Consider the following 105,461-nt stretch of genomic DNA (forward strand, 5'->3'; position numbering starts at 1 on the left):
ATCCAGGTACGACATAAATCAGCGACGTCAGAGGTTTTTTCCTGTTGCTCTTGAGCCGAGAAAAGAGCAAGAGGAACAGTAAAGGAGAGCTGTCAGGGTCCAACTTGTCAGCGATGAGTGGGAGGCAGAAACGGGGCCACTTTGTCCTCCGTGATCTCAGGGCAACATGCCTTGCATCACTTCTCCTAAGGGTGACATGCTTCCCTTTACTGAGCACACTCTTTAAAAGGCTGAGTTATGTCATCACTGATCAATGCCAGACTTCACCAGAACCCCGTGACTCAAGGCGAGTTGGCTTTCCAGCCTTTAATCTGAAAATGATAGGCCTGTGGAGCCTGTCTGACACAGTCAATCAGAAAAAATATAAATTTGTATTTTAGATTTATATTTTACAGCAGTTAATCGGTCTTGCTTTGTAGATATAGAAGTTAAAGTAAGGACAGCATTTCATCAATTCAAGACTTAAGGCGATCACTGAGTAAAATGACAAATTAATCTACACAGACAGTAAAATTTCAATTTACCTCGACACAACCATGTGTGTGAAGGAAATATCAGGCGACATACTGAACCACTGCCTCCACCTGCTGGACCAACAGTGTCCTGCAATCATACGCCGACTAAAATAAAGACACACTTCTCAGAACAGTTGAGATTTTTAATAAACTTTTCAATTCACAAGTCATATTGCAGCTGACGTGATTAGTTTTATATTACCAAAATCATTGCAAAATTCATCATCATAAATATATTGCAATCTCATATATATTTTTTTTGTACATATTCATTTCAAAAAAAGGTCCCTTAGTTGTAAAAATAAGTGTATGACCAACCTATAAATCTGATGGAAATCGGCTAAATTCAGCACAGTATTTTCCTAAGAAACAGATTTTAAATATAAGCTCTTATTCTATCTTTATTTAAAAGGGCTGCTACCATAAAGTGAGAAAATGCTTTGATCTTGATGTTTTATTGCTACTCGGGCATCCTGATTATCTTATAAACTGTTCAATATTTTGACATATATTCAATTAAATAAAGGATATAAAAAGGCAATATTGGCAAAAGCAGAAGCATCCAGTATAAGTGCATTTACAAAAAATAAACTTCCTCTGAAAATTTAAAAGATACAAATGTGTGAAAATGTGGAGTGTGACTGCCTGGCTGATGGATAACGGTCACATATGTGAGCCAGAGGAGGAGTGTGAAGGCGAACAGGAAGACCCCATCCTGCTCTCTGTGGGTCACCACACCTTTTTTCATCCCTCCCCTCTCATTCCATCTCCATCTCTACCCTCAGTTTGCACATCGGTCCATTCCCTCCTGCCTTTTGGCTCTCAGTGCCAGTCTTCGTCGTCGTCGTCCTCTCCCTCAGATGAGCTGCTGTCCTCCGCCTGCTCCGCCACTCCGTTCCCCTTTCCTCCCTGATGAGCTGCCGCAGCCTCCTTCCTGGCCCGGGCTTCGGCTGCTGCCTTCTCTTCCTCCTCTTTTAGACGCAGCGCTGCTGCCTTCTTCTCCTGCTCCGCATGACTCTTCATGTGAGCACTTCGACTCTTCACTTTATAAAACACCCTTCGGTACAGGAAGAAAGTTGTGCAACATGTCACACCATCCCTGCTGTTTGGAGCGATGCAACACTAAATGTAACTGGTAGAAGATTAAAAAGTCTACTAAACTCTACTGTGGAGTGGTACACTGAATTTTAAGGCGCACTTTACAAAACCAGAGTGAAAGGCCTGGGATTGTGGGAGGCTAGAGCGTTTCCCAGCATGCATCTATTGCGCAACCATTATAAATCAATCACCTGAAGGCCCATCAAGGCAACCTGAAGATGCTGTGAATAAAAATGTTTCATACTTACTATGGCTGTGTGGCCTGGGTCAGTAACACAGGCACAAGTGATTAATTTTGTTGCGCTGGCAGTTTTGGTCGATAAACTATGTAATGGTGAAAATGTTTCTAAACAACCTTAATGTGCTTTGCTGTATCACAATTTCTGTAAAGTGTCACCTAAAATACACACCATCACTGTTAAATTAACACCAGGCAATATATCTATGATCTAATATTGGCCAGGCTCCAATTAAAAACATGATTGGAATAGAGAGGGAGCGCCTGTCAGAGCGTCAGACTCCAATAACGGTTACTATGGAGGTCAGATATTATGCAAGTAATGGATGAATTAATGAAAAAAAATATATGATACAGAATGTATGTAATGTTCAAGATTAGATAAATACTTTATGAAATAATTAAATGACATTATATAACCATGAAATCATTAAATAAAGTCTGAATTAATAATCTTATTTTCCAAAGTTTTCAAGAATTCTTTTTGTTCTCATTTCAAAATGCATTTTTTCCAAAGTGTGTTTTAATTTCATGCTTTTTTCCATTTTTTTATTTCATAATTTTCATCCTTAAGTCTTAGGCTGTCAATCAAAAACAGATTTCACTATTTCATATCCATATTATAAATTGTATTTTATATATAAATATTTTATATACCATATTTTTGATCCACCCGATAAGATGAACCACCTGAGTTACTGTAAGTTAGAAACGAAAACAAAATAAATCTCAGTGATGATTTGGCCATACCTGCCGCATTTCTTGCATGGAAATATTGCGTCAGGATCCTGCGGGGGCTTCGCCGGCGCTCTGCTCTTCTTTGCTGCCGGTTCGGCCCGAGGCCTGTGAGGCGGTGACGGGTGGCGAGCCTCCTTATTCACCGTGTCCGGCTCTTTAATCATCACCATTGTTCCTGCCTGGAGCACCAAACATACGTAGATTTTAGTTTACTTTCACAGTTTTTTATCAAATCAGATTGTTTTAAAAGAAAATGTGGTCTGAGGTGTGTCTGAGGTGTACTACTAGTCAGAAGTACCTTGCAGATACTAGAATAATGAAATACTTACATAGTCGTGAGCCTGTAGTGACTGAGCAACCCTTGCCCGCTGGCTGCTTTCAAGGCTCTGGTCATAAAAAATGTTCCCCTTGTCATCTCCCTCAGTCAATTTTGACTGCTGTGAACTCTGTAATGAATCACAGGAGAAAAATAGAAGGTCATCAATTTTAAAACACCCTCAAGATCTAAAAAAGGACTATTTGGTGTCCCTCCTTTAGACTAAAGACAATTTGATGAAATTCAAGTGGCTCTGCCTATGTTAAGCACAATACATACTACAACAATAAGGGCTTTTTTTTTTTTTTTAAACCTGGACCCCATTTTTACATATTTTGGGTTTGAAATTACCCTTGTTTTTGGAAATGGTCCAGTAGATCGCCTGTAGCTGCAGCCGACAATGTGCTGCAATGGCTGAAATGCAATCCTTTAGGGCTACTGCGCCATATCAAAAATATGTCCACTACAAGTGCTTATTTTTGCCCCCGACAGGCTCAGATTGTTGTTCAAAGACATCCCTAAAGAGATAAACCTGTAAAATCCTTTTTGTTAAACCAAAAATAGCTCTTACACCAGATCCATTGACAAAAACAGAAATTTTACACAGGAGTTGCTGGTTTACTGCTGTCTCGATCAGGTACTTTGTTTGGGTTATTGTGTAACTTTAGTGTTTTAAAAGGGTTAGTTCTGATCCAATACAATATTTGTCTAACATACAATGACACAAACAAACTAACTGATCAAGGCAGCAGTAGAACAACCACTCCTGTGCTCTGTGAGGTAAAATTACTGTTTTTGTCAACTGAGTCTGGTGGGTTTGAATAATGAGATACAACAGCTGTTTCTGGTTAAAAACAAAAAAGGATCTTACAGGTCTATATCTGTAGGGATCCTTTCCATAATGTTGTCAGACACTGAGTAACAAAATGAGCCTGTCAGTGGCAAAAACTTCGCAGCCTGGCGATCTACTGGACAAAAGCCAAAAGTTTTTGTACCTACCAGTCATTTCATTGCATGTAAAAATAGGGTCCGTGTTTAAAAACACCAGAGCTATCCTTTAACGGAGTAATTTGACCACACATCAGTATGGTACATTTGAACCACTCTACCTTAATGTCCAGCACGGCCTCTGTGTGCTTCTCCTCTGGTGAGTCTGGAGGGCCAAAGGTTAAAATCCCGTTGCGACCGATCTTTACCTGTTTCTTGTATGTGTAGTAAAACTCTACACACTGAGCCACAGTCTTGGTCTGCACCTTTAAAATTGGTCAAAAAAAAAAAAAGATGCACAACATTAATTCATGAACTTTTTTCCACTGTGATGCTCCATCTTACAATAATGAAGGAGTCATTTATGTACATTTTATTACACCATGTAAATGAAAACAGGCTTAGGATGAGTGGCCGTCTCTGTCTCATGCCAGTGGTGTAGCTGCTGTAAATGTTTCTATAAAATGAAGACCACATTTCCCATAAATCCAACTACTTCCTGACACAAAGAGGATATAACTTGTTTAGGCTAATTGTCCTCGCTTTTGTATGTTTTGGAACTTTTACGTCTGTTTGTCATGGAAAAAAAAAGAAAAAAAGAGAGCAGCATCGAACATTTTCCATAACATCTTCATGTAGCTTTATATTCTACAATGCAGACACAGGCCAGTAACGACTGAAAATCTATTTCATGGTCTTGTTTGTTTACAGTAATAAAAAATTAACAAGCATACCAATTTCTGCACCATAAAGAAGTCCTTCCGGTAGGCAGAGATTCCCTTATTGAAGTAGCGCTTCTCTTCTGCGGTCCAGCAGTCAGAGCCTGCGATTAAATTAGGCGCAGTACAATTCATTGTATGCAAACAAGAGAGAATGAAGGATCATTTCAATGGAGGTAGGAAAGACAGAAGGAGGAGGATGAAGAGATGAAGGTTTATTTTGCTGTGATGTTAAAACTCACCTGAGTAGTGATAGCCTGCCAGGTGATGGCTTTTGGGGAAAACTGGGTCCTGAAGCATCAAACGTCCCAGCGTTTCCTTAAAATCAATGCGACTGATTATAACAAATGTAACAGCAACAGCAAAAAATTACAATTTTACAGTGAAAATAGAAAAATATTTGAAAAATGCACGCCAATACATTTTTTCAACTCAACTCAACTGCAGTAAGTTGAGTGAGTCTTAATTATGAGCAACTATACTTACCAGGAAATCACCTCCACATTCATGTAAACAGTGTAAAACCAGCTCCTGGTTGGTTCCCCCTCCTCTGAGCGTGCTGGAACAAGCCATGTTCATCAGATCCTCAACTGACAAAAAAAACAAAAAAAGAGTGATGACGATTTGAAAAAGTTAGCGGGGGAAGAGACGGTGACAAAAAGCTCAGACAAGGAAATGAACAGCAGCGGCCAGTGGATGGCAGGTAATGTGAGATACTGACTTCTCTCCTGATCCCTGTGTTTGAGGCGGGAGTCGTCCACAGGGAGCCAAACCAAGTCGGCCTTGTGCAGGTCAAACTGGGACGAAAGTTGATCTTGCAACTCGGGAATTTCTGCCTGGTACTTCAGCCCGATGTTGATTCGCCTGGAAGAAGAAAAAAAAACAACAAAAGACACAAACACAAGAGTGCAGAGTTACGGTGATGCAGTGTGTATTTCCAGATAATCTGAGAGGCCTGTTTAGGAGACTGTACTCACGGCTCAAGGCTGACAGGTGTGGCATCGATCAAGGGCAGGACAGGAGGTGTGATTTCTGAACTTGCTGAAAATACCAAAGAAATATATTTAGATATTATGAGAGCACCTCAATAGTAGAGCACGAGCAACAACTGAGACTTACTGGAGCGCAACAGACTGCGTGTCGCAGATTTGGGCGTAGCCGGTGGTGGCAGGATTTGGTTGCTTGCGATGTTGGTCAGGAAAGTGGAGAAGTAGAGTCCCGAGCCCTCGCGCACGGGAGACAGGATGGGTGGAGGCGTGTACGGGGGCAGGGTGAGGGGGTTGTCCGGCAGGCGAACCGGAGAGCGCAGGTTGCTCTGGTAGGAGGTGATGCTGGGGTAGAGGGATGGAGGGATGAAGGTGGATGGTTTGTGCGGAGGGATGATGAGAGGCTCGGGGCGAGGCCGGCGCTTCAGCTTGGATTTTCCGTCCTCGTCCAGCCCCGGATCGCTTTCCCCATCCTGGACGGAGGAAGGATTCAGGTGCACTTTAGGGCTTGATCAGACCTTCAGTTTTTTTTTGTTTTTTTTTCACATCAGTCTAATGGAAAACTTTAGATCAGAGTGCACTTGCTGAATCATTGTGAGCCTACACACCCAGTTTAGAACAGCTGTTCATGTAGTCCAGGATTTTGAAGAGTTAGTGAGTCACACTATCATCTAAATCATGCCACAATTATTTGGAAATTGTTCCAGGACCCAGTGGGTGTTTTCCAAGTGCCTGTGAGGCCATTTTTACTTGTGAGAGCACGAACTTTGACGGTGCTCCATCACAGACTGACGTACAATTACTCAACTTTCAGCAAAATTAAGAATACTTCTATTTTACTTAAATACTTTTATTTTACTCCACTGAACGAAGGAGTGGAAGTAAATGTAAAACTGAAGCCAGCAGCCAGTTAGCTTAGCATAAACACTGGGAACGGAAGGAACAGCTAGCCTGGTGCTGTCCCAAGGGTCAAGCCACATAATGAGGGTATTTCCCAAAATTTCAAACTATTCCTTTTAATGCTACATGCAAACACTATGATGATAAACTATATGTTTATAAAATGTGATGTTATGGATTATAACAAACATCACAAATCAAAATAAAGTAAAATAATCTCCTTTTTGGCAAAACTACAACATTAAAATTCTGCTTACATTAATGTATCAGTAAAATTAACCCAATGATGCAACATGTCACTGAAGGGACCATTCTGCAACACAATAAGTGCTAACACCTTAAATACTTTCAGTAGTTATACTTTCTAGAACTAACCTGGCCAAAACTCTCAGTCATGGAGTTTCTGAGTGACCGCCGACGAGCCACAATGACAGGTTTGCGGTCGGACTGTCCCGCAGGCCGCTCGCCCTGGCCAAGCCGTCCCTGAGCCCAGCCACCCTGGGGATCCGTCTGACTCCGGTGCACAGGCACAGACACGGGGATAACCAGAGGCACCATTGAGGCCTGTTTGCCTGAAGAGCCATCCTCCTGTTGAGGCGCCTGAGCAAAGAGAGGGGAGGATGAGGAGAAATGGAAAGGAGAGAGTAACAGGGAGATTTGGGAAGTAGCAGGGAGAACAGGGGAAAAAAAGGGACCGAGGTATAAGAGAGGAAGATGGTGTCACATACGGCCATCTTTAACTCAGATACTTTCATTTTAAATCAACATTTATTTACTTTCTTCCTGAATAAAAATGGATGTGTATGATTCTTGGTTGATTTGATGACCGAAACAATAAATCGATTAAAATTAGCTGCTCTTTAATATTCTGTTGATGGATTAAACTCTAAATAACATGACTGAAAACCAAAGTTGACCGATTTTTATGCATCACTACCTCTTTCAGATTGGTTAGACTTGTTTCAAAGACATGAACACAGGTGTTTTATTACGACATATTTCCGTTGTATGCAGAAGAGTAGACATGCCTCCCTGGTATTTCTGGTTAAGCTGATAAAAATGGCAGCAGTCCTCAATTCTACAAGCCGCAGTGAAACTAATAAATCAGATTTACGATTTCTGCTTCAGCCAAGGTAAGAAGGGGAGAGAAAACATTTGAATCTCATCTCGTAATCCAGAAAGGTGCTGCTTGGTGACCAAAAAAAAAAAAAAAAAAAAAAAAATCAACAGCTCTGGTTTGTTTGCAGCAATATTGAACCTGTTTGCCGTGTGTTGGCGAGCACAGGACTGTAGCTGTGCAGGTTGACAGCTCGGCCCCTCCCTAGCTCTGCTGAATGACTCGAAGAGAGCCTGAGGAATGTGGAGGTGTGCAGACATGCAGCCGCTCCAACTGTACATCCAGCATGCACCCTCTGCACAAAAACCTACGCTGCGCCCGATAACCCCCTGAGGGTACGGCGCTGAGCGTCCTTGTGCCGAGAAAAACCTGACGAGAAAAGTTTGAAGTAGTTTTAGTGCCTACTGCCTGTTTAACAAAGCTAGTTGAAGACAAAATAAAGAACCCGGTTGCAGTGGGTGTGCCACGCAGAATGTAAACATTATAAATCCTGAACAAGATTCAGAGTATCGCCTTTCTTATGGCGAGAGAGCAATATTTCACATCCAAAAAGGAGGAATCTTCATAAATAGCCGTATTTCAGGTTGCACCAGTATCTTGTGCATGACAGTGTACTGCACAGTGTGACTGTGCACGCTTGTTAAACGGCCCGCTGTAGCTACGACTCGACAGCTGTAGGAATCAAATAAACAGACCCTAAGAGAAGCGTTTTGTAAACCATGGGGAAGTTGTGCATAGAAACAGGACTCTTCCTCTTTGTACAGCTGCTTGCCAGTTTTGCCAGATGAGAACATTTGCTCTCAACATGCACAGATTAGCTGCCCTTAGCATTCTTCCTCAAGCACACTGGGCCAAAAGCAGCTATTTAAATGGCTATTTTTCTGTAAAGTTGTCATAAACAAACAGGAAATTAACTACAGCAGCAGTGTAATGAGTGATTTTTTTTTTTTTTTTTTTTTTAACCTTGACCATTTTGGCAGGCAGGAACTCCATTTCTGACGCCTTCTGGGCCAGAGTCTCCAGGTTGATCTCTTTAGACGCCCTCCTTCTCCTGCTGGTGATCTGGATGACCCCTCCTGTCGTGCCTTGGCTGTCCCCTCCTCTCACGGCCTGAACGCCTGCTACTCCGTTCTGGGAGGCCGGAGGCTCTTTGGATGCTTGAGACCAGATGTTTGTCGAAGGGGGACCCAGTGGCGACTGCCCTTCTCTGGACAGACGGCGTGAGCGCCGGGGGGCAGAAGGTGGTGCATCTGAAGGCTCTGCTGGATTGGTGGTGACCTTTTCGGGGCACGGATCTGGAACGGCTGATGCATCGCAGGTTTGAGCCTCTGGTTCCTGCTGCAGCTCCACTGACTGGACGTCTTCCCTTGCAGGCACAGCGTCAGGTCGACAGGGCTCAGGAGGTGGATAAGTCACAAAGTTTTGGGTTTGTTGATGTTTTTGTTGCACTTGTACTTGTGCCGTTTCTTGCTGTGGCACATTTTGATGTTGCAACTGCTGCTGTTGCATTTGCTGAATTTGTTGCTGTCGCTCCTGCAGCTGCTGCTGGTGATACTGTTGCTGCATTTGCTGCAGTTGTTGCTGTTTCATTTGATGCTGTTGGATTTGCTGCTGCTGTTGCTGCAAATGTTGCTGCTGTTGTAACTGAAGGTGATGCTGCTGATGCAGCTGCTGTTGCTGCTGCTGATGATGATGGTGATGCATTTGTTGCTGCTGCATCTGGTGGAGCAGCTGCTGTTGGGTTTTCGGCTGCTCGCCGTACGCCAGGCTTGGCACTCCCTTGCTGCCTGGAAAAACAGAGTAATAACCGGATGAAAACTGTTGCTTGTTGGGCCTAAATGTTGTCTGGAAGGGCTGCAGCATGGGCCCCTGCAAAGTGTGAGAAGGCACATGGGGCTGACCTTGGAGCTCCACACCTTTGTGGGCGTGTTGATAGGCCTGCAGCTGAGCCTGGTGCATTGCAACTGCGGCGTGCTGCTCCCACTCCAGCCCCCTCCCCTGAGCTTGAGCCTGGGTGGCATCTCTGTACGCCTCAACAGGTCCTGGCAGTTGATTTTCTCCACCCATTGGCAGAGCGACACCCTCGTGGACTCCTTTGTGGAATGCCATCTGACCCCTGACATTCACTCCGCTCATGTAGGGGCCAAAGTTCTGCCCCCAGGCTGGCACAGGAGCTTCCTGAGACCAGCCGGCGGCCTGTATGGAGTCCTGGTGCATCCACTTTACTGGAGCCGCCTGTTGATAGTGGGGTAGACTTTGGGGCCCTTTCTCGGGGTTATAAACACCAGAGCTGCTAGCAGAGTCACTGTGGCTTGTCTCTAAAGCCGGGGGTCCCATACCATAATAAACCTCCCCTGAATGCTGCACAGGCTCTTTCATGGCCGCAGCTCGATGCTTGCCGCTCTTGTCAGTACTAACTTGAGGAGGAAGACTCATAGTAATATTATATTATAGGCACGTAAATGTTGGAGTCGGTGCTCTCAATCTTGATCTGTGAGCGTGCAGGACTCAGTTTTATTGCCTCTGTAGTGTGCTTCACTGCCTGTGGCTGAGGAATTCTTTGTTTAATTGTGTATACAGAGGTATTTGGGAGGAAATATAAATCCCAAAGGAAAGTGCAGGGTGGGGAGCATGCAACCCTCCTTCCACAATCAAACGTGAAGTCTGCTGTCCATTCTTCTCATCCTCTTTAAGGTGCCGGACCTTGTGAGAGAAAGGAAGGGTTAGACACTTTCTTTTTCCCTTAAGCGTACAAAGTTTTCACTCGTCTTTCACTCGTCTGCAGCAGAGAGGACATTGAGGCCTACACAAGCAAATGGGACAGTCAGTAAAGTGAGAATCAGCCAGAGAGGCTTTCTGGTGAGTTAAGCGCTGCGAGAGCAAAAGCTATATTTCGATGATTACGTCCAGGTGCGTGCAGAGAGGACGTTTTAAGATAAAGTTTAGAGGCGGCAGCGACAAGGAGGCGCTTACAGTGCAGCTGCCATTTGGCATAACAAGAAATACAGGAAACGAAGGGACTCGTGCAATCACCCCGAGCGATAGCCAGTGATGCTATGTTAGAAATCAGCAGCAAGGAAGCGTCTGAAGAGCCGTTAGTCAACACAGCAGATTAACCAGCGTTAGTTAAACTCAGTGCGTGTACCTCATCAGTGGTGCGCACAGCTCTCCACGACCAGCTCCGCGGAGCCACTTTGGTTGCGATCAAAGTCGACTGCGTGCAGCTCCATGATGACGGGATTGTGCGCAGCAAATGTCATAACTCTGACAACTTTCCCTCGAGTTTCACAGCGCACAATATGGCGAACGGGCGACTTTACGATCCCACGAAAACATGATCCAAAGTCCGGACGGGCCGGAGAGGCTGGTGAGCAGCGTAGTTACAGCGTTGCACTCCGTGTCCGCGAAGACGTGCGCTTCAGGAAAACATGTCCACAACTTTCTCCCCGCATCAACGAGCAAACCACACACGAGACGGCGACTGCGCGACAGCCGTGCCGTGCAGCGGCCTGCTCCGGTATTTCCGCTGATGTGTGAACACTTCGCCGCAGAGACACGCGGATCCAAACCTCCGCGTTTCCGTTTATCCGGAGTGTTTGAAGCGCTGCGAAACTGCGCAAACACGCAGAAAGTTGTGCATCCCCGGACGCACCGCCTCACCCCAAAACAGCGCAACTCACATCCTGTTGTCCAATCCGATTGTCTGACCACTCCCATCCATGTATCCGTGTGCGTTTGTTTCGCTGCCGCGGCTGCCCCGGAGGGCGGAGTCTGTTCGCTGTGGGTAAAAGCGGGACCCCGTTTTTGAAGATTAAATCAATTAGAGAGACTTTTAAACACAATAAAATGCTCTATTCATTTGGATATTTTGTTCCTTGTTTAATTCGCCCATTATGTATTTTCATTTAAAAAAAAGAATTCTTAATTAAAAGCCTCTACTTTAGCAGGGATTCATTCTGATGGGAAATTATTTATTAAAATTCACTTTTATTGACCTAAAAATATTGGTGTTCTGGTTTTAAAAGCGCAGATGTGTATTTATTAAAATATAATCTGCACTTCAGGTCTGACTTGGATGCAAACACACAATAAAGAATGTTAATCTTCTTATTGCACATGTTCTCCTGTGTGCTTGTGTGTCTATGTGAACATGGCCTCAATGACAGCTGCAGTAAAAAAGTCAAACTTGTGTAAAAGTCAACAATAAACTTTCAGTCTGATGTTAAAAGGAATAAATTATGTATTTTCCTTGTCAAACCTAAAACATATAGTAAGACTGATTAACCTCCATTGAACTTCACATGCTACCCTGGAGTACATATAGTAAAATAAGCCCCAACTTTATCAGCTGTAACAGTAAAGAAGCATCAGCAGTTATTGTTGTTCTGAAACGGACAACAGTCAAAGAAATGACTACATTATGTGCTTCGGGAATATTTTGATGCTGATTCTCTTGTACTTTTACTTATGTGAGACTTTGAATGCGGGATGTAGTTGTAGCAGAGTGTTTCTATACAGAGTGCTCCACACCGTCACTATCTCAACGTCTCAGAGTGGCTCAGAGTCTGATGGTCTCAGAGTGTCTGATGGTCTCAGAGTGTCTGATGGTCTCAGGGTGTCTGATGGTCTCAGGGTGTCTGATGGTCTCAGAGTGTCTGATGGTCTCAGGGTGTCTGATGGTCTCAGAGTGTCTGATGGTCTCAGGGTGTCTGATGGTCTCAGGGTGTCTGATGGTCTCAGTGTGTCTGATGGTCTCAGAGTGTCTGATGGTCTCAGAGTGTCTGATGGTCTCAGGGTGTCTGATGGTCTCAGTGTGTCTGAAGGTCTCAGAGTGTCTGATGGTCTCAATGTGTCTGATGGTCTCAGTGTGTCTGATGGTCTCAGTGTGTCTGATGGTCTCAGTGTGTCTGATGGTCTCAGGGTGTCTGATGGTCTCAGTGTGTCTGATGGTCTCAATGTGTCTGATGGTCTCAGTGTGTCTGATGGTCTCAGGGTGTCTGATGGTCTCAGTGTGTCTGATGGTCTCAGGGTGTCTGATGGTCTCAGTGTGTCTGATGGTCTCGGGGTCTGATGGTCTCAGTGTGTCTGATGGTCTCAGAGTCTGATGGTCTCAGAGTGTCTGATGTCCTCAGTGTGTCTGATGGTCTCAGTGTGTCTGATGGTCTCAGTGTGTCTGATGGTCTCGGGGTCTGATGGTCTCAGTGTGTCTGATGGTCTCAGTGTGTCTGATGGTCTCGGGGTGTCTGATGGTCTCAGGGTGTCTGATGGTCTCAGGGTGTCTGGTGGTCTCATTGAGTCTGATGGTCTCAGTCTGTCTGATGGTCTCAGAGTCTGAAGGTCTCAGTGTCTGATGGTCTCAGTGTGTCTGATGGTCTCAGTGTGTCTGGTGGTCTCAGTGTGTCTGATGGTCTCAGAGTCTGATGGTCTCAGTGTGTCTGATGGTCTCAGTGAGTCTGATGGTCTCAGAGTCTGATGGTCTCGGGGTCTGGTGGTCTCAGTGTGTCTGATGGTCTCAGAGTCTGATGGTCTCGGGGTCTGATGGTCTTGGGGTCTGATGGTCTCAGTGTGTCTGATGGTCTCAGTGTGTCTGATGGTCTCAGAGTCTGATGGTCTCAGTGTGTCTGATGGTCTGATGGTCTCAGAGTCTGAAGGTCTCAGTGTCTGATGGTCTCAGTGTGTCTGATGGTCTCAGTGTGTCTGGTGGTCTCAGTGTGTCTGATGGTCTCAGAGTCTGATGGTCTCAGTGTGTCTGATGGTCTCAGTGAGTCTGATGGTCTCAGAGTCTGATGGTCTCGGGGTCTGGTGGTCTCAGTGTGTCTGATGGTCTCAGAGTCTGATGGTCTCGGGGTCTGATGGTCTTGGGGTCTGATGGTCTCAGTGTGTCTGATGGTCTCAGAGTCTGATGGTCTCAGTGTGTCTGATGGTCTCAGTGAGTCTGATGGTCTCGGGGTCTGATGGTCTTGGGGTCTGATGGTCTCAGTGTGTCTGATGGTCTCAGTGTGTCTGATGGTCTCAGAGTCTGATGGTCTCAGTGTGTCTGATGGTCTCAGTGAGTCTGATGGTCTCAGTGTGTCTGATGGTCTCAGTGTGTCTGATGGTCTCAGGGTGTCTGAAGGTCTCAGTGTGTCTGATGGTCTCAGTGTGTCTGATGGTCTCAGTGTGTCTGAAGGTCTCAGTGTGTCTGATGGTCTCAGTGTGTCTGATGGTCTCGTGATGCAGGACTTCGCGGATCAATCAGGAGAGACGAGCGCTGTGACGTCACCGCCGCTGCTATGAGAGTGAGCACGGGGCATCACTCCTCCTCATCCATTAGCAGGCTAGCGGTGGCTAACTGCAGCTAACGTCAGCTATGGTCCATTACCATCATCTCACTTCTAATGTAAACAGCTCACTGGAATGACCTGCCTGACTAAGAACACACTGGGAGCATGGGGACCACTTGGACTTTACACACTAACCCAACTGGGACTGTAATGGTGCAACGAAGCGAGGTAAGAGGTCAGAGAGGTTTCGCTAACTAACGGTTACCTTCAGTAAACATGCTAGTTAGCGTGTTTACTGGACCACTGAAGCCGCCGCATTGAACACCGTCACCGGGCTAGATTAGCTTCTTAACGGCTAATCCTCTACAATGACCGCGGTATGGCCATTTATGACAAGCCTGTGCCGCTGCGCTAGTCACAGTTGTGTTTTGGCACGCAGTCAATTTACTCCGACAATGCTAGCTGCTGTCTTTTCGTCACCATCTAGCATCGGTTAGCATCTTACATGAACCTTAAGGACGTGAGGTGCTGCTAACCTCCGTTGCTGTTTAAATGTTACCCTCCACCTCAGTAAGATGTAGATGGTCAGTAGCAAAATACCGATTCTTCTTGTGTTCGTGTTGTGCACGCTCAGTGTGCAGTGATTGGCAAAGAGGAAACGGGAGTCAGTTTTTAAAATCTGTTCTCTGTTTGCAGTGAGGGGCTTGTGACACTGATGCCAGGTGCAGGCTGCAGCTGAGAGCACTCAGGATGAGTGGGGCTGGAGAGCACACTGACATCCTGTCAGTGGCAGACGTGGTCAGAGACAGATGGAAAGTGGTAAGTGTCAGTGAGGGAGCAGAGGTCACAAAATCATGTAAGGTCACTTAAAAAACAAAAAACAAAACACGATCTAATGAAGAGGAATGATTTCTGACAATGCATATTCCCTTTATTTCAGGCGAGGAAGATAGGTGGAGGTGGGTTTGGGGAGATCTATGAGGTTTTGGATAAGTTGAGCCAGGCCACCGTTGCCTTAAAGGTGGAGTCTGCTCAACAACCCAAACAGGTGCTGAAGATGGAGGTAGCCGTGCTGAAGAAGCTTCAGGGTGAGTGATGCCATGCCTTGCCAGTGACAGAGTGAGCCAAGGTGGTAACACCTCAGATCACAGCGCATTTTGCTCCTTGTGTTAGTAGATGACTGCCTAGCAACAGCCAAACTTGTTAAACGTTACTGTGGAAAATGTCTCTGCTCCTTAATGTTTTGTTCAATAAAAATGAACACGAGATAAGCAGCTTCAGTTAAAGTGGCCCACCCACGCCGCAAAACACAGCATGAAACCCTGCTCTATCAGAAGCACACTGTAGAGCCTGTTAAACTATTCAATTCGAATGAAGGGGGTATTTATAGTATCTATAACTCAGTCTCCTAACTAACAGTGTAATGATTTCAGTATATCACACACTGCACATATTTATACCAAATTTTTGTGTCTGGAACAGTATCAGGAAATGTAAATGCTGAGAAATGTAAACGTATAGGAAATACAGACTTTGCCAAAATGAACAGAAGTGATCAACCAGTCTATTTATTGATTTACACATAAACATCTCTTTGACAGGCAAAGACCATGTGTGTCGCTTCGTGGGCTGTGGCCGAAATGATCGTTTCAATTACGTGGTGATGGAACTACAGGTAAGATTTTTAAGCGGTGTTAAAAGTATTTTGTTTTCTGCTGACACTAAATCAGTCCTTATCGTAAATGTGCCACTGATTTCCTGTCCCAAGGGGAGGAATCTGGCAGATTTACGCAGAACCATGACCCGCGGCACCTTTTCCATCTCCACAACTTTGAGACTCGGCAAGCAGATTTTAGAGGCCATTGAAAGCATCCACTCTGTGGGCTTCCTGCATCGGGACATTAAACCGGTAAGTTGGCCTGAAACCCCTGATGGTTTATAAACTTGCTGTCATCGTATGTACAAGTGAAAGTTACATTTATTTAGCACAAATCACTATATGATGGACTTGAACTTGCTTGTGATCATCTGTGTTGTTCAAATTGTAGTCTAACTTTGCAATGGGAAGACTAGCCAGTACCTGCAGATGCTGCTATATGCTTGATTTTGGCTTGGCCCGACAGTTTACCAACTCCAGCCAGGAAGTCCGTCCAGTAAGTACTCTGTGTCAACTTCCTGTAAGATACTGTTTAAGCATAGATGGAGCTGTTTTAAAGCATGTCTGTCATCTTTTAGAGGTTTAGTGAAGTGTGTTTAGCTTTCATTGAAAAGCTCTAAATCTTTAGCTTTATGATGATGTGTAGATGTACATTTTTCTTGGCATGTTAGTAAAAGACTGCATTAGGTTACAAATATACACGTTTACAAATGTACACGTTTCACACAAAGTTAAATTCAATTGGCGTGTGTTATTTAGGGTCTATAAACTTGGTTGATTGGACAGACATGGTGTTGTTTGTGTTTGAGTCACCCCAGCTTAGCGGTAGTCTTCCATTTTACTATATCTTTATTATACTAAAGCTTTATTCTCCTTCAGCCTCGTCCTGTGGCAGGCTTCAGAGGAACCGTGCGATATGCTTCAATCAATGCCCATAAGAATAAGGTGATCATAGACCAAAAACATTTCTTTTTTTTAGTTTGTGTTCATTTTAGCCTTGAAATTCCTCACACTTGTGTATCTTAATCTGTAGGAAATGGGCCGCCATGATGACTTGTGGTCCCTCTTCTACATGCTGGTTGAATTCATGGTTGGTCAGCTTCCCTGGAGGAAAATTAAAGACAAAGTATGTGCCTCTATGTAGACGTCAGAATGAATTTGTAATTTGCAGTATATGAATCTGTTTTAATTCTTATCCCCTCCCTTCCCTGTCTGCTCTCAGGAACAAGTAGGAAATCTAAAGGAGACATATGACCATCGACTCATGCTCAAGCACCTTCCCTCAGAGTTCAGCACTTTCCTGGATCATGTCTTGACCTTGGACTACTTCACCAAGCCAGACTATCAGGTTGGCCACCTCTTGTTTGGCGTATTTTGCACACACAGTTTTTTCCTCTCCAGCTGCCAAACGCTGATGCCTGTGGTTTCTCTGTGACAGCTCCTGATGTCAGTGTTTGAGAATGCGATGAAGAGCCACAACGTGCTGGAGAATGACTCTTACGACTGGGAGAAATGCGATTCGGAGGATATGCTGACCATCACTGCCACTGCAACCACCGCTCAGCAGCTCACACGCCTCACACCGGCGTACTTGGGGTATTTACAGCTAACGCTCGACCACTATTGACATACAGCCATTTATTCCATTAATTGCTGTTGGTCTGTTGCAGTTTCACTTGTGCTACACTTGTGACTTCCTTCACACTCTGTTGGACATGTGTACAAATTAATAGCTACAGCTTTTTTTAGACTAGGAATCTGCACAGTCAGAGATCCCTGAGAAATCACTGCTCTAAATTGTGCTGTGGAAATGAGCTGCAGGGTGACCTTCCCTCTCCTCCACAGCATGGCCAACGCTTCAGTGCTGCCGGGCGAGCTGCAGAGGGAGAACACAGAGGATGTCCTGCAAGGGGAGCGCCTCAGCGATGCTGACAACTGTCCCCCCATCCCCACACCCACCACACCGGGTGGGGATGTGTGGGAAGAGATGGACCGCAATCGAAACCACAAACACGCCCAGCCGATGATCAGGAAGGTCAGTGCATTGTAGTTAACTGCAAACATTATAGTAGAAAGTTTTTATCTACTGTCGTGACATTATTTAGCGCAAAACTCACCCCAAGACTACATTCACACTGCCTAGATATATGATAATATCTAAGACTTGGGCTTGAATAGAAACCGTCCTATTGTCTCCCACTGTAAAGAAATGCATGCCTACCTCCCTACTTGAAGAAATGGATGTCTTGCTGCAGCGTTCTGGGGATACAACTGCAGTTTTTGAGCCTTATTCTCATCCATTGCCCTCAGGTGGTGAGTGAGGATGAACACAGTCAGAACCAGGGGAACCAGAGCCCCAACACCGGCTCCATGCAGAGTTCTCCCAGACGGGTGCGATCAGAGACCGTGTTCTTGGAGCGTGCACCGCTGCTCCGGAGGATGAGACACAGTCAGAGCTTGGCGTTTGAAAAGAGGCTCGCGCCCGAACCCAAGCCCACCATAGAGCGCTTCCTCGAGGCCTAGTTAGTACCCGATACACATCCAGTTGGATATATATATATATATATATATATTCATGTATTAGCTTTATTGTTTTTAGAAAAGAAAAACTCACCATGATGCTTTCCATGTCTTGTCTCAGCTTGGGCAAACAGCGTCCTGTCCTTTCTCAAGTTGGGGAGAAATCCATTCCCGAGAAGGGACATGGGCAGCAGACGCCTTCTGGCAACGAGGAACACTCTGGCACGGCCACCCCGGACCCTGAGGAGGGTGCAGCGAGCAGTGGCTTTGTGGCTGTGAACCTCAGTCCTGTGCCCCAGGAGGGAGACTCTCAGGAGTGGGTGATGCTGGAGCTAGAGCAAGGCAGTGGTTCTGGAGCCACCAAGCCTCCAGGTGAGGACAGGCCTGGGACGCGCACGCCTGCTGAGACTGAGAACCAGTCCTCTGAGCCGCAGGATGGCCAGTCTACGGCAGTGCCGAGCAGCCCTGTCCTGTCGCAGATGGCCATGCCCGGCACGTGGTTACTGGGCCACAGGAGGCTGCCAGGGATGCTGGGACAAATGCCCTCAGTCATTATGGGAAGACCCCAGATGGACCAGGTAGGCGTGACCAAGCATTTTGTTGTGCATGAACTGAAAACAGCACAGTTGGCGAAACAGTCCTTACTCAAGATGGTCTGAACTTGCTTGTTCAGACCGTCTTAGAGCGTCTTCATCAGTAGATTTAGTTCAAGTTAATTTAGACTGTTTATCTGGTGTGAATACATGTTAAGCATTAGGGCGAACTACCTTGGAATAATGCATGAAGCCTCATGTGTTTAAAAAGGGTGTTTTCCTGCTTTTCCTATTTTGCTGACTTTGCAAATCTTAGTTGCTCTGGCAACATAGATGTTTGTACTAATGATGATTCTGCATCTGTACTACTTCAATATACCTATTGTTTGAAATATTTGAAAAATGCCATCATATTTTTCCTACCTATATTTGACACTTACATGAGAATGTCTAAATATTCAAAGGTATTTTTTTGGATCAGAATTCAAAGTCTTTTTAACAGTCATTAATCTCCTCTCAGTCTCCTAGCTGTGTGCTGCAGTCCCCTGTACAGGAGAAGAGCAATACAATACCACTAGAGGCGCCATCTGAAAAACTCCAAGAGGAGATCTTAAAGGACGGAGAGCGGTTGGAGTTAGCTCCAGTGCCAAGCCCAGCCAAAGGCCCCACTCCTCATCTGACAAACGACAGAGACCCAGAGAGTGATTCTGGTCTGCCTGATCGCTCCTCAGAGCCCAATCAGCAGCCTCAAGCAGACACAGCAGGAGGCGCTATGGAGAGCACAGTCACCGTCTCCTCCTCTCCACCCCCAGCTCTGCTCAGGCAAAGAGACTCCCCCTCGTCCCCAAGACTGAGTCGAATCCCCGTACGAGACGCCACAACCCTCCTGGACTCTCCGAGCAGGGACCTCCATATGGAGCGGCGTCATCGCTGGAGCAGTCCAGTCCCCGGCTCCCCCACCCACTCACCCTCTCCCTCTCTGTCCTGTGACAACCTGCCTTGCGCTTTGCCAAGAGACAGGCTGTCCTCGGTGGGAGGCTCCAAGTCCGAGTGTGCAGGAGAAGACCCTCTCTCTCTGTCTTCCTCATCAGGTAGTAAAAGTAAGATCCCACGTCCCGTGAGCGCCACCTTTATACCCGAGCAACTCACAAGCAGGTTCCTGCCACGACCCCCTCCTGGTAAACCTGTCCGCCCGTGTGTGGACAACAGGTAGGACATACATTCTGTTCGGGTGTTCAATAAAATAATCCACATTCTCCTTTTTGTTAAATGGCAAATATTTAAGGTTATAAGTTTTATTTGGCGACACCTGTGGTACCGCAAATGGGGTGTAATGCTACAGCAAAGACAGTAGGAGCTAAGGTGTCAGTCAATAATTGGCTTTTGTCCATCCATTAGTAACCGCAGTCTAATTTTATGTGGCTATTGGGTGCATTTCCTGTGACTCCACCTCGTGTTCGGCCACTTGAAGGCTTTTAACTGGAACTAGCTGCTGTAGGAAATGTTCAGTTTGTTGTTCTGTTATCAGTGACATAAAATTACAAACAAATTACAATCCGCTGTGCATAGATAGGCAATTTGAATTCAGTGCAGGAATGGTGGACCCCACCACTAACAATGAAAACTTTGACAGCGTATTACAGAATATAAATACCTACTATGGAAAACTGCTGACATAAATAAATAATATACATTTATAGAGTCTTCATACAATCATATTGTCTCGTGTTCTCTTCTCCAGACGACGGCGGTTAAGGGTGCGTGCCAGCAGCACTAGTGACGCAGACTTCCTGGCCAGTCTGACTCAGCTGATGCAGGACCGCAGCGGGGTGCTCTTCAGCCCCCCACCTCGCACTCGCAGCTCCTCCTCCTCCCTGCAGCGCTCACTAAGCTCCTCTCCGTCCCGCCAGGAGCTCCGCGATGGCGCCGCACTGCAGGGACGCAGCCGCTCTCCGTCTAGCCTCTCTGGCTCCCCTACCGCTCGGCACGCTCACCCACAAGACAGGTCCGGAGGGCAGGGTCATTGGGGCCACAGCTCCAGGGGAAGGGGCCCGATCCACGAGGGTAAAGGCTCCGGCAAAATAAATCGATGACTTTTATTTGACACAAGTGACTGATCCGGATGGTGCAACTGTAGAGAGAGGCTGTCTCAAGTCCAGCCCCTGTTCGCATGTGTAAATACGGTATTTACTCAAGGGAATGTATTGTATTTAATGTAAAATGTATGATAAATTGTATTTATTTATTTATTCATTTGTTGGATGTGTCTCTCAAAATACTTGACAATGTGGCTTGATACCTGCAGTTGAAACAAAAAGGTTGAGAAAACCTTGAGATTGCCAACTCTTACCTCTCATTTCACTCCTCTCTTAACACTCCATGTAGGCCTAATATGAGACCAAAAAGATAATGTTTAATACTTGAGGGATGTAAAAATTATGCTAATTGTAGATATGTACCATTAGGAAAATGGTATACATTAGTAGAAACCATGTAGTCATTTAAAGAACACTAGTAGTAAAGAACACCACGCACAGTATACCACCATCAGCATTCATGTACAGAACCAGAGCATGCAGCTCCTTATTGACCTCACTCCTGTAAAACAGCTAGATGAATAATTCTGTTGAACAATGAATTGCTCATTTGGCACATCACAGTGTAATAGTGTGCTTTTACTTTGCTAGAAAATATTTGTCATGCAAAAGGAATCAGCATATTAGAATGTACATGTAAGTGCACTCATACTTGAGTATTGTAAAAGTGCATGAGTATCATTGCAAATGTTTTTTTTTTAATTATTATTATTCATTTGTATGACGCTAAGACATCTGTATTTTTATTGAGCTGCTTCTGATCAAAATACATCATAATATAGACCAGCAACGATGTGCATTTTTGTTTCTTACATCAGGTAGATGGTAAGAAAAGAAAACATAAAAACTGAGCATTTTAATCATGTCTGACTGTTGCATTTTATTCTTATCACAGTTTAAATATTTTTAAAATAATAAATACCAGATCTCAACAATATTACTTCTGGCTCCACATGATGTAGTTTTCATTATGATTAAAGGAACACTTTACCTAAATTTCCATTTAGTCATGCAGACAGTTTTGGATTTATTGTTGTAAAGAAGTATTTTCCTCAGGGATTTCTGCCGCCACCCTGATACAATTGAGTGAAACTTGTTCGGTGGCGCTCACAGCAATGGAAACTGAGATTTTAAGAATTGTACTTTACAACTGTTCTAGTTAATCTGGATAATCAACAGATGAAGGCTGTGAATTTATTTCGTTGGAAGTCGTTCCCAAGCTTAGCTGCTCTTTAAGTGATCAGATAAATGGGGGAAAAATATGTTAAATCTTGAATAAAGATGCTCAAATGATAAAAATGAAAAAAAGTGGATTTTGTACTCCGGTCACACCAGCTCATACTGCAATGCCCCCCTGAGAACAGTGACTTGTCAAATTCTGTTGAAGCAGCTGTTTTCTAAGACAGACGTCCCCGTGAGCACGAGAGAGACTGCTGACGAGCTGGTGACTGAACGGGAAGGTGGGGGTGGGGGATGACAACCACAAAGAAGCGAAGGCTCCTCCATGTGTGGAACAGCAGTGCTTCACAGGAAGTTAGAGGATGTGAGTACATGGACTGAGACGTCTAAAACCCTGGACATAGAGACAAGGGTTATCATTGACTGACTCAGCTCTGACAACTGCCTTATTCTGAAGCATCAACCAGGCTTTTCAGTGTTTGTGTGTGTGTGTGTGTGTGTGTGTGTGAGAAAGTGCATGGCACACACAAGCAGGTCATGAATCTTGAATGCTACTCAGGAAACCGCGACTACAGCAGATGGCCAGATGTTCACGCTCTCACGAGCAACGTAATGGACTAAAACTATCTCTCACTCTTCAGCTGCTGTTGCGCTTTCGGGTTTGTCCGGTTGTCATGGCAGTGTTCAAAATTTCCATTTTTTCCGAGCACTTATGGGGCTTATTGTCTATGTTGGCTTACTAATGTGTATTTGAAAGGTTGTTCTTGACCTTGTGATGATTTTTTTTACATCAACAGCTGTTTCCAAGGTCAGGAATGAACTTTCACTCTCAAACAACTCCACAAGTTGCCTGTGAAGACTGGATTCTGTCCTCTCAGCAGCTTAATGTGACCAAAACATTCTTTGATGCCTGTGAGTTATACTATTCTGGGACAAAGTGAAGACCTTTGAGCCATATAGGCAGATAAATATAGTTTTACTCTTTAGCTGTATCGTAGGCTCTCTTATTTTGCCATTGTAACATCATGTATTATGTGTTGAGCAGTAAAATGCAGAGACTCATCAAATTCTTAATAGTAAAAAATGTTTATGTAAAGTACATTGTCAATTGACACACATGTTTGTTGTCATGGAGGGTATTGAAATGTTATTTGTATTACTCAACTGATATTAGCATACAATATTTCATAAAATGCCAAGAATTTAAAATGAAGATGTGCGTAACATTTTGAATGAATGATAAAAACAGTCCACGGTGGTAATACCCGTGATCCAAAAGTGAGTCATCACATGCAGGTTTTGCATCTTTTGGAGTCTAGAAGAGAGGTGCAGACTGTCTGGGGTCGTCCGGTAACACACTGATGGAGTCCTCTGCCTTTCCACACAGCATGCAGAGCATAGTGTACTCCTGGACAACACAGGGCACAGTTAATATACGCACTAAAGGACAGTTGGTAACCATAAATACAGTATGTTAGACAACTAGTTTGGCCCTCTTAAAAAGCTACAGAACTTCTTATTCAAATCTCCTTTGTTATTGTCAATAAACCAACATGCAGATACCTTACCTGATATTCATCAACAACTGAGAATGTGTATTCGTGTCTGGCGATGACATGGTCGCAATTTTTACAGACATCTAGAGGGACAAATGGACACGAGTGGATTATTTTTAAACATGCTATGGATGAGTCTCACAGAAGGTTTCGGTGAGTTATGAAAGAATCTGGTCATTCTTTCTGCTTCACAAGACCCTTGGCAGGAAACCAAACACTGTTTGACCTTTGCACTTTACATGGGCATTATTATGCTGCTGTAACAGCCTCCACGTTTTTTTTTTAAAGCAGACAAGATTTTGGGACCTGGCTGAAGGAATTTGGTCCCATTCATCCGCTGATGTTGGGCAGTAAGGCCTGGCTCAGCTGCTGCTGAATGGGATTAATCTCAGGGCTCTGTGCAGACCAGTCAAGCTCTTCCACACCAAACAGGAGAAGCATCTACCCCCAAACTGCTGCCACAGAGTTGGAAGCACATTATTGTCTTAACTATGAATGAATGCTGTGACCTTCATGTACCTTAAATTGTACCCAAACCTGAAAAGCAGCTCCAGAAGCACATAGAGGGACAGGATCATACTTAAGTGTGTTATTTGGAGGAGAGTGACTCACGGTCATATGCGACTATCTCCTCTCCATCATCATCCTCTGTGGCTTTATTGCTAATCAGCACAAAATCCCTCTGATGGCAGCTGGCACAGCACAGGTAGTTCATCAGGTAGGAGCCACTCTCCAGACAGGTGTTCCCCTGAGCAGGAAGTCACAGAAACACTTATTTTGACACCACCTCAGGTAACTCTGCCTGCTTTATCAAATGGCACCCTGAGTTTTACACTTCATATAAAAGCATCATGTGGTGGTTAATTAAACTAGCTAACTCCAGTTGGATATATTAACGTTACTCACAGCTAGTTAACTATATACACTATTATACATTTAGCAGTAGTTAACATTCGCGTTTGTGTGTTAAACCAGTAGCAGTAAGCGGGGTCTCCCTATTTGGCTGAACTTACCCGGTCCGGATACTCTTTTTGCACACAGCCGTTACACATTTTAGTTGGCTTTCTGATTTTTTTTTCTTCAAAAAGTCAGTATCCGATAAAACAATGTAAACAGTTCACAAACAGCTAACTGTTGTTTAGCTAGAACTCTTCTTCCGCATGAAGAGGCGGTCCCTGCAGCTCTTTAGAGCTGTAAAAGCCCCCCACTGCCGGACATGGTTGCTAAATCCTCAAATCGCTCTCAGCTCATCTTTTGTAGATCTGAGAAAACTGTCCGCCCTCGAGCTTCCGGTATCATCCTCGGCGAATGATTGGCTGACGTCTATTTCACGTAATTCACGTAGCCAAACATGGCGGTTGAGCAGCCGTTGAGTTGTGTTGCCATGTGAACTTTGTCTGGTAATTATGCTCTGTTTACTATTTAACTTAATAATGTATGCAGAATAATCTGTTGACAACTTATCTAACTTTGTCCGACGCCGTCCGTAAATTATAACGCGTCTTCGGTGGTTTGGTCCGCCGCTAACGTGTTATTAACCTGTCTGTGGACGCTGTCTTGGTCCGCCTTGACAACCACGTTGTGCTGCTGTTCATAAGTTTATGCTCGATGAGTATAGTTTTGTATTGATCTGCCATCTGGAACTACTGTTACCTGTCCTGGATGCAAAGGAACTTTGAAAGCCAGGACTTGACATAAGCCATCCGAGAGTCCATAAAAAGATCAACGGAAGAAGGACACCATCCTCCACCCCGAGGGACAGCTACGATATAATGTAGTGTTACCATGGAGTGGCTACGTCCATTTCTCATATACAGTCCATGAGCGCTACATGCCACCAGCAGTCCTTTAGTTACAGGCTGTAGTATTTATTCTGTGATGATATGACGTTAATCATCCCATATTTAATGCTCATGCAAATCTGTTCTTGTTTCAGCTGTTCAGAAATGACAAAAGTCCAAAACTCACATGAGAGTGTGGCTAAAACCCCTGCGAAGAAGAAGAAAAAGAAGAAGAACAACGACAACAACAACAACAACAACAACAACAACAACAACAAAGCACGGTCCTTCATGAATGCCAAACGTATTTACTGTCCTTTGTGTCGCAGATCATATTATAAGCATGTAAGTTGATCCATAAAACATTAAGATGAGCAGCAGTGCTGGCTAATGGAGGATGTTTCAGCATGCAGGTGTTACAGATGATTTAGACGTGTGACCGTTTTTGTCTTAACTACAGGACGCACAAGAGCACATGCACAGTATGCTGCATCACAGAGAGCTGGAGACAGTGCTGGGCAAGTGAGTAATATTTGTGTACAGATGTGTGCCAGCTCGCTTTCAGTCAATCATTTCTCACAAGCGAATATAATAATTTGGAACAAAAGCATGTTGATTATTGCTTAAGGTATGAAAAAATTGCTACATTGTATTGAAATTCGCCAAAAACAGACCCAAAATCTTCATGAGCGCCATGATCCAAAAATGAGTTTCTAAACCTTAAAACAGGGATTTCTACTCGTATCTGACTAAAATGTTGTTTGTTGCCATTTTCTTCCATTAACAGGAACTCATTTCATGAATGTCAGGCATGTAAGTCATCCTCCATGGGTTTACATGAGTATGCTAGGCACATCTCCACAGCTCAACACAAGGCCAAATTGCAGAGCTTGATGTCTAAAAACGTAAAGCCCCTCCCTCTGTTAAAGATCCTGAGCACAGAGGCCATGGACCGAATCCTGGAGAGAAACAAGAAGCTGAAGAAAGCGCAGTAAGAACTTCACCTCTTTATCTCTTATTGAGTCAAAATGATAATATTAGTTTTTTTTCATTTTCTTGATGTAATATTTAGTTTTGAAATGCTGTTTATTTCCATCACAGGAAGAAAGGCATGAAAAAGAAAAGAAAGAAACTGAAGCAGTTAGATGGTCAGAGGCGTGCTGAAACGCTACAGGGAGCTGCAGGAAAAAACACGGGGAAACAAGCGAAGATGAAGATGCTGAAACAGATGCAGGAACCCCACCAGAAAGCTCCTCGCCAAAGAGAATCAGCTCTGCGCAATCAATGTGGAAGCTGGGGTTGTCTGTCCAGAGTGCCTGCGGGTCGAACCTGGCATGTCTCGTATGTTCAAGACCAGTTCGCCCAATCAGCTCCTCAGCTGAGGTACGAAGACAACTTTTTTGTCGACGATCAGGGCAGCCAATTGAGATCTGAGAGCTCTGAAACGGACAGTTTTGGACCATACAGCATTAGCCAGCGCAACTACTACGACAGTACACCAAACACAGACTTCACCTGTGATTACTTCCCTCCGAGCGGAGCCACCATGCGTGTTCAGAATGAAAGATCTTCTATGGGATTTTCTCAGCCAGGACAAGAAGGTTCACACTGTGCAGTTCAACCTGCATCAACAAACAACTCCGTCAACGCAGCCTCCGTACCGGACATCGATGTCAGTGCCATGCTGCGGCAAATCAGAAGAGCGCTGGGTATGAGGGAGCCGTGCAGAGCAGATCGAGAAGCCCGAAAGCAGAACAGTGAGGCGGGTATCCGGCTGGCCAATCAAGCTGGAGCTGGGAAGAAGCAGCCGGCAGGTGTCTCCTTCAGGAACCACGCCAAGAAGGCTACAACCTCCGCTGCAGCTACATCTGTGCAGTCCTCACCGGTCAGCTACCCTGCTCCTGCATCCCATCCTGCTGTCTTTACGTCCAGTGCTGCTCCTGCTAAGCGAAAACAGGCAACAGTCAAAGTGCCGCAAGAAATTACTCAGCCAGGTGAGAGGAGCTCCGTGGCTGCGAGTGTCTCAAACGGACAACCGAGGAGCAGCAAGGAGAAAGAATCTCAGGGGGAGGCCGTAACATCACTCAGCAAATGTTCCGGAAGGACCGCGTTCTCTGAGCCCAACCTGACAATTGCCCGCAAGGTTCGAATTGCACACAAATCAAGCAAAGTCCAGGGGGGAAAAGAGAGCGGACTTCTGAATAAGTTGCTCAGCTTATCAGGGGCCAAGGGTAAGTTGAGCTGGAGAGACATGTACGAGGAGACGAAAAGGAAGAAGCTGGAGAGGGTGAAAGGCATGCCCAGGTAAGCCTCTTCTTGTCTTTTCAGCTGCATCCATTTGGCCCCACACAGAAGTCCTAATTTTTTATCCGTCGTTTTCATTCCTTGTGGTAACAGGTTTGGAATTGAGTTGTCGAACCCTCTGTCTGACCAAGAAAGCTCCACACAAGCAAAGGATCTTGACTTGCCTCTGTCTGAGGGCTTCCACTGGGAGTCGTTCCCAGACAGCCCTTCAGGTGCACACTGGGCCGAACTACCTCCTCCACCCCAGGACACAATAGACACAGACTCTCCCACAGAAACGCAGTCAGCGTCTCAGATGCCGGAGCCTCCGGAGCAGCTTGGTGCAGCACAGGAAGACTGCAGGCGTCAGGCTGTCGACTCTGTAAAGACGGAACCGAACATGGAGGACAAGGATGTGGACTTGAGGGACGACAGTAGTGCCAACAAGAGGAAACTCAAGGAGGTAACAGCGAGTAGTATACAGTAGTGTTTTTGTGTAGGGATCTGCTGAAACATCCCGATTGCTAATACATTTTTATTGTTGGAATTTAACAATCGTGCTCTCCCACAGTATGATGGTATTTCTGGTTTGGAGCCAAGTGGAAAAAAGAAGAAAACAAAGTCAAACAAGGGTAATTTTTATATTTTTAGTGCATTATTTTTAATCTCTTAAATCTTTATCTTTGCTCTTAATACGACCATTTCCACGATGATGATAACTGCAATATAATGTGTAATTATAACATTTTAGATTTATGGTATTCTCAGGCATTATCATTTTATAGCAGAAGTGTGTAAAATATTGGAAAAACGGCATCAAAGAAAAGGATGACACCTCCCCGCTGTTTCCCAACTTCAACTCCAACTTTCAATTATGTTTGTATACATTTCCAAATATCATCCAATAGATCTCAGTTTCTGTTTGTATCTCCTCATTTTCCCGTCCTGTAGACCAAAACCAAATGGACCAGCTGTTGGCAGTGTCTCTGAGGGAGGAGGAACTGAGCCACTCCTTACAGGATTTGGACATGTCTCTGATCCAGGCCCGCAACGCCCTGCAAGCTGCCTACACAGAAGTGCAAAGACTCATGCTACTGAGACAGCAGGTACCACCAATAATAATGAAAGTATCACAGAAGTCGGTTTAAACCTTTTCCTCAGGTGTCTTTTCATGATATTAAGTTGTTCCCTCTGCTCTTTTAGTGTACCGCTGAGGTCAACAGCCTCAGAGCCAAGCGCATTGAGATCCTGCAGGGGATGCAAGGTACAGTAAAATAAGCCTTTGCTTTAAATGACTTCACATGCAACAACAAGTCAACCTGTTCTTTGCTTAATCTCTTTTAGGAGGTTACTCAGGAGCAGAGGAAGCCACCACCTCCTCAGCAGGGGCCGCTGCTAACGCTCAACCAAGACTTTCTCCCCTTCTAACCTCGAGTGCCTTCCCCACCTCCTCCAGCCAGCAGCCACCTCACGCAAACCCAGCACCTTCCATCAGCCAACTCCAACCAGCTCCCCTCGCCCTGCCAACCTTTCCAGTAAAGCAAGAAATCTGCCAACCACCTGCAGCCTCGTGTAACCCTGACACACCTCCGGTACCCGTGAACCAGCCTGTGTCCTTGTTTCCCTCTGATTTGCTCCCTTCACTGATGCTCACGCCACCGGGCTTAGTTGCTCCTCAAGCTGCCATTACCACTCTCAAACAAGCCAGAGCGGAGTGCTCTTCGTCTGCAAATAAAAGCCCCCCTCCCGAGTCATCCGCCCGGCAGCAGGAGCAGGTGATGGACAGGTTAGTGAGAGAGGAAGCACGGCCTGCCGACAGCAATTCTGAGGAAGAGACGAGAGGGAATGTTGGCAAAGAGCCAGCAGCGGAGAGGCCCCTCCCCACTTTTATCCCCGAAAGACATCAAAACGCATCTGCTGCGGCGCCAGATGACGTTGGAGGGAACGAGAGCGACAACTCTGTTGAAATGATGGAGCCCCCCAGCCTCGTGATCCGGATCGACGAATCGGACAACGAGGAGACAGCCTCAAACGGTCCCGTCCACCAAGAGCCTCCTCAGAAGTCTGTCAGCGTGGACTTCAGCTCCTCAGGCACACAGACGTGTCAGCATAATAATGCTGAGAGGTAAGGTCACTTTAAAAGATTATGTTTGGTATAGAGTCCTGGACATTGCTGGGATGCTTTACTTGTGAAATATGACCGACTCTCCTCTCTTGACCAATCAGAAAGGTACAGCCGACACCTGCCAGTCATCCTCCAGGTGAGTGTTGTTCCTCCCGCTCGCATTAAATGTAAACCTCAGAGGAAGAAAGATGAGATGGAGCTAAAATGTTTTCATTGTTATTTCAGAGTGTGTTGAGGTGGTTGAGGTGGTTGAGGACGAGGAGCCGTCCATAGGAGCTTTCATCAATCACGAAGGCCCCGTCCTCGGCCTCCAAGTCCACGATGGCCTGTTGTACACGTGTTCAGGGGACAACACAGCACGGGCCTACAGTCTGATGGTATGCTGCTAACACTGTCCCTGCAATAAGCAAATATAAGCAGAACCAAAGCAATCCCTCTGTATCAAGCACACTGTCAATTGGTTACTTTTTAAACTCCCCCTCGTGAAAAATAACCCAAATAAAAAGTTCCATTATATACAAATACTCCAAAATGTATTCAGTATTTGAGAATTGTGATGCGTGACATAGACAGACCTGTGAAATAACGAGCTCTGTATTTTGTCTGTGTGTATCCAGACCATGGAGTGCCAAGTGGTGTTTGGTGGCCACACCAACAAAGTCAACTGTCTGCTGGTATCATCCCTCCCAAACACGCCGGCACGCCTCTACACCGGATCCAGCGACCAGACGATCCGCTGTTACAGCACGAAGGTACAAAACCTCCAAAAACTGGTTTGTCGATGACATTTTGACCCATATTAGACTGTGGTTGATGTTACACATACTCTCTGGAGCATTAATTCATTTTTTTCTCCAAGAAAAGAGTTTCGCTGGACACACACTGGGTTTTTAACCATCATACATTAGATTAAATATTCACCTCTTTAAGAACGGCTTCCTATCTTCTGTTTTGAATTTTTTTGTGATTGTTTTAATTTGGTGATTTCTTTCCCTCCTCTAGTCTAAGAAGTGTCTGGAGCAGATTTCTCTGTCAGACAGAGTTCTGTGTTTGCACGTTGCCTGGAACATTCTGTTTGCTGGACTCGCCAATGGATCAGTGGCCAGCTATGACTTAAAGGTGAGTGAAATGATTTTAATACACACGGGAAATATTTCAATAGTAATGAGTGTTTGGTATTTATGATGCCGTGACACCCATATGCTGTAATTTCAGGAGTCAGATTATGTTAAGTGCTCTGGTTGACCTATAACCAGAGCACATGAGTTCACCAAATATGTAAATGTAGCCAGTGATTTTCCAGAAAATAGTTGCTTTTATCTTTGCCTGTTTTGAAAGCTGCCTTAAAACTGCCTTAAAAACCAGGAATTAATTCTCCTTCTCTCTCATTTTCTTCTCTCTCTCTCTCTCTCTCTCTCTCTCTCGTTAGAATCTGAAGCAGTTAGATGTGTTCGAGTGCCACGGCCCACGAGGCGTGAGCTGCCTGGGCACAGCGCAGGAGGGCGCCCGCCGAGTGCTGCTGGTCGGCTCCTACGACAGCACCATCAGCGTGCGAGACGCCAAGAACGGCCTGCTGCTGCGCTCGCTGGAGGGCCACACCAAAACTGTTCTCTGCATGAAGGTGAGGAGATGAACTCACCCCGGAGCACTTCAGCTGCTAAACTTTAATAAGCCAAATAGGGATTTTACTCGTTTTGGAATGGAAATGTGTTGTTCTTCCTCTTCATGAAATGCAAGATTTGTATTCATATCAGGGTCAAAATACAGATTTTGATGCTTCTCAAACATCGTCAAAGTGACTAAATATGACATTTACTTATTCTGAAGGCAGTAAGTAGTTCTTTTAAATGCTGCATTAAATGGCTGTATTTTGGCTGGCAGATATACTCGATTGTACTTCCTTTGCTGTATTCAGGTGGTTAATGACCTGGTCTTCACCGGCTCCAGTGACACATCCGTTCATGCCTATAACATCCATGTAAGTGTTAAAGACTCCCGGGAGTTTAAATGATCTGATTCACATTACCAATCTATTAATCTGAACATTTCATTGTGTCCTGGCTTGTTGCTGAGGCGACAATACGAAAATTTGATGATCTCAAAACATTTAAATGTTAATTTATGCCGAGACTGGATTTGTGTTCGTGCTTTCACTGTCACCATTGTTTTTGTCCTCCATCTTTATCTGCAGACAGGTGAGTTGGTTCGTATCTACAAGGGTCACGGTCAGGCCGTCACATCACTCGTCATCCTGGGGAAAGTGATGGTAACAGCCTGTCTGGATAAACTGGTCCGAGTTTATGAGCTACAGGTACAGTATCAGTGAGGTGTGGCTCCAAATGCGGACACTGAATTATCTATATATTGTGCATTGGAACTTATTATTTGTTTCTTTTTAGTCCCATGACCGCCTGCAGGTGTACGGGGGTCACAGTGACATGGTGATGTGCATGGCTGTAAATAAGAGTGTGGTACGTGAACTACAATGTGCTCGTTTTTTAGTCTAAGTCTTCATGACTGAGGCTCATGTTGGAAACTGATGTCTCGTGAATCATTTATCTGATATTGTTTGGCCCACCCAGATCTACACAGGCTGTTATGACGGCAGCGTTCAAGCTGTAAAGCTCAACCTGATGAAGAACTACCGCTGCTGGGTAAAGACGGACAATTTTAGATATTTTAAGTCAGATATTAAGATTTATTCAACTGAATCCACTTGGAATAAAAAGAAACCTACAGCATTATTCAGTAATTATATGTTTTGTTGTGTTTTCTGATTGACACGCGACTTATCATGTGACCTGTGCCCTCGGCTCAGTGGCAGAATTGCTCTCTGATCTTCGGCCTGGCGGAGCATCTTGTGCAGCACCTCGTTGGAGATCACACCAACCCGAATCTGGAGATGGTCAAATGCCGCTGGAAGTGCTGCAGCTCTTTTTTTGCCTCAAAGCAGTCGGTCAGGCAGGTAATAAAGTGACGCCATCTTATTTTCAACAAAGCCAAGGTTACTAACATCCCATCAGCTAAGCAATCTGTTATTTAGTCCTAACTAATCATATATTTGGACTGATATCTACCAAATGAGTGCACTGATGTTGTTGAGAATTACTGTGAAAACAATGTCCTCTGTTTTGTCAAATCATGATACAGTTCCTCAGTGTGTTTTTTGCTTTTTTCTGCAGGAGCTGCTTGAACACATGCAGAGGCACGTGGAGAACGACAGTAAAGAACAACAGCCCTGACAGCTGTGAAGTGACGCAGCAGAGCTTCATCCATCACAACACATCAGCTTATTGCATTTATTCCCAGTCATTCAACTAGTCCTGCTGTTCCTTTTTGTTTCAGAGTTCAAGATTTTCACTCAATTGTTTTTCTTTATTTCCAATGAGAGACCCATTGAGAGAGTGTCTCCGAGTGTGACGATGAGACGAGACAGGACACTTCTTATTGAAGCTGTGGACATGATTGAGACGTTTATTCCCAGTCATTCAACTAGTCCTGCTGTTCCTTTTTGTTTCAGAGTTCAGGATTTTCACTTAATTGCTTTTCTTTATTTCCAATGAGAGACCCATTGAGAGAGTGTCTCCGAGTGTGACGATGAGACGAGACAGGACACTTGTTATTGAAGCTGTGGACACGATTGAGACGTTTATTCCCAAACATTCAACTAGTCCTGCTGTTAAATGAATTATTTTCAGCTATTTTCTAAGTTGGCAGCAATTGAGCTTTATTCGACCAGTAAAACGATTCATTACTCTACTTTTGGACCTGGTTGTGGTTGGTCGTTGGTTGTGGCTTTAGACAACATGCAGTTTATTATACAGTAAACCTCCTCAGGAATGTCATTCATAAATGTGAAGCTGATTGATCTGAATATTTTTACAACTATGCCGCACCGCCATGAACACCTCAGAGCAGCTTTTTAGAGAGGCCTCAGTGTCTGAACCTCAACAAATTAATTTAGTCACACATCAAATCTCTACACTTTGGTCCTGCATGCACAGACAGCTCAATAGACTGAACTTGCTGGTATACTGTATAAAGATGGTGCAAACTCCAGAGTTTAAATTTCATGGGCTAATATTTAGCAACCTGTACCCTCTGTATAAATAATAAAATGTGTACATCTATCCACCTGCTTTTAAGCCACATTCCTCTTTTTTTTCCTTTTTTCTTTACCACCTGACTCTGGCTGATGTCTCATGTCACACTAGATTCCTTATGTGATGAATGAAAGGTTTGGTCATAAGAAAACATGTTTTGCATCATTAACTGTATAAACCATCTATTCATTAATAACTTTTTCACATTTCCCAGGGAAATTTTCTCGTCCCCCATACCACTTTGTGCAACACAATATTTGAAAACATCTCTTTTTGGGAGAAGAATGCCTTATTCTTTGTATGTTATATATTGCAGTGTGTATTTGATTTGTGTTTAATACCGACTGTCTGTGTACAGCAATAAAAAGACAAATATACGCTAGTGTTCACCTACACTATATTTTAAAAACAATGCACAGTACATTCAGTATTTCTCTAAAGATTTGGCAATCAAACTGTTCATTCACTCAGTTTTCACATTCAAATATATATTTTCTAACACTGGTAGTTTTAGCTTTGCATTATGAGCCGCATCATATCAAGTTATCAAAGTTTCACTGTCCATCACTGCTTCATGTCAAACACTGGATGTAACTTGACAATCAGGCCACACTGACGTCAGCATTCGTCACATTGCGTCGCTGTCATCGGCACTGGTGTTAAGAAAACTGACGACGTCTCAGGGATCAGCCTTATTACTGATTGGATGTCAGCCCCTCAAACCTGACACGTTAAATCTAAACCATCATAGCTGGAGTGATGACAGAAATCTAAATATCACATAAAACTGGACAAATCATCAAACATCTGATTCTCACTTCAAGACAAAATATGTGCAAAAATATTAAAGTGATGAGTTGAAGGTCGAGTCATGAGCGTGGGCGCCGCCTGTCTGCAGCTGGTCTGCATCAGTGGTCGAGAAGATGACTTAGGAATACATGGTCAGCTGGAGCCACTGGAAAAGAGACATAAAACACTTTGTAACACACTGTAATACAATTAAAGACAGCAACGCTGTTACAGTTTCTATGTGAAACTTATTTCTAATGGCTTGTGTTTAAGTTTTCAGGCTGCCATTTGTTGTTTCATAGGCCTGCGCCATACAGTAAGATACGCTGATAATTTTGGTTTTCTGTTTGAAAATTAAATGGACAAACTATTAGAACCACCTGTCAGTATATCACATACAATCAAAGTGCAAACTCAAACAACATAAAGTACAAAATAAAGCAAATAAAACAAAATAAAGTAAGAAAAAAAATTATGTTGGGGACTATTTACAGAAAACCAACAGATGTTTCTCTTTGTCTGGTTAGTCTGACTATAGTCATGTTTTAGCAAGTGTGAAGACTGTGTGACATGATTAAAAGCTCTGGAAAAACGTATTACATTGACTTTAAGTTGGGAACATTTTGCCAAACTACTACTTTCATACTTTGCAAGGTTAAGATGAACTTTATTTTTACTTCATCACAAGCATGTCGTATCACAAAAAAAAAAGTGCAACAACACAGACACGTGGTCAGAAGCAAAGCATTAGGACACAGACTAGCTGATTTACCTCCAGGACATTGAGCTTGATTATTCCATCTCCGTCTTTGTCGAAGGCGTTGAAAGCTCCTGTGAGAGATACATCAGTCTGAACTTGTCTCTTTGTAATCAAATAGGCCCAAACATTCAGTGTATTGCTGATATCTAGGGTGTTTTTATCAGAAGGTATTTCTGTTAAAAACCTTGAGACAAATACACCAATAACTCTCCATCTGTGACATCTATATCAGGTGTGTTGGTGCAGTAACGGTGAGACTGATGCCATGACTGTGGTTTTTGGTTCATCTGAAATGCTCGGGTGCGGTCTGTACTCACTGAACATGCCCTCTAGCCTCACGAAACAGCAGATGAAACTGTCAAAGTCGATGTTGAGGTGTTCGTCGGCGTAGCGCATGGCTATGATGTCATATAACTGTTTGTTGAGGTGAAACCCTTCGTGTGGAGAAGAAAAAAAAAACAGAGATTTGTGGTCAACAGTTTATGTCAGGTTACAGGTTTCTAAGAAGAATCTAAGAATCTAAAAATGGAAATATACTCGACTGCTGAAACCCCCTTAGACTGTGAGATAGTCATATTGCTCATCCACTGTTTTTATGCTGCCTCATATCTATTGACCTGGTTTATACTCACCTGCGTCATTAACTGCGTTCCTCATCTCAAAACTACTGATGGAGCAGGATTTGTCTTTATCGTAACGTTTGAAGATCAGCTGCAAACACACGAGGGGAGGGATGGACAGTCACATGAAAACGTGTAAAACTTTTCTTTGAAACTTTTGTTGAATGAGAGCAGAGGTTAAGGTCACTAAAATGCTCCTACCTGCCACTCTTTGATTTTTTTCCACAGGTGTTTGAACTCCTGCAGGTTCAGCTTTCCAGTCCCATCAGTCTGAGAACACATCACTTATGGAAAAAACAACACAGCTTTGCCAAGTTAAAGCCAAGTTTCATTATTATTCTATAATAATTTAGTGTCTGAATATTTTACTGAGACATTTCAGTGTCATAAGCCTTACCTCACTGCTGCATAACAACAGTACAGTCCATTAAAACTTCACAATAAATCAGTGCAATCCCGCATAGACACTTGTTTTGTCAACTGAATTAGAAGTGCCACCATATAATATACTGTATAATGTACTGTACTGTATCCCAGAGTAGCATTAGAGCAGGAAAAGTGGTTTACAGTGCACATACAGCTTAAGCCAGCTGAAAAGATACATCCATCAGGGCGATCATACTCCGGCATGTCTCGAGGCTGAAACCCTCTGTCTTTATTTCATTATCTGTGTGACAGGACAACTCGGTATGAATGATGAGCACATGACACAGACTGTAACGGTGATCTTAATCTTCCCAGTGTGCTCACGTTTGGCGAGGACGTTCCTCATGACCGTCTTGAGTTCGTTGGCACAAATCTGCATGTCCTGAGGGAGGGAGAGATGGAGGGTCAGTTCGTTGTATATTAGCTCTAACACTACATTCAGACATCTGCTCCTGTCCTGTTTTATCCTCATTGTCTCTTTAAAACACACCTCTCTCCTCTCTGTGTACTCACCTCACCAGCAATCTGTTGGTAAATGGCTCTGAAGTGTTTTTCCTCCTCAGTTTCCTCCTCAGGTTGGAGTAGTTTTCGCTGATGGACGCAAGAAAGAAGGAATTTATAAAGAGAGTTATTGGTACTATTAACTGGTACTAAACTAACCTTAATTTTATTGTTTCTTCTCATTATGATTGTATTTATCAACTGCCTTATTTAATGTGATTATTAATATGATTACAAAAACTAAGCTGACTTCATGTAGCACACTTATTCTGCCTTATTTTGACATATTAGATTTTAGTGGGTTATATTTTAGTTTTCGTCATGAAAAATATATTTTTATAACTAAAATGAAATATATCATTAGATTTAGTTATGAACAACAGAAGAAGCGATATAAAGAGGTTTGTCCTTACAAAGAAAGTATCTTTAAAAAAGGGCCATTCTTCTTTTTTTTTTTTTTATTGGAATAATTATATAAAATAAACAAATTGCACATTAACAATCAAAATGTGCTCCATGAAATCAGTTCAGTTTATTTCTTAATCATGATTTTCACTAATATTGTCAATTCTGAATGAAGGTATTGAAAAAGCATTTTAAAAAAGCATTTGTGTCAATTAAACAGTAATTTATGGACGGTCCCTAAATCAGCCTCCAGTAGTTAAGGGTGGAGGTTGCTGGAGGTGAGTTGACCTCCTGCTGCCAACTCTGGGGTAAGAAGACACCACTGGGTCCTGAGTGAATGTCTGTCATATATCCAACTGGAAAATAGCTCCACCGCAGTCACTGCTGTTCGGTTTTTGTTAACTCTGTTATATAGTAAAGTTTTGCATAGTGTTGGAGGTTTATTGTTGTATTGTTTTTGAAAAACTACACATTTGTATTGCTAGATACCTTCTGTCTTTATGTGGTAATACAGATGTCAAAACGCAGTGGCTTTTACTATTGTTATACTTTGATCATTACATTCATTTTATTCTTTATTTGATGATCTGGGATTTTAAATACCAGAGCATTTAGTGATTGATAAGCTCTGGATGTATTTTATTGCGGTATCAGAGGAGAGAAAGACATTACCAACTTGGCTTGTGGACACTGAGGCCTTATGGGAAAACAGGTGCCACGGAGTCACTTGAGATCAGTTGGCATCAAGCTCAGATTTTTATTCCCAGCGATGCTACTTAACCGGGTCAAGATTACATTTCAGAGCCGTCAGTCTCCAGAAATTGAGTCAGGGCAAAGGTCACTGTGGGCTGTCTGCTGCAGTGTTGGCGTTTTGGCTCAACAATGTCTATCTAAACACAGTGAGCTCCCACAGCCAAGAGATTACCTTTGGTTTCTTCTTCTTTTCCCCCTGAATGCCGTCATGCTCGATTTCCTTGTTGGCTCGTGCTCTGTCTGACACAAATACAATAGGCTGGCATGTGGGTAATGGCAGTGGTTCATAAGAGGAGAGAAGGGTTATAAAAGACAAACAGAACAGAAAAAAGAGAGTTAATTTCTAGTTATTCCACTGTTTATAATCTATGATAATGATAATGATGATGGCAAAGACTACAACTGCCAGCATTGCTAATAGTCGACATATGGCGTTGAGAAGCAGTGGGGAAAGCAGAGTTTAAAAGCAGTCTATAGGCGCTTTTGCAGAATGCATGCATTACCTTTTCTGTGTTTTTCTTGTCTTGCTGATGGCCAGTAAAACAAGGAGGGACAGAAAGAAGGATGACATGAGATGGAAAGTGGGAAAACACGTGCATTTTCGATGCTGTTAGTGACTCTTGTGGGAAAAACAATGAGTGAACATACAGTACAGTATGAAATGGGATGTGACAGAGATTTCAAGAAGAATGCTAAAGCTGCAGTATTTCAAATTCAAACTGATACTACAGTGTTTTGTTGGAACACGTATGCATTTGCACTGGACTACTTTGGTGATATTCACACTCTTAATGTCAAGGACATTTGATTTTAGTATAAATGTCTTATTTCTCTCTGTGTTTCGGAGACGTGCCTAAAGGTTTGTGTAAATGTCACATCTACTTCCTGAGTTGGGTTACCGTTGTATAGGACAGGTAATACATGATCATTGATTACCAATATTTCATGAAAACCTGTGTAGACTGTCCAGAGAGTGGACAGTGTCTGTTAGAGAAGGTCAGAAAGAGAGAAGAACAATCTCGCCATCAACTATCAACGATTGAAAGTGATCCAAAAAATGTTAAAATAAATTTGTAGTCATAAAAAAGCTCTACTTTGAGTAATTTCACCACTGCAATATCAGTTAGAATTATTAAAATATATTTTGACCCCATTACTTCATCAAACTTGTTGCAAACCTGTATTTGGTCAGACTCGATTGTGTTCTCCGCCTCCCTGTGAGGAAAAAAAAGACGCATTAGGATTTCTGCTACTTGTTGATAACAGTCTTCATTTTATTCTCTAAAGGCTTCTGCAGGCCCCAAAATAACTTCAGCTGCACCCCCATATTTGGCCCCACCCTCAGTGGTCCTTACTCTGATGTGCTCCGCTTCTCAGAGAAGACCCTAAGAATGAACTCTCCCTCTTGATGGGCTTCGAAGGTGGTGGGGATGATGACATACTCTCCCGGAGGCAGACGGAAACGCTCCGTCACCTCCCGAAGGTTAATGTAGGTCTTGCATTTAGCTTTGGAGGCCGTGTACAGGAAGAAGTCCTTCTGCAGGTGCTGATTCTGTCCACACGCCTGAGGAGGGAACAAAATCAGAGAAATGGTGGAAATGGGAAGGAAGTCTTCAAATAAGGAAAGTGGAGAAAATGTTTAAAAGTGCTCAGAATTACACTTATTTACTTTCTTGCTGGGAGTTGGTTAGTTAGAAGATTGATGCCACACTTATGTCTGTATAGTAAATATGAAGCTACAGGTAACAGTCTTTTAGCTTAGCTTAGCATAAAGACTGGAAACAGGAGGAAACAAAATCTGCCAACTGCAATTTCCTCAGCTCAAAATTAACATGTTGTATCTTGTTTGTTTAAGTTTTGTTTTACAAAACTACATGTTGTGGTTTTATGAGTTACATCGAGGCAGTTTTCCACAGAATTTACAGAAAGTCAGGCTGGCTGTCCGACCACAGATACGAAAGTGGTATCTTTTCATGTAACTCGATTTTGAGAAATATGCTGTTTTGCTTTCTTGTTAGCATATTTCTCAAAATGTCCAACGTGATAACCCAATACTTCTTCTACATTTAGGAGTAAACGTATTAAACATGCTGGAGATACCCAAAGTACATCAGGTCTCAAAACAATCAGTTAATTAATCCAATTAACAGAAGACGTAAATCCTTAAATTTTATGACATAGAAAAACAATTATTTCCTTAAATGTGGGGATTTGCTAGTTTTCTCTGATCTTTATTTATGTTTGATGATGTTTATTTGTGATATGTTTTTTTGAGCATTCTTCATTATTCTGAGAAATGTTGTTGACTAACCATTTAGTAGAATAATCCAAAAAACTGACAAATTATTCAACAATGAAATTAATCAATTAATAATTAAGCATTATGGCTTGTGTTGCCAGGTGTAAATAGAGGTTTGACCAACCAAACGACTGCTACTTCTACTATGAAGTGCTAAATCACACACACACACACACACACACACATACACACACACAGCCGCCACTCTCTGGAGAAACAGGCCAATACTGTGAAAGTGCTGACTTCATCAAAATCCCGTCCTTCCCCAAGATGAGCATACCTCTTTAGGCACCTGCAGGGAGAAAACAGAAGTCAAAGAGGGTGTTCAGCTCCAGTGAATGATGTACATGAGCTCATCCGGCTATTTAGCGTCACGTGATCAGCACCTGGTAGATGGAAAATCCGATGGTGAGGAATTTGGCCCCTTGATGGCGTTGCATCCTTCGACCTTTCTGCATCAGAGCCACGACGACGGTGCAGACCACCCGCCCGTCCTCTGGGTCGTCATCCTCTTCGTACAGCTTCAGCCGATACTGAGGGTTTGTCCAGAACGTGTCTGTGAAACACAAAAAGTAAATCTACAAGGCGTCATACGATAGCAGCCTGTCTCAAGACACATGAGCCACGCAGGACTTAAAGGATTTGATCAATCCAGTTTTGATCAGAGGAATGAAAGCTGATTTAACAGCTGATATAAAAAGCAAAGGCCTACTTGGGTTGTTCCTGCAGCCACCAGCAGAACTGCCTCTGACCCATCGACCCTCATTGACCGACACCGTCCAGCTATGTCTTTCTTCACCCTGCAGTGTGTCGGGGGTCAGGTTGCACATCTCCAGCTTTGTGAAGTTCCTCTTGAAATCATCAAAAGACATCCTGAAGGGGAATATGAAAGAGGAAGCTTGTGGGGGAAGAACTTTCTGGAAGAGAGAGCACTCCTAAAGTTAAAGCTGTGATGAAGAATCTGTCACAGTGGTTTTACTCACCAAAACTCACTTGTTTCTACAGTCTGTTTTTTTAGGTTTTCCTTGTCTGCGATGGAAATGGTCGACCATTCCTTCGAGCTATGGAAAAACCAAATCATATCACAACACGCGTACCACAACATAGAGAGAGAATTTGCTGAAGAACAGCATCAGTCAGAGCTGAGTCATTTAGGACGTTCAGCTAAGTTCTCAATCCATTCATAATAACACAACAGCTGCGCTTACTCTGCGCTCCACGGTCCCTTCCACAGAACCCAACCCCAGGGATTGCGCAAGCGAATCAGGCGAATTTTGGTGTCCGTTGCGACCTTGTCACACTAGAAACAACAACCATTCCATTAGTGTTACAAGAGAGCGCCTTTTCCTACAAAAAATCCCAAATGTGCATTTACTGTAAGCGTAGTTTTTACCGTACCTCTGCCAGGCCTATGATGGAGTAGGCATGTCCCTTGACCAGCCCCTGTTCAGTCCGAGTCTCCAGTTCACTGGCTGACAAAATCTGACAGATACAACACATGTCAGACAGCAACACATCTGGATCATTTTAATTCACTCATTTATTTTGATTGATGGATAAAATGTGTTTGTTTAAGTCCCCGTAATGTGTTCATTTATGCACATTGTGACTTTTCTTCTTCTTTTCGATTTTCTTGTGCACTTATGAGTTCATTACCACTCACATCTATGGAGCAGCCCATCAGCGAGCCTCTCTCCAGGGCCTTTTTCATGATGTTGTAGAGCTCTTTGGGCGCCTCAGACAACTCGAAGAACTCGGTAACTCCTCCTGTGAAATCCTCCATGGCCTCCAAAGTGTTACCCCCTTTGAGTGCCTCATAAGAGCCGTGCAACCTGAGAGAGAGGTCAATCATTCTGATCAGTGCGCTGACATGTGTGTTCTCCAAGGCTTGAATGTTCACAGCGACTGCTGCCAATGTGGGAAACATGAGGAAAGGGGGGTGGTGTGCCCAGTTAGTGTTGCTACACTGCAAGAAATAAACACCTTAATAAGATATTTAGTTCAAAACTGGATCCTAAGACTTGTTTCATTTGAAATAGGTTAAAGAAATGTTATTGCAGTGAGATGACAGGTCAGCAATCACTTTCTTAAACATTATATTTGACATTATCTTGATGCCAGACGTGTGATTTTTCCTATTTCTCAATGCTGTGACTGATACTGATAAGACAAATGACCAAAACAGGTGAATTTGCATTTAAAACGCCTGAAATTCACGTCCCCTGGCTAAGCTCTGTACCAGACTGAATGTCAGCCCTTTTCCAGTGGATGAGAGGGAAATCTGAGCCCAACTGAGTGAATTAACATCATGTCCATGACGATGTGGAGAGCTGCATGACTCTACTATGCAATGGATATTAATAGACGACTGCGCTTACTTGGCGTAAGCTTTTTCCAGGAGAGCGCTCCAGAACTCGTTCTCCCTGAAAGATTTGGTGAAAACCAGCTTCTTGTTGCAGGTGGGGATGCGGTCGTCCACAACCACGTCGATCCATTCGCCGTAACGCCAGAACTGAGTATAAAAAGAGGGAACAGATTTAAAACAGGAAGTCAGTGAAGAGACAGAGGAGAAGCATTTATCACCAGGCGAGGAAAGGCTCCTGTCATCTTTTATATCATTAGTTGATTCATATCTGACCAGCAAGCTCTTTGTTAAACATGTTTTGATCAGTTACTCTTTCAAAAAATCAATAATGCCAATAGTGGATTTTTGAGGCTGTTATTAATATCAATATTTGAGAGTTCAAGAAAATTTAGCTGATACAATTTTTGGGCTGATATTAAAGGAAGAGGACATTTTGGGAAATGTATGTGTTTGATTTATTGACAAGAGTTAAGATGTCAAGAGTGACACCATTTTCACTCTATAAGGTAAATGTGAATCTACAGCCAGCAGAACATGAAAGTACAGCTGTGAATTGCACGGTGTGCCAAATATCAGTCTAAAAACCTGAAAATGGAAGATGCCGGCGTAGTTCTCCATGAAGCTCTGATCTCGGGGAATCACTCTGTACAGCAGCTTCTCGTTCACTGTTAGACAGGCGATGGCAGCCAGCAGCCAGCAGTCACCTGTCAACAGCAGACTCATGAGCTATGAAAACACTTGATCCAAGCACTTGTGTAAAGCAACACAGTTGTCACAGATTAATGCCACATTGCTGCAGGTGTCAGTCATCAGCATTATCAAGGAAACTAGGTTAAGGATGATTCTCATAGTCATTGCAGCTGTTAAGTGTATTTCCTGCTCTGTTTTCCACCCTGCTGTGAATTAATGTTGTAGATATTTGATTTTCTTGCAGTGCCCTCTAACAGGACTGTCTCTGTTTGAACAAAACAGACACATTTGACTTTTGGCACCATTAAAAACTTTCTGTCATTGATATTTTCCATCGACAGTAACCTGCTTTGCTGTTATATTCTTATTTTCTTTTATGTCTTGACAGTGGAAGCTCAGTGTATGCACCATGAAGGCTTGATACAGAGGCCTGGAGGATCAGGGACAGTGGACCAGCTACTTTATGTATCACGACATGGCTCCATAGCCATGCTCCGTCTGTTAGTTCTACATTTCCAGGCAGCGTAGTGCACTTAAGTGCTTGTTCAAAAGCAGAAATGGTTTAAACGTTACCCAATTCTCCCTGACAGATGTCTGTCCTGTTGGCTCCATCTATGATGAACTGGGGGTTTTCACAAATTTCCTGCCACAGAGAAAAAGAGAGTGTTAGGGTGTAATTTCTGAGCATGTTGTGAAACATCAGTGCCAGATTTTTTCTCATCATGAAATAGCACGTACAATGAAATGATGCATTAGCTATAAAATCATACATTTTAATTACACAGGTCCAATCCCTACAAGGATATTAGAAAATATTTTTGTACAAGAACACATGTATATTTTCTGTATCATTTTGGTATTGATCCACACACATTCACAAATCCTCACTTGGCGTGATTGATAATATGAGGCTTTGACCTTGAAACTGAAAGCGAGTTGGGGAAGTTTCCTGGCTGAGTCGAACCTGCCGGGACACTGAAACACACTCTGCATTCACTGCATGTTTATGAGGAGGCAGCTGTTGGGGGTCGACTGGTCACGACCCTTTAGTGCTCTGAACAAGTGATAACGTTGTGCTGAATGCAGAGAAGCCCTCGCCTCTTAAGTACATACAGTATCTCTGTCATGGCCGAGTGATTGACTGTCTGTGGTCCTACTGGAAATGACTTACTGTACTTATTCTCCGAGTATATTATAGATACTGAAATGTTTATTAAAGGGATTTTATTATTTATTCTTCTCAACATTTAACTGCAGTCGTGTATTTATGTTTGTGCTCATACTAGAACATTGTTTGTCACAGTTGTTTTTGTGCTTGATGTTGTGAATGAGATTTAATGTCGAAGGATTACATGGTCTTCTACAAAAGTGGCCCTCAAATTTGTGACAGTCCCAGAAAAAATCTGAGCGGTGCCACAACATGATTAAAGAGGTAGAAATGAAAACTACATTTCTGGTACACAAACTGTACAACTTTCTCTACTTTCTGTCTGTTGTCTTATAAAATATTAGATACGCTGACCTCTATTTATCATTCAAATGAGGCAATCTGAGAGGAAAGCAGAAAAATCAAGGCCACAGCATGAGGAGGGGTCATGAGCCACAACGATGGTCTTTTTTAATATCCTTAAAATCCCTTCTGGATAAACTAAAATTGCATGATTATCAAGCAAAAGGCACCACAGAATTTTCTAACTCCTGAAAGTGTGCAATTTTTAGGGGTTAAAAAAAGAGGGTGACGACAGGATAAAGCGATCAAAAATCCAGTTTTAATTCAGGGGATTCGCAGCTGCGGCTCTGCTCCCCTCATCACATGACTGACCATAACTAAAGTTGTAAATATGCAGCCTCATGTTTCAGAATTTAGAGCGCGCGCCACTGCCTGGATGGGATTCATGTATCGCTAATCTCAGCTGAATGGTTAAAGCTGCTATTATGCAACAATCAAGCTTCAGATTCATGCAACACTGGATTTCTGTAACTACAAGGTAAAAATCTGGAAATGAAATCATTTCTATTTTATCAATTTTGTTGGTAAGATCATACAACTATTTTAATTAACAAAAAGAACTGACTACACAAGTATTTCTGGTTAATGCCACTTACAGAAAGTCATGATAGTTCAACATTTGGGGAAATACACTTTTGCTGAGGAGACACCTCATGTTGTTGAAGCATTCTGACTACATCACATCTCTTCTCTCATTTAAATCCACTAACCTCAGTGCATGATCCAGTGTCCACCTACGCTTAGAGATCCCTCACACCTGTACTAACGCTGGCAGAGCTGGGTTCAGGTACTCGTCACCATTAGAGAATTTAAAACTGTATTACTTGATGTCTGTTTTGATTTTGTAACAGCTTCAGGTATAAATTTCTGTTGTGTATTTTGTTCTGCGTGTTTTAGACTCTTTGCAAATGCATATCAGAAAAGTGTGAACCTCTGCAGCAAACTCTGCACGACCACCATGTTTCCCAGCAGAGGCAGAGAGCGTCCACCTGTGTGAGGGTCAGCTGTCTGAGACTGTAGAAGGTGACAACCTGGAGCTATGCGCCCACAACCACCCAGCCAGATCAAGCTGACAGCCCACCAATGGGTGGTGGAGGATGGTGGTGGGATACACAGGGAGTTTAGAGAGGAGAAACATTTGTAAGTGTGACTTGGCCTAAAGGACATGATGACAAGCGCCTGGCACTCACCGAGGGGCGTTTCCATTCAAACTTCATCGAGGGTTTGTGACTGTAGAAGAGCGAGGAGTCATTTGCAGGGAACAGGGGGTCTTCAAACAGCACGCTCTTCTTCACGTATTTGTCTCGCAGTTCCAAAAAAGTCTTAAGACGCTTTTCATCCTTCACAGTCTCATTTCTGCTTAGAATTGCAGAGTAGATCGAGTTAGTCCCAACAAGAGGGTACTGAGCTTTGTCATCGGGCCCGGCTGATGCCTCAGTTTCATAGAGCACTTTCACCTTTGTATCTTCAACAACAGGCTCTTTACCTTCATATTGCTCGTCCCCCATCTTATCAGTGGACGCCTCAGCCTTTGGTATTCCTGTTTCAGTGTCGGTTTATAAAGTGCAGGAAAGAAACGCAGGAGTCCCTCCTTATTTGCAGAAACAGAGCATGAAATTGCAAAACAGCCCGAAGAAACTTCCTGCGTCCTCCCTGACTCTGGTAATCACTTTTAGTTCCTTTATTTACTGCAAATGCAGTCGCGGTTCATGAACAGTCACCAACCAACAGCCTCTCACACAGTCACTGCTGAGTCCCTGGTTCTGGCTGGACCTAAATATAGGCCTGTTTCAAGGAGGGGAGGAGGCTTCTCGAAGAGAGACCCTGACCCCGCCACAGCATTTGCAGGTCACAGTGTGTTGTTTAGGGGGACTCTCCAAAATCTATCCTGGTTTATTACCTGTAATTGTGACACATTTTTGGTGTATGTCACAGTGAGGTCATGTATCCAGTGGGATGTGCTCTATACTTTAAAATGTATGTGAATTCCTTAACTAAGAGGCCTACGGAATATGAAGCCCACAGTTGGTATAATTAGCATTAAATATGATTATTACTGACATTTACTCATCATTTTGATTGATTGATTTTAATGCTCTGTTGATATTAATAGACATTTAATAGACATTTGGACTACAGGTCCTAGAAGCCTCTGTTCAACAGCTATAATTTCAGCTATATTGACACCTAGTGGTGGAACAAACGCCTTGACTTCCCTTTAATTCCTTTTCAAGGGTGTGTTGTGGCTCATTAAACCTCCCATTCATCATAATTCATTATTCACTTGGCCTCATTCTCTTTGCCCACTTCAAATAAGAAAAGGGAGGCTGTTGAGAGCAGGGTTGCCATGTTTGAGGGAAACCTGCATTCTTGTTTAAGTATCAACCTGGATAAGCGAGCCACTTACCTAAAGTAAAAGTAGTCTACCCATTATGCAAAATGATATAGTTAGATTATTGGATTATAATTGCTGATGCATTAATGTTTTCTTGTTCATTTCCTCCAGCGAATAAGTGTAGTGTAGAATCAGTAAAGTTTTATTGATATAATAACATCATGAGTTATTAGTTGATTATATTTTGTATTGGTAATCTTAATCTGAAAAATAACTATTCTTTGAAAGGGCATGACTAAACCTGTCAAATAACTGTAGTGGAGTAAAAAGTACAATATTTCCCTCTGAGAAGTAGTGGAGTACAAACTAGTTAATAACCCATTATCAGTATGCACATACATTTACTGCACCACTACACATCCTGTTCAACAGGATGTGTAGTGGTGCAGTAAATTGATTTATTTTATCACTAATGCACACTTACCTTTGTATTATGTTTTAATTTTTTATATATAGGTTATATTTTATTCCTGTGTTTTAAATTTTGCACTGTTTATGTCTTAGATTCTCCTTTTCTCACTTTACATGTGTGCTTTTCTTTTGTATATTTCGCATGAGCGTTGTTGCAGGGAGTTTAATTCTGTGCATATCAAAATAAAGAACTTATAGGTAGAAAGTAGCAGGAAATGGAAACGCTCAAGTAAAGTACAAGTACCTAAAAATTGTACTGTACTATTGTCATGTGAGTAAGTGAGTTACTTTCCCACGACTCCACAAGGTGCCTCAGTGATTTGTAGGCTGCAGAGGGGGATCAGACAAACTATACCTGGCAACCCCAGTCTGCTCTGACGTACCCGAGCTCGTAGTGCAGTGTGCATCTGGAAGTTGTCGCCATCATATCTGGCTAAATGTTAACCTAGCTCTCAAGTCAGTCAGCCGTAGTGTTCGAGGATATAAAACTTAATGATATCATTAACCCTCCCTTTGTTTCTTCTGTCGAGTTCGGTGTGAACTGTTGTGATGTTATTAATCAGTAAACGCGTCTAGCAGCGCTGCCGTATTTCCTAGTTTACTCACATTAGCAGAGGCTAACATTAGCCTTGAGTCTTGAGAAGCAGCGAGGGGCGGCGGGCTGCTAACCAGCTAGTTAGTTCGCTGGCTCGTAAAACATCGAGACAAATTTGAGGTTACAGTGAACAAAGCCGCGGCTGTGAGCGGTGTTTGCTAACTACTTGCTCGCCGGTAGTTTCCGCCGCTGTCCGCTGTTGTTCAGTCAGTAACGCACCGTAGCCAAGGAGCTAGCAGCGTCACAAAGCTAGCTGAGAAAACAAGAAGATTTGTGGCTAACAAGGCTAACTAAATCAGCTGGAGGTGGTCTGCGGCAGTGGGAGTCCGTTAAACTGGAGCTGGCATCGTCACATTTCCTGTCTTTGACACGTATGTCCAACCTTTTTTGCTCGGTCTGCTCATATCTGTGATGTTATGGCCTTTCCTGCAGAGTGCTAACCAAATCAGCTAACTTCTTGTGCAAACTCCCAACGTTTCCTCCTCAGCTGCAACAATGTTAGCCAGCAAGAGCTACTAAGTGCATACCAGTGTTGTTGAGCAACTTATTCCATGTTTTATTCATGCCAAGTTTTGTATTTTACTCCCTCAGCTGTTAACAAGTGAGTGCTGTGTGTTGACTGTGATGCTGATATTGTGTTTCGTGTCTGCGTGTCTCACAGCAGGCTGTTGGGCCTGACAACTAAGAAGATGTCTGAGGGAGAGAACAAGCAGGCCCAGGACACTGTCCACGAAGTGAAGCCGGACTCTGTGGCAGCTGCACCCGCAGGTCAAGTGTCCTCTGTGTCTCCCCCTGTGTCCATGGTGACCCAGGCTTCGGCTACTGCTGCCACCGAGGATGAGGAGGAGGAGAGCGAGGATGAGTCAGAGATTTTGGAGGAAAGCCCGTGTGGACGCTGGCAGAAACGCAGAGAAGAGGTAGGGGATCTGTCTGCGGAGGAGTCAGGTTTACCTTCACTGAGGTGCAGATAAGGCCTGATCCGTTATTTTGTTTCCCCCCTGAAGGTGAATCAGCGCAACGTCCCTGGGATCGATAATGCATACTTGGCCATGGACACTGAGGAAGGAGTTGAGGTGGTGTGGAATGAGGTCATGTTTTCAGAAAGAAAGAATTTTAAACTACAAGAGGTGGGTGCAGTGCCAGGCCAATGCAGTTCGCTGTGTCTGGAGCAGTTATGTGCACTACAGTCTGAACGATACCTGTCCGATAATGACAGAATCTGTACCTGCAAGGAATGAACAAGGTTTTAAGGATTGTTCTTGTTGCGTTAGGTCGCTTTCTTTACTGTGATCTCACCAACAATGTGGAAGCCTGCTGGTTTTCATTTTCTTCTTTGGTTTTTAAGCTCCTTAAGCAAGTGGTTAGACTTGTTGCTGCCAACAGCGTAGCAAAGTACCTGTGGAGTACAGAAACAGTTTTCAGAAATTTAATAGGGGAGTGAGTAAGCATGCCAGAAGAAGTATTTAGCCTTTTTTGCTTGTTTGTACCTTTTGGCATTTTTGGTTTTGCATTGATATTTTCTCACTTGTATCTTGGCTGCAGAAATGGCATCAGTTGAAGATCAATCGATCTTTAATTATATGGCTCCAATTCATAAGAAACGTTAACTCAAGACACTTTTTATCCAGAGCTGGTCAAGTCTGCAGTTAGGAGAGCAAGCACTAGGCCACAGTAGTGAGAAATAAAAACCTAAGACAGAATGTGGCTCAAAGGTGGGCGGCTTCCTGCAGGAGCCGTGATCCAGTCTGTTGCTTATTTTTTCAAATAAAAACGTGAGGGCTAAGTAGTGTTAAGCCTGCTACTGGATGCGTTTGACCAAGGCTTGTTACCCACAGCTGCTGGAGTTTGAGCCTTAGCTAAAGACTTGGCAAGAGACAGCTGATAGAAAATCGGGTGCTCTCGGTCCAATAAAGCTTTAAATACAAATGTTATTTAAAAAAAAAACATGATTAATGGTCTGTAAGGAGTAATGAATAAGACCCAGAGGTGCTTTTAAGTCTCACTTACAGCAGTGGAGTTTTACCTTTCACCTGCAAGACAGTCTGTCCAACAAGAGAAGATCAGGCCATGAAAAACAACTATGTTATTAAGACTTGGAGAAAGATGTAACATTCTCTGCACTGTTTTAATTAATTGTTACATGCTGCTGTTTAAAATATGCAACAATGTGTGTCAGTAATTAATCTGTTCTGTTTTTTTCACACAGGAAAAAGTCAAAGCAGTTTTCGACAATTTGATCCAGCTGGAGCATTTGAACATTGTGAAGTTTCACAAGTACTGGGCGGATGTCAAAGAGAACAGAGCGAGGGTAGGAGAACATCTCACAAGTCCCGTTTTTCTCACTTGAAATAAAAAGAGCTGTTTGTAATAGCTTTTTATTCTCGCTTGTTTGCATTTCTTTTTTGTCTGCAGGTCATTTTCATTACTGAATACATGTCCTCAGGAAGCCTCAAACAGTTTTTGAAAAAGACAAAGAAAAACCACAAGACCATGAATGAAAAGGTGAGAAAGCTCAGCTGTAACCAAAGTTTCTCAGAAATATTGCTGACAGGTCAAGAACAGTCAATAAAAATCCTTTTTACTCTGCTTGCTTTTATGAATTATCATTATTATTATTTTACATAGACTTTTATGTTTGGTCCCCTTTTTCTTGTCTGACAGGCCTGGAAGCGCTGGTGCACACAAATACTGTCTGCACTCAGGTATGAGCTGCAAATGCTGCTGCTGCTGGCAGCTATTTGTTCCCTGGTGTGGTAGCGATGTTTTCTTGACTTTACCCTTCCTTCACTTGTGTCCAGCTACCTGCACTCCTGCGATCCTCCAATCATCCACGGCAACCTGACCTGTGACACCATCTTCATCCAGCACAACGGCCTCATTAAGATCGGCTCAGGTAGAGAACTACCAGAACATAAGATCAGGACAGTGTAAATCTGTCCAGTGATACGTCCCTGTGTTTTCTATACAGATGTCCTCACTATTATTATTATTATTATTATCAGTAGTACTAGAAGTTGTAGTAGTTGAAGATCTTGAGTTAGTGTTGTCATTATTAAGACGTTCCCCCTTTATTTCAGTTGCTCCAGACACCATCAACAACCATGTGAAAACCTGTCGGGAAGAGCAGAAGAGCCTTCACTTCTTCGCTCCAGAATATGGAGGTGAGATGCTCTCCCAGACACTGTTGCATTGTGCCTCAGCGTCTCTGTGATATTGATCAGCTTGTTTCTGTTTTCAGCTGTTGCCAACGTTACCACAGCTGTGGATATCTATTCCTTTGGAATGTGCGCCTTAGAGGTGAGAGCATCCCTCTGTCTGCCATGAGCTGTTAGTCGTATGCCGGCGAGCATAAGCCCTCATTCTGTGTTCCTTATAAAGAGTGAATCAAAAAAGATAGTGTTAGTTTGAGAATGTGGAAATGCTGTTTATATTCATTCAGTAAACAACACTATCAGGTCTGCAGTGATGGCCGATTGCTTCAAAATGTGTAACGTACCGTGAGACTTTAGTTTCGTGTTTGTATTTATGAATCACTTCCAGTCACCACCCTTCTTTGTCCACTCACTTCCTCAGATGGCTGTGTTGGAAATCCAGAGTAATGGAGATTCGTCTTATGTGTCCCAAGAAGCCATAAACAGTGCCATTCAGTCCCTAGAGGACCCACTGCAACGGGTGAGTGGCAGGGAGGCCAGCCTTTAAAGGCTAGATGGCCAATCGGAACAGAAATCCACAAGTTTTCTCTACTTTTTTCTCCTCGTGCTTCTTCAGGAATTCATCCAGAAGTGTCTGGAGGTGGACCCCAGTAAGCGACCCACAGCTAAGGAGCTGCTGTTTCACCAGGCCTTGTTTGAGGTGCCCTTACTCAAGCTGCTGGCTGCACACTGCATCGTCAGCCACCAGCGTGAGTGAAAACACACACACAATTTTGTTTGATTAGTATGAATACTGGCAATTAGTATCTTCGGCTCAAAGAACCTGTCGTGTGAATATCTGATTGCCGTCGTCTGTGTTCACCTGCAGATATGATTCCAGAAAATGCTTTAGAAGAAATGACAAAGAACATGGACCCTAACTTGGTGATTGTTGAGGCTAAAGATGGCGTCCAGATGAAGTAAGTCTGAGCATCACCAAACCAACACTGACGTTTCGAGATGACAAGCATGAAGAAGGTGGTGGAGGTTTTCTGTATATATTGCATGTCACAAAGCACTGTGACAAGATTTTGTCTGGACTTTTCATTTTCTGATCTAGTTTAAATGTTGTACCTGAACTCACCTGCTCTGTGGGGAGTGAAATGAAAAGCTCTGCAGTTTAATTCAGTTGATGATTTTGTCACACTCCGAATGTTCATACTCTAAGTGACAGTTTCCTTTTGCATCAGGCTCTCTCAGTTTCCTGCCCTTGAGCTGGACAAGTTCCTGGAAGATGTAAGGTAAGAGAACAATCGTGCTACAGCTGGAAACATACTAGGAAACGAATGCGCTGTTTATTTGTCTGTGATCTGAAGATTCTGGCTGAATGCCTCGGCCTGCTGGTTAGCACGAGAATTGCTCACCTTCTACTGAAACTGTCTGAAGCCAAAAATGGCAGCTGAATATGTCCATAATCTGTAAAACTTGATGTAGGGCATCGTGTGTTCAACATGCATAGTAAGTAAAACCCCAGTTTAAAAAAAAAAATAAAATAAAAAATTCTCCGGTGTTCAGGGCACAACTGCACAGCGTGATGTCATTTCCAGAAATCTGTCCAAAGCTGAAGCTGTGCCTCTTTTCTTGTACCAGGAATGGGATCTATCCTCTGACTGCGTTTGGGATACCATGTCCACAACAACCTCAGCAGGAGACGGTGAAGTCGCCCATAGTGCCCCCCTCGGTGAAAACCCCAACTCCTGAACCCGCAGAGCTGGAGACCAGGAAGGTGAGGACTGGCATGTGGGAGCACACAGAAATCAGATCTCTGTCAGATAATGTTAACAAATGCTTACGGTTTGTTTTCACAAGTAAAGTCAGTGAATTACTTTCACCACAAAACCTGTTAGATATTCATATGATTAGTTTCTTAATTATCCACAAAGTTGATGGAAATAATTGAGGATATTTAGAGTATAGAAAGTACAATTTTAGGTTCCCTGTTGTCTACGTGTAGAATAAAACACTAGAAGAGTATTATGCGAGTTGTTTCCTTCATGATAATTTATTTGCACAGTTAAGATTTGCAGTCACTACTTCATGCTGATGTAGCACTTGATCCCTTTCTGACCGTAGTCTGCATGTGGATGTGTCGTGTGCTTATGTAAATGAAGCTGTTTTCAATGCGGTTCTCCACAGGTCCTCCAGATGCAGTGCAATATTGAGCCTGTTGATGAGGGCACCAAGCATCACGTGAGTTTCTGTTCTTCCTGTCTGATGAGTACTTTCATGCTGTATGTGTTGGTAGACTTTTGAATGGGCTTTTTTTTTTTTTAAATTCTCCTTCCAGCTGACACTGCTGCTGAAACTTGAGGATAAATTGAACAGGCACTTAAGCTGTGATTTGTTACCAAGTGAGTATCTTTATTTCCTTAAGTTCCCTAAATGGTTGTAACAGACTTGGCATGTACACCATCACTATGCTAGCCTCACCTTTTTGGTCATTTTCATGCTTTTATTTGATGGTTGAAATTAGAGACACGATGGAGAGAGAGAAGGGGTTGGTGGCTTAAACCCTAATGCTGACGTTATACAGTTGTTACAAAAAAAGGACAGACTAAGAGTCTTCACACCTCTGTGACTGTCATATCCTTGTGTCTTTGCTCAGATGAGAACGTGCAGGAGCTGGCTGTGGAGCTTGTTCAGCTGGGATTCATCAGTGAGGTAAGTGGAGTTCATCATCGTGACCCTGCTGACCTGAGCACTCACACACCCCAGCAGCCCAGCTTGAGGGTAAAATGAGCCCCTAAGATGTTTTTAACCTCCCTTTCTCTCAATTTCAGGGCGATCAGCCACGACTTGCATCTGTTCTTGAAGAGGCCTTTTCAAAGTTCTACAGCCGGAACGGTTCCCTCAATCCGGTGACTGTCTCCTCGTAGCGGAGGACCCCATAGACCTTCTCTCAGCCCTCCTCGTCCTCTACGACAGGACTAGCTTTTTGCTCCACCTCTAAGTTGCAGGAAAGCTTTGTGAGGATAGAGGAGGAAGCCTTGGTCTGGTTGCGGATCCTGCAGCCTGTCCTTGTATCTTCTGGTGGGAAAAGCTGCCACTAAGTGGTTGTTGCTTTCCATCTTTTTTTTTTTTTTTTGTTTTTGTTTTTTTTTCCTCCCACCCAATACAGCCATTTGCTTCTCTTTTAAAAGAGGAAATTCTAGTTGCAACTTCAAGGAAAATACAAATGTTTTCACCTTTTGGCTTATTTCTCTCAGTTCTGAAGTAGTGAAGAAATGGTAGAGGTGAGCCAAATTAAAAATGCATAATAGCAGTATTTTCCTTAAGTCAGTATTAAAACTGTATTTTAAACGTTTTTACTTAAAACTGTTAAATAGTTGTCTGTATGAAAAAACCTCTTTGTCCTGGCATACTGAAGTGTATGTATTGTTGTAAGGTTAAGTCTGGCTGTCTGGTCCTTTAAACTTTCTCTTGAGCAGCGGAGCGAGGCCATCTCCCTACCTTGTATCGGTTTTCAAAGACTCAAATGCATCAAGCTAGTAATGCAACAGATACAGCGTCACTTTTACTTCAAAATTCTGTAATTATTCAACGTAGTCATGAAACATGCAGCCGCAACACAATCCGAAGAGCTACGGCTAAAATATGAAAAAATCAATCTATTTATTTGTGTACTCGAGTGTGTATTGTAATTCACTTCCAGCACTAAGCCCAGTGGTTGTGTGAATGTATGCTTTTAGTTGCTTCTTTAAAATCAAGCCGTTTCTTTGAAAAGGAGGGTGTTGTCACTTAATTGTGGTCCAACTACTACTGTAGCTCCTGTTTTACAAGTAGCCCGTTACAGCACTTACTGATTAGGGCTAGACCAATAAAAAGTTGTATTTAGGTGGCATTTTACACAGGAGAGGTTGGTCAGATCCATGTGAAGATGCCTCGCGTGGAAGCACATGATCTGCCGTGTTTTCGTCTGCAGGTTTGGGGAGCGCGTGTGTGCTTTTCTATGTCGAAATAGAAACTGATGCATGCAACAAGCTTGCTTCTGGAGTTGGTTCGCTTTATCATTTTAACGATGGTGGTGATAGATTCCAATAATTTATCATGCAGAGGAAGTTTCGTCAGTGTAGGCCTGTCAACATTTAGATTTTGTGGCTCTGAATCATTAGTTTCCTTCATGGCTGAGGTATTCTGCGTGACACCAGAGCTAAAACTTGCCCTCCCACGTAGATAATCAGTTATTGGCTCAGACCACCCTTATATGTTAACTGTTTGGGGATCTCTCTGCTAGTTTGCACTGCTGTATACTTTTATATTATGTTGGAAATGTCCTGTGGCCTCTGGCTCCTTCACACTAACAGGAGGAACTTAAGACAAATTGGAAATGGCGTCATTAAAGATTTAGTTTTTCATCCAGCCTCGTCTTCTCTATGCTGTGACTACCTTCTGACAGGGTCTGTAGATAATGCAAGATACAAGTGTGGGACTGCCTGGCATGCTTGTAACCATCTTGTACACTGTATGCTGGACACTGTGCTCTGTCTCTGCAATGCATAACCCCCTTTTTTCACTTCCTGAAATAAAAATTTACACTATCAGCACTTCAGGTCTTTGTTTGGTGTGAACTTGCTGTACGAGGGGATTTCCGCCAATACAGAAAACCACATAAGCATTACACCACAACAATTTCAGTATTTTTGGAAGAAGATTTAGGACAGAAGCATTTTGGTTTGGCCTTAAATGCAGTGGTTCCCAAACTGAGGTCGGGATGTGTCCTAAGAGAAACATGAAGGCTTGTACGAAGATTGTAAAGAATTAGAAATTATTTGTCTTTCTCTGCCAATCATGCCAGGTGAAAATCTGCTTTGGTTTCTATGTGAAGACACCCATAAGGTAAAATGGAGTTCCACAGGGTTCTGTCCTCGGTGCACTTATATATTGAACCATACACTATGGAGCAGGCTGTCACATGTATGCAGGTGACACTGGTGTATTTATGTCTATTAGAAGGATTTCCTCTTAAGTATTACATGTATGTTTACATCTACATAACTTGGCTCCCCAGGTGTTCAGTTGTGTGTTTGCATTGTGGAAAATGTACAATTTGGTGCAGATTTACCTTTAACATTAGAAAACAGAGTAACGCTCAAAGTACAAAATGTACAAAAAGACACAAATGAGACAAAATACAATTGTTTAAATTATTTATACAAAAACCCCCCATCCTGGTGTGTCAGGAGTGTGACCTCTACCCTCAGAGCGTCACTGCTTGAATTAATCATTTGTTCAAAATTTTAAGAAACTGTAGCCCTTGTACAAGTATATTCATGTACATACTTAAAGTCACAATGTGTGCTCAAATAACAGTTGAATAAAACACATTTCATGCTGACAAACACGTTGCCGTACAAAATTACAGCAGTATAGTAAAAGTACAGCGAGACTAAAAATAGTTTTGATATAAAACACCCTAGAAACGCACTCTAAATAAAAAGCTACCAAAATGGCGACATCCAGTTCATGAGTGTTTTTCAACTGCGTGGGTATTTTCAATTCTGTACATTGTTAAGTAAAAAAAGAAAAGAAACGAAAAAACTACAAAAACAGTACATAGCACTTCAATTCAAACACATTACTCTTTCACATTAAATTTGTGTTTTACTTCCAGGGTTGAAAGTAATGTATATAGGCACAGTAATCAAATTCATGAACTGAGTTTGGTCAACACAACTCATGGACAAACTCTAATTCTGGCCGACCAAACAAAGTGGCAGCAACTCAGTTTGCCTTTTCACACTTTCTCTCTTTTCCAGGAGTTCGCTGCTGTGGAGTCGACAGCTGCCGGCCATCAAAATGTGGCTGTTAGCTGTCAGCTGAAACAAAGACAGATAATAGCCGCTCTGTTTACTGCATCGCCTCAACTTCATCAGCTCACTCCGACAATTAATCGTCACTCACAAAACTCGAGAAGCTTCGCACAAAAAAACTCTGTGGGGTCACACAAAAGTGTATTTTAGATTTTTAGGTGTTAATTTGATGAACCCATGACTTTCATCTGAATTTCAGCACAAGTGAAATCATCTTAACGCAGTATTTACAGGCATAGACAAGAGCATCTTGTTGCATATCTTCCTTAAAAATTGATTTTAAATCTAATATGCTGATGTCAGGTAATAATTTTTTAAGTTTTGAGAGAATTGTATATAGAATACTGTTTGGACCTAATATTTATATCTTATCAAATAAAGGTTTATTTCATTTTATCATCTCCCTACAATCATATTGAGACATATATCGAGATATGGTTCACAGTTCTTACCGCTGAATCAACAGCATGGAACCTTCATATCTGACTGGGCCTTTTTTCACAGAGGACATTTTGACACGTCTCAGAAGGAATGCGCTCACACTGTCATGACTTAATGGGAAACCTGAATACAACACAGACACAGTTTAAAATGTCTGCTGCAAAAAAAGACTCATTAGATGCTTTTGTTGCACTAAAGAAGTCATTTGTCTCAAAGGCATAAACAAGATTTAAAATTCTGATCATGTTATTTTGAATGCTTTAGTCAATATCACTGCAGAGCCACATCAGTCAATCCATTTAACTAAAACAAAGGTTATAGCAGTCTGTAAAATCCTACACCTTTGTCAGTATTATACTTCTGATGAAGACGAATATTACTGAGTTTTACTTTCACGGCAGGAAATATGTTATAGTCACTGGGTCTTTCAAAGCTTCATTAGGAAGTTTGTTAGAGGGGCGAGCAAGATTTATGAGTTAAATTTTGATCTTCAATATCCAGAAATCATGTGACATTGAATTAGCAGCAGATTCATGCCTACTTCGCTGAGATCATTAAAGCCTACAGACAAGAGAGGCAGAACATCTGGGACCATTCAAATTAGCTTAGGAAAAGCTTATTTCATTGTTTTGTCACTTGTCTCTTGCCTGGAAAATATCCCAACCAATACCAGATTCTCATTTAGACAAATCTACAGGGTCTGAATTTGAAGAAATGTTGTGCTTTTCTCTCTTGAATCCCAACTAGATGGTTTATGCTGTTAGGACAAGTGTATTGTTACATAAAAATTGTGCCTACAGCAGCTCTGCATATTAGATATTTTGGAGTGAAACTCCTCAATTGTCGATGAAACAGGAAATATCTGTAATAATGTCAATAGCACCATCAGTGCAGCTAAAGGCATTCGACTTGTGGAGGCTCGTTCTGGTTCCACTTATAGCTGGAAGTAGATGACTTCATGGTGTCATTTAGCTCTGCGATAAAATCCATTCCCCTCGTGGCTTATGACGGAGGGGTCTGCCAAAGAGGTCTGAGGATTTGAAAAAGGCGATGACATCCTTTATTTCTTCAGACACTGGTACATCAGAGCCCGTGGATTCAGCATGTAGCGCTCGGAGTTGATCAGCTTGGTGAGATACTGCGGCACCGGGGGCCGAGGAGCCATGTAGGATACGCCGGGACTGACGGCCATCACCTCCGCGATCTTCTGCTTCATCTCCCTTATCTCCCGGTCCTGCTTCATTACTTTATCTGTCAGACAGGCGTAATGTAAGTGCGTGTGAGGGGGTGGAGACGACAGCATGTTCAGAATATTTTAACTTGTTTATGAAGCTGGATTCTTAGGAGTTATTCTCCTCCCTTCAGCTTCTGCAACTAGAAAAACTACGGTTATGTAAAGTCCATGTGTCTGATACCAAATGTCCTTAATGACACAAATGGAAAAAAAGAAAAACTCTATGACGACTGCAGATCAGATAGAAGCGGGGAAAGAGTAATAGTCAATTATCTTTTCTGGCAATACGCCGACTTTTTGTCCAAAATTTCAAGTCAGACTAATAATGACTGAGTTTTGTTTCTCATGTTTGTGTAGCGCCATCTGCAGGCTAAGGTCATGAAAGGTCATGAAAATGAATTGTGTATCACGTCTGGTCAAATCTGGATCACATTTGGAGTATGAATGGTCAAAAAACTGCAATGTCAGACAGTCTGTTAATACAAAAATCTGTGCAGGCTCTTTGGTTCATGGTAATCTGGTGCTAATTTTTGAGATATCCTGTTAATAAACATATGGAGGAAGAATCAGGGCTTAAAACACAGAATAGCCCTTTTAGCAGAGGCAGTAAGCCGAGCAAGTCATCCACCACAGGCACTACGACTGCACAATAATTTAAAATTAAGTTGCACAGGGAGACAGAACAAAAGCTCAGAGAAGGAGTGGCAACCTTGAGCGATTTCCAGCTGTCTGCGGGCGTCTCCCAGAGCCGAGAAGAGGTCCAGCTTGATGCGAGTCTCGGCGCTCAGGTTGTACTCCAGATGTTGAGCTTTCTCCTGCATGGCTGACAGAGTGGACAGCAGCATGTCCGTCTCTTTCTCCACACAGCGGTACTTCTCCAAAGCCTGAGTCCAAAAAACACATCAAAACACTGAGAACGTGTGAAACATCAATGGACCACCTGGGGGAGACGGTGCTTTGGTTTCCTAAGTATCTTTAAAGTTTCATAGTCAGAGCATCTTTTGTGTTCAGGTTTGTTCACTTCAGAGCTGCAACCATTAATCGTTTAGTTGTCAACTATTACATTAATTGCCAACTATTTTGATAATCGATTAATCGGTTTGAGTAATTTTTCTAAGAAATTTGGTAAAAAATTCCAGCTTCTAAGTATGACTATTTTCTGGTTTCTTCACTCCTCTGTGACAGTAAAGTGAATATTTTGTGTTGTGGACAAAATAACACATTTGAAAACGTCATCTTGGGCTTTGAGGAACCCCGATCGTCATTATTCACCATTTACAGGCCAAGAAACCATCGATTAAATCGAGGGAACACTCGACATACTCATGGACAGTAAAAATAACTGTTAGTTGCAGCCGTAATTCACTTAGGGAACCAATGCATCATAGAGAAAAGCATTTCCACACACTGATGATGAATTTGGCCAGCCATTCAAAAAACATGAAAGCTGCACATTATTACAGAGACGCTAAGAGGGATGATTCTTTCTGTGTTAACATTAACTTTGAACAGCTTCCTCACATTCGGAGGGAGGTGACCTGTGCTCTTTTATTAAAGCAGTGCAGTGTTTTTATGAAAGACCTGGCTTCAGTTTGAGCATGCGTCATGAAGAGGATGCCACTAAAATGAAATCAAATACCACACAGTACGCAATGTACACACCTGATGCCAAAACAACAAAAACACCCATACAGCATTACTTCAGACTGATATGATGACAAAGTGCAATATGATGACTGCAGGCCAAAATAAAATAGATTAAAGAAACTAGTAATTGTCCCCCAGTGAAAACCGTTTTTTTTTTTCTAAAAAAAATTCACAAAGACAAGGACTTATAGACATCAAAATCAGACGGAAAACAGCAAACAGACTACATGGCCAAACTGAGGACAACCAAGTACTGGAACACTTGAGACTCACAGACACTTAAACTCACAGGTTCATTCCCAAATAGAGCAAAAAGATACCTCAACATCACTCTCTAGATCTACCACACGACTCTCTTTCACTTGATACTCCAGCTGTAGTTGTTTGTACTCTGTCTCTAGATCTTTAACCCTTTTCCTTAACATTTGGGTCTCACAGTGTTCCTGCCTGGTGTAGGAGACGGAGAGAATGACAGTTTTGAGCAATAAGAGAGGAGTTTCATGGGAAATGAAGACCAGTTTACACAGAAAGAAACATGACATTTCATTTGCATTCTTTTTTTATATTAATAAAATAATAAAAAGGAAAAATATCAACCTGTAAAAACTCATGTGTGCATTAAAGGAATAGTGGGACACCACTGTCATGTCTGTACTTTCAATATAAAGCTACAGCTACAGTTAGCTTAACTTAGCACAAAGACTGGAAACAGAGGGAAACTGCTAGCCTAGCTCTGTCCAAAGGGAACCATGTGTGCCTACTAACGCCTCCAAGGCTCACTGATCATCTTATATCTCATTTCTTATAACGAGTACATAAATAAAAGTGTGTGCTTTTGACAGGGGGTTATATTTTTTAGTGACTCCCAAGAAACAGCCCTGCAAATATCTCCCCTTAAACCACAAATTCTGTGCTTTTGAACTGTTGGTGTGCAAATTGAACAAATAAGATATACAGTTTTAATTGGTGAGGTTCAGAGATGTTGGGAGGCAGCTTCCTTACTTTTGGACAGAGCCAGGCTACTGTTTCCCCCTCGTTTCCAGTCTTCAGCATTTAATTACAGTGTACTCAGTAGCATATAAGTGCAGATCCAGCTTTACTTTCAAGGCACGAAGCCTCTTCAGTAACAAGGAGGTGTGATTACCTGTTTGTTAGGCTCCGTGCTGTGCTGGCTGCTTCCTCCTGTTTCTGAGCCTGAAGTTCAGCCAACTGTTTCTCAACACACAGTCTGGCCTCCGTCTCTGCTCGGGTCTTCTTCTCCAGCATCGCACTGCTCTGTTTGTCCCTCTGCTTGGTTTTAGTCAGACACAGAATCCTGGAGGGAAAAGCATTCAACTCCCTTTAAATGATGAACATAAATAAGTGGGTCGACGCCACATGCCAACAGACTTGAGATTAACTTCGCGACGCCTTGGAAAACAGACGGAATGTTAAATTCTCATCATCCTTGTAGTCGCTGAGTCACAGGAGAGCACCTTGCTCTGAAAACTGGAGCATGTCTCATCAAAAGTGGTGGTGCAGATCATAACTGTGCATAACATGCTCATCTCAAACGAGATGTAAAGCCTCTGGCTGGTGGATGTGGGTTTGATGTGTTGAGAGTTCATCTGCGACTGGATGGAGTAAAGAAGTTGATTTTTTTTCAGTTATCATTGTGCTTTGAGTGCTAATATGTTTTTCCTTCTACTGCAGAGGGACATTTTTCTATTCTATAAACAAGAAAAACATGATAAGGAATGAGACAAAATAGAAAAATAACGCCTGGTACTATTCCTGTTTGCGCTTGGATCATAATTCTGCATTAATCGACTGAATCTGAGCTAAATCTTTGGGGAAAATGTCTGTAAATGTGGTTAACTGCATATCAGCTAGACCTGCTACGATGGATCAATCGATCGACACAGAGATAATCAAGATTTTAATTGAAAATCTCACTTTACTATATGTCATTTTATGAATTTATTGATGCACAAATTAATTAACTAAGTAATTGTCATTGTAATGTGATACTTATGAAACAGTTACCTTAATAAGCTCAAGTATTCAACAGAACAAGAACAATCAAAACCGATTCAAGGGGTCAAGAGGTGTTTTAGTGACTCCAAACCATGTAAATAAAAAATGCACATAATATTAAACATTCTCGTGTGTTTAAGATTTCATGCGGTGACAGATTTCAGAAGGATGAGAATCGTGAGCCACAATCTCTCTATGAAATATGACTTTATGTGATATTAATTACGGTCCAGCTTCTCCAGCAGCGTTTCATCGCGGCCTCACTTTTTATTTATAGACTGATGCAGTGTGTAAGGCAGCCCACAGAAGGAGCCAGAGACGAGCTCTCAGCAGTGGATGTGGTGGATGACTCACTTGCTCTGGAGCAGCATGTTGGACTGTCGGAGCAGCGAAACCTCTGGTCTCAGGCTCCTCTCGCTGTTGGTCAGGTTGCAGATGTGACTTCGCAGCTCCTGCTCGCTCTGCCTGCTCGTCTGCAGCTCGCCTTTCAGCCTCCTCAGCTCCTGATCCAGCCTGAACAGAAAATAGAGAAAGATTACAGAGAAAAACGGCCCTGATTTCATCTTCATGTGCTTAATTTCACAAGTTTGCAGTGGCGTACTTCATCTGTTCAGCGTGGTAGCTCTGAGCTGCCGTAGCGCTCTTGTCTGTCACGTCCCGGATGGGGCTGACTGTTTTTGAGCTGGATCTCTGTTTCTTCTCAGTCCTTCCCGCAGGTGGTGAAGGAGTGTTTGTGCTGCCTCTGCGGGCTTTTGGCGAGGAGCATTTAGCCGCGCGTGTGGCTTTGCTTCCTTGCTCATCTTGAGGTAGATTTTCCGGGGCTGTGGAGGATTCTGCTGCCCCACAGTGGAGCGGATCCCTGGGCTCACCGGGTTTGGATGACGACGACGACGATGATGATGACGGCCGCCGGTTCGACTCGGCTGACCTCACCTCCTGCGCTCCCTTCTCTGCGCTCGCTCTCTCCTCGCTGCGGATCTGGAGGCAGTCTGCGGTGTGTCCGTCATCGTGGGCCACGACGGCACCGTTCTGACACTGATACTGAGTCGACTCAGGCTTCACCTTCCATTTTGAGCCTGCAAGTAGACGCAGAAACAAGAAAAAAAAGGTCAATGGTCTCACTCTACTATGATTGTGAGATACAAGTTTGGATAAGTGCATGGTGCAGGAGACTCACTGCTGCTGCCTTCTGTGCCGGTCTTGGGGTAAACCTGCAGGCCTGGAGGGAGCGAGTGCTGCAGGAGGTGCATGTGGAAGTCATTCTCGCTCTGCACAGCTTTCTGTATGCGCAGCTTAAAGATGTTGGTGAAATAGCAGGTGGCATAAAACCCCAGATACACAACAGGATATCCAATGCTGAAAACAAAGGGAAAAGACACAGATTCATTATGAAGACATAAACACATCTTTGCTAACAGATTTCTATTATTAATGGTTACGCTACTAATAGATTTATGCATATTTTTCCCATCTTTCATTTCATACTCGATCTGTCATTAGCTAGTAGCATCAAAGCGAGTTCACTCAAGCATCAAGGCAGAGTCATAATATCACACAGGGAATTAATAAAAGTTTAATTCTAATGGTTTTTATTGCAGATAAAGTCGTCTTATGCAAGAAATCTTGATTCAGAGAGGGTGATTCAGATTGAATCAACATACCAGTGAGCTGCAAAAAGGTGGGACAGGTTGGCATGAGAGGTTTTAAGGTCTTTGAGTCGAAGTGAAGCCTCTGTGTACACAAGCAGAATCCACAGAGACACCGTCGATATACAGATGCCTTTCTCTGCAGAAAAACATGAAGTAATCAGGTGAAAATTCAAATACTCATTCTAGTAAATTCACAACTAATTCAATTATATTTATGAGTGGCTCGCTAAAGAGAGGAACAGAGTTTGTAACATGTTTGGGCAAAATCAGAACAAATTAAACAAGAATCCGCGTACTCACCTGTGTGCCATATGTAATTGAATAATACATAGGTGCTCGCCACAAAGAAGAGCCAGTGCAAAGGAACAAAAATTAAACAAAAGATGTCCAGAGTGAAGGCAGCACAGACAAAAACAACACAAATAACCTGCGAACAAAGAAAACATTAATGTCAGTAAAAATGCATTGGATTCACCGTGTGGGAGTATCATCATGTGAGCCACGTGCACACAGTATGTGATCACACAGTAGGAAATCTCATCTCACCAGCCCATGGCAGTGGAAAGTGGTGTACACACTCCCAAAAAAGAGCCAGCAGGGCCACAGATACTCCAGTCTGAATTCAAGGATGAAATCCGCCAGCAGCACCAGCGTCCACATCATCATAAACTTCAGGACGGTGTACGCACTGCAAAAAGAGCGGAGTAGTAAAAACTGGATCAGCACGGGGGTGTGTTCACTTTGGATGAATGTAAAAATGTGTATTCCGGGCCAAGAGTCTAGTAAATAAAGACATCTCAGATACAAAGAAGCTTCTTAAGCCAAGGCATTAAACACACACACACACACACACACATAAGCCAAAAGAAGACTGTAAATCGGACACACGTTGCTAAACCTGCAATCGAGCAGCTGCATCTTAAAAACGCAGCCTGTCCTTTTAATTAGAGGCACTAAAGCACAATGACGGTTCCCTCGTTCGTTTTATTGGGCGACCACGAGCCAAACAAGGGCTGTGGTTTCCTCCTTTGTTCTGCTCATCCATAGGCTGCTATCACATCACCCCTTCTTTGTTTGGTAACCATGGCAATATTTCATCTGGAGGAGAGAGGGAGCACCGCAGCACCCTACTGCACATACACAAGTTCAAATCTCCCTTTTAATGGCACTGATACGACACGTTTGAATTAATCTTTCAAGTCATAATAGATATTAAACATGCAAGTCATTCCACAACAATAAAAAAAGCAATATTTCATCTAAAAAGAGCAACGCGGGGGGGGGGGGGGGGGGGACAAAGAGTGACCAAGTTAATATCCACCTTATAATGTTGCTTCTATTTTAATTACTATTCTAATTAATTATTTGAATTTATCTCACTTATATTTTAAACATAACTGCCAAATAATCAAGTATTTCATATTTTTTTAAAAAAACTATATTTCATCTTTAAGAATAAGGAGGAAGAGAAAAGGAGGATTGCAGCATTTTAAATGATTTAAATGATTTAAAGAAGTTAAAATCTGCCTTTGTAACATTAACAGAAGAGTGTAATGTTTTAATTCAGGTTAAAGGGTTGTTGTTGTTTTTTTTTAATCATAGCTGCCAAATATCCAAAGTTATTCCACAATAAAAAGGAGCCATCTGGCGAATTCACACTTAAAGACACTTAAAAGAACAGTTTGCATTTTCAAAACACAACATATCATTACATTGATTTTCCTCTCTTTGTCATGCTAAACAATGCACGGTTAAAACAAGTGGTTTCTCTCTCCAGAGGCAGTCTTTTCTTGTCTGGACTCCGTCTAGACGCTTTCAAACAGTGCGTTACTGTGCGGAACGAGCCGCTGTTCTTTAGACGCAACAAAAGGCAGATGTTAGTGTTAACATGACGGCTGGTTAACTGTAGGTGTGATCTGGTGCTATGTGAAGGACACAGCCTGAGGAGGAGCAGGCCGACGCTAACTTGCACACAGCTGCTGATTTCTGCCTCTCAGTAAACAATGTCGGCTCAAGTCACTCAACAACAACAACAACATCATCATCAGCATCATCAGCATCACCATCATCAGCAGCAGCAGCATGAGAGCCGCCCTGTCTCCTCTCTGCCTCCTCAAACCGGAGAGGTGACGGGCTGAGAGGCAGACAGGTGACGACGGCTCGCATTTACACAAAGACGGAGCACCACAACAAAAGCAGCCCCCGCCAGGCGGCCAGCTACCTCTCAGACAGCTTCTCCGTTATTTTCAGTTTTTTCATTTTCCTTAGCCTGCTCGCGTCCACATATCGCTTCTTCATCTTATGGCTTCTGCTCCCTCCGTGCTGTTGTCGGGGTTCACACCGCGGCGGCAGCGAAGGAGGATTTAAAGAAAGAAAAGGAAAAAAGGAGCGGAGATAGATGGGGGGAAAAAGAAGGGGTCCGTCCGTGTGGAAGAGGATGCTCAGCTCAACCTGTGATGATGTCTGGGAGCTAATATGGGCTGCAGACGGCTCTGCGCGTGCGCAGTGGCTGTTGTACCTACAAGTGTCCATCGCAGGAGGGGAGCAGATCAACACACTGCACTTAGTGCGTGTTGTGGTGGTTGATGATGTTGTCTCACACAGTCTCACAGACACCCAGTATGACAAATGAGTCGCCCTTTAGTAGATGCAGCAGTAGAAGCACATTTATTACACAGGTGGTGTTGTATCTACTGCAGTATGTCATCAGTGGGGGAACTAAATACCTTCAGTCAAGCACTGTGGTAAGCAATTTAGTGGTAAGAGTAAGGATTTCCACCTTATCCAGGTTTTTTTTTCATCCACTACGTTTCAGAAGAAAATATTCACAATTCATTAATATAATAATAATATCTTGCACAAAAACACATATATAGGTATAGTGCTTACAAATTGCTCTGTTAATGATTAAACTAATCATTAACTAAACTATTTTGCTTGTGACCCCTTATGATAAGAATAAAATAGAAATTTAAATGTTGCCAATTTTTCTGGGGACCCTCTGGAGCCCCTTCAAGGACCCTTGAGGGTCCCTGGACCCCAGGTTGGGAACCAGTGCTTTACACCAAAGAGCCAGTTTCTGTCCTTGTTCTGCCAACTATTCACATGGTTTCATTTAAACTGCTGTTCAAGGCTCAGGGGGGTAAAAGTAACCAGTACATATATATATAGCACTCAGATCCTTTACTTGAATAAAAATACTAATACCACAACTTAAGAATAGTCCATTGTAAGGAAAATGTTGCCAAAGTTAAAGTCTGCAATTACAATGAAAAAGTGTACTTAGGGTAACAAAAGAGTCAAAGTACTCAGAAGCAGAAAAGCAGAAAAATGGACATTGTGAGTCTCCTATTTATAAATATTATACATTACATTCATATATGTTACTGATTTGTGATGATTTTATGTATGGATGCCTGCAACAAATTATTATTTTCATGTTTTATCTATTCACCTATCTATCTATGTTTTGTCTAATAATCTGAACCTCAAAATCATTAAAACTACATTCAAATAAATAAATGCAAGAAAAGCAAACCTTCATATTTTAGAAGCTGGACATCTAAAACTGAAATGTTGGAAATGACAGTGTCCTGAGCAGCTGCATCACTTGTGACTGGGAAGTGGTATGTGGCTACAAGTCCAAGGCAATAGTGACTTGGTCACTTCACACCCTACCTGACTTAACCACCTTAGTACACACGGTGTATATTCTGGACACAAATATCCTCAGGGACCTTCAAACTGCTGCTGCTGCTACTGTTTATATTTTGCTTCTCCTCTCCCCAGTTCTGTTGGTAAATGATACAGCAATATCCACAATATACACAAATATCCTACAAGCTACTGCTGCCATTGGACCATTACACTTATTTTTATACTCTCATTTACATATTCTGATTTGTCTTGTCAGCCTTGTAATATTTTTTGTCCACTACGTGTTTGTATCTTGTTTTTTTAAAATCTTTTTTTGTACCCATCTTGTATCTTGTTTGTACTCTTGCACCTACGTGTAGTCTGCATGTTGCTCCAAATTCAAACTAGGGGTTCAGGGTCAGATTTTCAAAAGCCAGCAATCATATCAGAATTTCTTTGGACTAGGGGAAACGCAGATGGATGACAATAAAGTCCCTAAACTTTGAATCATGAATTGAATCTTGAATTAATTAGATAATCTGCTGTATTGCCAAAAGTAAAAAAAAAATATATCAGGAAAAATCTTATTGACAACCAGCACAGTGGGGCATCTGGAAGCTGTCCCCTGAGCCTCTGAATCCTGAATCCAGTAAACTGTACCTACTTCTGGAGAATGATGATTTTGAACGCTGAAGTGAAATCAATAATTGTGTGACTGTGTGAGTAATTAGAATGAACAGCAGGGACCTGAGCACACGCCCCAGGGGGTCGTTGGTGCTGAGTGAGCCCTCTCCCTCTGAGCTCAGCATATACCTGCAGGCCACCATGCCCTGATCATTTGCATCTTACTATATTCTGTACATATCCTGTATACTCAAATATCCTCAGGGACCCACGGCCGCTGCTGCTATAGGACTTTTATCTGGATATATATATATATATAAATATAAATATATATATATATATAAATTTAAAAAAATATATATATATATATAGTATATCTATATCTATCTATCTATCTATATATATATATATATATATATATATAGATAGATAGATAGATAGATAGATAGATAGATAGATATAGATAGATAGATAGATATTTTACACTCTCATTTATATTTTATTTATTGTCGTACCTTTTTATTTTTAACACAATGCTGTAACAGATTTTGCCCTGCATATTGCACAACATGTCTGTCATATTAGTTGGGCACCAGATACTATTACAAACAAATAAACATGCTGTATTGGCCCCTGATGCAAAACAGAAAGAAGGACTGAAGTAACATTCAGACTACAAGTAAGTGCAAGAGTACAAACAAGACACAAAACAAGATTAAAACACGTAGAGCATTACCCAAAACAAAATGAAATTAGAAGGCTGTAATAAAAAATAGAAAAGTATAGATAGAAATATAGATGAGATTAGAGAATAGTCTATATGTATGTTGTTAGCTGAGCTAAGTCATATCTTTACGTACATGGTATAACATATTTTTATTAAATGTTTTATGTATTTTACCATGCCTTTTGTTAAACTTTGAAAATGTTCTATGTGTCACATGGCTGCAAAAAAATCCCTTTGAGGACAATATAGCTTGATTTTGAGAGCTTAACAAACTGGATGTCAAGATAATAAACACTATTCACAAGCGGGTGTGAGCGAGGCAATAGGTAATGGACCCAAATGCAGACAACCCCTTCAGACAGTAACACTTCAGGGGTTTTATTGAAGAGATGAAGATACATATGCTGCCTAGTAAGTCCAAACAGAAGAAGAATTTAATTCCCTGGATAGCAGGAACAGCTATCGAAAGGTAAAAGGTTCATGCAGGCAGGCAGGTAGCCTACAGGTACAGGGGTCAAGTAACAGGATCCAGAGGCTCAAGGGCTTCAAGATATCCTACCAAACCGGTGAGAATGCTGAACAATTATAGGATTATTAGGCTAATAACCAGGATGCCCTGGAGTTTGTGTGTTCATTTCTAACGTGTCTGAGTGAGCCTGTGTATATAAATCACACCTGTTGCTCTCCCAAGCAGACAGTCCTGGACTCAACCATGACTATGTACACTTTCTCCGTCCTGTGTGTCTTGGGCCTCGTTGCTGTTCTTCAGGTGCCAGGCATCTCTGCAGGCTGGTTTGTAAGTGTCTTCTAATACCGAATTATACTGAGCGTTTATTTCTTAGTTTGTTATTATAAAAAAATCTAGCTTTTTAAAAAATGTCTTCCTTTTTGCTTCTGATGGGCAATAAACTAACCGTTATTTTCTCTCTCATCTCTGAAAACCCTACCTGAAGGATGGTAAGTGTTTGTAATTACTACTATTATATGATACGTTTTTGTATATTCATTCACATTAAAACTTCACAAAATCTTGTTTTTGGTTTATTTAGCCTTTAGCAGCCATGGGGGCGGCGGCGGCGGCGGTGGCGGCTCAACGGACATTACTCAGGCTGAAAAAGATGAGATTGTGCACAAGCATAATGAGCTGAGAAGAAATGTCCAGCCCAGTGCTAGCAACATGTTGGAAATGGTAACGTACTGATAATGTATCAAAATAATAATTTCAAATACATAGTGTGCTAGTGCTAGTTAGTGCTTGATTTGATATCGTACAGCGTTTTAGAAAGACATAACATTTTTTCAGATTTTCCAGACAAGCACGCAGGACTTTCCTGGTGTATATGCTGTAGTGGTTTACATCTTTAATGGCTGATCTGTCCTCTCCTCCCCACAGAGCTGGAATGAGGAGGCCGCAGCCAACGCTCGGAGGTGGGCCAACAGCTGCTCCATGAAGCACAGCCCTCGTAGCTCCAGAGATATCAGCAGTGAGTTCACCATAACATCTTTACATTTTTGAACCCATATCTAACAAAAAGTCTGGCCAACACCTGCGCCATGGGGCACAGCTCCAAGAGTGACAGAGTGATCAGCAGTGAGTTCATTATAGCACCTTTACATCTTTTAAACCAGATCTTACAAAACATCAGCCACACTGTAATTTTACAAGCACACAGATGAGTGAGAACTACTGTTACTTAACAAGTTTGAATAACATGTTTGTAAGCATTTTATTCTTGTCGGAGCATTTTAGACAAACTTAACTGAATCAACCATTAAAGTGAACCTAATTGTGGCTGCGTTTGGATTAAAAGTATAAAACGATGGATGTGGATTAATGAATTGTAATTTGAATGAATGTATCATCATCATGGTATATTATGGAAATTTTTTTAAAGTGCATCCAATTATTATTTTTTGAGATAGAACACAAATAAATACATTGTACAGGTTGTATGTCTTACAGAATTTTATGCAGGTATATCGCTAGGTTATCTTTTAAAGACAGAGCTAATATTTTAACTGCAGATCAGATCTTCCATATGTTTCATCATCAGGACCAATAGATGGATACACAGTAGGTTTTATTGACTTAAACCGCACATTAAGTGGCCTCTTGATTGTGAATTAAGTGCATGTTCATACTGGGTTTTAAGAGGACTAAAGAATCGCTCTCTCCTCCTGTTTAACTGTAGCCAGCGGCTGTGGTGAGAACCTGTACATGTCCAGCTGGAAGAACAGCTGGAGCAATGCTATCCAGGCCTGGTACGACGAGGTGAAGGACTGGCGCTACGGAGTGGGATCTACCAACGGAGGAGTGGTCGGACACTTTACACAGGTGAGCTCATGTATCACATTTTGATTGGTCTGGCTCAGTCGCATATATCTTACAAAACTGAAGAAGAAGCAGAAGAAGAGCTCCTGGTGATTTTATCTATATTTATATCTATACTTATGTCTTGTTCTCTGCACAGGTTGTTTGGTACAGGTCCAACCAAGTTGGCTGTGCCATGGCCTACTGTCCCAACGCTCAATACAAGTACTTCTACGTCTGCCAGTACTGCCCACCGTAAGTACAGAACATATTTTCTCTTAAGAAAGTCAAGCATATTTTTCACTTTTAGTAAACATTAACACCAGTTTTGTTGTTTCCACTGAGTATAGAGAGATAGAGAGAGAGTGGGAGATAATAGAGAGAATAGAGTGGGAGATAATTTATTAATGAATCATTAATCAGTTATCTGTTGATCATAAGTTACTCCTCACCCCTGTAAAACTGGTACATCATACTGAGTAGTTAGTAAGTAATGTTATTCAGGAACTACTAATTAACAATTGATTAATTATCAAGTTGCTCCTCGCTCATTTCTCAATAACTACCATAGTTTTGTGTACCATATTGTTAAGTGTTACCCCATTATCTAATATCAGCGGTATTTGTATCAAATGTTTGTATGTCCAAAAAGTGTTGATTTTTCACATAAATCATCAGCACATCATCAGATAATATTTTCACAATAATGTGAAAATCATCATTTAGAGACACTAAAGTGAAAGCTCTGTAATGCTCAGCAGAAATGAGGGAAAAAAACTACAATTTGTGTCTAATTTGTCCCCCCAAACCTTGCTGAGCAGTCATTAAAGAGTGACTAAAAAGTGCATTGCCTTCTCAAATCATATCAGTGATGATGTTTGCGCTGTGTGAATCTTTTATACTTATACTTTTATACTCTACATCACAGCGGAAACTACCAGTTGGCTCGTCCCTACAAGGCAGGATCCACCTGCGGTGACTGCCCCGATGACTGCAACAACAGACTGTGCAGTAAGTGACAAATATAGCACCCGAGTGACTGGAGTTTGGCTAACACCTAGCACCATATAAACATTTAATGGGTAGTTCAGTTCACACTATGACTGCATAGTTGTATGCAGATAAATGGGCATTTTTTAAGAGTAACTTATCACTAAATCCATTTTTCTGAGTTTGTAATTTACATGTACAGTCACTTGATCACACCATTTACTGATCCTGCTCCTATTTTATAGTGTTATTCTATTTTCGTATATTTTACACCAAAAAATGAATTGTTTTATTAACATTTGAACTTTAGTTTTGATTATTTGTCATTATCTAGAGGACATTATGTACAGGCCTTCAATCTCAAGTGAAATCTGTTCAATGGTTTCTTGTTTTTCTTATTTATGAATCATTTTCTCCGTCTCTTCCAGACAACCCCTGCCACTACACTGACAAGTACGGTAACTGTCCTGACCTGAAAGAGGAGTGGGGCTGCAGCAACAGCGACGTTGCCTCTTGGTGTCGCGCCTCCTGCAAGTGCACCAATGAGATCATTTAAATGCCACCTGTGGGGTTCAGGCTTTATCATTCAGTTTCAATAAATCTATGCAGCATTAAAACTTGCGTCCCGCTGATTTAATACTTCTGCTTGACCTGCTCTGTAATCAGCAGAAATTAAAGAGGCAGTTTACTTTGGCATGGTGCCTCTCTAGACAAACAATTGCGGCAGGGCCAGGTATTTAAGGTGTAAACTCACAAAGAAGGAGAACATACTTGATAGGGAGGTTTTGGCAAGAGTGTGAGGAAAAGTTAATTCCATGGTAATTTCCCAAAGCTGCACCACAAAACAACCACAGTTAAAGACCACACCTGCTTACTGTGGTGAATAATACAGATATATGTATATATATATAGATGTATAATGCTCTGCGGAACATATCCAAGATTTAAAAACCAAGACTTCCTGCAATATTTTGTCGAGTATTTGCTAACTCTTTAAAAGTGATTAATGTCCTAAGACCAATGAGAACAAAGTTTTTTGTTATTGTGATGCACTGCACACTGCTAGGTACATTTTGGGAGGGTTTCCTGTTGAATCCCGACTGAAAAGGAAACTTCCTGTTAGATAAGATGGTCACCTGACCTTGAAATGCGTTGCTTCCCATTTTCAAGGAAGCCTTGAGCAAAATGACAAAATGCTCAGTGGTGAAATGTAACTATGTACATTCAGATGCTCAGAAATTAGTGAGAAACAGCATCATATGCACCAGAGGTGCTTCTTTCATCCAACCAATAGTCCAAACCTCAAAACACTAAACATTAATTATGAAAAATAGTTACAAGGAAAATGAAACTCACACATTTCAGAAGCTGAAATCATTCAATCAGTTTAGTAGTTTTACATAAAAAAAATTACTTCAGAAACAGAAAAGTTGCTAATTATTTCTGTGTGACTTGACTAATAATTTCAGCTCTGGTTGCATGTATTTATAGGCATATTTATTAGGAAATATCCCATTTCATAAATTCTTAACTATATTGTAATTACATCTGTCAAATAATGGTAGTGAAGTGAAAAGTCCAATATTTCCCAATAATAATAATAATAATAATAATAATAATACATTTTATTTTTAGGGCGCCTTTCAAAGCTCACAAGGTCGCCGTACAGAATACACATAAAACATACAATATAATAGATAAAACAGGTACAATGAATTGTAAGTAAAAGAAGAGGCATGAAAAGGAAATACACAAGTACATGTATGTCAAAATTGTACTAAAGTACATTACTGGAGCTCTCTAGGAGGGACACCCTATATGCAGGTCAACACTGGTTGTCGAGGTGGGGTTACCTGTGGTGAAAAGGCTAAATTGGTAGATTATGTTACAGTCTGAGTTAACAGTGCAACAGCGAGCTACCCCCTTAACTACAAGATGTGTTTAAAATAAACAGGAATCATAGTGGAATCACATCAGAAAAGAAACAAATCAAAACAGCCAAGCGAGACATCGCTTGCCGCAGCGTCACCCCAGCAGCCTTCCACATGCCCTGCACTCCACGCAGCAGGGAGATACCCTGGCACTGTTAGCAGAAGAGCCGCTGCCTTTTACCTGACTGAATAAGATGCTAAAGCTAATGTTAAATTTCTGCTTTAAAGGGCAGTTCAACATGAGTGTCAAAGGTAATTGACTTGTTTTTTGAGCCAACCTCAAGTGGTCATTCGAGGAACTGCAGGTCGGCTTAGTTTTCCGGAGGGCATCAACGCTCAGACCGACCTCACTGCTTTTTGTTAATGGTTGAGTGGGTGTTTCCATCTGAAAAACCCAAAAAGGAGCACAGGTGGAGCTGCCCTTTAATTATCAAGGTTTAATGTAGATACCATGTTCTGTTTGAGATTACACCCCTTTTCCCCTCATAACCTTGCCACAAGCAGAACATACAGAACATACCGCATGCCCCTTTATCACAGTTATCATGAAGAGCACATATGCACAATGTAAATATGGTAGCTTTCCGTACATTGATTCACAATGATTCACAGGTGTCAACAGTGATAAAATGCTATCTTCAGTTTGGTTGAAATGGATGCCCTTGGGTTTGTGTGTTTATTTCTCATGTGTCTGCGTGGACCCATGTATATAAATCACCTGTGGCTCTCGTGGGCAGACAGTCCTGGATTCAGCCATGACTATGAACACTTTGGCCTACCTGTGTGCTTTAAGCCTCTTTGCTGCTCTTCAGGTGCCTGGCACTTTGGCAGAGGATGTGGAGCCTTTTAGCGTAAGTGAAATGAATTCTCCTCTCTAATAAAGAATTATATTGAAATCTATCTTTTTCACAACATACATTTCTTTCTTTTTGCTTCTAATGTGCAACAAACTAACCATATTTCCTCTCACATCTCTGAAAACTCTACCTGAAGGAGGGTAAGTGTTTGCAATCATTATCATTATGAGATTTAGTATATTTATGCCCATTCAAACTCAAAACTACAAAAATGTTTTTGTTTGTTTTTATTGTGTTTATTTAGGTACGGTGCTGGTCTCCTCCTCAGACCAGAGTGAGATTGTGAACAAGCATAATGCCCTGAGAAGAGGTGTCAATCCCACTGCTAGCAACATGTTGCAGATGGTAACATTGATAATGAATTAAAATGAATTAAGTGTTTCAAAAGCATAGTGTGCTTCACTGACCTTTACTCTGAGCATGAAGCATCAGTTGATCTAGCCTGTTAGTGCTTGATTTGATATCACACGCCCCCTCATGCAGCGTATCAGTAAGAAATAAAATGATTTTGCTGGTGTATATGCTGTGGTGGTTTACATATTTCATGGCTGATCTGTCCTCTGCTCCCCACAGAGCTGGAACAAGGAGGCTGCAGCCAACGCTCAGAGGTGGGCCAACACCTGCTCCATGCAGCACAGCCCTGCTAGCTCCAGAGAGATCAGCAGTGAGTTCACCATAACATCTTTACATTTTTGAAACCATACCTAACAAAAAGTCTGCCTCACAGACAAGTGAGAACTACTGTTACTTAACAAGTTTGAATGATGTGTTTCAAGGATTTTGTTCTTGTCGGAGCATAAAATCAACTGAAACAGCATTTTAGACCATCATGTGACACTGAACTCCACACAGACACCCAGACTAATGAGATTACTTAGAGTTAGCAGCTATTTAAGGCACTGTGTCCAGCATATCAGCAATATGCAATGGCAGAAACATTAAATATGTAATATGATAAAATAATAACTACAAATATGTAATGTGACTAAAATGTCATGGCAGGTTTTATAGATTAGTTTCATGTGGCAGTTTATTGTGTGATTTCTCTACTATTGCTGGGTTGAGCATCCAAATATGTCACCATTTAGAAACTTTATTAATGGGGAGCAATAGATGGATACAGGGTGGGCTTTATTGACTGGAAGAGGCCACATGTCCTCTCTCTCCTCCTGTTTAACTGTAGCCAGCGGCTGTGGTGAGAACCTGTACATGTCCAGCTGGAAGAGCAGCTGGAGCGATGCTATCCAGGCCTGGTACGACGAGGTGAAGGACTGGCGCTACGGAGTGGGATCTACCAACGGAGGAGTGGTCGGACACTTTACACAGGTGAGCTCATGTATCACAGTTTGGACAGAACTTGTTTGGTCTGGCTCAGTTGCCAACAAATGTGCCACCCACATGGTAACAATAAAAACAATTTCATACAGAGCATTAATGCCATGAGCTCCTGGTGATTTTGTCTTTTATGTCTTGTTCTCTGCACAGGTTGTTTGGTACAGGTCCAACCAAGTTGGCTGTGCCATGGCCTACTGTCCCCACTCTCAGTACAAGTACTTCTATGTCTGCCAGTACTGCCCACCGTAAGTACAGAACATATTCTCTTTTTCTCACTGCAAAGTCTGGCATATTTTCTCACTTTACTAACATGAATATTAGTGTGTCCGCTGCATTAAATGGATCCAAGATAAAATTCCAGTATGTAACATTAAATGCATTTGAGACTTAAGGAAAAACAAGAAAAGGAAACAAGTGTTTGTAACCTGATTGATTTTTCACTTTTCTGGTTAAAGTTTTATAGCTTTTGTACATTTGGCTTTCTCTAACAACTATTCGAATGAACATGAGATGAACACAAATGAGCGTATAAAAAGCTCTGCAGAAATGAGGAGGAAAAACTAATTTGCATCTAGTTTGTCCTTCCACACCTTGCTGAATAGTCAATAGTAACTCAAAATTGCTTTGCCTTCCTAGATCTTATCCATGACAGGTTTGGACTGCGTGAGTCTTTTTGCTTTTATGTTTAATATTTGTTGGTTTACATTACAGCGGTAACTACCAGTACGCTCGCCCATATCAGTCAGGACCCACCTGTGCTGACTGCCCCAACGCCTGCAACAACAAACTGTGCAGTAAGTGTCTTATATATAGTTTATTATAAAGATTACAGCCCACAAAGTCTAATTAAGCGTAGAGAGAAAAAAAGCTAAAAGTATCAACAGTGGTCATGAATAGTTCCGTTTCCTTAATTCGGGAACACTGCATTCCTGATCTTTATTAGCAGAGCAGCTAAGTAGTTCAGTGAGGTGGGCAGGTGGGCAACCAGTGACATCATTTCTGCATCCAATCTGAAGTGAGCTCAATGTTTTTTATTCATGAATCTCCTCCGTCTCTTCCAGCCAACCCCTGTCGCTACTCGGACAAGTACAGTAACTGTCCTGACCTGAAGCAGCAGTGGGGCTGCAGCAACAGCAACGTTGCCTCTTGGTGTCCCGCCTCCTGCAAGTGCACCAATGAGATCATTTAAATGCCATCAGTGTGCTCAGAGTTATCAGTCACTCACAATAAATATAAGCATAATTAAAGCCTGTGTCCCTCTGATTTAATACTTCAGTAATCAGCTGAGATTAGAAAGGAAATTTACTTTGGCTCGGTGCCCCTCTGGACAACTGCTGCCTGCAGGGCCAGGTGCCCTTTGACTGTATTTGAGGTGTAAACTCTCAAAGAGGAAGGAGAACATTCTTGAAAGGGAGGTTTTGGCAGGTGTGGGGAGGAAAAGTTAATTCTATAGCAATTTCCTGAAGCTGTGTCACGAAACAACCATAGTTTGAGACAACAGCTTCTTCTTCTGCAGTTAATAATAAAAACTACTAAGAATCTGTTTGCCCTTATGGATTATATTCACGTTTGAGTCCAGACCTCCTGCAATATTCAGTGTAGTATAGGCTACCTCTTTAAAATAAGTAACTGAGAAATGGGGGTGGGGGGGGGGGTGGGGGTGTCCATTCACTCCATACACAGTATATCTATTTTTAATCACATTATACCTCTGCTCCACAATATTTCACCTTATAATGTTGTTATATTTTTTCTATAGTTATTAGTTTTATTTAGCAATATTTCCACCTCACACACAGTGTTGGGTAGCATGGCAGGAACATTGCAGGAAAGTGTTTGTTGTGTGTTGTGCAATGAAATTAGTTGTCATGGTATCAGAAAATTATGACATTTGTGATAATTATATATATAATGCACGTTAATATTGTTGGGGAACAAAACATAAGGCCTTGGGCATCTAGATGTTCATGCAGTTGTTATTGTTATTGGTGGCAGAATCCTTAGTCATTAGTCATGTCAGGCTGCAACTTTCCTTTCCTTTGTCTGCTCATTTGCGAAGAAAAGACGCTCCCACTTATTCACATCTGACTCTGAGAGAGCGTGCCTCTCCTCAGGGGTCAACACATGCTCTGTCTGCACAGCGGGCTGCTGGTTCAAGTAAGGCTGTGTTTGTATGCTCAGACAGTGTGCACAGACGGACCCTCAGGCCTGGCTGCTTGGAGCCGATCCAGACTAAATCTGATTTTCTGTTTCCACTCTGCCCTTACAGTAGAGGTTGTTTTCATTTTGGCTCATAAAATATTCCGCTTCAACTTCAACATTAGATTTCCTATCGCCTAATTGTCACACGCACTGCTATTGTGTTAGAATTAGTACTCTTTCATGTGATAACAAACTGCTTTTATTTAAAATAAACACTGGGGCTGGTAATCTTGTCTGCATGCCAAAAGTGCCTCGCTCCTCATTGCACAGCATGTATGTCACTCCTACATGCTGCGCCTTTTGTTTCTGCTCCGCCAGTGCAATCCCCCTGAGGTTAACTGAGGAGTATGATGAGAGCACCACCTGAAATGAGCTGACAGGGGAGCTGGAAGGAGCGTTATTCCCTCAGCAGAGGGGAGATAAGGGGATGAGTTTTTCCTCTGGCAGTGGGTCCAGCGATAGCAGAGGTCCTCTGGCTTGGCTGAGCTCGATAAGCCTGGCTGTGCCATCCTGTGGGCCTTATCAACTCCACCAGCGAGCCTCAACAGTTAGTCCCAGGGCCAGAAAGTGTTTATGACTTTGGCGTCAGTTTGTCTTCCTAAACAGCAGCTTGTGTAATACGGGGAAAATAATTACCATGTGCATGTTCTGCATTGTTGAAGCTGTTGTAGATTTTATAAAAATCAACAATGCGACTGGGTGAATCATGCAAGTTTCTGCAGCAAAGATGGGCCACTGCTACCTGATCTGAGCTCACTCAGGCTGAGTTAAAATCATTTGTTAACACAGCGTACTACAGCTCCACCAGACAGCTCTCAGTGTGTCTAGTGACAGACAAATTAATCAAGTGCTGAGGATACATTTCCCTTGCTAGTTCCTATAGAATAGTGTTAGAAAAGAATGTGATGAAAGTGTGAAAATAGAAAAAAAGAGAAAGAAAAGAAGCAAAAGAAGGGGATAAGTTGGCAGAGATACAAAAAGTCATTTTCATAGGCAGGAAGACACTGGGAGATCAGTTACATCAGTCTGTCCAGACTGAAGACAGTTCATTTAGTCTGAGCCTTTATCTCACAACATCATAGTCCCTTTGGATTAGAAACAGGATGCTGAAAAAAAAACAGCTCACTCCATTTGGGCTCAGTGGAGAAAACTGTATCATCTACTGTGTTCAAGTGACTTTAAAACCAAGATTAAATACTCCATTAAACTGGGTCAACCAGCCTTTGAACGTTATTGCTTAGTTTGTTTTAATGTGCCTGCAGAACTCGATGGGCGGGTTTCACCCTGCACCGTGACTAATCAGAAAGTGTCTGTGACTGTACAAGTCCAAGTGCTCATTGTTGTGCTCACATCTCACTTTGTGTAATCCCCATCGGGCACAGACGTTGACACAAAGATGATGATTTTATACTTCTGGGTGCGCCATTTCATTATTGTGTATTTAACTGTGCAATTCTTATTAAAATATAGAAACAGTTTAAGAGAAATGATGATTTGGCATTTCTGGGAAAATAAGGAAAATGACAAATATCATGAGGGTTTATGGGTAGAAACAGAAGGAGGGAGACTTCCTCGTAAAATAGTCTAAGAGACAAAGTTACCTTTCGCCCAAGGTCTCACTCTGACCTTATCAAACCCACATATCAAAGTAAAAAGAAAATTTCTTCTAAGGTCATGTGGGTATAAAACCCTTCTATGTTCTGTTGATTGGCCTGATTTTATTACCAGTTTCCTTTCTTTGTCTCTCTCTCTCTTTCTCTCTCTCTCACGAGCACTTTATTATTGTAACACTATTTTGAAAAGTCCATCATAGCAGTGGGATACAGTCTTGTCTTGTTAGCACTCCTCTCCTGGCTAATTGTATGACTGCTGAGTGATTAAAACGTTCAGGTTGGCCTTCATGCAGAATAACCATGTCAGATCAGCCGCTCCACGCTGCACTGGAGTGTCACCTGTGGGAACTGAGCTCCTGCCCGCTGAGTGCTACAGAAACATTCGGACGTCCCCCCTAATGAAAGCAGAGCTCTGTAGCTGTGCGTCTTCCTTCCTGTCACTGAGTGCTTTGAGATGCAGCGCAACAAAACTTGCTAACAGGCTCCTCAGCTCGGCTCTTAACCTTTCATCACAAATGCACAAACATCGCGAGAACAGCCTCAAACCAAAGCCCACTGACAACAGATCTCCTCCGTCACATGCCAAAGCACTGACAGATCACTTTCATTGATAAAGGCCTGAAGGAAGGAGGGCTGTAGCCATGGCAAACACTTTATTTCTAATCTGTATGTGTATGTAGCTGGTTCTATAGTAACCACATACTTCCCTATATTGTCCTGAGAAGCTCATAACCTGAGGACTGGGTACACAGTAAGGGGCTTTTGTGCGCCCCATGCTTCCTCTGGTGCCTGTTAGTGCGATCATGGTTATTGTTCCACGAGCTAGCGTGATGGCTTTGAGTTCAACCAGTGGCCAAAGTCTGCGCTCTCCCAGCATACCCAGCTAAATAAAACAGGCCTGCTTCATGTCAGCCATTAGCAGACGGGTGTTGTTCTTTGTGCCTGTTTGATAGCTATTCTCACTCAATGGTCCTCCAGAAAACGTACACTAAAACAAACATTTGGAGACGGGTCCCAAGCCAGCGGTGGAGGAAATGGTTAAAGTGGGTGTAGGCGTATCCCAAACACAATGTGACGCAGAACATTCACTCACACACAAACATGAAAAAAATAAAACCAAAAGTACGAACAGACTCAAGAAATAGTCCAATCAGTTTTTGTCGTCGGATAACAGAGATGTAATGATCCAGGGTCCATCAACTGATACACTCTACAAACAGATAATGAGTTAATAACTTGTATTCTGCTCATTGTTTTTCTTATCAAAGGCTTATAACTGATATGTAACACTTAAATAAAACCATTATGTACAACTCACATACATAAAACTAAACAGATAGAAAGATAAAAATGATCAAAGAAGAATGGCTTCAAAAACATACAGAGCAAATACAAACATGGCTGAAGTTAACATAAGTTTTGTATGTAATGTAATCATGTGAATACGGCATAAGCCTCTGCAGTATTAGCTTTACCATGCCAATAGAGGATGCAGAATGTTTTGTATCATAATGTATTGTCCCATGATATATACTTAGACACCTATAAATTAAGGTGCATGTCTCTCTTGAAGGGAACGGAATCTGTTACCAAGCACCGAATCAAATATATTTCTACTCAGAAACTTCTTATATAATCATATAATATAGTCATTTCAAAAGTTGGCTTCTTTGCTTTCTGCAAATTTCCCTGTAAAATGCCATATCGCATATTTCCTGAAAGATATTTCTGTATGAAATTCATGAAAATTGCTGCCTGGGAAGAATGCATGAACTGTATATCCGTCGTGGTGTGCTGTTACACAAGTGAGGCCTGACGTCCTGACATGTCTTGCATGAGAGCATGTTATTTTGTCCAGACCACTGTTCTCACTGCAGCTCTCTGGCTATTTTTTCCACTCTTGGCCTTAATAATAAATAAGCCCCACGGGCCTTTACATCTGCTTATCGCTGCTGCCACAGTAATCTGACACAGACGTTTGCCGGGCCTGACGATTACACAGAAGACGGGGAGAACATTCTTTTTTCTCATCCTGGTAAATCTGTTTGCCATTAGCCGGTGTCAGACAGATGCAGGGACCAAATCCATAAGCTTCACTCAGGAATGGCTTGGTCATGCAAAGGTCATTCGCTCACGGTTCATTATTTCAACGACAGTCTATGCATTCCTGGTGCAGCAGCAATGTGACGTGAGAGGAGAGGAGTTTAAAAGGTCAAGTCTTCCTGGGTTGCACCAGCTATTTGTAAATCCTTCACTATGTTTGATGGCAAGTACCTACTAAGTTCTTAGTGACTATACCAGGTCGCTACAAACTGGTGATTCACTAAATTAGGTTGCATCAGTAAAACTTAAGGAGTGTGCTGGACAGTTAGTAATGTGTCAATCAGTTGCTAGGATACATCTATAGTGTTGTCCAATCAAAAGCATATCTCTCATATATGTCACCAGGAAGTTACTGTAGAATCAAGAGCTGTAATAGAACAAAAATAACTATGTAGGAGCCCATAATATATTAAACTTAAATAAAAATCCTCTAATCCTGTAATGTGATCTACATTGTGATGTGTCTGTTACACAATAACACAATTAATGTTGCAGTTCAGGTGTTCTATCTTGGTGCTAAATCCCAGATTACACTCTATGAGACTACTATATCAGATTTATTCCTAGAAATTCCTCAAAAATGTTTCATTATTTTCTATGAAGGTAGATATACAGCTACATCTGGCTGCGGGGGACAAGATATGTTTTCACTGTGACAGGCCAAACTTTCATAATATACGTTAATGACTGAGATGGAGACGGAGACATAGTATGTCAGTGTGTCCATAGCTGTCTAAACAAAGAGCTCTTTATAAACAGCAGTCATAAACAGCAGGGAGCCCTGAGCTTGGTAAACATGTTATTATGTAGTGTGATGATTGCCCTCTAATTTATGGGTCTGTCAAAGCCAACTGCAGCTGTGAACTGTCCTTGTTGTTCTCTATAGACGAATGTATGTAATTTAAAAGGGTTCATTCACCAAATTACTAAAGAATTCCTCACTTGCCTCTTGCAGTTTCAAACCAGTTTTCTTTAATCTAACGATAGCCAGATAATCAATGCTTCATTTTACGATATACACCGAGGAAGGATTGTTGCTGTGGCAAATAAATATGGTTAAGATTAGACAACTAAAACACTTGAATAAGATCAGCATTGATGAAAAAAAAAAATGCTAATTGCAAGTCTCTGATGAAACACTGATCTCTGATCTCCTGCAGGAAAGTTGGCTACACGCCCGTCCACCTCCACATCCTCATCATCCACCTTGCTACATACATTAAAGAGGGACTTCTTACTGCAATGCCACTGAGCTTTGGCAACGGAAGTAAGCATTGCTACAAAACACGGTGTTGAAAATAAAAAATGAATAAGTACTGTAGAAATAAAGGGTGCATACAAAAGTGGGAGAGTGATAAAATGAAATGAAAATGAAAACTTCACAGGCGGTTTGGGTCTGTGATTGAAATACAAACTCAATTTTCAATCCAAAAAAAAGTTCCTTTCCTTTCCTTTTAATCTACTAATTGTGGACTAATTAAAAGCCTTAGCTATTTTCTTGAATAACTTTAATGAATAATTCTGGAGGCTGCAATAACCACCACAATAACATATAAAATACATGTGGTAAAAAATGTAAAAGGTAAAAAAAAAGTCTCAATGTGCCTTCCTGTGAACTTAACGGTGAACTTAAACCAACATTGCATGCACACATACATATACAAACGCATACCTTCTGAGAAAATTGCAAACATTATCACATCATGCTGTTTGTACAACCCAAACACAGCCTGTTGCACTTGAAGTTAACCATGTCCTTCCAAATTGATGGTGTTTCCATCATTGATTTGGCTCCAGGTGATAAACTGTCATAAGAAAAGCTTTAGGAGGAGAGAACAAACACGCTGTCTACCATATATAGTGAATGTACTGTGGATACTGTACATCTGTGGAGCCTTTATATATTTAACATGCCTGCATAATAACTAACACGTGGGGAAACATTTAAACAGCTGGATCATCATACAAAAGACTCATTCAACATATGTTCTGTTTCATGTGGCTGCTGGAAATTCTTTGATATAATCAGTTAATTGCTTTAAATCAACATTTTCAGGAGGGATTTTATTGCGCAGCCAAAACTTCGTATGACCGTCGTTTGTTTGAACTGGATGCCAACCATTTTTCAGTGTGTAAATGTTTGAAATACTGAGGGGTTTAACAAGAGACGTTAATCATAAAATATACACAAAGCTCCTCCCATTTGTGTGGTCTTCTCTGTCGTTTGCGTGACAAGTCATTTTCTCTTTTTTCTTCCCCTTTCTACTTCGCCGACATGCCTCAAACCACCAATCTCTGTACATCCTGTGCATTGAAAGCCCACTCCCCATGTCATTTAAGTCAGGATGTTTTTTTCGTTTTCCTATTTCTATGGGAAGTCCTGGGTTGTGGCCCAATCATTTTAGTTTTTATTAAGATGTGGTGATAACGTGGCAGGTTGATTGCCGCATGGAGCCACATGAGGAAAGGGTGCGGCACGGGCTCTCAATTAGGCGTCATTTAAAGAAGCCTGCGCTAGATAAAGCAATTATAGCATCACTGCAGGGAGGCTCTGAGTGTAAAAGGCAGCGTGACATCAGGATGTGCTACAGAGGAAGCTGCTACCAAACGCCTCCATCCAACAATAATATGACAGCAGTTCCTTTCTGGTTGGATTTAAAAGTATAAGGATAAGGACTGTGGGAAATCATCAACAAAAACAACAGAAGCGCTATTACGTGTCCTTAAACGCATCTCTCTTTTGACCGTCACATGCCGCCCCTGTTGGAAAGCATTTCTTTCACTCTCTCCATCAAAAGAAATTCATATTTAACAGAATGTTATCATACATTTCGTACTTGCAGTGGCCTGGGGCCACAACTTGCTTGTGTTATCTTTGTAATTGAGGAAACTAGAAAGCAAAGCAAAGATTTATCTCAGTGTGTGAGCAAATAGAAGGAGTCCCACGATACTGCAAAGTAACCAAACTAACCCCCCCCCTCCCCAACCGCCGTCAAATAGACCTCATACAGTAGCTGTAAACAGTAAGCATGGATTGGAATGTATTTGCCGACATAATTTACAAACGTACACAGAAAACGAGCAAATACTATTTAAGTATTACACAATCCTAATTAGCATACAGTGAACCTGTTCTCTATAAATATTTCTTAAATGCCAAAAATTTGATGCATCTTTAGCAGAATTCATTATAACTCCAGCGCTGCAAGTTAACAGTGGGTCATATAAGCTTATTTAAATATTTAACCTTCCAGGATTTTAACTAGAGGCCCTCCAGGAACAAGCACACATCTTTAAAAAGCATGAACAGGCTGTAGAGGTTCGGTTACTGTACATCTTCCTGCTGTCATGGAAAAACACATAACTCCAGTTTTCTCTGTATCACGTTGAGCACATGTGGTTTTGGTCCCACAGCATTCCTACTGTACTCACGCTCCTCTGTCTGCACTCCGCTCTGACTGATGCCTGCTGCACATCCCACGGTGGTAACATGATAGGCATGGCGCTAAAGCCTCCACACACCTGTTAAGCATTCGAGTGCTCTCAGCCGTCTTCAAACGGCGCTGCCTATCAGCATCTGCAGTTGTGTGCAAAGCCTTTTAAGTACATAGGTGCTGGTGTAAGAGGGAATGTTCATGTTATGAAGATGCAGCGTTTGGCTGACAGAAAGGTATTTCTATTATCTAAACCATATTTGACTATTTATTCAAGACTTCAAGGTTTCTATTTGGCCTCTAGTTGTGGCCATAGTTTCTTTCCATCTCACCTGAAACCTGCCAGATGTGTTCCCTCTTAACCCCGTGATGTGAAACACTATGGAATGCGATATAATTGCTCTTGACTTAAATAGCATTAAGGGTCACCGCAACATAAACATGATGAGAGCTTGTGATTGTTCTTGATTGCTAGCATCTAACATGCTGATTACCCGCCTGCATGGGCTTCCCTCCGAGCGGGCTTATCAGGGTGTGCAACTGTTCCCCTCAGCCCCAGCCACAGGAAACGAGGGGTGGGGTACATTTAGGGGCGTGTGGTGACAGTGTAGCTCGGGGATGGAAAGGAGGAGTGTCTATGCGCTATCGTCCTCTGCATTCCTGTTCACACCCCACTGTGCAGCGGAGGTTTTGGGAATTAAATGTGGTGGCCAAGGACCAAACTGCAAACGACTAGAAAAAAATCCTGTGGAGCTGATAGTGATAGTTTGGCTGTGCCAGCGATGTCACAAGAGGATAGCAATGTTTGTCACTTTGCCTCAGAGCTAAATTCCTAGTCAGCTACAGGCTATTTATTTAAGTATGAATATTCATGATCCAAAGGGGACGATTCCTAGCCTGGCTCCACACCTCCGTATCGCCGCCCACATCTCTTTGATTTGTGCAGCAATTCAAGTCTAGTGTTGTGTTCAGCGATGGACACCATCTTCCTACATAGGTCACAACTTACATTAAAATAGCAACAGAAAATGCCAACATGCAGCTACACAGCTTGTAACTCATCTTAAAGAATTACCAACACTTAAATTGTTTTCTTAGTTAGCTAGCTAGTTTCATGATGTTAACAGGGTGCAATTGTCAGTCTGTGCTAATCAGTTAGGCAAAACAAAATAACAGCTAAAGTAAAGACACAGGTTTCACACACATGCACTTTATTCGACTGCACTTATTGTGCAGCCTCACCAGCTTAATGCAGGCCTATTATGGTGTTGTTTTGGAAAGGTTTGTAGACCTAAGTGCACCTGTTTGGGGCCAGCGTCGGTACGACGTTGGTCTCGATAGTTTCAACAGTTCCAAAATGCAAATTGTGTTTTTTGGGCGACTTTAAAAAAGACAGTTAAAAAAGCAGACACACATACAGGGAGAGAGAAAGAGAAAGAGGCGGGAGACACAGGGTGGACAGCAGAAGTGTACACACACACACACACACACACACACACACACAAACACTGTTATACCATTGGATCACTGTGAATGAAGTGAGACAAAATGGCAATTCAGACTGGTTTTCAGGCTAGACGATTCCTAATGATTTTGACCCCTTGAACATACGTCAGAAACCTTCTGAAGTCTTCTGATCTGGTCTCTCCTGTAATAAGATCCTTTCTCCTCACCGCCATGCTTGTCATTTTTAGCTTCAACAACAGTCACCCACTGAGCGTCTGAGTGTGCTCAACTACTTTGACCTAAGCATTCTGCCCCCTGCTTCTGCTGTCACATTACACTGGGCTTAAAAGTCTGTAGTTGCACATAGCTATAATGAGAAGAAAAATGATAACATGGGCTCAAAGCACACAGCACAAAGCTTTTCACAGAAAATAAGCAGCACATGTTTCCTAGAAGTATTAACTCTTTACATTTGTCTCCACAAGAGTGTCAACACCCGTCAGTAAAACGCTTGCTGGTTCAAAGAAGACAAGAATCCTGCAGCTGGAAATGTGAGATATGTGCGGCACATATGAGTACAATCCCATCCATGTCTCATCCCAGCACATGTGTTAATTTTCCAGAAGATCCCACGCCTGTTTCTGAGGTGAAATGCATCTACTGTGCTCTCTATTAGACACTATAGAGACTGTTGTGGGGACAGAAGCTGTTTCATAACTGTCACAGCCAGAGCGTCTGTGTGCCGTCACATTCACACCTGTCAAAGTGTCCTTGAGTAAAACTCTGAACCTTCACCTGCTGTATGGTACAAGCCAGCCGTGACCTCTGTGGCGACGTGCATGCAGTATTTTCAACTGTATTGCAAAGGGGTGTGAAGAAATGACAACTTAGCCCACCTGTCTTTAACATAATTGTAATATTGTATAATATCGTGATAAGCTGTTGACTATAAGACATGTACAAATCTGTTACGCACATTGGTGCTTTTTCACAAATTATGAGAAGGGACTCCTATTTACCATAGAGGTTACTGTGATGTTTGTGTGGTTGTATGATCCACTAGTTTTTGACTTTTAGTTGGTTTCTGTAACTGATTTGCTTGCAAACCCACCACTATACCCCCATAGACACTGGTTACTTTTACAGATACATGCTCATTCTTATCCGAGCATGCAGTGTTTTTAACTTCCAGCCTCTGGTATTCTGGGCTCTGCGGGCAAGACAAACTGGCAGCGCTGCTCTGAATCTGCAACAGACCGAAAAACAGAACCAGCGCAACAGCAAAAGTTTCCCAGTGGATGCACTGGCTTTACAGAAGACTTCAAAGTGTCTCTCTTTGATGCAAGGTCAGTATTCACTCTCCTCCATTTATTTATCAGGCCTCATAAATCAGGCTGGACTGGAGATTGCTCATGGAAAGCTCTGGAGAAATCACTCACATTGATGTAGAAAGCCGTATTTGTTGTAACATATATATACCCCACCCAACAAAAGCGACTGCCTTACAGTTCTGATTAATGAGGAGAAAAGTCCTGGGTTCTGTCTGTCACACCATCTGGCCTCTGTTTCTACTCAGCCACATTTATACCTCCATATGGAGGGATCCTCCAAACTGAGGAATGTGGTGTTGATCCCCCTTTGAGCATCCAAGGAGAGGCACATACGTACACTTCACACGAGTGCAGAGGTCTGTATCGTGTAGTGTGAAGGGAGGACTCCTCATGGGGGGGGGACTGGCCCTCATTGCAAGAGATAAGAGGTTAATACTTTGGAGTTTGGGGCACCTGGTGAGCCTTTGCATGAGAAAGAGCTAAACAAACCACACAGAGGAATGTTCATACACAAATATCAGCTGCTCCACACATGAGACAAGAGTCAAAACACCAAGAGAGACCACCTTTCTGCCAATCTACAGCATCTGCTCTTACTGTTCAGTTAAAAGTAAAGGTTTTCCTGGATGCGGGGAGTTTAATCAAAAAGCAATTACTAGAGGTTTGTATGAGGCATCAATCTCCAAACCTCAGTTTGACCTTAGCATGTGGCAGACTGAGGACCGTCCAGGAATGTCCTGATGCAGAAAAGTAAAGCCAACCAAAGTAGTCTTCTATCATCCAACTCCCTCGCTCTTTGATCCCTCTCTGAGTCGTCTTGTCATTACAGTGCGACTCACGTTTATGACAGATTGTCCAAGTGAACGGAGGATCAACTGCACAGTTAGTCTGGTTTCAAAGCAGCGCAGGACATCACAGAGGTCCTAGTACTCATTTATGTTGCATAACAGCACGTGGGGACCTGAGACAAAGGATGAAGTGCATTTAGGCCTGATGGCTTGTTTATTTTCCACAAATCTGCGCTTTACGGTGGAGTTGTGAGTGAGCAGAGATAAATTGCTTAATGGTTTTCCTGGAATGTGAAGTTCACAGGGAGGCCAGATTAAAACTGATTTGAGTTGATAAAGGAATTAGCTGTTTAGCTTAGCTGTTTTTTTCTCTGCTTTGTTGCTTTAATGTTCGAACTCTCTCAGGTTCTGTGAGCCTAAACAAGCCAACACATTTACTTCCAGGAGCAATAATAGGGCTTGTTTGATGAAATTGCCAATTTATTCCATATGAGACTGACAGAGTTGAATACAAACCAGAAAGGAGCCAACATTTTATGTAATACAACATTACAGGCTCAGTGACAAACTATCCTCTTGTGTGCACAGCACCAACAGAGAGAAACACATAAAAGCAAACAAAGCAAGTATTTATTCAGACCACTAGTTACAACTAGCCGACATCACCCCTAACACATTCATGAGAGGCGGTTCCCATCCTGGCAATGCAATGCAGTCGGGACCCACTGTGGACAGTCTGCCCCAGTCAACAGTCACACAGGGAGCAGGGGGCCTTAACGCTCCCAGCAGGGAGAGAGGGTGCATGGTCCCGGGAAGCGGTGACAACCAGACGAGGGGTGCTGTAGAGCTCACAAACCACAAACCACTTTCACCTTTGGCCTTTCCATACCGACCTAGAACCAGCACACCGCCATGGAGGAAACACGTCCCGCGAAGGCCAGCCTGCACCAGGGAGAGGTCCCACAGGGGGATACATTCCATAACAGTACAGCTTAGCTTAGCATTAAGACTGAAAGCAGGGAACAACATCTAGCCAGCTCTCCATCCATCCATCCATCCATCCATTGTCTATACCGCTTATCTCTCGCCATAGTTAAAAATCCATCAACAGCATCTCTAAAGCTCATAACACACAATCTCTTACAACATTTAGCCTCTTCTGCTTTGCACACAAACTGTTCATCGGGATGCAAATGTGATTGGTCACAGACTACTTGGACCCCAAAGAGACTACAAAAGGAAACCAGAGCCCTTATAATACCAAAATCCTGTCCCATAACTCCATAACTCCCTCTAAGAGAAGCAACTTTACCTAATTTTAATATTTTTGTTTGTGAGATAGTTATTATTTTGTGAGCTTTAGAGGTGCTAATAGTCTTATTGTTTAACTCTGAACTGGCAGCTTGCCCCTGCTCTCTTTACACTCAGCTAGAATAACTGACTCCTGCCTCTAGCTGCATCCTTAAAGCACATCCATGAGTCACATGAATCTTCTCACTTTATTCTGGGAAAGAAAGCAAATTAGCCAATTTTCCCAAACGTAATTCCTATCTCTGCAGAAAATGTGTCAGGAGATTATAGCACGTTACCACCAGCACTCTCCAGGTCTCAACACCTCACAAAGACTCTAAGAGAAGGAATGTTAACAAAAGCAACAAGCAAAGAGCACTGATACCTCTGGGATGCCCCGCTGTGAAATGTGAGAGTCAGAGCGTTAACTGTTGTTGAACAGTCTTGACTGTACAAACAGTTCCCATGCTCTCTGTCAAAACGTTGACAGATTGCAGCTGAAGACTATGGACATAATAATGGGTTAAATAATCGCAGATTGGAGTCTCACTATTATACAAACATTTCTCAGGGTTAAAGCTACTCTGGAGGCAAAAATAATTAGTTAAATCGGGGGTGCCAAGCAGCCACAGTAGTTAATAGACTGAAATTCAATTAGAAAAACAAGAGCTAAAAGTGAGGGTGTATCTGTGACCATTATGAATGAATGACTGTGGTAGTTGGACCACAAATCCTCCCATGCTGTTCAAGTTTGCCAGTTAGATCACTTGACAGTGAAAAAAGTCATGTGGCTCCACCCACTGAAAAAGCCCCAGCTGGCTGCCAAATGTTAGCGCTGAACTCTGTAGTGTACACTGATTGAATAATCGGTCAGCGCGAGCAGATTAGTTTTGCTGCAGAGTTTTTGATATCTCTCAGCATTTGGAAGTAATTTCCCAAAGGGTCTGGGAAAACCCTCACTGTGCTCGGCTCCAAGACAAACAGAAACGTGTTGTTGGCAGTGATTAACTACTCTGCTCATTCATAAAGCTCTTGGCCCATAATGAAGGACCTCTGGCCTGAGGTAATTTGGTGAGAGGTCTCAGATTGTCACCACACTCACTGTGGGAGCCACTTACTGGATCACAACCTGCAGGGCAATCAGAGCAGTCAGCTCGGACCGTTTTCAGTGGGAAAGGAAGCACAGGCATGTACTGCGTGTTACAGTTGATGGTAAAGGAGTTGAACTGTGAAGTAACCTGATCACTGTTGCACAGGCTGTCTGTAGGGGTCATGGGTGGAATGACAATGTGCAGCACTTTGTCAGTGTAACTTGAGACAACTAAAAGAGCTCCGAAGCGCCCCCATCTTCCTGGAAAGTTAAAATTACTGAGATTCTGTACTTTGAACTACTTGATATTCAACTCCACTCCATCTCTGTGGGAAATAATGTACTCCACTATATTTAGATGACAGTTAGTTATCCTGCTGTGTTTTGGTTGTCTCAAGGAAATTATGTTTGCTCATGCGGAATCTTGCACAATGTAACAACAAGTCAACCTCCCCTGTGTTTGACTACGCTGGCTTCTATATAATGTAACTGCGGCCTGATCGCCTTAACTCAGGCAATGTTGCCCACTAGAATGTCGTCAGATGATTTTGACCTTTGGCTTGTGAACCCTTTGTCTTCACAACAAAGATATTCAAGTTGTAGAGGAGGCATAAAGAGAAAGGGCACCTTCCAATCAGTGTGCAAATTACTTTGTCTTGTGTACCTCGCTCTGAGCATTACACGTGTGACAATATAGTAAAAGATTTTTGTCTCATCCTTCATTGTCAGAGCGATATTACTACTATTACTATTACTATTTCATCTGAAGGACATTTTTTAGTTTTTTAGATTTGTTCTGTATTAACTGATTGTACTTAACTTTAAACACACTAAACTGTACATGCAGTCTTCTAGTCTGTATAGCATAATCAGACCCACTCAGCTGTACATCCTATTGATTGGTACATGTCTTAGTTCTGTTGCTGTCATACTATAGATCAGTCCTACAGTATTACTTGCACATGAGGATTTAACATATGCAAAGTTTATGAAATGTATGGAATTACTATAGATTCAAGTGCAAAAAGTACAAAGTTAGCTCCACCTCAACCACCTACAACATTAACATGCTGCTTATACATGAATAATTAATCCAATAATTATATTTTCTAAAAGGGTGCATTCACCATGAGGTACTTTTAATTTTGATATATACAGTGCATTTACCACATAACACATTTGCCCTTTTACTTATACAAAAATGCAGGACTTTTACTTGTAATTTAATATAATTTTCAATATTGTATTGCTACTTTTATTTGAGCAGTGTATCTGAAACAGCACATATTAATGAAAATAACAAGGGTGTGTCTGAAGTCATCTGCGCAGAAAGAGGAACAGTGTTCAGCAGAGCGGATAAAAGAAGAATTGTATGAAAGCTACTGTACATTTTCTTGAACAAACTGCACCCTCTAAATAAGTATCTCTTCATAGACATAGACATGTCTTCTAATGTAGACAAAGAAATGCATCAGTCCAAACACATACACATAACTTTGACAGTGAAAAATGAGAGGGAAGGAGCAGTCATTAAGTATTTCTCTCATGTCCGCTCACTAGCTGAGTGTCATTACGTTTCTGTTTTGCTTTGTCCACTCTAACGTCCAGAGAGGAAACCCATCCCTGTGAGCAAAGTGCACAAGGGGGGTGTTCACCACATAGGCCCCAGTCTTCTGTCCTGTCATTGGTCACCACGAAAACTGCATCAGTTTAAAACCAGACACCACTTTCTTCCCTCCCTTCACACAGCACAACCCCTAAAAGACAGATAGGGAGGGATAGGCAGGCAGAGGTAGTGAGTGTGTGTGTCAGACTGTGAGAGATAACCAGAGTTGGTCTCAGGATGCCTGCGTACGCCACCAACATGAGGATGAAGTTCCCCATCCTGGCCTTGGTTTTGGAGATTATTACCATCATCCTGTTTGCAGTGTTTGTGGTCTATGATGATGGGAAAGGTCACGGGCATGACGCTCACGCCAATGAGACTCAACATGAACCAGCGCCCATGGATCTCTACCCCAGTAAGTCTACCTGGGGCTGCTCACTGAGGGATGTTATGCTATTGGATGCCTCAATGTTTGGTCACTAGACTACTTTTGAGGAGGTTAAAAATTATGGATTATCAAGTTTAATCTTAAAGGGTCTAGCACATTACCCAGTCTTGTTAATTCACCCTAAAAATTGGAATTCAGCAAGTTTTTGTGGCCTAACAGAGCGAATATCCTACAAATAGATATTACAAACTAACATCTGAAATCTAAAATCTATGTAAAACAAACAATAAAGCTACAAATCTTTCATATTTGAGTGTTGAGTGGGCTGAAAAAGTTCACCCGCCTTCATTAGAGTAATGTGAATTCTGTTTTAAGGTTGTAATTTTCCAATTACTCGCAAACAGAGAGAGAAGTATTTGAAGGCTGAATGCAATAAGAGGAGTCATGGGGTTGCATTTTCATCCGTCACAAAGTCTATTCATACACATGCAGCTGAGGATCCTGCAGGGAGAAGTGTCAGGTCTCACAGAGTGGAGGTCACATGTGATTTCAATTCACGTCTGAAGCACAGAGATCATAAAGAACAAAGACAGATGGTGGATGGAGCAGAAAAATGCTGTTTGAATTTTTTTTTTTTTTAAGTGTTTTTGTACTTAACTATGATACTACTAGTCGGCATAGAGTGGTTTCGACAGTTGGCCTGTGTCTTTGCATCTTGACCACTTAAACTGCATTAAGACGGTTGAAACTGCTGTGTCTCTGTAGGAATGTCTGCTCATGACTGGGTGGGGCAGGTGTGACCAATAGAGATTACGGCTGAAGACATCTCCTTCGTTTTTTTACATAGTCTATCAGTACAGTCATGCTGGGAAAGAGGTCAAATTTAAAGATCATCTCCAGACATGCATAAAGACATCAAATGAAAATACTTTGCTTTAATTGATCATTTGTATGTGATATGGTTTTCACACAAAAGAGAGATTTACTCACATGAGCCTACAATCAAAACTTGCTATTATGAAATGTTAAAGGACACATCTGCAAAAGCTTCTAATAAATGTAGCTCTCCTATCTTGGCATTCTATGCTATTGTATTCTATTGTAATCTATTCTAAATATCAAACGTGCTTTTAGCAAAAATGAAGCCATGACCATTTAAAATGTGATTGTATAGGATTGGTTCATTTTTAAAATAATGCAAATGGCAGAAACAAATTCTGGTTGTATGGTATGACAAAATACTCCATAAGTTTCTAATCAACACTCTTGGAATGTGATTTTATTGAGGTGGGGATCTGCAGAATGAGAACATCATTTGTTGTTCCAGCATCTTAAAAAAAAGAAATAACTCATCTTTTTGCACTGGTTGCATCACTCCTGCACTACAGTCAGTCCTGAGGGGATTCCCTCGCTCATCTTGGCTCATCCAATTGTTCTCGAGATAACAGAGCGTTGCCTAACATCTGGGCGTGGTGCCAGTCACCGTGGCTGCTTTCCAACTTTACCTCTTCCCCATCCTCAATCTACTGAAGCCCCTACTACAAGGAAAGGCAGTGTGAGTCAGCCAGCTGTGAATGGGAGAGGGGTCAAAGTACAAGTTGAAGTGCAAACAGGTTTACTTCAAAACATTTCTGCCAAATCAAATATTTACACCTCAACTCGCTGATGCTGATATCAGCGCTCTGTGTTCATAAAGCTGACCATTGTTTTCTTGTTAGATTTAAAAACTAACATGCATTTGGCTCCACAAATTAAAATACGTGAGGAGGAATACCATTTCAGAAGGATGATATCCAGTAACTGTTTGTAAAGTGATTGATTGAATTGTTGAGTTGCGTTTTTAGATGTAGAGAACGTAAATGTCAGGTTGACGGGATGAGATGTGACTTTCATTCCTGAATGCAGACTGATGTTAAGAGCAAAGAATGGCTGAGCAGGATAATAATAACACTGTCCTGTGCTGGAGTAATTAAAATGAATTGGAAACATTAGTCTGGTTATAGTTATGGTTATAGTGACAACAATCACTCACACCAAAAAAAATACAGTGAATATGGAGCAGCCAGCTAAGCACTCTGACTGAGTAGATTCTGCTCAGTTTTTAGCAGACTGGTTAATGATTAAAGCAGCCAATAACATCTGTTTAAATGTGCATGTCTTTTAAGCAGGTGTAGCAGCCCATTCATACATTATACAGTATTTAAATTGGAGCGTTTTTAGATTCTGCCTCACAACAGTAAATGTTGGTGTTTTCATCTTCTGTTAAAAATAGGCTGACATACTCTGTATGTAAATACTGTTTGTGATAAAGGGGTGTGGGTGAATCTAGTCTCGCTCATTAGTGTATCATTCTAAAGCTGCTTGCATGATATTTATGTTATATAGAAATGTAGCCTGAAGTGGACAAACAGACACTATTTCTATGGTTGATACGTACAAATGTAGCATGTGCACTTGTTTTCCTCATATCTACTGAATATGTGTAATTCTAACGTCTATTTAGATGAGTAGAGTTAATACATGGGTGGAAATCTGAAGTTGTAAAGTGTATGGTGTCATTGTCTTTAGCTTAAAGGCACTAATGCCTGTGTTAGGGGTTTCTCAATGAGGACCACATATAAAGAAATGAACAAACAAAAAACATTTGAACTCATAGTAATATATTGTGCAAAGGAAAGGTTTTGTGAAATACAGTTGCTTCATTGGCAAAAGTTATATGAGCAGATCAATACCATGGCCATGTCTGTACCTTAAATGTAAAGCTACAGTTAGCAGCTGGTTAGTTTAGTTTAGCACAAGGATTGTTAACCAGCTGTTGGCGTTAAACAGTCAGAGTGGTATGGATCTAATCTCAGTTAATTTCTCAAAGATGTCAAACTATTCCTTTAAGACTGCACAGGAGCCTGTCTTTTCAAAGACGAGCGTTACGTGAGTCCTGTCTAGACAATAGTGGCTACGTTCGTGCTCTCATGCTCGTTACACACTAAGGAAATGAAGGACATTGTTTCTTAGCCTGTGCACACCTCCACCTTGATGCATTTTCCACTTGCTCATCATATCAAGCTTAACAGCTGGAAGTCCCACTTCCTGTCACGATGATGATTCCTGGGGGGAGTTTTGTTCTAGGTAAATCCCCCCAAAATTACCTGGCCTTAACCCAGATTTAGAGCGTATCTCCACTTGAGCTTGACGTTCGGCCTGTGTTCTTACTGCTGATAACACAGTGAGAACACCACAAGGGGATAATGAAACATCCAAACGAATTCCAAACCCTGCTGTCTTTGTCCGACTATCAACTGAGACTAATAGATGAGGGTGTGCTAAACATCCCATCCCCATGAGACTTTATCAGTTTAAACTTATTAAGATCATATGCACTTAATAGAACCAGTACAAGGCTACAAACTCAACAGGAACAGCAGGAGCATTTTTCCATAATCCCATTCATAGTGTGCTTAAATTGCTTTTCCAGCTAACAGGTCACGGCTAACAATGCAGACCCTGTGGAAGGAAATGACTCCTGTGAAGGCCAGTCACTGCACTGTAAATCAACTACAAAGTCAAAGGAATAAGCAGCAAAGTCATAGCAGATGGCTAATTTCTAATTGAAGGCAGCGTATCATATCAAGTGTTTCATCTGATTCAATTTCACGTCCACAGTTAAAGTGGGATTCTCACGACAAATCAGAGCCCTGTCACTGAGGAAGCAGCAGAACTGACCTCTGTTCTCATTCCTCCAGTGTTTCAGGATGTCCATGTCATGATCTTCATTGGCTTCGGGTTCCTGATGACCTTCCTGAAGAGATACGGGTTCAGCAGCGTGGGCGTCAACTTGCTCCTGGCTGCCTTCGGCCTGCAGTGGGGCCTCCTCATGCAGGGCATCTGGCACCTGGAAGATGGCAAGATCAAAGTCAGCATCTTCAAGTACGAAAGTCTTTTCTGCACATGTTGGTTTTCAGTGATCAGTAGAATATTTATCATCGACTTACTAGCTGCTGAATGAACCAATGACCTGTTATCATTTAGCTGTGACACCTCTTATCCTTATTATCCTATCATTTTTTTCCCTAAGTACTTGTGTTCTTCTTTATCCTGCAGAATAATCAACGCAGACTTCAGCACAGCTACAGTCTTGATCTCCTTCGGGGCTGTTCTGGGTAAAACCAGCCCTGTGCAGCTCCTCATCATGACCGTACTGGAGATCACCATCTTCTCCATCAATGAACATCTGGTGGCCGAAGTCCTCAAAGTGAGTACGCAATGACACCTGCAAGTGTTGATAAACTACATGTGCACTGATACCTGTGTTATGACATTCACTGACTCTTACTGAACATGGACTTGCATGACGGCACCGTTACAGGCCTGTATCACCTTCTCTTTCACAGGCTAATGATGTTGGAGCATCCATGATCATCCACGCTTATGGAGCCTACTTTGGCCTGGCAGTGGCCCGAGTACTTTACCGACCAGGGTTAAGAAACGGACATGAGAATGACGGATCTGTTTATCACTCTGATCTGTTTGCAATGATTGGTAGGAGCCAGTTCTACTTTAAACTAATCTAATACATTATTCATCTATTTAGAGCAGTAATATGTTTTATTATTAGACTGTGATTTTCCCTCACTGGTTCCTCGCTGGCCTCCTGTACATGCATGACTTATGCCACCTAGTGGACAAAAATAGCCATGCAGCATGGACCTCAACTGGGAATCAATCAGCAAAAGTTAACATGAACACTTTAAGTATTTAACTTACAGTGTGATTTCATATGAATGACATTTTCAAGATGAATTGATACAAATGCTGTTTCTTCACTACTCTCTCCTACAGGAACTGTCTTCCTGTGGATGTTCTGGCCCAGTTTTAACTCAGCCATCGCTGAACCAGGCTTCACCCAGCTCACAGCGGTGATCAACACCTACCTTTCCCTGGCTTCCTGTGTGCTCTCTGCCTACGCCATCTCCAGCCTCGTAGAGCACAAAGGAAAGCTGGACATGGTCAGATAACTTTCCTTTAATATGCACAATAACAATAGTTTAAGAGTTAAAAAAAACTAATTATTTAAGATACATGTTTGTGTATTTTTGTATACTACAGGTGCACATTCAGAATGCCACCTTGGCTGGCGGCGTCGCCGTGGGAACATGTGCTGACATGAACATCGGGCCATTTGGGGCGATGCTGATTGGATTAGTGGCTGGCATCATTTCTACCCTGGGCTTCAAGTACCTCAGTGTGAGTTGAAAGTCACAGCAAGGATGCAAAACAAAAAAAGGCATCAATTGTTGTTTTAAATCATAGTTTCTTAGGTTTTTGAAATTTCTGGTGAAAACAATTACAGCTGCCAGAAAGCCTGCAACAATTTTGATAACAGATAAAGTGTTTAAGTTATTTTTAAGTCCCTTGTTTCAGCTTCTCAAATATTTCTTGGTTTTCTTATTAAATTGAGTGTGTTTGGATTTTTTGGACTGTTGGTTGGAAAAAACAAGACATTCGAAAATGTCACTTTGGCTCAAGAACGCTGTGAATCTGTAATTTGAACAAACGATTAATCAAGAAAATAATCAGTAGAGTAACCAATACTGAAAATATGAAGTAGTTACAAAACACTAGATGATTTACTTAAAAATGTCTTAGTCAGCCAGCAATTATCAATATATAGATGGAATCCTCTATATTTTTTGTGTTATGACGGCTCATGTCCACTTTTATTAAATCAAAATGCATATTTCACCTTTTAAAAAGACTCTCCGGCTGTAACAAGAGGCCTTTTTTCTGCTCTGTAGCCCATCCTGGCGTCCAACCTGGGCATCCAGGATACCTGCGGTGTCCACAATCTGCACGGCATGCCTGGCATCCTGGGCGGGTTGGCTGGTATTCTGGCTGTGGCTTTGGGGAAAAAAGAGTAAGGGCCATTTTACTCACCACAAATCTTACATACACATATAATAATATATAGACACCACTTTATTAGGCACACCTACATTAAGGTCATAGTTAGTGATAGTGTTGTACTGGACTACATTTTATTCACATATACATATTACAATTACAATACAAAGGTGAAGATTATAAACTTTAATTAATGTAGATGCTATTTCAGGCTGATGTTTTGGACAGCAGGTGTACCTAATATAGCGTCCACTGAGTATATACACAGACACACACACAGACACACACACACACACGTTGTAACTTCAAAGTCATTTTGTTCTGAAGTTGAAATGTCAGCTCTAACATTTCTGTCTTTCCTCTTCCTCCTCTTCAGTGGTGAAGCTGCCATGCAAGCTGCTGCCTTGGCTTCATCCCTCGGGTTCGCTTTGGTTGGAGGTGCCATTACAGGTGGGTGGGGGTGCAAAATGGCACCATGAATGTGATGCATAACAGTTAAATTCTTGATCACAAGGTTTGTCCTTCAGTGCAAAGGCCAGGGCTCTTATGATTTAGCAGAAGGCCAACATCTGAGTGACCAAACAATTCATTTTCTTCTTCAAGGTCTAATAATGAAGTTGCCGTTCTGGGGACAGCCTCCAGATCAGAACTGCTTCGATGACTCTATTTATTGGGAGGTAAGAAATCCCATTCCTCATAAATATCATCTCTAGTTTTCAACTGTCAAGCATCACAAGTAGCCCGTATTTTTTATGTTATTAATTTAATGGTTTTGAGGTCATTTTAGATGGATGTGATTCACTGCATCAGTATAATTGTGAGACAGGCTTCCATTCATAGAAAAGCGTTCTTGCTGTGATCATTTCGACTCGCTGGTAATCCTTGTTTTATCCAGTAAACTCCACCTAGGTGGTACAGCATGAAGCCAATAATTGTTTGGCATGCATATCATGTACACCCCCATGTCTTATTCAGGTCTCTTTCATGATGCCACAGACATGTAATTTGAGCTGCATTTTTTCCAGGTTCCTGAGGAGGAGGACGAGAATGAGGAGAGCTTGGCTCACGCCGATCACTCAAAGAACAAAGCAGAGGTTTAAATATCTGCCCATCGTCCGCTGAGCTAGAAATGAAGAAGTAGAGGATCATAAATCAGCTACACCATCTCCACATATCTCAGTTTACCAGTTATATTGATGTGATTTAAAAAGAAACGAGACAATTTACTTAACTCATTGATACAAAAACAGACTGTTTAAGTCCATTTTGAAACCATTTTGTGAGCAAAGACATCTACATGTGATGTATTGTTTACAGTACAGTACAGTATAAATTTGTAATTAGGAATGGCAGAGACTCCAAAATAAGCATGAGGCATTTTATTGTAACAATTGTTAACGCGTTGGTTAATCCAATTTACATTAAGAAGAAACCTCTTTAAGAATTTGAAAGGAGACCTTCAGGGATTTTTTTTTTTTTACACTGAATATTGTGATCAATATTTCTTTAGCAGTCATGAGCCACTGTGGGAACGCAGTGGGTCACACCATAGAATCATCACCACTGATACACAACTACTTCCATAAACTTTTTCTTCATTTCTATTTTTATACTATAAAAAGCATAAAGGCATCTTTTAAGATATATAGTATAGTGTGTATTTCTCTTCATACATTCTTTTTGTATTTCCATACACGTGGCGTATGTGTTTCTGCTGAGGCTCAGGTCAAACCGAGGAGTCAAACCTGCTCTGATCTGCTGCTTCACGTCACCTCACTGGAGCCCAGTCCTTGTGCAAGGAGTAGGAGTCAGACTGTGTGAAACCGGCACTGAAGCTCCGACATGGGCAGGGATAGTCGCACGACATGTTGTAACTAATGAACCTCTGCGGTGCTTATCTCCCGCTGCTTACAGTCATTTTCTATCTATCTATCTGAGGGCAGCTGCACAGTTTCTTTAATGCATTTAGCATTAGACTGGCTGTCACTGGGCAAATTAAGTTCTTTATTTTGTTTTCTATTTACATCCATTGTACTCTTACATGTACATACAGTTTATCTCTTAGATGATTCGACATGGTCAGTTTTATCGAGTCCTTGTAAGATTAAAAAAGAGCAACTAGTACTGAGTATTTTTGAGATATCTTTAAAAGAATTCAACAGGAATCTACAAACTGATAATTAGAAAGGTCTGGCATTTACATGAGGTGCAAATGTGACAATGAACTTTCTGTTTTTACCATTCCATTATTTGCATCAGTTGGCATTTTTATACCTGATGTCTCTATAAGTAAGTTACTGTTGGATTATTTTTCTTTTGCAAGGCTAGTTTAACTTGACTACACACACACTTAATCAATGATATTTTGGTTTGTCAAATGATTTATGATGCCCAGGACACCGAAACACATCAAGATTTTGTATTTTTATACAGTGGGCATGCGCTCCTATTTGTATAATATACTAATACTGTCATAATAAATATGGTTTTGTACAACACCTGTTTTTATGTGTGTTTTTGTGGTAGCAAACTTACAGTGATTTGAGATCCATTTCATTATAACTTGACACAGTTAAGTCAGAATCAAAGATTGATACTTGTGTTACATCAGCTGATGTTCATGCCACTGACTGATGATTCCCTGACTTTTGATCTAGCGACAGGGCAGGTGGAGCATTTTAGACTTTAGACTTTAGACTTTAGACTTCTTTATTTTATCCCCCATAGGGGGAAATTTTCTTGTTACAGCAGCAACAATATAAACAGGGACAGTGAAAGAAACAAAGCAATAGAAAAGACAAAAAATAGCAAATATAAATATAAATATAAATATAAATATAAATATGGATATAAATATATGGATTGTGATGAAATGAAATAAAATATTTACACCATAGGATATTACACTGTAGACAGGAATGGAATGGCATGGATGGTAGGCAGTATATTAACCTCAGCCAGTGATGCTGGTGTTAAAGAGTCTGATGGCTGATGGGAGAAATGACCTGCGGTAGCGTTCCTTCTTGCAGGGTGGGTGCCTCAGCCTGCTGCTGAAAGAGCTGCTGAGGGCCCCCACATTCTCATGCAGGGGGTGAGAGGGGTTGTCCATGATGGACTTGAGTTTTGTTAGTGTCCTCCTCTCACCCACCTCCTCTATGGAGTCCAGGGAGCAGTCCAGGACAGAAGCGGCCCTCCTGACCAGTCTGTTCAGTCTCTTTCTGTCCCTCTCTGTGCTCCCTCCTCCCCAGCAGACCACTGCATAGAGGACTGCAGACGCCACCACAGAGTCATAAAAAGTCCTGAGCAGAGTCCTGCACACTCCAAAGGACCTCAGTCTCCTCAGCAGGTGGAGACGACTTTGGCCCTTCTTGTACAGGACGTCTGTGTTGTGAGACCAGTCCAGTTTGTTGTTGAGGTGAACACCCAGGTATCTGAAGGTCTCCACCCTCTCAATGTCCAGTCCCTGGATGTTCACCGGTGCAGTCTGGGATGTCTTCCTGCGGAAGTCAATCACCATCTCCTTTGTCTTGCTGGTGTTGAGCTGAAGATGGTTTAGCTCACACCAGTCAACGAAGTTGGAGACGACCTCCCGGTACTCCTGTTCGTCCCCCTCTGACACACACCCTACGATGGCTGTGTCATCGGAGAACTTCTGGAGGTGACAGCTCCCAGAGTTGTAACTGAAGTCCGAGGTGTACAGGGTGAAGAGGAAGGGGGAGAGTACTGTCCCCTGTGGGGTCCCTGTGCTGCAGACCACCATGTCAGACACACAGTCCTGGAGCCTCACGTACTGCGGTCTGTTGGTGAGATAGTCTGTTGTCCATGCAGCCAGGTGACAGTCCACTCCCGCTCTTTCCAGCTTCACCCTGAGCAGTGACGGCTGGATGGTGTTGAATGCACTGGAGAAGTCAAAGAACATGACCCTCACAGTGCTGCCGGTGTTCTCCAGGTGAGTCAGGGATCTGTGAAGCAGGTAGATGACTGCATCATCCACTCCAGTGCTCGGTTGGTAGGCAAACTGCAGTGGATCCAGATGTGGGCTCACTTTTTGTGGTTTTGAGTGAAATATCTCAACAACTATTGGAGGGATTGCCATAACTTTGGTGATCCAATGATTTTTCCTCTTGCACCACCAGCAGGACAAAAATGTAATTGATACTTTAGTTTATGATCTAACACCTGACAAACAAATGACACACCCATAAGCATCAGCTGTCCTTTCTTTTTAACTTTTTAACTTTCTTTCTTGTTTTCAGTAGCATCCTCGTAATGTGATGCAATGACTCCAAATCAACACCAGTAATTATCACTAAACTGTATTAATAGTAGACAAGTCTTGGATTTTAGTGCTTCTTCTGTCTTTATATTTATATTTTAATAGAAAATGTATCACTGCATTTGACGACCTAAACTGTTCAAATGTTTGCGTATTATGTGAAAACTGATAATGGTCGACATTGTCAGGATTTCAAACGGTGAAATATCTATGTTTACATATCGGTCATACTTATTTAGCAAATGTAGCATGCTAACACAATGCTAACATAGGATGGCATCACCATGGTTACATTAGTGTTAGCAGACTAGTTCGCTGTGTACTAGTGTTAGCAGACTGCTAGTTGTGAACACATTAGCTTTTAACTCACAGTACCACTTCATTAATAGGGGTGGGCATTAGAAAAGTCCTTAGTTAAGAAGTTAACTGTATCTAGTACATTTTCGTTTACTTTAAACTTAAATACCTGGTTTAAACGTTGTGGAGCGCTCTTCACTGACAGATGCTATCCTTCACCAGCGGGGAGGCGCTGTGTTCTCTGGCGCTCCATTGTTTTGAATTTAGCTAACCGCGGTGCATCATGGGATACAAAATGTCTCCCAAGAGCGCTGGCTAATTCCTGCTTACAAGAGATAACTGCGAATAAATACATATGTTTTGCCAGTTTTAGCGGTTGTAGTGTCGGTATTATACATCTGATATATTAACCGCATTGTGCCGTCGCCATGGTGAGTACAGAGCCTCTTTTTCTTCTGGAATTAGATTTTTTAAGTGTTTAAAGAGCGTTTTAGCATTAGCTTTAGTAAATGTAGCCCTGGTCACGTTAAGAACCACAGAGAGGACAATCAACGTCTTTAATTAAAAGTGTCTTAATAAAGCTGCAGTTGTAGGCTACTTGTTTTGAACATACAGGTGTAGTTTTATCGTGTGCATCTCCATCAGCTTACTCCTTCTTCCCGGAGCTCAGATCACGTTTCAGTGAAAACCTCTCCCGTCACACACAAATACATCTGGCATGAATGTTTCTCTTTGCTTCTAGTCAACGCGAGCGGAGTCCAGAGTGTCCAGCTCCACCTCCAGAACAGAAAAAAGGAGGAGATCGCGCAGCAGAGGCAAGACAGTATATAAAGCAGACACATGAAACTTCCAGTCACATGGAATACTTCACTATTTTATAGCCGCAGCCCCTGTTTTACTTTTGTTTTTCATTTTCAGACTGCACAGATAACTGCTGACAGTGTAGACCACATTTAGTCATGTTTTTATTTGTGTAGTCCAGAATGACAAATTACAAATATGTCTAAAGGGACTTTACAATGTGAACAGCTCACAACACCTTCTATCCATAGATTGTCTTTTCAGATAATG

At 42.2% G+C, this 105,461-nt stretch overlaps 11 protein-coding genes across 14 annotated transcripts; 7 read left to right on the plus strand and 4 right to left on the minus strand.

Annotated features, from left to right (window-relative positions):
• Positions 1-644: 644 nt before the first annotated feature.
• mideasa (mitotic deacetylase associated SANT domain protein a) lies at positions 645-11,259 on the minus strand. 2 transcript variants are annotated; one of them, XM_070849157.1, is made up of 14 exons: positions 10,760-11,259; positions 9,516-10,317; positions 8,578-9,401; positions 6,873-7,097; positions 5,731-6,070; positions 5,589-5,652; positions 5,333-5,475; positions 5,098-5,201; positions 4,854-4,929; positions 4,627-4,715; positions 4,015-4,158; positions 2,919-3,035; positions 2,602-2,768; positions 645-1,572 (listed from the first exon to the last, which is right to left on the minus strand). In XM_070849157.1, exons 2-14 carry the CDS (start codon positions 10,048-10,050, stop codon positions 1,338-1,340), a joined length of 3,063 nt encoding a protein of 1,020 aa, XP_070705258.1. In that variant the 5' UTR covers positions 10,051-10,317; positions 10,760-11,259; the 3' UTR covers positions 645-1,337. The 2 variants fall into 2 exon arrangements, with proteins under 2 accessions (XP_070705258.1, XP_070705257.1); XM_070849156.1 differs by having other exon boundaries at positions 8,578-10,317.
• Positions 11,260-13,936: 2,677 nt separating this feature from the next.
• On the plus strand, positions 13,937-21,527 carry ttbk2b (tau tubulin kinase 2b). The gene is made up of 15 exons (XM_070849106.1): positions 13,937-14,105; positions 14,574-14,696; positions 14,818-14,965; positions 15,479-15,552; positions 15,646-15,786; positions 15,926-16,030; positions 16,414-16,479; positions 16,568-16,660; positions 16,757-16,882; positions 16,973-17,130; positions 17,380-17,569; positions 17,845-18,056; positions 18,176-18,632; positions 19,108-19,796; positions 20,329-21,527. The coding sequence occupies exons 2-15, from the start codon at positions 14,628-14,630 to the stop codon at positions 20,678-20,680; spliced, it is 2,880 nt and encodes a 959-aa protein (XP_070705207.1). The 5' UTR covers positions 13,937-14,105; positions 14,574-14,627; the 3' UTR covers positions 20,681-21,527.
• A 1,402-nt stretch (positions 21,528-22,929) lies between these two features.
• On the minus strand, positions 22,930-24,628 carry churc1 (churchill domain containing 1). The gene is made up of 4 exons (XM_070849636.1): positions 24,432-24,628; positions 24,031-24,166; positions 23,431-23,501; positions 22,930-23,270 (listed from the first exon to the last, which is right to left on the minus strand). The coding sequence occupies exons 1-4, from the start codon at positions 24,468-24,470 to the stop codon at positions 23,178-23,180; spliced, it is 339 nt and encodes a 112-aa protein (XP_070705737.1). The 5' UTR covers positions 24,471-24,628; the 3' UTR covers positions 22,930-23,177.
• Positions 24,629-24,762: 134 nt separating this feature from the next.
• LOC139218328 (uncharacterized) lies at positions 24,763-27,439 on the plus strand. Its single transcript, XM_070849893.1, has 6 exons — positions 24,763-24,818; positions 25,355-25,544; positions 25,660-25,721; positions 25,987-26,190; positions 26,301-27,342; positions 27,422-27,439. Exons 2-6 carry the CDS (start codon positions 25,365-25,367, stop codon positions 27,437-27,439), a joined length of 1,506 nt encoding a protein of 501 aa, XP_070705994.1. The 5' UTR covers positions 24,763-24,818; positions 25,355-25,364.
• Positions 27,329-34,049, plus strand: LOC139217916 (zinc finger protein 106-like). The gene is made up of 17 exons (XM_070849417.1): positions 27,329-27,503; positions 27,597-27,945; positions 28,054-28,114; positions 28,434-28,588; positions 28,686-28,746; positions 28,827-29,607; positions 29,709-29,743; positions 29,833-29,984; positions 30,225-30,359; positions 30,610-30,726; positions 31,037-31,228; positions 31,523-31,585; positions 31,799-31,918; positions 32,007-32,078; positions 32,190-32,261; positions 32,426-32,572; positions 32,790-34,049. The coding sequence occupies exons 1-17, from the start codon at positions 27,451-27,453 to the stop codon at positions 32,847-32,849; spliced, it is 2,625 nt and encodes an 874-aa protein (XP_070705518.1). The 5' UTR covers positions 27,329-27,450; the 3' UTR covers positions 32,850-34,049.
• A 44-nt stretch (positions 34,050-34,093) lies between these two features.
• On the minus strand, positions 34,094-46,561 carry capn3b (calpain 3b). Of its 2 annotated transcripts, XM_070849418.1 has the most exons (23): positions 46,019-46,561; positions 43,892-43,961; positions 43,214-43,332; positions 42,642-42,775; positions 41,927-42,095; positions 41,662-41,745; positions 41,472-41,563; positions 41,247-41,324; positions 40,976-41,136; positions 40,650-40,819; positions 40,544-40,555; positions 39,320-39,528; positions 39,143-39,179; positions 38,468-38,491; positions 38,137-38,223; positions 36,819-36,896; positions 36,630-36,687; positions 36,482-36,546; positions 36,081-36,149; positions 35,892-35,970; positions 35,577-35,693; positions 35,272-35,330; positions 34,094-34,665 (listed from the first exon to the last, which is right to left on the minus strand). In XM_070849418.1, exons 1-23 carry the CDS (start codon positions 46,334-46,336, stop codon positions 34,639-34,641), a joined length of 2,316 nt encoding a protein of 771 aa, XP_070705519.1. In that variant the 5' UTR covers positions 46,337-46,561; the 3' UTR covers positions 34,094-34,638. The 2 variants fall into 2 exon arrangements, with proteins under 2 accessions (XP_070705519.1, XP_070705521.1); XM_070849420.1 differs by lacking the exon at positions 38,468-38,491.
• A 1,492-nt stretch (positions 46,562-48,053) lies between these two features.
• nrbp1 (nuclear receptor binding protein 1) lies at positions 48,054-55,969 on the plus strand. 2 transcript variants are annotated; one of them, XM_070849266.1, is made up of 18 exons: positions 48,054-48,600; positions 48,891-49,146; positions 49,234-49,356; positions 50,436-50,537; positions 50,642-50,731; positions 50,891-50,931; positions 51,028-51,122; positions 51,307-51,390; positions 51,468-51,526; positions 51,803-51,901; positions 51,998-52,130; positions 52,250-52,340; positions 52,611-52,661; positions 53,011-53,146; positions 53,557-53,610; positions 53,708-53,771; positions 54,026-54,081; positions 54,201-55,969. In XM_070849266.1, the coding sequence occupies exons 2-18, from the start codon at positions 48,919-48,921 to the stop codon at positions 54,294-54,296; spliced, it is 1,602 nt and encodes a 533-aa protein (XP_070705367.1). In that variant the 5' UTR covers positions 48,054-48,600; positions 48,891-48,918; the 3' UTR covers positions 54,297-55,969. The 2 variants fall into 2 exon arrangements, with proteins under 2 accessions (XP_070705367.1, XP_070705368.1); XM_070849267.1 differs by having other exon boundaries at positions 48,894-49,146.
• Positions 55,970-58,731: 2,762 nt separating this feature from the next.
• On the minus strand, positions 58,732-66,536 carry LOC139217912 (macoilin-1). Its single transcript, XM_070849413.1, has 11 exons — positions 66,439-66,536; positions 64,764-64,905; positions 64,518-64,644; positions 64,230-64,353; positions 63,746-63,924; positions 63,170-63,644; positions 62,923-63,081; positions 61,697-61,867; positions 60,873-60,999; positions 59,615-59,789; positions 58,732-58,922 (listed from the first exon to the last, which is right to left on the minus strand). Exons 1-11 carry the CDS (start codon positions 66,513-66,515, stop codon positions 58,732-58,734), a joined length of 1,947 nt encoding a protein of 648 aa, XP_070705514.1. The 5' UTR covers positions 66,516-66,536.
• Positions 66,537-69,915: 3,379 nt separating this feature from the next.
• LOC139218162 (cysteine-rich venom protein-like) lies at positions 69,916-73,116 on the plus strand. Its single transcript, XM_070849720.1, has 7 exons — positions 69,916-70,004; positions 70,254-70,393; positions 70,598-70,688; positions 71,397-71,539; positions 71,676-71,770; positions 72,444-72,526; positions 72,934-73,116. Exons 1-7 carry the CDS (start codon positions 69,917-69,919, stop codon positions 73,059-73,061), a joined length of 768 nt encoding a protein of 255 aa, XP_070705821.1. The 5' UTR covers position 69,916; the 3' UTR covers positions 73,062-73,116.
• A 2,510-nt stretch (positions 73,117-75,626) lies between these two features.
• On the plus strand, positions 75,627-77,817 carry LOC139218122 (cysteine-rich venom protein-like). Its single transcript, XM_070849672.1, has 6 exons — positions 75,627-75,638; positions 75,867-75,957; positions 76,477-76,619; positions 76,779-76,873; positions 77,340-77,422; positions 77,690-77,817. Exons 1-6 carry the CDS (start codon positions 75,627-75,629, stop codon positions 77,815-77,817), a joined length of 552 nt encoding a protein of 183 aa, XP_070705773.1.
• Positions 77,818-93,688: 15,871 nt separating this feature from the next.
• rhag (Rh associated glycoprotein) lies at positions 93,689-102,315 on the plus strand. The gene is made up of 10 exons (XM_070848824.1): positions 93,689-93,946; positions 97,660-97,843; positions 98,018-98,168; positions 98,308-98,455; positions 98,756-98,922; positions 99,023-99,160; positions 99,712-99,830; positions 100,194-100,267; positions 100,421-100,494; positions 100,843-102,315. The coding sequence occupies exons 1-10, from the start codon at positions 93,769-93,771 to the stop codon at positions 100,915-100,917; spliced, it is 1,308 nt and encodes a 435-aa protein (XP_070704925.1). The 5' UTR covers positions 93,689-93,768; the 3' UTR covers positions 100,918-102,315.
• The last annotated feature ends 3,146 nt before the right edge of the window (positions 102,316-105,461 follow it).

The sequence above is a fragment of the Pempheris klunzingeri genome, chromosome 18 (genome assembly GCF_042242105.1).
Source record: "Pempheris klunzingeri isolate RE-2024b chromosome 18, fPemKlu1.hap1, whole genome shotgun sequence".
In the NCBI taxonomy this organism is placed as follows: Eukaryota; Metazoa; Chordata; class Actinopteri; order Acropomatiformes; family Pempheridae; genus Pempheris; species Pempheris klunzingeri.

Bases quoted from the DNA above. Each gene is read 5' to 3' on its own strand.
- ttbk2b (XM_070849106.1), top strand. From the start codon at position 14,628: ATGAGTGGGGCTGGAGAGCACACTGACATCCTGTCAGTGGCAGACGTG. The intron at 16,661-16,756 runs GTATGTGCCTCT...GTCTGCTCTCAG, and splicing joins GGAGGAAAATTAAAGACAAA to GAACAAGTAGGAAATCTAAA. The intron at 19,797-20,328 runs GTAGGACATACA...TCTCTTCTCCAG, and splicing joins CGCCCGTGTGTGGACAACAG to ACGACGGCGGTTAAGGGTGC.
- LOC139217916 (XM_070849417.1), top strand. From the start codon at position 27,451: ATGTACGAGGAGACGAAAAGGAAGAAGCTGGAGAGGGTGAAAGGCATG. The intron at 30,727-31,036 runs GTGAGTGAAATG...CTCTCTCGTTAG, and splicing joins TGGCCAGCTATGACTTAAAG to AATCTGAAGCAGTTAGATGT. The intron at 31,229-31,522 runs GTGAGGAGATGA...TGCTGTATTCAG, and splicing joins AAACTGTTCTCTGCATGAAG to GTGGTTAATGACCTGGTCTT.
- rhag (XM_070848824.1), top strand. From the start codon at position 93,769: ATGCCTGCGTACGCCACCAACATGAGGATGAAGTTCCCCATCCTGGCC. The intron at 93,947-97,659 runs GTAAGTCTACCT...TCATTCCTCCAG, and splicing joins GCCCATGGATCTCTACCCCA to TGTTTCAGGATGTCCATGTC. The intron at 100,495-100,842 runs GTAAGAAATCCC...CATTTTTTCCAG, and splicing joins ATGACTCTATTTATTGGGAG to GTTCCTGAGGAGGAGGACGA.
- mideasa (XM_070849156.1), bottom strand. From the start codon at position 10,050: ATGAGTCTTCCTCCTCAAGTTAGTACTGACAAGAGCGGCAAGCATCGA. The intron at 4,159-4,626 runs GTATGCTTGTTA...CCAATTTTAAAG, and splicing joins TCTTTATGGTGCAGAAATTG to GTGCAGACCAAGACTGTGGC. The intron at 3,036-4,014 runs GTAGAGTGGTTC...GATTCATTACAG, and splicing joins AGGCCGTGCTGGACATTAAG to AGTTCACAGCAGTCAAAATT.
- LOC139217912 (XM_070849413.1), bottom strand. From the start codon at position 66,515: ATGAAGAAGCGATATGTGGACGCGAGCAGGCTAAGGAAAATGAAAAAA. The intron at 63,925-64,229 runs GTATGTTGATTC...CTTTGTTTTCAG, and splicing joins CACCTTTTTGCAGCTCACTG to CATTGGATATCCTGTTGTGT. The intron at 58,923-59,614 runs GTTGCCACTCCT...CCTGTCTGACAG, and splicing joins ACAGCTGGAAATCGCTCAAG to ATAAAGTAATGAAGCAGGAC.
- churc1 (XM_070849636.1), bottom strand. From the start codon at position 24,470: ATGTGTAACGGCTGTGTGCAAAAAGAGTATCCGGACCGG. The intron at 24,167-24,431 runs GTAAGTTCAGCC...CTTCCTGCTCAG, and splicing joins AAAAAGAGTATCCGGACCGG to GGGAACACCTGTCTGGAGAG. The intron at 23,502-24,030 runs GTGAGTCACTCT...TTGTCCCTCTAG, and splicing joins GGAGATAGTCGCATATGACC to ATGTCTGTAAAAATTGCGAC.
- LOC139218328 (XM_070849893.1), top strand. From the start codon at position 25,365: ATGACAAAAGTCCAAAACTCACATGAGAGTGTGGCTAAAACCCCTGCG. The intron at 25,722-25,986 runs GTGAGTAATATT...TTCCATTAACAG, and splicing joins CTGGAGACAGTGCTGGGCAA to GAACTCATTTCATGAATGTC. The intron at 26,191-26,300 runs GTAAGAACTTCA...TTTCCATCACAG, and splicing joins AAGAAGCTGAAGAAAGCGCA to GAAGAAAGGCATGAAAAAGA.
- LOC139218122 (XM_070849672.1), top strand. The intron at 75,958-76,476 runs GTGAGTTCACCA...GTTTAACTGTAG, and splicing joins TAGCTCCAGAGAGATCAGCA to CCAGCGGCTGTGGTGAGAAC. The intron at 76,874-77,339 runs GTAAGTACAGAA...TTTACATTACAG, and splicing joins GTCTGCCAGTACTGCCCACC to CGGTAACTACCAGTACGCTC.
- nrbp1 (XM_070849266.1), top strand. From the start codon at position 48,919: ATGTCTGAGGGAGAGAACAAGCAGGCCCAGGACACTGTCCACGAAGTG. The intron at 51,527-51,802 runs GTGAGAGCATCC...TCACTTCCTCAG, and splicing joins TTGGAATGTGCGCCTTAGAG to ATGGCTGTGTTGGAAATCCA. The intron at 52,662-53,010 runs GTAAGAGAACAA...TTCTTGTACCAG, and splicing joins AAGTTCCTGGAAGATGTAAG to GAATGGGATCTATCCTCTGA.
- LOC139218162 (XM_070849720.1), top strand. From the start codon at position 69,917: ATGACTATGTACACTTTCTCCGTCCTGTGTGTCTTGGGCCTCGTTGCT. The intron at 70,394-70,597 runs GTAACGTACTGA...TCCTCCCCACAG, and splicing joins CTAGCAACATGTTGGAAATG to AGCTGGAATGAGGAGGCCGC. The intron at 71,771-72,443 runs GTAAGTACAGAA...TCTACATCACAG, and splicing joins GTCTGCCAGTACTGCCCACC to CGGAAACTACCAGTTGGCTC.
- capn3b (XM_070849418.1), bottom strand. From the start codon at position 46,336: ATGGGGGACGAGCAATATGAAGGTAAAGAGCCTGTTGTTGAAGATACA. The intron at 36,897-38,136 runs GTAATCTCTTGG...TGCGTCCATCAG, and splicing joins AAAAGAAGAAGAAACCAAAG to CGAAAACTACTCCAACCTGA. The intron at 36,150-36,481 runs GTATCTTTTCAG...ATGTGTTCTCAG, and splicing joins GTATGATCGCCCTGATGGAT to ACTGATGGGACTGGAAAGCT.